Here is a 128,560-nt window from a genome sequence, read left to right as displayed (position 1 = left end):
ATCTTGTTTACGTGTTCATAAAGACAAATATTCGTTACTAGTTTTTGCTGGCAACGTACCCATAGATGAATCCTTCTGCTTTCGGTTGAACTCGGCTATTTTCGGGAATCACGCAAGCTCGGAAAGCACAGCTTTTTGTAGAAGCTTTGTGGACGGGTTCCACCAGAATTTCACGCTTCGCCATGTGACTCCTTCGGAGGCCTTATTTTCCCGCAGAACGGCTGCAAGAATTGAGGCTGGTGCTTGCTACAGAGCTGCTGGGGGAGTTTGCGGCCGCATTTTTTCGCGAAATCGAGTGCGATGGAAACTAAATACGGTTAGAACATTAAGTACATTAAATGATATTTGAATTATGCAAGCAGTGCTTGCATTGCTTGTACTATATCTTCGCCTCTGGAAGGGAACATTATCTTCTCCTGTACCCCACAAAAATCTATGAATATAGACTCGCAAAATCCACGGCTATTATTCGGGAATCTAAATGCAAAATTAACTCATTACCTTAATGGCATCTAGACAGTCTTTAAAAATCCATGTATTTTCTCTTATGTTAGATTTGAGACACCAAGAACAATGTCATTAGTTCTTACTCCTTAGATTTGTAAATTTGCTCGAAGAAAATTGAGAAGTAGAGGAAAGCCTCTTTCGTGGGTTTAGATATAAATGAGTGTTGGAATCAGGTAAATATCATAATGGTGCAAAAATGAAATATTTGTGTAATGAGTTCAAGCTAGGCATCTCCCGACACCCTTTAGTGCAAGGCGACCGCGTTACTCACTATTCTATGGGACCATTGGCGTTTCCAGAAATTACTGTTGGGAGGGGCAAATTTCAGTCGGGTACCTCACCGAACCTACAAGTGCAGTTTTATATGAACAATAGGTATATGATTTTTTTGGCAGGAGACAACTATGCTCTACGGATTAGCTTCAGGCATACGTGAGCAAAGGTATTATGAAATTTAAATACCGTATTTCTTCGAATTCCAGGTGAACCTTTTTCTCGGGTCTTTGATCTTGAAAATTTAGGTGAACCTTGGATTCTATGGAGTATTGATCAGAGTATGTATGCATAAACAGGGGTAGAACAATACAGGATGCCTGAAAATTAAGACTTGCTGCCTCAATTTCCAAATTCAATACTAAAAAATGTTTTCTTTTTAAATATTTCTAGTTCGCCTATGGAAATTTCCATTACCTTTTCTTTTTAAAAAATAATGAGAACAGTATGTGTTTTTAAATTTTTGTGTGTTTTCAGTATCACGTGGAACATTACATCATCATAATAAATAAATCATTATATTTTTTTCACTATTGCTAACCAAATTTTAAAATCTGTGGCAATATGGTAGAGTCGGCCATATACAGTTTGACCCAAAAAAAAAACGGGCCCCAACTTTCGATAGGCTTCATGTCTTAATTTTTTGTCGGAATTAAATGCAAATTCAGTTATAACTAGTTTATTGTGTTTAGAACATCAAATTAAAACATGAAAGTCTTTGGCCTTTTCTTCTTCATTCTAGATCTAGAGCATGTGTTCGAGATGACCTCCATTTACAACCTTGGTGACAATGAAATTCGACCAGAAAGGAATACGTGATTAAATGCACAGAGGCATAGACGGTGGAATGGGTGACCCACAGAAGTGATGCATGTGTGTAAGAGGAGGCGTGTGAGCAGGCAAGAATCGTGATCCCAGCATGTTGCACCCAAGGTCACGTAAAGAACGAAAATGGGGAACTATACGCGTGACATTGAACTTCGACCAGGCATCAGACCCATAAGGAAAATTCCAGATAGTGGCGCATTCGACGGAAGCATGACGCCACGGACACGATAAGGGAGTCCGCCGTATATAAGTGCGTGTTGTGCACCGAGGAACCACAGTGCATCATCACTTTGGCCAGGGGCAAACCTATTGACAACACCGTGAGGAGAAGAGTGGTGGAGTTGCAACGGGATGGACTCAGTGAACGGGAAATAGGGCGCCAACTGAACTTACCCAAGTCAACCGTCCACTGCATCATCAAACACCACCAAAATACGGGTACTACAGAGCCAGGTAAGGCCCCCGGTCGAAAATGCCTGCTGAGCGTGCGTGACCTACGGATATTTAGGCGCTATATCCAGACCAACAATCATGTTTCTGTGGCCGAATTATGACTGTGGACTCGAGAACGCTTTCACATTGAAGTGTCAACCAGAACCATTCGCCGTTACCTACAGCGATGCGGTTACCGAGTGTACAAGGCGAAACGTAAACCCTTCCTTTCCATGTTGAACAAAGGCAATCGACTACGGTGGGCACGAATGTACCGGGGATGGACATTTCGGCAGTGGAACAGGGTTTTGTGGACGGACGAATCCATTTTCAATGTTGTGTATGGGAAAATACGGAAAACAGTCATTTGTCGGAAGGAGGAACAGAATAAAGCAAAATGTTATGCACGTCGGGTACAGAAACCTGCGTCAGTGATGGTATGGGGATGCATGACGGCATCTGGGATTGGCCCACTACACGTCCGTGAGGGCATTGTGAATGCACACTCCTATACACGCATACTGGAGCGGCATCTTCCCACAGTGCGAAGGCACCTGTTCCACAGGCGGCGTCTCATCTTTCAACACGACAATGCCAGGCCTCATACAGCGCGGCTGACAAGAGAATGGTTGACTCGCCATCACGTGCGAACTCTGCCATGGCCGGCCACCATCGAGTCCTGACCTCTCACCCATTGAGAATGTGTGGCGTGTTCTTAAGCGACGTGTGCAACAGAGGCGACCCACGACATTGGCTGCTCTTATCGCCTGCCTCCAGGAGGAATGGCACCGCATCGATGTGGAATACCTTGAACGACTCGTCCGCAGCATGCCCCGACGCATTGCCACAGTTATTCGCCGACGGGGCGGCATCACACCATGGTAAACAGGATCCACTCTAACAGTGGTCGAACTTCAATGTCACGTGTAGATGGACGAAAATGTTTTATTTTGTGTGGACACCATACATTGCTGCATTGCAGCGGAAATTTATGTTTTCCTTTGTTCCATGTAGCCTGCTGAATAAAATATGTTCAGCATATGCATGTGTTCTCCTTCTTTCACAATGCACTCCTATATTTGTGACTGGTCGAACTTCATTGTCACTAAGGTTGTAGCTCCGTGCATTTCTTGAGGCGCTGCACAAAGTTGTCCAAGAAGTCCTTACAAACAGACCGAGGAATGGCTCTTATCTCCTCCCTGATGGTTTCCTTTAGTTCAGTGATGGTCCTGGGTCTCCTTGTGTACACTCGGTCCTTGAGATAGCTCCAAAGGAAGAAATCTGGGGGCTAAGGACTGGGCTAAGAGGTGCCCACTCAAAAACAGTCTTGAGACTGATCACACAGCCTCCAAAGTTCTCTTTCAGCCAATCTCGGGACAGGTTTGAGGTTTGAGAGCTTGCTTCATCTTGCTGGAACCAAAACTTTCATTTACTAGTAGTCTCACGGTATATACCAAGGGACTGACTTCACTTGCGCACAGAGCATCTTGGACTTTGCTGAACTACTCTCTCACGCTCTCGACCAGCTCGGCTGTACGCTTCCTGGCAGGTCCTGAGTGGCTTGGACGATTGTCACTTGCTGCATTGAGGTTCTCCACAGTCCCATACTCAGTGACGGCCCCAGCCTGAAATAACTGGCGGGGCTACAGATTTCGAAGTTAAATTCTCGAGGGGCTAAGTAATACTTGCTAAAAGGTATTTACTTAATACTTTACTAGGATATAAATTTACTGCTGGCATATTTTACAATCACAACTCAAGATAAATCAATAAGATGTTGCATTTTGTTCCATCATATACAAAAGTACTTTTAGACACGAATCTTTTATTGTTTCTTTTCCTAAGCCATTATTGAGTGGAATAATATCAGAGACATGCTATTCATGTGAAGAGTACAAAATATGCTATAGAAACTTCACTCATTATCAACTCGCTGGAAATAAGTATAAATACTACACGTCATAACACTATTTCTATGTAAACAGTGTGACTAACTTTTTGCTAAAATGAGAAAATGAGCCCCAGCAAGAAACTACGATAAGATAAGTCTGTTTTAAAGAGCAGCAACAAACTTTTTTAAATCCAAAGATTTTGCAAGCTCTTCAAAGGACAGAACAGATAGAGCACTCAACCTCTTGTCACCAATTCGATTTCGAAGGTTTGCCGCAAGCAACCGTTGATGGGGATATGAACATTTCAATAACACAAAGCTTACAAAGTTTGTAAAAGGAAATTCTGAATGTTTCAATCATTGCAAGCAGCTGCTGAAGGTCTTTATTTTGGCTTCCTTTCTGCCTCATAGTGTGCCATGACTCTAAACTGTCCAAACCACAACAGTATACGGAGCGTATAAAGATAGTGCCACTTTTTTGAAGCACGAAAAGCTACAAACTTAATAAAGTAGGCATCAAATAAGCAAAACACCCTTGAATAGAAAGTGTATTAATAATACCATTTTCTCTTCCATGATGAAATATCTTCCTTTTCTTGTTCAACGACTGGAATTCAGAACTTAGGGCTAAAAATGGGGGGAAGTGAGAAATACACGTATCATCCACTTAGGACGTGCCACTCTCAAGGAACAAAAATATTTCACTACAAATCCACCTTCACTATACAAGACAAATATATTGACAAAATCAATGAATGTAGGTATGTAGCTGCAACTCTTGCACTGGGCATTTTGGTTAGAGAAGTGACTGCTGAAGATTATAATTTTATTTCAGAATATATTATGCTCTGAATATTGATCAGAATTGGATCAATAGTTTTAAGAGACGTGTTTCAAAGATTGATTCATCTACATGGAATCAAATTTGTCCACTTTGACGGTGCTGCAGAAATTATTTTCTAACATCACAAATAATAATTAATTAGCATGTAGGCCTAGGCCTGCGAAGAATGAAATTGCCCAAGCATTCTGATTTTTCCAATCGTATGCAAAGATGTTTACTTGATTGGATTTGTATTAAGATCCACTATATGCACAGAAGCTAATTGAGACGAGACCTACAGCTTTGGAATCTGAGCCACTTAATGATACGTGCCTTCATCATGGATCCAACCGGAGACCCCTTAATTTCAAGGCAGCAGTATTGCTGCTAGATAACCAGGGTGGGGAGATCTAATTACAATCCTTCCAATTGTTAACATTTAAGAATTAGTTACTTTGTGTACTCTTTGATTTCATAACGTCGTATTTCTCCCTCTGGAATATTTGAAAGGATACGAACAGATATAATGATGAAAACAATGAGAGAACCTCAATAACACTTGTACAATTGTTGGTACTCGAATGAGGAACTAACAAACAAAAAATAAACTTGACGGCTCTTTAGATGTTGAACATTGTCCTACTTATAAATATTCATTTTTAACATCTGTTAGATCTATTCCGAAATAATAGCAATACGATTTACGGAGGATAATATTATTAGCCTAATAATGTACACGTTTAGCTGCACATGCCAACAATTAAAGAACAATCTTACAGCCACTGAATACGTCGTACACTTACGAGGCAGGAAACAGATTTCGTAGCAAGTTTGACACTCATGATTGGCTCATTACATAGTATCAAATGGTCAGAGGCCAGTAGCTACTGCTATCCAGGCATATCTGCATCTACCCCATCCCCTTGATTTTAGAATACATTGTATTAAAAGTAACTTTGAGATCTAACCAAACTAGAAAATGTACTTGAACATTGTACTTGCCCCAATGGAATTTTTATAATGGAAAATGTAAACTTGAACATCTTACGTTTTCGATCAAAATGCATCTACCATACTACAAAAATCTAAGGGGGCTCCAGCCCCCCCTCCCCCTAGCCCCTCTGCAGCGCCCTTCCTGACCATACTTCTCAAAGTGATCCACCCAGTTCTGTATTCTGCTTTTGGAGAGGGCCTTCTCATGTTCGAACTGATGCATGAAAGTCTCCTGGATTTTCTTGAACGAGCCTGTCTTGTAGTAATGTTTCACCCAGTATATTTTTTGCTTGAGCTTCCATTGAGGTCTAGTTGTGCTCACAGCTGTTGCTTCTGCCATGTCCTCCAAAATAAGGATGATTAGTGAATGGATGTAGGAGATATCACAAAAAGTGTGCCCGGGTCCATTTTTATTGAGTCACCCTGTATTAGAATTCTTGCATACTTTATCATGTTGTTACCAGTTGAGCCTTCTTGAGGAAGGCCACTCTCGCACAAGAATTAATTACTGATGAGCATTGAAAAATAGATGAAGTGAACAAGGGCTTCGTTATTTAAGCATTTCATTTTATTAACCACAAACATCATTTTACACAATCCGTGCGTTCACCATTCATTCACATTACCAGGATATTTCCAAATCAAGGAAACAGAATATATCCTGACAATGTGCAGGTTGTCCTTTTCTTCATCTTAACATTATAATATGCACATATCAATTACCTTTAATCCAATCAAATTAATAAATTAAATAATTTAAGATCATATTTCAAAATGTGCAGCTTTATCTTTGTTGGATTCATGGCTTTCTTAGACCATAATTGCAAAATAAAAATAATAAAAATAAAAGAGCTGGCTCCTGAAATATAACCCTGTAGGTAAATATATCATGGTAATAGTGTACTATACAGTGCTTTTCACGATCGAGTCGTCTGTGGAGCAGCCACTTGTGCGCCGGGAAGTGAGATCGCATCTCCTGGTAAACTGGATGCAACATCCGCGTAACTGGAACTGCTGGCTATGTAATGAAATAAGCTCGTACAATTACATTAACAGTTGCAATTAAAATGAGCACGTACCTTGTTACAAGAGGTGTTGGAAATGTTGTCCTCATCCACACACTTACGGCATCTTTTTAGGAAATTTTCACTAACACATATCAGTTCCTCTTCCGAAATTGCTTTAAATTCTCTCCTGATATTTTCTTACAATGTATGGCTTCAGGTTTAAAAGCTTGGTAGCTCGCCACTCAGACGTCATGAAAATGTCTGTTTCTTGTGCAAGAGGCCGGAGGGTTTTTTGAAGAGTATGTTCCAATCGTGCTCCAACGTCGTCGAGTTTCTCCTCAGTAAGCACACACCGTTTTACCCTTCGCTTCTTATCAAGAACAGACCCTGATTCCCTAAATTTGATCCGAACACTGTCTCTGTATGGAACAGAAATATCTGGGAATTGTGCTGTAAAACGAATTCTAACTTCCCTACAAGAATACGTAATGACGTAAGAGTCATACATAAAAAATAATTGTTGTTTTAAATTGTACGGATAGCATGACATTATTAGACTGCAGGAAAGAACCAGTAATACGTAAACTAAAACAAAATAATCTAAAACACTTCATAAACAGGTGCAAACTGGACACAGCTATCTGGATAATGAAGCACTGACGCATCCAGCGGCAAGGTCAGCATACAGCTGCGGGTCTAAAAGCCAGCAGACGCGCTGTCAGTGGCAGGCACTCTAGCCGCCGCTCCACAGACGATTCGACCGTGAAAAGCACTGTAGAATTAAGTATTTGCAAATTTCAGTAATCAAGTTTTCTTCTCTATGTTTTACCAAAGTACAAGTAGCGGGAAAAAAACAAAAAAACACCCTTAACAAAATTGTATTTCCTTTAAATTTGTTGTGTTAGAACAATGAACATTTCACAACAAAGAGTCAGTCTATTTTTAGTAGTGAGCTTTGTAATTTGTTCTTATGCTGGTGTTCCTGTAAATAGGACATTAAAAATGGAGACAGAAGCATCACCCATATGATGCAGGCCAGTGGCGGTGATTGGGTTCCAAAACTGATGGGGGCAACCTGCGAAAACTGGGGGAAGGGGGCAAGGATAGTTTGTTTCCCTTTCTAGATAAGGTTTAGCATAGTTCAGAGGAATAAGTGGCAAAATGTAGGGAGGTAGTTGCCCCCCTTCGCCTCCCCTAATTGCCGACACTGGATGCAACACTTAAACATAAAGTTACTTTGTATGCTGAGGAATTTGGAAACTGTGAATCCGGTTCTTGGAGACGTCAACGACAGCAATCTGTCGTCATCAGCGTCTCTCTTATTCATGGGAAGAAGTGGTACAGTCTCCTGCCATGGAGGCTGTTAGTCCGGTCTTCCTGCCACTCCTGGATCATCTGGGAATTAATTCTGTAACGGTAGGGGCATATTTGCCAATTACTTTGTAAATTCTCTCTTTTTGCCCATCCTTGAACCAGTATATGGCGGTTCTGTGTTTGATTATTTGGGCTTCATTTGCGATGATGTTATTTTTGTTACATAGGTTGTATATTTTAGGTAGTCTTCTCAAATTGGTCAGTCGAAAGAAACTATCGCGTTGTAGATTATGAATATGTATGGGTTTAAAAGCGACATGGGGAGTCTGAATGCGTTCGAATCTATTGCTACCAGTAACAATTTATATATTACAGGCTTAGCTTTTGAAGTTACGTAATCCATGTCATGGTTGCATTTCTTGTAATTTCACACCTAGATATTTAGCTTCCATTACTATTGTAAGATTTTTCTCTGAGTTTTATCTGTGCGTGTTTATTAGCATTCAGCTTATCCTTTAGGATTATAAAGTGGGTCTTCTGGGTGGCAATCGTCAATTTCGCCGTATCACACAAGTCCTCGAGAGAGATTATTGCAATACTGGTCTATCTTCCCAACTCTGTTCTTGAATTGCCTTCCATAACAATTATTACGTGATCTGCAAAGTCTATTGTGCTTTTGATCTCCAAAATATTTCCTAATTTTTTTAGAGATGGCTCCAAGTTTAGATTCCACAATTCGGGACCTAGAATGGATCCTTCTTTGTTTATTTTGAGTCCGTGAAGTTAGACATCTGATGTGCTTTCCTTCTGATATGGTTCGTGGGCAATCTATGTCTGTGAAGGTCCTGAAAAGATGGGGACAACTAGCGTCGGTGCAGGTAGATGTCGGTTCAAAGCCTCACAATTGCGTCAAAGTCTCTACCATCTGTGAGGGCCTCTTTTTATTCAGTTGGAAGAGAGACGCAAAGCCATTTGTACTTTACAGCCTTGCGCCGGAGAACCAACTGCAATCAACTTGATATATCGCTTGCAAATGCACTAAATATAATTGTCGATTGCATCTGTGTACAGAAGGTTGTTTCACGTTGATGGTAACGATTTCAATCACCATGGAGCAGCAAGTAGGCATAGCACAGAGCAGCCAGAGCTAGTAGGACGAAAGTACTGTGTGTTGACTTGCAAAGACGATGGTTGGTGTGTGAGTGAGTGTTTATGTGGCACCAGAAATTCCAGTCTTTGGGGAGGGGTACATCTGTGCCCTTTCCGACGTTGGTTATAGTTATAGCCAGATAACTAAACAGTGCCACATTAAAGCATTCCATGTGTCAAAGAAGGGCATCAATGCAGTGTTGAATTTCCATAAAACTTGCACTGTACCTGTTGCTGGAACCAGTCAAAGTGGGCCTCGGACATAGCGGAAGCCCAAGCGTTCCTCCGATGTTGTGCGGAAAGTGAGATCCTTGGTGCGATGTGAAAACCCTGCAACGCAAAGAGTGATTGCACAGGCAGTGCAATGTTTCCCTGCAACTGTAAATCGCATCATAGAACAAGATTTACAACTTGTGCGGAAGCACAAGGCTCAAGTTCATAAGTTGCGTGCCTCATGTCCAGGAGAGGAAGACCAACAATCGGAAGCTCTACGAACGCCATCTGGCAGGGGACCGCTGGAATATGTGGTGTCCCTGGATGAAGCATGGGTGTATCTGTCGGGATGTGGTAAAAAAAAGGGCCATCTACTATCGTCCACGTGATGCAAGAGGTCGATCTGAGTGGGTACGTGAATGTGCTGAAAGTTTTCCACGCGGGTTCATGGTAGTTGGTGGTTACTGCCATAACGGCAAACTTCCACTGCACAGAGTGGAAAAAAAGGCTAAAATAAATGTAGTCTATTACCAGACGAATATTTTGGAGCCACTTTACAGACATGATATTCCTTCTCTCTATGGCAGCGACACATCTCGTGTTGTCATCCACTAGGACAAGGCTTCCAGTCATACAGCAAAGTCCACACAGGCATACATGGATCGAATGGAACGTGAAACGGGCATTCATGCAATCCCCTTTACAGACATCCCTGTGAAATCCCCCGATGGCTTTTCCATGAATTCTTGTGGGTTTCCGTTGTTGAAACGAGCCTTGGGAAGCAGACGGCCCCGCACAATTGAGGGTCTTTGGAAAGCTTTTCAGGAGGAATATGATCGTTTGGACCAATGTGTTCTTCAACGCAGTCTCCTCCAATGGAAACTCTGCTGCAGGGCCATTGCTGCAAGACAGGGGTATCACATGGAGCACCACTGCTCGTGGCATCACGGTTTTTCTTAAGGTGAGGTGGGTTCTAACTTTGTTACCATGGACGTGAAACGACCTTCTGTATAACAAGATCTCGCTTTCATGTCCACAGCAATCTCTTGTAATACACCATTTTTCCTTTTGAGTCTGCAAATACAGACATGTTTAAATCTAAGGTAATAAAAATTGCACAAAGCACCTGAAATACCTATCACTCAACTTAACCTACAAACTTAAGGAATTACTTCGCAGACCCAAAAGGAAGAACCGTTAGTGGTCTTACATTTTATACGTACTATCTGCATACCTACGTACACATTGGCTATCAAGGCTTACTTCATTACACACCTACATTTGCCTGAAGTGACATGGGAAAATCTCAGGGATTACTGTTATTACTGTAATTGTACTGTGGCAAGCTGGCCAAGTTCACCCCAGCATAACAACAGTGGATGCCGAGCAAACATAGGACCTTCCAAACCCAGCAATATTCCAGAGCAGACTAACTCATACTAGCTCGGAAAACCTCATGTACTATCACACCATAGTATAAGGTCACCAACGCAGAGGCAGGCCTCATTGTCCTAGGTAGAACTTCCACGAGGTCTCCTACCAAATGGTAGGGAAAAACCTTATCGGGAGAGGTCCTACAGTTTTTTTTGCCATCCGAATAACAAGAATCCATGAGATATAGGGTAGAAAGGCAACGTGTAAAGTGCTTTTAATTTTTAAAAAAAACTGCCTTGGTTAATAACTATTGTGTGTTTAATATGGAAACAAGGCATAATCGTGTTACAGCAAGAACCCAAGTTACTTCAGGAAAATCCTGTGCGTTATATTTTGTTAACACATAATACAGCGCACAGAATATAACTAGTAGATAAAATAGCAGATAAAGAGAATAACTAGCATTCATTATGCAATCTAATCTATCAAGCTGTATACAGCAGCTGTGATGGGATTCTATGAGTTCAGTAGATGCCATTTAACTGAAATTTGTTTGGCAGGCATTGGCACTCTAAGACCTGTTGGTCACAGGGTTTATCTATTTTGCAGACACCTTTGAACAACCAGACATTCATCCAGCCTGTATTGATTTTTGGGAGCTTTTTTTATCCTACTTTCGTGTTCAAATTACAAGCTAGAAAAGCAGTTTGCGTACATAAGAGAAAGTAACGAAAGTGATCCTGAAGTCACATCATTCGGGCCGTGATAGATATTCTTATTGCCTTGGATTGTTTATAATCTCCCGTCCGCATCTAGAACGTCAATTTGATTTATTTTTTGTTAGCTTCGCTTTTCTTCCACTTTTTAGTTAATCACGACGAAGAAGATAAATGATGATATGGGAAAATTTTCCTGATTTTTTCACGCCATTCCTTTTAAAATTGGAGACTGCGTTGCATTAATAATTAAAGTGCGAAGCTTTCCTGTAACCGTTTCTTTCACTCGGCAAATCAGAAAATTCCCTGCATCCCGTGAAAAACTTTCGTGATAAGCAACACTGCAGAGTGCTGTTTTCCCGAACCTTTACTTCGGCTGTACTGCCACATTCGATCGGCTCTGAAGCTGATCTTTAACTCAAACGAGTGTGCCAGATTCTGTGAACAGAACTGTATCAGAAGGTATACTCTAGTGAGCAAGGGTAACCACAGGGTATAGGGCATAATTTAATTTAGTTTATCTGGATTTTTCATTCATTGATACAGGTAGATGTTGGTGGAAAGCCTCACAATGCCTCTCTACCATCTGTGAGAACCTCTTTTCTTCAGTTGGAAGAGGGATGCAAGGCTATTGTACCTTACAGCCTTGTGCTGGAAAACCAACTGCAACAGACTCACGTGATTTCATATGTGTATTACAAAATCCACGCTTTCATGTGCACAACGACAAAACATATAACACAACATGAATTAATTCTACATTGTAAGTTTGCAGAGATGCTCATTATGGTCAAATGATTCTGGCTTCACGTGATTGGGAACATAATGCTGACCAGTTTAAATCTTAGAAATATGTGAAAAACAATTGGCGATAATTCAAAGGTATGTGCAAAATGTTATATTGACAAGTATGGTGATGAGACTTTCATTATTTATGTAATTTGGCCATTAATCCAGTGATGTATAAAATTAATCACTTTGTAGTGTTTTTGAGTAAACAGGTAGGAGTGTGGCCCTTTCTCAAGATGTCAAAATGTTAACCTCAGTGCATTTTGTAGTCTAAGGAGGCTCTGGCATCTGGACTCATGACCAGTATAATCCCCCGCGGGGATCAAGTTGTGTGCTGTCCTTGTGTGATTGTGATTGCCCTTTCATCTATTTCATCCTCATCTTCACAATTAGCCAAAAGTGGCAGAAACCTGAACTGAAATAAATCAAAGCAAAGCAAAGAGTAGGCAGGTAGAAACAGCTACAGAAGACGACTTTATATTGCACAATGCAAGTTATGCGGTCATAAAAGTAGTTTCTTTCTAAGTGATTCATTCTTAATGTTCTTAGCAGTATTATTAAAATACTACTGTATCTTTTACATTTAAATGCAATACTTAAAATATAATTTTCATATTTTTTCTTTTAAAAATACCTTGTCTCTTCTATGCTATGCTGCCAGACCACGCTTGCATAAATCAGCATTGTTCTGATTAGCACATTGAAAAGTGTTGTTCTGTTTCTAGTTGTTAATGTGGCATTTTTAAACAATGAGTACAGCTGTCCAAGACGCATGTTTCCCTTTTGATGTGTTTCTTGAAAGTAGGGCCTTCATCTAGCATTAATCCTAAATAGGTTGTTTTTGTTTTCTGCGCGATATAATGTCCTAGCCTTAAATTTAAAAACATATCTTTTCCTTCTCTTTGTGAAAAGCACGGATGCACTTTTGTCTGAATTCCCTCTTATTCTCCATTTCTCTGTCCAGCTTCTGTACTCTTGTAAGTACCTCTGCATTTTGAAGCATGCCATATTTAAGTTTGTATTGTTCGTAAATATGGTTGTTTTTATCTGCCTAAATTTTAAGTTCCAAAGAACTGGAGTGAAACACAAGACTTTGTTGCAGAAAATGTCTCTAAAGTCCACATTCTTGTTCCAACATTGTATTCTAATTGTTGGCTAACAAATAAAGATTCTGGTTTGTACTATTTTCCTGTATTCTCTCGTCAGTCAGCTTAGGATGTTGCCGATCCAACTTTTTCATTAGTTCCTGTAAAGTTCTTTGTCTTCGTGTGATTTTTTATGTTGTTCCGATTAATCTGAAATTTCCTCTTTGAATGTTGCAGCATGCACCGGTTTCATGCACAGTATTTATTAATTTCGAGGATAAAAAAGCATAAAGTTTTACTCTGAGTTTATTTTGGCTTCTGAGGTTCCAGTGGTGGTCTGTGATATGTATAGGCCTACATTGCAGAATTGCTCGAATTTGACTTCTAACTGTAGGCCCAGTCCCGATTAGTTTTCCCGGGCATAAAGTGAACTTAAAAAACTTGCACAAATTACACAGGCTAGTCTGTAAATTCCCATAATGTATATGAAAAATAATTCCCATGCAAACCAAAGATTAGTACACATGACATGCTGAAATCCTATCATTGACTTGCAAGGAGGTGGGAAGAGGAAGAATGGAGAATCAAAATTTGGCATTGACTAGTCTGAAGGAAATGAGAGAAAAATTTATACAGCATGTTTTACTACACAAATTCATAGTTGACTTACTTGTTAGAAAAATTTCATAGATATCTAATGAAATATTATTCTTGTCCCGTTGGCAAAAGTTAACTGTTGATGTAAAAAATGAATTATGTATGTATAATTTGCTGCACCACAGTCAAATTCCGCCTCTTGTCTGTGAGGATCATCTTACATGCTGAAAATGATCTTTCAGCAGAAACATAGTCAGTGGTGCAAATTTTAATGCTAAGAGGTTACTTCGCAAGCTGTGAATGCCACAAAGCATGCAACTGATGCAAAAGTGAGCAAGATCACATGGATCAGAAGATTGCACTTTGGACTGTGCAGGTAACAGTGGCACCGAACATTCTGCTCTGTTTAAAGCATTGAGAAAATTTCATGGACTTTATAGGAGGGAAATGGACAAAGAGTATGTTTCATAGTCATTGAATTTTTTGATCACTAAACATAGCAAATACCTGTGTGTGCTATAAAAATCTTGAAAAATATAAAAAAGACCTAAAAAAAGGTTTAATTTAGGTGCATAAACCTACAATAGGTTCTAAAAAGCAAAATATGTTATTTTAAGCACTATAAAACTTCATCAGTTTTTTAATGAAATGCTGACTTAACTTGTTACTTCTTATTTACCTGGAAAGGAAAAATATATGCTAAAAACCTCAAATCCGAGGTCTATTTATAATCAAATGAAACTTATTTTTCTTAGTTTTACAGTATAACTGGTGTTTTATTTATCTTTACATATAGAACACTGACACAGCTCTTTCACAATAACTTGAGAAGGACAGCATTCCACAAGTTGCTTGCATTGACAAATTTGACATGAAAAGATTATTGTTTTATATACATGCACAAACATGACAATCATGTACTAAAGTAAAAGAAAACATAAACTGTTCTCTTTCCAAAATAAAATATATGTGCACAGTCATTAATTAACCCCTTCCCTGTGTTCAGCGTAATATTACGCCCTTGGTCACTATAGCTTATTCTGTGTTGGGCGTAATATTACGCCCACAAACATCTCTAACTGAAGTAATCTGTGTTGAACGGAATAATACGTTTTTTGTTGGTGAAAAATATGTTTTGCTATTGAAGAAACAACGGCCTTTTATTTAGTCACGATTTTTAGTGCCAACAAAGAAGAAGAAAAAGAAGAAGATGTAGTTCAGAGGAAAGTAAAATGTTTTTGTGTTATGCTGACAAGGTGCAAACGTCAGTTCATTTGTGTGCCGCGTTTAGTCAGTTGCTTTATATATATACTTTTTTTGGTGTTGCGTTATTTGAACTGTTGGCGATTTATTTTTGGTTTTTGAGTTTATAATTGTATCTAATAGTATTGTCAAACAGGATTGCGAAATATTTTTTCCCTCATACCTATTGAAGATATTGCAATGAAACTTGGTGGACACATTACGTATAGACCATAGTACAGAGCATTCCCTGACATTCGCTACGAGACTCGGTGGCAAGCGGCCCAGCATCAGCGATTGTCTTTCCCAGTGAATGGGGTCCACGACAGTCGCACGCTACAGTCTGTTTTTTTCGCTCTCCCTGCCTTCACTCTCTTTCCCTTTCTGTTGACGTTGCACACTGACGCCAGTATAATCCTCCCTCGGAAGTTGTGTTGTGTCGTGTCCGTGTGTTGAAGATTGTGGCTTAATATGGCACCAGAAAAGTTTCCATTACAACAAAGGATTTAACTTGTTGAGTGTTACTTTGGAGTGTTACTCTTAGCGACTGTTGCAGACCCCGTTCACCGGGAAAGACAAGCTCTGACGCCGGGCTGCTTGCCGCCGAGTCTCGTAGCTAATGCCAGGGAATGCTCTGTATAATTGGTACCTATATCCAGGGCCGGTCCAGAGGGCCCCAAAGTTACCAAAAGGGATTTTTCGGAGGGAAATTTTCCAAATTATCCCCGATTAGTATCTAATAGTATTGTGAAACAGGATTGCAAAATATTTTTTCCCTCATACCTATTGAAGATATTGCAATAAAACTTGGTGGACACATTACATATAGACCATAGTATTTTTCAAGGTAGATATAATAGGGTACCTATATCTAGGGCCGGTCCAGAGGGCCCAAAAGTTACCAAAAGGGAATTTTCGGAGGGAAATTTCCCGAATTATCCCCGATTTCCCTTTCCTCATACTTGATGTACACATGTGAGTGGTACCATTTGAAAGCCTGTTCTATTCTGAAGAGAAAAACGTATGAACCATGAAACTCGGATGAATTGTGCTGAAGCAGTAGCTTCTTAAAAATATTACTACGCAAACTCAGAAGAAAAAAATACACAGAACAGGAAGCCATTTTGTCAGAAAATTTTACAGGGAAGGAGTTAACTACATTACCTTTTATGATACATATATTTAAACTGCATCATTGTAAGTACAAGTTAAATGCTAAATTAGTTACACACAACAAAGTTGTCATAAACTGGCTTAATAACACAACTCACTTATTAAACCAATCAACATCATTTCATTTTCTGTGTCTTACTTAAATAGAATACTGTTGCAATAAAAGAGAACTGTTGCATTAGAATTATACAGGGTTTCCCACATTAAACCGGTAGGCATCATATGTATCGTTCATTACAGGTATACTGGTTTTATGTGGGACACCCCATATGATGATACTTATTATTATTATTCTATTCTGAAATAAACTGATAAATGAATTATACAAGGATTCATCTACCCAAACATTTAAACTATTGTAATTTACAAGTTTAATGTATGCCGACATTACACCTGGAAAATATAGTCAAATATTAACTACATTTCACAGTCAATTTAGATAATCATATATTCTGCAAATAAATCAAGTATGTGGGTTTTAGAATTGAGTTCTACAATTTGATTCAAAATACTAATGTACTATTTGATAGAAATAATATTACAGAGACAAACCACAGCTTTTCGGGGGGAGGGGCGACACTACACAAATGAGCATGCGACAATGGATACAATACTACAACAGTGCCTATACCTGTTGTGGTGCACTTATCTTATTCCCATTCTGAACTGAAGCACTGTGTCAATGGAATGCTAGGATTTCAAAGATTACTGTCTTCAACATGGAAGTATGACAACAATTACAAGTTAAATATAAATGATATTGCTATTTTTCTATATTACAAACATTTAAGAATGGCACAGGTACAAATTTTCACTTTCTCTCATGTCAAATAACAAAACTGACTTACTAAGTTATTATTTATGTTAAATACACAATCAATTTTGTACAGTTACTTGTTCCAAAGGTACTGCAAAATGTAACAAACAAGTATTACACAGGTAAATGACAAACGCACAACAAATTTGGAATCAATCTGAATTCAAGCAGATCACGCAAAACATATATTTAACTGTAAAGTGTTCACAAGACTAAATGATAACCTAATGTGAAAGCTTCACAACTAAAGCTGAATTTTTGTAATTAAAAGTAATTTTTAAATGATTCACTTGTAGACTGAACTGTACTGAAATATAGAGGGTGATTCAAAAAAGAGGCAATGAATATATGTGTGTGTGGATTGTATGTACTGATAGAGCAACTCTGAAAGTTTCTTTCCCTGTCTATTCAGCTATCCCAAAGTAAAAAAGGGTTCCATCCCAGAATTTGCAAGAACAGTTTGCAACAATAGTGCATTGCAACTTTTAAGACAAATTTCACACCCTAACACTGATTAAGTAAAAATTTCAGGAGGAATGGATTTGTTTGTAAAAGTAAGAGCAGTGAAAGGTCATCAGCATCCGCAGAATGTGTGGAACAGATTTGGGAAGTATTACAACGGAGTCCCAGAACACAAGAGGCTGGTTTGGCATTCCATTACCGACAGTGCAGAAGGTACTGAGGAAATATCTTCAAGTTGAGCCATACATGTTGCAGTTCGTGCAAGCCATGGATAATTACAAGAATTTGCACAGACATTCTTCACCTGTCACAATGTGTGGATCTGGGAAACTTAAAATTGAAATCCTCACCAGGTTTGTTTGATCACATTACCAATTCACCAAGGTGAATGTGTTCTGTGTCGTGCCGAAGGAAAAGTTTTATAGACCCTCCTTTTTCTTTTTTGCAGAATCAAGAATCACTGCACCAGATTTGGCTCATGCCTCAAATGCAAGTACACACTGATAATTTCATTTATCAAGAACATGGTGGGTGCACCACCATATTCTCATCATGATGATTGTGATTATGTACACATGGATGAATGAGATGTGCAGCAGCTACAAACTTTGAGTTGCTGTGATGGTTCCTACAATCACCAGACTTAACCCTCTGTGATTTTTTTCTGTGGAGGGTTGGTAAAGGATACAGTGTATCAACCTCCACAGTCCAGGGACACAGCAGAGCTGAAAGGCCAAACCTGGACAGCTAGAGTGGGTGAGGGATGAATTTGAGTATAGGTTTGATATCTGCTGTGTGACAAAGGTATACAGAGGAAATGTTAAAAAATATCCCACAGTTGTCCTGCCATTATATGAGTCACATGTATTCGGTTCAACACAACTGAAAATATGATATTTCAAAATGTCATCTTCTTTTTTAATCACCCTGTGCAATATTAACAAGCACATGCAAATGTTGCATTTTGACATGAAAATCATTATAGCCTTAAACAAGAATGTACAAACATTGAGGACTTGTATTAAGGCTTCTTGTTAAGGATTCTATATTAAATTTCAAAGTATATTTTACTACAATACTTATATGTAAAGCACAACCACCGAATACATTACATAAAGAAAGGAAAAGGAATTAAAGTTTCTATTTCTTTCTGGTTAAAGAAATTTCCACTAACACTAATAGTAAATTCTTATATAATGCATACTATTTGCTAACTTTTCTATTAAAAAAACATGCTATCTAACATAACAACATTCTATAAACATTAAAACACAAAACTAGGGCAATATAATTTATATCAGAACAGAAAATAGCAAATAAAGATAAAATGTAAGGACATAAAAGAAGATAACATTTTTCTAACACCAACACAGAATTTGTAATTACAAATGATAAATATGAACATATATAGAGACACACATCTTTTGCTACCAAAATTCTTACATTTTGAGATGATGAACCATACAACGAACTAAAAAACATGAGGTAATTGCAGTCTTCAAATTGTCAAAGCAAAAAGCTTTCCAAAAATTACATGTACGTAGCACCAATATCAGTCTATGCAGGAACATGTTTCTGACATTAATGCATTTGTGTCAACAATGAGTTCTGTGTAAAACAGAAGAGAAATTATGGATACTATTAGGATTCCACATGTCAACCAAGCTGAATTTATAATTACTTAGTTAACATGGAATGTTCTAAAAATTTTTACATGTACTTAGTCTCCTGAATAACATTTGCTAAAACAGCTACAGATACAATAATACTGTCATTACAATTCCTCAGATATATTCATGAAAAAAAACTTCTAAATTTCAGACCTGGCTTCACTGTATATCAATCAATATGTTGATAATTAAGTGATTTAACCTGTTCTGTTTGCTTTATATTCATGAGGTCGATTTCAGTATAGTGGGTCCTAATGCACTTTGATTCCTTTTATCTACAGGAAACGGTTACAATAAACGGTTTGCTAAAGGTCCAGTAAAAAACCTGAAGAATTTAATAATAATTTAAATATCCTTAGACTTCACAGCACTTATTATATATAAGTTTTGATAAAGTAACCATGAATATAACAAAAAATAGTAGAGCAACTAACGTTCATACAGTATAGGAATACAGGGTGACTGGAAAGTAACTCCCTATTGAAATATACTTGTAACTTTTGAAAAACTTTTGAAAACTTTTTGTATTGTGATTCCTGAAGTGATAGAATTTAATTCCTAATTTGTGCTTTCTCGTCACGGTGACGGGAGCAGCCCATAATGACTTGTCTGGCACTGCGTGAGCATGTCCAGCTGACATCCTATTACAAAGTGTGGCAGTCCGTGGTACTGGTGCAGAGATGGTGCTCGGGTGTTCATGGATCTCGTGATTCAGTGGATGCCAAGACCATCAGAAAGTTCAATTCAATGACTATGGGATCTGTGGTAGATACTCGCAGTTGCAGAAGCGCCTCAACATACAGATTGAAGGAAAGTTTGCAGGTGGTGCAGAATATGTTTGTTCGAAGACCCGTAGTCACCAGCTTGGAAAAGCAGTTCCTGATGGTCTTGGCATCCACCAAATCACAAAGATCCGTTAACACCCTGCCACCACCTCTGCACCTGTACCAGCCACACTTTGTAAAGGGATACCAGCTGGGTAAGCTCACACAGTGTCAGAAAGGTCATTATGGGATGCTCTTGTCACAGTGAGGAGAAAGCACAAATTAGCCATTAAATTCTACCACTTCAGGGAACCACAACACATTTTGTTTCATGCAAATGCAACCATACTTACAAAAATTATAAGTATTTTTCAATATGAAGTTACTTTCAAACCACCCCGTAATTAATACCTTCTAACCTTATCTCTGATGATTGTCCAAAAGCATGAAGTGAAGTATTTATACACAAAGCAGCTTTCAGACTTTTAATCCTCTATTTTGAGCATCATCTGAAATAGATAATCTACAAAACAGTGAATCCATTCACAGCATAATGTCTTGATCCACACATATATCCTATCCTACAATAAGGAATACTCTTACTTAAGTGCTGACCTTTTCTTTTCAAATATTTTTCATATAATTAACATTTTAGAAAAAAATCATAATACTTAGGGAGTAGTCTTTCTTTGTATAATACTTGAGTATTTTTTATACTTTAACATGACAGGAATGTCTAATTGTGTACTTTGAAGTCAAGAACTGACATTTTCAGATTACATTCAAGTGCACAGAAATTACAAGTACATTCCATGCACATAAACTACAGTAAAACTTGAACAGGTGACCATATATTCCCTATAAAAATGACATTTGCATACAAATATCTAGCTCCTACAAGCTATAGAAAAACTTTCATGAAAATATATATGTATATTACATAAAATTTTACTTGCCTTCAACTTCAGATACATACACATTAAGGAATACCAACAGAATATCAAATTGCACTTCCAACAATGAAGCAGTCTTCTCTACAGTGACATCTTTCAGCTGCTTTCTAATCAACCCTGGAAGAAAGATCAATTATATTCAAAATGGTGGAAGTGGGATGTTATTTGGATAGCAACAAATAATGTTGTTGAAAATAAATTAATGCAAATAAAATATGAGAACGTTTTTATTCAAAACGTTTCTAATCAAGAAGTTACTTGGAGGAAAAAAAGTGAAATGTGTTTTCAGATATCTTATCCTGACAAGTCAAGAAACTTACAATTTCCCTGATTTTTCCAGATTATTCAGGTGAGTGGGAATCCTGCTTGAAAAATTACTGATAAATAAATTTCATTATTTCTGTCATGTCTTTTTCCTGCCTATTAGACTTTTTCTATTACTTTGAGACATATTTTGATTTCTAAGGATTTGATTGGATTGGATTGATTTGGTGTTTTAAGTCCACTTTATGCACAGTAAGGCTAATCTGGACTGGACCTACAGTTTAAAGTGGGATCCGAACTACTATGTGCCTCCACCGGCAATCGAACCTGACCAAAGGATTTGATTCAGCACCAGTTCCATTAAGGGAATAATAGGAATATACCATCATTTATCTGGTAAAAAGAAATAAAAAAAATGATATGCATTTTTACAGACAACTTCATATCTTCTTGTACTTTACTATGATTTTTTTCTATTTAAGGATTTCATTTCTTAATTTGCTGGCCAGAAGAGCAGCCAGTGCATGTACACATATGCACAAATTCAAGCAACACACAGTAAAGCACAAAATATTAATGCAACAGACATGTATCTCTCCTGCATAGATAAATAGCACAATCGTACAATACTTCGGTCAAATGAGACAAGAGGCTCATACAATGCCAGTCTAAAGGGAAGATTGCATTCATGCCTCTTTACACTGATGAAATGACAACACCCTGAGCAGCTATTGTAGCTTTGACAGTACGTTTTGTAAATGTTCAATGTGTATGTCACACTATATAGGCAGTCATGGCACAGGGAAGATGACTCAAGACAGACTAGTCACAAGCAGAGGTGCCTTTTAACTACCTTCTGAATCCTTCTGTTGTTGAATTAGGTTATTTTACGTTGCACTTCTGTCACTTTAGCTAATCATGAAATTCCTTGTTGTGTAATGATTATGGCAGTAGTTTGTAGTGACTGGAAATGTATCCCGAAGAGATGGCCAAGAAGACTTAAGAGTGCCATCACTTGGAGAGGATTGGTATTTGGTCCTCGGAGTAAAGCAATATTGTGATAGGCCAGCACAGCAGTTGGCATTGGACCTTGCAGGAAAGTTGGTATCCAGAACGACAGTGTACTGGATGCTCAGGCAAAGAGATCTGTACTGTTTGACCAGCGATTGGAGAGCTCCAGTTGGTAGAGTGCCAAGAAAAAGGGGAAGGTCTTGAGGGGAAGGCAGGTGGGAGAACACCGTTCGCGGTTGCACGTTGAACAGTGTTACCAATCTGCAAGGATGTTTATCCATCAGAACGTAACTAACGAAAACTGAGGGACATGCACAGAAGTAAAGGATTGTGACAAGAACTCCGCACAAACAATCAAAAAAAACAAAAAAAAACACACACACACAGAGAGACAAATTTCACGTCTTTCCACGTTTTGTTGCAAACACGCCGCTCCACGGCCAGAGCACTTCCAATATCTTATGTGTCAATATTCTCCGGTTGGCAACACTCGTGCATCAGAGAAGTGGCTCCGCGAACTCCCCCAATTTATGAATGCACTCTGCTACTTCGATCATGCGCAGCAAACTCGAGAGCTCTCTGATCGCTGGTCAAACAGTATGCCAGGAGACTTGAAGTATGTGTCCAAGAAAGTGATCACTGTGGAGGAGACGGTATAATTTTTTGAGGAAGAATAATGTAATTGAGAAAACACACCTCCATGAAATAGTTCGGGACAACTGACATCAGGCGCAGAGATGAGATCTTGGTATCCTATATTCATTTTGTTTCAAGGTGCAGTGGGTCCATATTTCCTCCTTGTGTATGACGTCATTCATGTACAGGGTGTCCACATGAAACCTCACTGATTTCAAATTACAATTGTGAGGAAACTATTCGACACAGAGCCTTGCAATTTGCACCATCATGTAGAGCAACTCCAAAAGTTTTTTTATTAATTTTTTAAGGTACTGAGTAATTACAGGGTGTCTACTAAATGTCTGTTTTTATATTCCAGGTTTTTTCCAAGTTTGTCCAGGTCTATTTATGCTATTTTCCAGGTCTATATATTTTTAAACAAAGAAAAGTTGTTATTGTTAATAACCTCTACCAGTAGGCCAGTTGAGAAAAATTTGCAGTAACTAACAAAAGCAAGCTGAGTTCTCACCTTTATCTGCCGTTTAATTCATATCCCTTGGTAGTAGTACACTGCTCCACAAAACTTAAGCAACTCAAACGAAGTAGGACTAAATGAATAGAAAATGTCAATTCACCAAGTTTAATGAACATAAGGAAGGTACAGATGCACAATCCAACACAAATGAACACCAACAATGCAGATATGGTGTACAGGGTGGCCAGAAAGTTCAACACCACTATAACCCTACATGAAAAGCTTGCATCTGAGAGGGCACAGGCTGTCAATACGGTGTGTAACCACCTCGAACAGACACACAGGCATGACATCTGGCCTCCATTCTGTGGATCAGAGTGGTTATCAAGTCTTGAGGAAGACGGGACCATTCCTCTAAGCGGGCTGTCTGCAGTTCAGGAATTGTTCTGGTGGTGGATTGCACTGCACTATTCTTCGCCTAAGAGCATCCCAAACATACTCGATTGGATTAAGGTCCAGCAAGTATGCAGGACATTCAATATGGGCAATGTCTTCTGTCTCCAGATAATCGGACACAATATATGCATGGTGTGGGCATGCATTGTCATCCATAAAAAGTAAGTTAGGACCAAATGCTCCATGGATGTTGCGAACACGTGAATGGAGAATTACATCCCGATAACATTGTGCCATCCAAGTTCCATGTTCCACAATATGGAGGTCAGTTTTCCTATCAAGCATGATACCACCCCACACCATGATGGAACCACCTCCAATGGACGGCCTTTCAACAATGAACTTAGGGTGATATCGTGTTCCTGGCTCTCTCCACACGAATATCGGACCAGAATCAGACGATAGGCTGTATCGAGACTCATCAGAGAACATTAGTCGTGCAAACACCACTTCACTGCTTGAGGACTGGGACAATACTAGGCTGTGGTTTGCGCTGGCAGGCACAAGCTGTTATTCCTGACACCATGTGTATTGCACACGTCTGTGCTCCCGTTTCAATGGCACACACAGCACAGGACTCCTGGCATACAGCCCTGCTTTATTCAGCCGCCTACAAACAGTTTGACGACTAACATGTCGTCCCGTAGCTTGAAACAAATCATTTGCCACTTGAGAGCAGGACTCTTGGAGGTTACGTCTAGCAGTGATTGTGAGAAATTGGTCATCAGCTGCTGATGTCGTCCTCGGATGGCCTCCTTCATGACGTCTACTGAGAGTAGGACCATTTTGGAAGCAAAGCCACAACCTGACACGACACTTTTATTCACGTTGAATTCACGTGCCACTTCAACTTGGGACCGACCCCATTTCCAGTCATCCAATTATTCGACCTCGATCAACGTCACTCAAATGATGTCTACGATTCATTTCAAGGTGTCTACACTTGATATCCCACTCACGAACCACCACTTCACTGCTTGAGGACTGGGACAATACTAGGCTGTGGTTTGCGCTGGCAGGCACAAGCTGTTAATCTTGGTTTATAAGGTGCTGCTCACGCATTATAGAGGGCACTTACACTGCCTGTGCTTCCTTATGTTTGTACGTGTCTCATACAAGTGTTGAATGGGCACCATTCTGGTTAAATTCCAGGCTTTTTCCAGGTTATCCAGGTAGAAAAGTAGATTCCAGACTAATTCCAGGTTTCCCAGGTCAGTAGACACCCTGAATTAGCAATGATGATGACAGCACAAAGGAGAGCACAATGCATGGTGTGATATTTCAGTCCAAAGACATTCAGACGTGCATTTGAATGAGAGCCACCAGATGTAAAGACAATTAATGCTTGGCATGACAAGTTCCTAGCCAATGGGAGCATTAACCGGCAGTCAGGGTGACAGTGGGTTCAGATCGAATATAGACTAGACATTCTGAGGGTTACAAAAGAAGCCCACGTAGAAGTGCACTAAAATAAAAAATAAAAACATTTTTTAGTTGCTTTACACGATGCCGCACACTGCAAGGCTCTATGTCGAATTGTTTCCTCACAACTGTAATTTGAAATGAGGGAGGTTTCATGTGGACACCCTGCACAATGTTTTGATCTCATAGAGAACAGCAGGCTGATTGTTTTCTGGCCGGTGTGGGTATTGCACACATAAACTGGCTTCAGCGCTGCCCAGATTTAAATCCAATCGAGTAGTCCAGGATGCTTGGAAGACATGTCGCCAACCATTCCCCAGGAACTATGCACTGCACCCCAAGAGGGATGGGAAGAACCTCCACCAGCATTGTGTGGGATCCTTGTTTCGCAGTATGTCCCAGCTGCAAATACAGACCCTATGGAGGACAAGATGGGGTGTTGAGGGGCGTATGACTAAGACTATGGCTTTAGGTTCTGTTCCTGTCAGTGATATGTATTTAGTTTGTGTCCTGTTTTGTTGCTTTGCATAGGTAAGACAAGGTAAAGGTACCCAAGAGCATGTGCACACATGCCATGAAGGTAAATGGGTGATGAGGAGGTAGAGCTCCACATATTCTTGATCTCAGCCATAGTTGGGATGATGATCAGCATCATGCCCGGATGCCTTAATCCCCACAGGTAACCATAGATACGAGGCTGGATGGGCCTCAGAGCTGCGTCAAAACAGGGAAATGACTGGATCACCTGCTCTGGAATACGAACCTGGGTTTTGCACGTGGTAGCCAGATGGTCTAAGCTACCGTGGCTCCATTTGTTGCATTGCATACAGAGAATAATATAATGTCAGCTGAGATATTGTCCTTGTATGTTGCACTTTACTAAGTGTTGTATAATTCTGTGCATCAGTGTACACTCCTGTTCAGATAAAGTGTCACATATTTCAACTGTCCAACCTTATAAAATGTGTCACTTTTCAACAAATAGCTATTGCTGGCAATTGCTTTTGAGCTCATACTAATACTTTGCTACAATGCATTTTTCAGTTCAAATCAGTACATGTGGGTGTGTGTGTGAAGCAACCAATTGTATGTAAAGGAAGGTTACAAGTTGGTCAAAATAATGAGCATGTGAAAAATATAATAAATATCCAAAGCTGTTTTTCTTAAGTATATTTGGATAACTCCAGTGAGCAGTTTGGCAATTGCAATGCCATCTGGTTTCGACCTTCCTTCATTTGTATGAATAATATTTAACTGGAACTTGCACAGGAAACGTTATTGGAAATAGACTGTGATACACAGTAAATTGACTGGAAAACTTGGTGGAACACATGAGACTTCAATCAGCACAAGCCAAGCTCTAGTTTGAATGAACATAAGCCCAGTTGAGGCAACTGCTGAGTCCAGGTTATACTACACAGAGAAGAAGCCAGAAGTTGATTTGGTGGAATGCTGACCTGAAATATGAACAACTTTCACGGAAATATATTCCTTGCTTTTCAGTAATAAAATACTATCCACCTCTGACTGATCATCTTCTCTTATATACTATTCTACATAAAAAAAAAATCTCTCTTTAAGTCTAACTGTACTGTATAGAATTCATGCTCACCTTTGCTTCTACACTGATTCAAGAATTATTTGTGGGTAGACAGATGCAAACATAAACAAAGTACAGTGGAACCCCAATTTTACATTCCTCGATTTTACATTTTCCCACATTTTAAGTTTTTTTCGGCTTGGTCCTCTAAAAAATAAGAAATCGAGGTTTCACTGTATCTTGTATTCCAGGTTGTCTACCAATGTAAGTATAAACCACAGAACTTGATAATTTGCCCAACAACAACAAATGTGCACAGCGTATTAAAGAAAATGAAGCATTAGCCTCAATTCTGAGAAGAGCCCAGTATATTATTACCTTCATTTACACAGCATCCATTATGGGATGATCCACGATCACAAGCTGATTGAGTCTCTTCTTTAAATCAATTGTTCTCAAGTTTCCATCTGGCCAAGTAATTTCCACACTGTAAAAATAAGATTATATATTTTTGAGGCCCATGCTCAAATTTTTAGTAAAGTAAATGGAGGGGGCGGGGATCCTGATTTATTTTTAAGTTTTTCTACCTCTGTATAAGAAAAGTCATAATAGATTTCCAGAAAATTAATTTTTAAAAATCATATAATTTTCAAGAAATTTTGAAAATTGAAAACCAGCCATCTGCTAAAGGTTAAAAATATGATATAGCTGTGTTACTTTTATGAATACTTCAAACATACATTAAATGATTCAAGAGTTCCTAGAAATCTAGTCAGTACATCTTCATATTTCTATACATTATTACATATGAACAGAAAAAGTAGAATACGAAAACAGTATTTTCAACATTACAGGATGAAATGAAAGAGAGGATTAACATAATACAAACCTTGTAGGTATATCTCTCCCAAGCCCAAAATGTGCTACAGGCTCTGTTTGACACAGGTAGCCAGATCCTCCATCAATAATTCTTATATAACTTTGATTATTGCTTGTATTAACTTTGATCTGTTTGAAAGGAAAGGAAACAAAATTATTAATACTAATAGGGTGATTCAGAAGTATTGGTAAACTATAAGAGATAAGTACACACTAGAAGAAGCAAAATATGGTGAAGTCAACATGGGTCTGCAAATGAACCATTTCAAAGATCGAATACCAGGTGTGCCAGTTAATAATTCTTAATTTCGTCGCTGGATGGCACTGGAAGCAAGGATTGGTGCACAGTCTCAACTGTTACGTCAGTGTGTTGCCAGGACAGTACCTGTCAAAACGCCTTGGATGTGCAACCGAGTGCGAGTGATCGTGATATTGGGTTTGTGTGGGAAACATGTTGACTTTCAAACCGTGCGGCACGTCCTGCTTTTCTTGTTCAATCAAAAGAAAAATGCGAGTGAAAGCCATCGTATCCTTGTGGAAACGTATGGTGACAATGTCCTAACGCAAGACGCGTGTCTGCGTTGGTTTCGACGATTCAAAAGTGGTGATTTCGACTTGAAAGACAAAGATCACCCGGGTCAGCTGAAAAAATTCCAAGATGCCAAATTGCAAGCACTGTTGGACGAAGACGATACGCAAATGCAACAACAACTGGCAGAGAAGTTAAATGTTGGTCGCCAAACCATATCTGATCGTCTTCATGCCATGGGAAAGATCCAGAAGGCAGGAAAATTGATCCCACATCATCTGAAAGACAGACAAATGGAAAAGCGAAAAACAGTGTGTGAAGTATTGCTTTCTCGGTAAGAAAGAAAGTCTTTCTTGCATCGGACAGTGACTGGGGACGAAAAATGGATCTACTTCGAGAACCCAAAATGCAAAAAGTCATGGGTTGACCCAGGACAACCTTCAACATCGACCGCAAAACCGAATCGCTTCGGAAGGAAGACAATGCTGTGCATTTGGTGGGATCAGAAGGGTGTGGTGTACCATGAGCTTCTGGAACCAGGTGAAACAGTGAATGTCGTTCGCTACCGTCAACAACTCATCAATTTGAACCATGCTTTGATCGAAAAGCACCCAAGACAATTTGAACAAGACATGGAAAAGTGATTTTGCAGCACGACAACGCCTCATCACACACAGCGAAAGGTGTCAGACACCATTTCTGCACTTGGCTGGGAATTCTTGCCCCACCCACCATACTCGCCAGACTTAGCCCCTTCGGACTACCACTTGTTTTCATCGATGTCTCACTCACTTTCCCAGCAACACTTCAACAATTACGAAGATGTCAAACAATGGCTTGCTGACAGGATCACCTCAAAATGTGAACGATTTTCCTGGAAGGGCATCCACAATTTGACGGACAGATGGGCACAATGTATAGCTAGCGATGACGGATACTTTGAATAAAGCATTTGTTACCTTTCTCCCCAGATACACTTGTTTTCTTTCGGATCAATTAAGAATTATTAACTGGCACACCTGGTATGTGTGAATGTATTGTTATGATCCGCCGCTGATTTGTTTGTTTATACCCATGCAGTGTGCACCGTTTTCCTTGCATGTGGTATTAACAATTCTCTGCTCTAATTAGTGTTCTTACTATACAAAGCATTGTAAATAACAATAGCGACAAATGTGCACTTTTGCCAAAGGAGAATTTTCTCTCAGTGAGCCTTGTCATAGTTAAAAGAGGAGGCTGCACACTTCAAAACTTTAGCATCATTCAAGCTATGGGTGCTGTACAGGGTTAATTCTGTGCAAATTTCAAAATTGATAATAAACGTACTTGGAGTGTAGTACAAGGACAGTCACATAAAAAGATGCAGCTAACACTCCAAGACAACTAATAGCTCTCTGCAGGTCGAGTATTAGTTCAGAAGATTACAGATCTATATTCAATACCTTGTAACTTTTCAGTACATTACTGACCATTAATCTTAACAAGAAAGTTCAGATACTGTATTGTTGAAAGCTCTATATTGAGAGAGTATCACATTACAATGAAACATTTAATACACATCCTACATATCTCAATACTGAACTGCTGGAAGTATGAAAGGTAACAACCTACAAAACATATTAAACTACGTAATACTTCAGCAAGAGATTACAACATGTCTGCCACACCCAAGGCAATCACTTTTCCATTTTAACACACACAAATAAGGACCTTCTACAAGAGATAAATTAAAAATTGAAATTAAAATACTCAATTTTTCATTGTACAAGGATTGGTACAGCATGTTCCAAAGCTATGTATCTTGAATTAGAATTATTCTCTAAGCATGGAAATACATCCTTAAGTTATAATAGTGATTTACTTCCTACTTAAATAATAATACTAATAATAAATCACAGTGATGAGTTGTTTGATTGTTGAATTGAAAACAAAAGTTGTAATTACTTACGTGAAATTTAAAAGATTTCGTAATTCCGCGTTGCACAATTTAATGGTTCAATCCTATTAATTTCGAAGATCCACTGTCTTCATTCACAAAAGGGTACGGCGTTTGAAGCGGAGATGGTACCGTGTCAGTACATTGTTTGTTCCCGGGCGGCGGTGGTTGCGATTTTTCCCATTTGGCAGCACTGGTGCGCGCATCTTGGTTTGCATCGTCTGCTTCCTGTTGTCCGGTGGCGTTGTCAGTTGGGGGTTGGGGGGCTGGGCCGTGTTGCTCGGTAATGTGCCGTTCCTGTTCCCCGCGTGGCTGGAGGGGGGTCGAGTATGTGCATAGCATCTTTTCTTTTTCAGGTCGGGGATCTTTCTGAGGACAGGGTGCCAAGTTGGGTGTGCTTGTCCATTGTCCAGGTTTAGTGCTGGTTTCTGCTGGATGATAGCATGGGTTTCTTTGATGGTGTTTTCTATGACAGAGCCGGTTGGGTGAAGTATGGATATGGAGGAGATGGTGTGGTTAGTGGAGTGGAGGTGTTGGGAGAGGCCTGATTTAGGTGTGTCGTTTTTGGAATCTTTTACATGTTCGTTAATCCATTCTTGGACGGTGCGGATGGTTCTGCCAATGTAGGTGTTGTGGCATTGGCATGTGGTCTTGTAGACACCGGGGGATGCAAGTTTGGGTAGGTAGTATCTCTTGAAGTTGGGTAGTGCTCTTCCGATTTGGGATATGGGTTTGTGTGCTACTCGAATGTTGAAGGCTTTGAGGGCCTTGGCAAATTTTCCAGATGTGGTGGGGTGGTATGGAAAGGCGATCCATTTGGGTTTAGGATTTTGGTTCGGGTTATCTCTGTTTCTTGGATGTCTGAACTGGGTTTCTGTTTTTGCGCACCTCATGGATAGTTGGCGCTCGGTGTAACCGTTGTTTAGGCCTATTTCCGTTACGCACGCTATTTCATCTTGCAGGTCATCTTCTGTGCAGCTGTGTGTGAAGGCTCTTCTGTAAAAGTTCATCCATACTCCAGCTTTCTGTTTTGGAGGGTGGTTGGATTTTGCATGGATATACTGGGTGCCCGAACCTGGTTTCCTGTATACGGATGTGACGAACTTGTCTTGGAGTCGTCGGATGCTGAGGTCGAGAAAGTTGAGGCGGCCATTTTGTTCCCTTTCAACGGTGAAGTTTATGTTGGGATGTATGTTATTGAGGGCAGTTAGGAGAAGGGTTAGGTCCTCTTCCTGTTTGTAAATGACTATGGTGTCATCGGCATATCTTTTGTATCTTATATGAGCAAACTCTGGTTGGGTGAGAATTGACTTCTCGGCCACATGCAGCACTATGTTGGATAGGGGTGCAGAAAGGGGGTTGCCCATCGCTAGGCCCCCTGTCTGGTGGAAGAAACTGTCCTCGAACTGGAAAAGAAAAGATGCTATGCACATACTCGACCCCCCTCCAGCCACGCAGGGAACAGGAATGGCACATTACCGAGCAACACGGCCCAGCCCCCCAACCCCCAACTGACAACGCCACCGGACAACAGGAAGCAGACGACGCAAACCAAGATGCGCGCGCCAGTGCTGCCGAACGGGAAAAATCGCAACCACCGCCGCCCGGGAACAAACAATGTACTGACGCGATACCATCTCCGCTTCAAACGCCGTACCCTTTTGTGAATGAAGACAGTGGATCTTCGAAATTAATAGGATTGAACCATTAAATTGTGCAACGCGGAATTACGAAATCTTTTAAATTTCACGTAAGTAATTTTAAACCGCGGTTACCGCAACCACCATGAAAAGTTGTAAAATGTAAATTTGTTACAATCACTGGTCAACAATGATTTTGTTAAATGAATAATTTTCACTGATTCTTAAGTTACTTGTTATACTGATTCTAAATTTGAAGGCCGAATTTCTCTAGCCACCTCCATATTTTTCTAACATGTTTACATTTTTCTTCTCCCTGTAGCCAATTTTCATCATTAAGCTCTATAATAGTGGCAAAAGTATAAGCATTCTGAGTTTCAATACATGAATAGGTGGCCAGGATAAATCTCGACCCCTCAAATCTGCTGTGCTTCATGAGTGACACTGTTATGTGTGTGTGTGTGAAAGGCTTTCGTGACATGCCATTCGGAGTGGCCATTGTTTGAAGAGAGCTGTCGAACCACTCAACAGACTGCTACTTTTGTAATACAAAAAAATCTCTGGAATAACTTCAAAGACTAGGAACACCATTAAATATTAGATATTTCTTTAGCTAGAAGGCCTGTGCCTCACAGTTAAGTGTTTCCTCTATTTGAATAAAGCTGAGGTGGCAGCATGGGGTTAATTCAAAACAATTGTAAAGAATTTCCTGGGAAATCACAAGGGGATAAGTACAAAGGACTCGCTAGTGAACTTCTTACTAACTACAGAAATTGGAATGTAATATCTTCCTAAAAATTCATTTCCTAGTCTCACATTTGGACTTTTCCTCGTCTAAGAATGGCAGTGTCAGTGACAAACATGGAGAACACTTCCATCAGAAAATATTAGGGCTGAGCCGATACCGATGCATACAATACACACATTATTCCCACACTGAAAATTTCTAACAAGAAATGTACTATTTATTACATAAGAGAACTAGCTATGGCATTTGCATGTCTACTGAATGCTTACTGACAAAATAGACCAATCACACATGCACATTATATATCAGTCAAGTAGTAAAAACATTTATACATGTATAATATATTATTCTACAACATAAAATATTATAGAATTTTTCTCCAGCTTACTTTTAACTGGAATACATTGCATTACCAAATGCTAGATTTGCTTGCTTTCATTAATGTAAGATTTGTTTCATGTCTAAGTATTAAAAAGATTTGGAATCGTACCCTTGCTCCCCTGGCAGGGGCACCATATTGAGTACGAGGAAATATTCGGAGGAAGTTATAGCCTTGGCCCCTGGTTATATGGAATACTGAGAGAGGCTGTGGAGCAGATTCACCATGAGATAAAACCATTTCTAGTCGACCATCTCCGTCCAAGTCCATTGCTATGCCACCTGGAAGACAATTGGTAAGCAGCAATGGTGATAATGCATGTAGATAATAACAGCCAAAAACCATTAACAATGCATAGTACTTACTGTCTCATCTGATTCACTTAAATACAAAATTAAAAATTGCAAAATTCATTATTTGAAATTATGAAGGTGATTGGAGAGCAATACACATGAACTTAAATATTGCTATTGTTAAGTAATCTAGTCAAATTCAACTAGCATTCCAAATTTTACTATAACTACAGTGCCTAGAATAATGTAGTGTGGAAAACGGCATGCTTCTGCGCTCTCAGGCTGGTTCCACTCGAAAATGATCCGCTAGAGGCGCTGGTGTTGACCCTGGTGCTTGGTGTTCGACTGCTTATAATGGAAGTAAATGGAGTTTTCGCTGCAACGTCTGATTCTTTTACATGAAGCATTTCTATGAATGTGATAATTGCTATGATATTTGGTACAGTGGTCGCGAAGATATTAACGAACATTCTAGACAGTCGACCACGTCCTGTTATCGTCATACTTTCGTTAATAATACGGGAGAAAAAATACGCGTGGAATGTTCTTGGCAACTAAATTTTTGTGTATGAATTAGGTTCATTATTATTATCATCATCATCATTTCTTTTAAAGATATACACACTGAAGCATTTGTATTTTTTATATTTACTGTCTCTTTTCTTCCGCTTTAAACTAATCGCGGCGATGATGATAATGATGATTGCATGAAACGACAAAGGGAACCCCACAAAACTTTCTTAGTGCCATCGACATGAGTGTAAGGAAACTTTCAAACCAATGGGACAAGCGACACGGGATGTTCACACTGTCACACTAGTGACACACACTTCCAGACTGTAAAATAGCATTCATTGCACATGAGTGTCCAAACAGCAAATGACACGTTCATATGGCGTATTCGCGTGCTACATGTTACTTCGGTCGGAAAGCTCCTTAAAGGAAGGGTGCTCAGACCGAAGCGACGCGCTACAGGGGGAGTTCCCAACTAAGTGACAAGCGACATGATGCTTTCAATCTATTAGCAAGCGTTGCTTGCGAACAACAGATAGGCGACACGATAAACCGCACATTACAACAACAGATCTAGGCGACACGATAAGCCACATGTGTCGCTTTGTCGCTTCTGCGTCGCTCAAACTGGGCCATTTCCTCAATAGTTTGCAACATGTTGCCGTGGTTTGTTGTTCGCCCATACGTGATGCAATGAGTGTCTTGCTTTAGTGAGATTGCGCACCAAAGCGACAAGCGGCACGCGACACTTATAGCTTCAGGATTTCACCAACCGAACGCTAGCCTGTGCTTCCCGTCATGCCGCTACGATGTGAAATGTTGCTCTTGATTGGCTCCTTTCCAAGCAACATGTGTCACTTCGGTATGAAAGTTGCCTTGGACCGAATGACCCGTGTCGCTTTGGTGTGAAATCCTCGTATCGTTTGTCGCGTGTCGCTTTGGTGTAAAATCTCCTTGAGGAAACGGTGCAGTGAGAGCTTTTGTCCCTACGGTTCGAAAGGCTGCATTGATTTCCGACTGCTCGCTTTCAAGCGACATTTGTGGTTTGTCGCCTCAGTATGAAATATTTCTCAGGATACTATTTATATTCTAATAACATAGAAAAATAAACTCTAATACACAGTCCAATACCTGACGTCCGGAATCACATTGCGATGTTTCTTCTGTGTTACGCATGCTATTTATTTATTAATTTTATTTTACTTTTCTTTCCAAATTAATGTCATTTCGTGACTGCAAATCACTCCACAAATATAACTGTTTCCATCAATTCACATACCGCCTTTCAAGACAAACAAATCTACACAATATATTCCAAAAACTAACTAAGCCGCATTACTTTCATAACAAAATTAGCACCTGGGTCGATCGCACTGCCATCTATTTGTCATCGTCTTGGGGAACCAGTTTCTTAAGTCATTTTCCACACTACGTTATTCAAGGCGCTGTACTATAACTAAACTGAAGCATAAATTCTTGAAATCATAAATATGATAGAACTAGATGAAGCAAGTTTGTTTTTGAAGCTAGAATTCAGTTGTAGTAATTTCAGTTCGTTATCAGTTAGTCACTAAGAGTGGCAAATTTCCCCTGATTGTACACTGACCTCACTTAGTAGTGTCACAATTTTCTTCTTTTCTTGCAGCACTACTGATGCAAATGTTCAGTCAAGTTTAGTGGTACTGTGTAATTTAGTAGTGTCACAATTTTCTTCTTTTCTTGCAGCACTACTGATGCAAATGTTCAGTCAAGTTTAGTGGTACTGTGTAATTTATAGTTTACATCTTTATACAGCATTTTTGTCCAAGGTGCAGTTGACGAACAATGACAAAAATATTGTTTAAAGAAGCAAATTGGAGCACTACAAGTGACTGAAAATATATCACATAATTAAATGTTTATTAAATGTTGATTATCAAATGTTTCATGTTTAAATTCTACAATTTTCATGAAAATAATAACTTTACCTGTTCCTTTTCCTTGAGGTTCAAGAGCCTTTCCAGTTGGCAGCTCTACAATAGCAGGATCTTGATTTGGATCACCTCTGACGATCCTGAAGAAACGATTTGGAGCAGGTCCCTGGAATGCCATATTGTTGAAAAACAACTCAATATTCCCATCATTGTCAAAATCACCAGCCACCAGAGACCTTAAAGGGGAAGGTTCTTCGTACTCTGTCCCTACTGCTATATTCTGCAATTATAAGAAGAATATTTGTAATTGTGGGATAACAGCAGTGTTCAAACCACCCCCTTTTGTGAAAGTTTCCTTTGTTAAACATAAAGACATGGAAAACAAAACAATTACCCATGCATGTATAAAATTAAATGTGTCTCTTGCGAAAATAGTTACATAGGAAAAACTGGGAGACGTTTCACAAGAGTGAGTATGAAAAATACATCAACAAGGGGAACCACAGAACCAGCCTGAGTGAATATATGATATTTACAAATAATTCAATTGGATAATATAATATGATATCTGCACAAGAAAAACAGTTAGAAAGAAAAGTGCTGAAAACAAAAAGAATTTGTGAGAACAGAGCACAAAGACTGAATAGATATGATGGTGATATAAAGTGCAGTTTTTATATCAAATTTAAGATTATATTCACTATTTTAAAACCAAAATGTCATTTTATATGCCGCTTTTTCACCACTATAACAGTGAAATTTGATTTATTTACTGCTTTCAAACCCGAAATTGACTCTGTTTTTGTACAGAAATGTTGCTTTTTTTATTGACCAAAAATATGTGCCTCTGACGATTAGTGCACATCAGGTGCAGATGCTGTAAGTGTCAGAATATTTAATGTTATAATTAAAGTAAAATTCGATCACTTCCAACACAATACGATGATACGAACCCAATGATACGAACCCTGAAGTGGGATTTGCCATTCACAACAGCATGCATACATAGGCGATGTGGACCATTCCAATTTCCATATGCTATATCTATACTTCCATTCCCACTAAAGTCTGCTAGTACTAAACCACGGCCATGTTCATATGGATCAGATACACCTGGAAGGCACGAAATAGTGTTAGAACAAAAATAACAAAAAGTTTTAATGGAATGTATACAACAGATGCTTATAAACAAAAATAATCATGCCAACAGAATTTTGATCTTTAATCTACATCTGAAGATGGACCAGCAGCCGAGATGAATTTAAACATTTCTAGTGTACGCTTAATGTTGCCAATTTTCTTCTCATTATATATACATATATGCAGTGGAACCCCTATTTTACGTTCACAAATTTTACATTTTCCTGCATTATACACTCAATCTTGATACACTCAATCTTTTTGCTCCCAACATAGGAAAATGTTATAAAATTTCAATCAATTTTACATATACCACACTCTAGTTATTATAACTTGGTCCCCTGTAAAACATAAAATCGAGGTTCCACTGTACATACTGTATTTACTCATGCAAAATGCGAACTTTTTTCCAAAATTTTTGGCCCCAAAAACTGTGCTGTGCATTATGCATGTAATAATTCAGAGAGCCAACATTAATACCACACATGCTTTCACTATGCCACTATGTATATAAAAAAGGTGCACATACAAATTACCAGTTTGGATTTCTTTAGTAACAATATTTTTTTTTAAAAAAAAAAAAAACACTATAAAGCATTGTTCCTCAACCTATGGGGCACGATCCACTGCTGGGTCTTGAGAAGGCATTTTGTGGATTGCAACGTCAGGCTCAAAAATTAAATTTAAATTACAAAGATATATTGTTTTAACAATTTAAATTCAACCCCTGTTGTACGTAGTTTAAACTACATTTCTGTTATTTGCACGCTACCATTCTTTGTACCGGCATCTCTCTGATGTTTAACTCAAGGAAATCGGGTATCTGTTGTTTTTGTTTCAGTCGCAGCAATTTCTTAATTATCTGTGAGTCACATGCATGTCGACTTAAGGTGTCACTTAATATTTCCGACCGACCACCTGTGTGTGTGTATGCAGTTGCTAGAATAAAGTATCTGTAATTTGTTTAAGCAAGCTTAAAAGAGGGCTTCTTAAAGTACTCAATGCTAGTAAAAATATGTCATTCTGCCAGCGCCCATGCTGGGTAATATCCTTCAAAGTGGGTCCCGGACTGAAAAAGGTTGAGAACTACTGCTATAAAGTGACGGAACGTTCTGTGACACCGAGAAAAGCTGCGCTGTGCCATTCTGGCAGAATTCGAGCATGTGCCTCCCATCACACAGGATGTGTATCAGCGGTATTTGTCGGGTAAGAAATAATGGAAAATAACTTCCTGAGTACTGCAAATTCATAACATAATATGGGTAAGAAATAATGGAAAATAACTTCCTGAGTACTGCAAATTCATAACATAATATGGGTAAGAAATAATGGAAAATAACTTCCCGAGTACTGCAAATTCATAACATAATTTTGATCTCGCTTTCTTGAACTTTTCTAATGATAGAAGCGTCCCCAGCGCCCACTCAGCGTCGAATAACATGGGTACCTGGGGGAAACCCTGGGGAAGGGGGGTAAAGGCAGTCAGGGGCTTGATGCTGATCACATCACCCCCACTCACGACCGGATCAAGAAAGTGTGGGGCATTACCCCCACACCCCCTATATGCCTTCATGGCCTTGTGCTAAGCACAGGGGAACACTTTACCTTTTACCTTCTTGTACTACAGAATACACAAGGTGGTTACAGAAGTGAAAGCTTTAAGATGCTAAACACATTGGAGGGAAAGTGAGGAGGTGGCATGGGTTGGTGAGTCATTCATTCTATATGGAAGACTCTTGGTCCACATAGCAACAGGCGACTCATTGACTAGGTATGATGTCGTTCCCTCTTAATCGGCATAGCTAGAGCTTTACAACCTACAACTAAGAAAGCCATTTCTTGAACCTAAAATGTACTGTGCATTATATACGAGATATAATTGTTTGTCCCTTTTACCCATCAAAAACCAGGGTGCACATTATACATGCATAAATACAGTAATAAATTGTATCAAATGTGAACTATATGCAATAACCAAATTAATGATAGAAATAACTCATCTTTGTTCAACATTAGAATTTTTTTATGTTTCCTGTGAATTAACATTTAAATTGTTAACAATAATATAGCCCGTTATGACCGCCTACCTATTCTCGTAGCACTTCTGGCAACTGGAGAATCGCAGGGGACCAACTTCCTTACTTGGATTTTTACCTTTCAGGCTTAAACCACATACGCTAACTCATGAAAAATGTCAAAAACAAGTCTGGTGTTAGTAAATTCAGATTTTTATTAATTTTTACATGCAAACATGCTTGAAATTTGTTAGAAAACAATCCGATTAACATGCATCGCATAAACTTACAACCCCGGCTTCCATTCAACCAAGCCACAGAATATATCCACCCTCCTATTCCTCTATTTTATACAATGCGATTGCCAATATGACTTTTCTTTGCAGCGCTGTCAAAGTTATAATTTGTACAGCGTGATTGCCATTGTAGTTTTTTACACATTGCTGGCAAAGTTGTAATTTGTACAGCGTGATTATTTTTATATACATTTTCAACTAGAGAACTTATGATCTGTCATAAATTCCCCGGGGTTGGGAAATTTGACTTTCTTACTGAGAATCAAGAAGAAATGTCAAATACTTCATGCATTACTAAAATTATGACATTGTTTACATGTAAGAAGTTAGTTACAAAACAAACACCACATAAACAAAGATATAACATGTAAGATTATGACAAAATATCAGATTCATATATTAAATAACTTAACATGCATAAACACAAAACAGAATACACATATGTAGAGTGTGTATGCATAATCGCAGAACCAAATTTGTACAATTTTCATGCATAAACACAAAACAACACACGTGCAGTTTACATGCATCAGTAAAAAAAAAAAGAAAACACATCATGTACAATTTGCATGCAGAGATAAAATCATAACATATGCATCTCGCATACATAAATTAGCATGCATACATTCATAACATGCAATAGACAACATGTATGCACAAACTCCACATATCACAAATATGGTACCACTATAATTTACAATTTGTTATCATGCTCTTAATAAATATCGTTAGACAGCATCATGCAACTGCTCCAAACCTAACTCATGAAGTTGCAAATCGTTACGCATGCTTAAAAGTTTGTTTATCCAAAGTTTTTGTTTGTCCAATGAACAATGCCAAGCTAAGATATTTTTTACGGAAATATTTGCAATGTCTTTTCCAGTATTGCAGCATATGGCTTTCACTGTGTTATCATCATGAATTTGCATACAAACAAAAGGACCTTGGTATAAATTACAATATTTTTTTATAATGCAAGTGATAGTGTCACTTTGAGGATGCAGTTTTATGAAGATCAGATCACCTTGCTTTACTGGATTTTTTGTTGCTTGTTTTTCATGCTGTTTTATAATATGTTTTTGTCTCTTATTGAAACTACATGTTTCTGCCATAAGCAGCTTATTTTTCCACATCTCTACATCAGGAATGCGATCCGTTAGTACTTTTTTACAGATATTTTGAGGTTCAATATTTAGCCTGAGTTCTATAGGAGCATAACCTGTACTGGAACAAATTGAATTATTTAACAGATGTAAAATGGCAGCAACATGGCTAGACCATTGCTTATGTTTACCATTGCAAAATATACGCATCAATCTATTTATTTCCTGGTGATATCTCTCCACTAAGTTGGCACTTGGATGATAACTGGGAATGTAAAAAATTTTTACATTGAGAGCATGCATACCTTTTGTAAAATGTTCTGCACGAAATTGTGGACCATTGTCACATATAATGATTGTTGGTATTCCCAAATGGATGAAGTAAGAATGTGTTAGTTTTCTAGTTACGATGGAAGCTGTACTATTGCCAATAGAATATGCCACAAGATAACGGCTAGCAGAATCTAATACTGTTAGTAAATATTTTTCACCTTTGGAGGAACGTATGAATGGACCTTGTAAATCAATAAATAATATTTCACCTGGTTTTGAGGGTTTGTGCATGATTTCCAGATACTTAGGAGGATGTTTATCTGGTTTATTTTTCATGCAAATTTCACAATCAGTGATGTAAGATTTTGTGTCTCTTTTCATATGAGGCCAGTAAAATATTTGGTAAATTTTACCGAGTGTCTTGTCTGTACCAAAATGACCACCTTCATCATGATACTTGTGCAGTACAAGATTTACTAATGATTGAGGCACGCATATTCTTATCCGGTTTGGATTGTGAAAATCTTTGATGGTGAGTAGATCATTGTGAATAAGGTATATATTCTTCCAGTTTCGATGTTTGCTCTGTTGTGAACTTTCACAACCAGCGAGAACAGATTTAACACCACTGCAATACGGATCACTATTTTGTTCATTAACAAAATTGTTTTTATCACATATTAATGACTCATCAAGATACTCAAAGTTATTCATGAATATGAGTTCATTATCATGGTCATTAAAAGATCGGCTCAACAGGTCTGCCAAGAGGTTTTCTTTACCTCTACAATACTCGACATGGAATGAGTACTGTTGTATTTGAATAAACCATCTAGTCAGCCTATTGTTCCAAGTGTGTGCAGATTCTAACCACGTGAGGGATTTATGATCTGTGATAACAGTAAATTTTCTACCTAACAACAGTGATTTAAATTTGTCCAGTGTAAAGAGTATTGCTAACACTTCTACTTCAGTGGACGTATATGATTTCTCAAAAGGTTTCAAAATCCTTGACACGAATCCAATCGGACGCATGTTGTTGTCTACCAGTTGAAAACAATATCCTGCAATGCCTATATTTGATCCATCAGTTTGAACAAAGAATGGTTTGTTCAAATCTGGATGGTAAAGCATTGTTTCTGCAATAATGGACTGTTTCAACAACTCAAAGGAGCATTGTGCACTTTCATCCCATTCCCACTTTTTGCCTTTTTTCAATAACTGGTACAAGGGATGTGCCATGATGGCATAATCTTTAACATATTTTGATAGCCAATTGAAACTTCCCAAGACTTTCTGCAGTTGCTTGATATTGCAAGGGACAGGTAAGTCTTTTATGGCTTGAACATACTTGGGAGATTTCTCATAACCCTGTGCACTGATAGAATGCCCTAAAAATTCCACCTTGACTTGACAAAACCTACATTTGTCCAGTCTCAGTGTCATGTTGGCATCTTGTAACTTGTCAAAAATAAGTCTTAAGTGAAAAAGATGTTGTTCGAAAGACGTGCTTTTGACAATTACGTCGTCTACATAACATACTGTAAAAGATTCCATACCTTCCAAGGTTCGTGTCAGAGCATTAATGAAAGCAGACGTTCCATTGATTGATCCGAACACTACCCTTGTGAACTGGTAAAGTTTTCCCTGAAAACTGAAAGCAGTATACTTTCTTGCTTTGGGGTGTAAGGGGACCTGCCAGAAAGCATTAACCAAATCTAGGGAGGACAAACATTGACATCCATGGAAACTCATTAAGAGTTCATTTATGTTCATAGGATGTAATTGCTCAAGCTTGACATGTTTGTTGATATTTCTTTGATCTAAGCAGAGACGAATGCCTCCTCCGGGCTTGACTACAACTAGGAGAGGACATAGGTACTCTGATTCAGAATATTCAATAATGCCTAAGTTGAACATTTGTTCTATTTGCCTGCCAACTTCATCCCTATATGCTAATGGTATTGGATAGTTTTTGTTAACTATTGGTGTGGAAGTATCCAGTTCTATTGTGTGTGTATACTTGTTACAGAGACCTGGTAATTCAGAAAACAATGTTTTATATTGTTTTAACAACTGAAATAAAGCTATCCTTTGTGACTCATTTAAATGTTCACACTCTTTAACCCTTCTCCACAAGTCTTCATCAGAAGGATGAGAGGATGACCGTGGGGATATGTTAGATACAGAAGGTCTGAAATCTAACTCTTCTTCCGGACAACTTTCATTTGAAACAGCGATAAATTTGGAGAATTTGCTTCCTTCGCTCGATTCCAAGAGTAAGCCTCGCTGGACAAAGTCTAAAGTACTATCAATATTGTATAGGACATCTAAACCGAGAATAATGTCTACTTTTAAATGTCTGACTACCAGGAATTTAATGTAAAAGGAAAGTCCACAAATTTCAACGTTCAAATGAGTGGAACCTATTAGTTTGTCTTTCCTTTTCCCTGTATAATCAACTAATTTAATTCCCGTAACTGGCAATAGCCGTGGTTTAGAAGCCTGAGTACAAATAGACTTCCACAGGGTTTCCGAGAGAACACTGACCTCAGCGCCACTATCGAGTAAAGAAGTATATTCCTTATTGTTTATTCTTACTTTTATGTGAGCAGAAGGTTTACGCTTGCTATTAGTATTTATGGGTTGCTTACAATTTTTGATTTCTGCACTGCAATCTATTTCATCACATTCACTTAAGTTTATAAAATGAATAGCAGGATTTATCGCATCACTCACATCACCTGCTTTTTGACATGAGCTCGTAACTAGTTTAACGAGTTAAACTGGTGTATGTCTGCCTGGACTGTGATTTCATTTTGATTGACATCATTGAACAGACCTTTTTGTTTCAAGAAATCAAAAACTACATTCATCCCAGACTTTGACCAATGAATTAAATCAATTCGGCCATTCCTTGGATTTCCCAAGTGTTTTTCAAATAGATCCAATTTTATACTGGAATCTGCATTCAAAAACAGATGACTAATATTCACTACAATGAGATTCTCATCATTCCCCAACTCCATTAGAAAATTATTCCACTGACTCCACTTACTCCACAAATCAGGATTGTCAGCAGTTAACAACTTTGGGATTGGTGGTAATGTGAGTAATATTAACTGATTCGTTAAAGGTAATAACTTGTGTATTAAACCTTTGAGGTCACTTTTCATTTTGTGTAGCTCTGTATATCTCAAAAAATCATTGGTGCCAATAAGCAACATCACTTTATTACCAACTTTGGTATCTGGACAGATTTTTTGAGATAGGTTGGAAATAGTTTGGCCGCTAGTACATAACCCTATGTTCCGTTTACCTAGTGAATCATATGAAACAGTGTAGTTTGCCAAGGTTTCTGCTACGCGGATCATCATGGAATCACCTAGCAAATGAACATTATTGTACAAGGGTTCAATGACCTGTGCTTCGGTATTTGTTTTGACTGAATTGTAAAATTTTTTGTGTGTGTGATTAAGATTACTAGAGTTGGGTTGTTGCAAAGGAGGATTAGCAGGTACACTCATGACACCTCCCTCTCGACATGAGCGACTTACTCGTTTCCCGAAAAAGTAGACTTATTAGAATTGGTGATTACATTTCTTTTCGAGTTACGCTGTGTGCTGGAATGATCAGCAACCTCGCACTTGAGTTTGTCACCTCTGTCTTTAGACTGATCGGTACATTTAGTTTGAATAACTGCTACGTTTCTATTATTATCAAAGTTTTTAGTTCTACTGTTAAATACTGCCTGTGGCCTTTCACGTAATGAAGTTTTGCTAAGGGCTTCGGAATTTTCTATTACCGTGATGGCTTCACTCAGCTCGGTAACAGGTTTCATAATGAAAATTTCCTTGATTTTGAAAGGCATCAAAGTAGCAATTTGAGCTAGCCTTTGTGCTTCGTCAGTGTTAGGTTGAACAATCTGCAAAATTTTCCATTGGTCCATGAAAAATGTTAGCAGTGACCCATGAACAGACTTTTGATACTGGGAATTCAAGATTTTGGTGAGCATCGTTGTTTTCCAATTAGAATTTTGATAATGATTCAGAAACTGAATTTTGAAAGATTGGTAATCTGAAAATTTTTGCTTTGAGATCTTGTACCATTGCTTAGCATCTTTTGTTAGCAGCGTTGGTACGTAAGTCATAAAATCTGTTTCTGCTATTTGAAATAACTCGAAATTCTCTTCAACATCATCTAAGAATTCAGATGGGATTAGTTCACTAGAAACTCCAGAGAATTTCGGAAACCTATTTAATTGATCTGACTTTAAGTAATTTCTTTTAGTAACATGTGAGGAAACTTGATTTTCTTTGCACCTAGAAACACTCTTACTTGTTCCATTAGGGAAAAGTGTTGTTACACTATCATTATTATTCACATTGGCTAAGGGAGACCTTTTCCTAGACCTATTCTTTTTTCTACTCTTAAGCCTTGATGAATGACAGCTATTTGTGCTGGGAGAACTATCTGAATCACTTTCCCGAAACCTGTGTAACATGGTAGTAGTTGAATTCTGTAGAACTTTAACTTGTTGAGCTACACCTGACAAAACGGGCAACACTGTATTGTTCACAATACCCACTAAATGTTCTACCTCATGGGAAACATTACCATTTTGTAATTCACTAGTTTCGATGGGAATATTTTCACTTGTGTGGGATTTACCAGCAATAAAATTAAACCATTCTTCAGCTTCTGATGGCTCTTCAGTAGATTCCTGGTGATCTACAGGTGAAAATGCAGGCTTCTTTTTGACAGACTCTGGTACTTGTACTTGACGATGACACCATACAGTCTTGGCTTGATTGTTTTCTATTCTTTCTTCCAGTTCAAAAAGTTTGTTTTTCACAACCACCAGTTCCTGACGCAATTCATCCTTTTCTTCTATCAATTTTCTCACTTCCATGTCAACTTTCTGGGTTTCACTCCTAACCTTCTCATTCCTAGAAATGCATTCTTGCCTGTATAGGGACACATCTTTCTGCATGACATTCAGTCGGATGTTCAGATCAGCTCTTATATTTTTTTCTAGATTCTTTAGATCACTCTTAAATTCTGCTTTCACTTGTCCTAACTCCTGTTTAAGTTCCTCTTGTGACTTCGAGATAGCTCGTAATTCAGCCAATATTTGCTCCATATTTCTTATTTTTCACGTAAAACAACTTAAGTTCACTTTGCACCAAACAAGAACTAGTTGAACACTATCACAATCGTGGAATCACATATTTCGTTTTTGCAAACTAGTTCCGATGATAATGTAAAATATTTCACATTATTATCTTTAGACGAATAATCTTTGAGACAGCGTACTGAGTCTCATAAAATCTTTTATGACCGCCTACCTATTCTCGTAGCACTTCTGGCAACTGGAGAATCGCAGGGGACCAACTTCCTTACTTGGATTTTTACCTTTCAGGCTTAAACCACATACGCTAACTCATGAAAAATGTCAAAAACAAGTCTGGTGTTAGTAAATTCAGATTTTTATTAATTTTTACATGCAAACATGCTTGAAATTTGTTAGAAAACAATCCGATTAACATGCATCGCATAAACTTACAACCCCGGCTTCCATTCAACCAAGCCACAGAATATATCCACCCTCCTATTCCTCTATTTTATACAATGCGATTGCCAATATGACTTTTCTTTGCAGCGCTGTCAAAGTTATAATTTGTACAGCGTGATTGCCATTGTAGTTTTTTACACATTGCTGGCAAAGTTGTAATTTGTACAGCGTGATTATTTTTATATACAACATTTTCAACTAGAGAACTTATGATCTGTCATACCGTGGCAATACATCTACATCTTAATTTTAACACCTGATGATGAAGATGAAGATGAAGATATGAGCCAGGAATACTGTATAAAAAAAACACATAGAAGTGTTTACATAATACATATATTTGCTTTATTACAATCGAAGAGTATTATTTAATTAACTATGGATTACCTGATTCACTTGCCACTTCGGCGAAAGTTCCATCACCATTATTCCTGAATAAGAAGTTTGGTCCATGTTCATTTACACAGAAGATATCAGTCATACTATTACTAAAAATTGGGCCAACAGCAAGTCCCCGACCTCCTGTGAATGAAAAAAAATATAGTTAAGATATTAACCAGAAATTAAAAGAAACTCAAAAAATATTAAATTGAAAATATTGAACGACAATGGCAGCAGGAGCAGTAACGATGACAAAAAAACAAAACACACACCAAAATGCTAATGACAGGGACGATTCCACACAGCTTAAACAGCAGAAGCAATTAAATCCGGTATAACCATGCTTGACTTGAGCTCAATTGCAAGACAATGGCATGGTATGCCAGAGACCTACATCTGAGTCCTGGTTGAGTCAGAATATTTTACTTCATATAAGGTAAATTAGAGAATTTTCAATTTCAGGAATCTTTAAGTCCTGAATCAGGGTTGCTACGATTTTTTGATTATGAAATTCCTTGACATTTCCAGGTTTTCCAGTCCAAAAATGAAATTTTTCCAGACATGTTTATCATCATGATTTTTGCTTTTGAACCTTGTTTTTCAATTAAATATATACATAATCCGTTAATTATTATGAATATTCACTTTCACAACTTTTTTTTTTTTTTTTAGCAAATTTCGTTCTACACACAGAACACGTGAAAATTCGAAAAGTAAAATGTAAAATTACAATTGGTATCAAATCTATTGGGTGCTACAATCACGTGCAGGTAAGAGAGGTACATTATTTCACCATAACATTATTTTTCCACAATATAAAAACAACAGAAAAAGTTCATAAACCATACACAATTTTTTATTTTCTGGCAGATTTATAATGTCGTAGAAAATGCTGCTTTTTTGCTTACATTTATAAGTACACAGCATCAGGACAAATTTTTGTTGCATATAGGAATTCCATAGGAAATGAAAAATAATATAACATAATAGATGACACCCTCGTCTTCACCAACCTTTCCGATAATTATGATCATATTGTCAATGCACTTTAGTTATCAATCAGATATCTGGACTGCAAGTTTTACTTTGATATTCTTTCTAATATCTAGTCTTATAAAAATGAAAATTTATTACAAAAATTCGAAGGAACCATAATTTTTGCACACGACTGAGAATCATAAGAACGAAAGAAACAAGTTTCTAAACTGAATCATTTTTTGGAGTGAAATCACAAGAACCAAATCAAGAAGTGAAAGTGAACTGCTTGTTCATTTTCCAACTTTTTCTCTTGCAGATTCCAAAATGCACGTAAATTCCAGACGATCTGCAAAATTCCATGACATTTCCCTGACAAGCCAAATTCCCTGACATTTCCTTGTTTTCCAGATGCATAGTAACCCTTTAAATACTCCATCATCTCACAACCACCACAATGTTTTCTGCATGGAATGAAAAAAATAATTGACTGATTGATTTGATTTATTGTACTCCCTTATCCCCTACTTTTGGCTAATCCCAAGGATGAAAATGTTTAATGATTACGTGAAACGGATGAAGGAACACATGGACAGGACACAAAGCAAACTTCTCAAAGAATTATACGAGGGTTATCCTGAAAGTAAGTGGGTACTGGTTCTTGTATCCCTTCATCATAGAATGATCCCACCTGCAATGCAAACCACGTGGTAATGGCTTCTTTAACCTGGAACTATCAGCAGGCATGAAATGATTTCAGATGCAGGAACACATGAAAATTACTTGGTGCTAAGTATGGACTGTATGCGGATGATGAAATCTTGCATTGTACAGTAGCGTGTGGGTCAGCATTTCATGAATCATCACAATATCTGACTAAGCATGCCACATTGCCCATTTGGGTTGTGCAATGCATTTTATAAACATACTGGAATAGATGGTTGTGTCTATTGTGGAGCTTCTGGACATTTCTGCACACTTGTTGTGTCACACCCATCTCCAAACCAATGAATAACTCACAGCATGCTCTCTATACACCTCACAAAGTGGATAATAAATTTCCATTGGTTTCATTCAAGAAATCGATTACAGACCAGATTTCATATGCAGTGGCCTTCTTGATTTTTTCAAAACATTACAAACACAATTTATAAACACGATAAATTGTGTTTGAATGTCTGCAAATGGGGTTCAGGACTTCCCTAAGAATCAACAAGGGCCTCCCCGATGGCATAGTGGTAACACAGTCACCTTGTAATCAAGGGGTCCTGGATTTATAATAATAATAATAATATATCTTTATTGAGCGGGCGAGGTTCAGCGTACGCACATGGCACAGTGGTTCGGATTACACTTAAACTGTAGGTCCAGTCCCGATTAGCCTTTCTGTGCATAAAGTGGACTTAAAAACAACAATTCAATCAATTCGAGAATCAACAAACTTATAATGCACACACACCATTGTGACTGCACTGGCCATTACGTGCTGGCAAAGACACATTTAGTTTAAAAGCACATGATATTTCACAGAGATGTTGATGTCAGTGCAATATAATCATAAGGGGTAAAGGTGATCCATAAACTATGAGAAAAAGCATCCACCCTAGCAGTCTGCATTGCAAAATTTTCAAAATCAAAAATAGGGATGAGACAGATTAACCGGTGCTCAATCAGTATTGGTTGTTACATGTGTGTATTGGTACAATTTCCAATAATTGTACTGACCCAATATGTCATAAATAGCCTCTAATTTGGTGTAAAGTTTTGCCATTTTGTTGCTATTTTTATGAATATTAACATGTAATTCATATGCCTTGGTTTGAACGTAGATGTACATTTTGAAAGGCAAAATCTATTTCAGTCAGTTACAGGCATTAATTAAGGAAGTTAATCAACCAATCATATTTTTCAAGACACAGGGCTACCAGATCACTGTAAGCAAAAAGTAGGATACAACTGCTTTTACAGTAAATATAATATATTGCTAGGACATATTAGCAAATAAAGTGAATAAATTTGTTAAAAACTTCTAGCCAATAGCACTGCCATATGTGTTTCAAATAGGATGGAATGTTTTGGCCAGGATTGTATCAGGATGGGAAATTAAAATCTAGGCTTTCAGAATGGGAAACGCTCACCATTTCCAAGTAAGTCGGAAAGTGTTCGTAAAGGAAATGTCCAAGACTTCTAGATGTTACAAGAATCTCAAGTTCTGCATGCTATTTCTCCTAAAGTGGTTGTTTTTGCAATTTCTGGAATGAAACTTATCACTTTCAACAAATTTCCAACACTTCACAATTTAATTAATGCATGAGCATTCCAAATTTCCTGGCAGTTTGATATCTCCAAAATTTGAAAGTCATTTCAGGAAGTTGGGACTGGAAATGAAAATATTTTCAAAGATCCAGATAACAATACCCCCAGTTGCTTCATTGATTGAATTGGTGTTTTAAGTCCACTTTATGCACAGTAAGGCTAATCGGGACTGGACCTACAATTTAAAGTGGGATCCGAACCACTTGGGCCTCCACCAGGTATCCGGGACCCCTTGATTACAAGGCAACAACGCTACCACTGCGCCATCGGGGAGGCCCCCTAGTTGCAAGTATACATCTCCAAGTAGAAATTTTTCTCATATTTCACTCTGTTTCTTCATTAAAAGACATTCAGAAATTCAAGTTATGTGATGGACGTAAGTCAAAATTGTAGGACATGTGTGCAAAAAAAAAGAGGACGTCTGTTAGTCCTAACATGAAACATTTGTAATTGTATATCTGAAGCAGTGGAATATTGGTTACTGGTATTGGTAAATTTTATATCTGTATTTTTATCAGCTTTGGTAAAAATGTCATATCGGCATATGACTAATAAATATATATTGTGCACATTTTATGTGAATAAACAAAACCAACTGTTACAAACAAAAGCATTACCTGCTAGTTTTGCTACTCCTGCTTCTGAGGCAACATTCTTCAAGGCAATGATTCCCTTACTCACATCACTTCGTTTAGGATCCATTTCAATTAGAGCATGAGGCCCAACATCACCCTGAGAGTAGTTTGCAAGATAGATGCTATATCTGTACATAAAATTAAGTGGTTTTCATTAGTAAAATGTAAATTACTGAGATAATTCTACAATAAAAAATAAATTAACCCTTAAAGGATGGGCCGTGACACGGATATCACAAGCAGCATTTTCTCGTAGTATGTTCCTTTTTTAACATACTTAAACTTGGATAATGATCAGAGATACATGTTTTCAGTTCTGCATGAGTCTAGAGGTATGTAATTAACAATTAGTAAAGTGTAATTTCATTGTTACTAATTGTGGGAGGGGGCGATGTAAGAAAAATTGTGATTTTTTTTTGCAATTTATTTTTATTGGTTTCAAAAACATCGCTTCTTTCTCAATTTTGGTGTTTCAAAACACACTTTGGGCAATAGAAGTACGACCTTCTGACATTCCTGGTGCCAAAAGCACAAGTGGAGAAAGCAGGAGGGGGAAGGGGGAGGCAGCAGGCAAAAAAAGTCAAAAGCCTCCAGTCGCTAATACTTTTGTGGAAAAAAGTAGTTACTTTCCCTTTTTTTTTCTTCTTCTAACTGATTACGGAAAATTTATTTTTCCCCATCAGCATTATAGCACAAAGTATACTGAACAAAATGAGGTGTTATTTGTACCTCTAACATTCTTAGTCCCAGAAATATAAATTTCATTTGGAAGCATGCAGAATTTCAAATTTTCCACTGAAAACACACTTGGCATTAGTGCAAATACCTGGAAAATCAGCCTTGGCATCTAAGGGTTAAGTGATCATGTTATAAGTTTATCTTATCAACTATACAAATAACTACAAAGTCTACCAATAAGTAAGGTTCATAAGTCTGTACATAATACACTGATGAAAATTTTGTTTACACCAAAGGAAAGAGGCAATGACAATTTCTGACATAGGATCATTGCTGCCTGTGAAACTGTAACTTTGCAGATGATGCAGAATGGGTGGTGAGATAATGAATAATGCATGGATAAAAGCCACACACATAGGGATTGATTGATTTATTGATAAGCCACAATAACTTGTGGAATTTCTTAGCACTGTACCACAAACAGCACGTTAAAAAAATGTTTTATTGAATTGAATTATTTTACTTCGCATTTCTGCCAGTTTTGGCTAATTGTGAAGATGAAAAGTGATAAGATGAGATGAAGGAGATGAAAGGACAAACGCATATGGACAGCACACAACACAAGTCAACAGAGGACTATACTGGCTATGTGTCCAGATGCCAGAGCCTCATTAGTCTGCAAAATTCAGTCCAGGGTGAACTATGTGGAAGCCTCACTCCTTACACACACAAAAAAATATTTTGTGGAAAGACTCACACCATGCTGAGTCAACAGAGGGCAGAAAACAAAAGCAATGCAGCTCTCTCTAATAGACTTACAGTTCATTTTTCGGTGCAGTTTTTGTTTGCAATCAATTTCACCACGTGTCTGGTGGCTTCGTCAGTTGTGTACTGGCTACTGGCTATTGAAAAATGAATTGTACGTTTATTAGAGTTAACTACATCTTTCCACGTAACCGCCAAACTGCCAAATCTTTACATACATTGGATAAGCAATGCAATCCACTGGTCAGTCAGGTGAATGACATCATTGCCAAATAAGGACTCAGAAATACATCAAGAGTTAAATTGTGTACAATGAACAAGGACAGGCAGAAGTGCATGATAAGTATTTCTTCATGCATCAAATGAAGTTGTTGAAATTCAGGCTAGGTGCAGAAGAAGGGTATTGGGGAAAATCTAGACATTGCCTTATTTATGAAAGTGAAAGAGTGCAGATAATACTCAAGTACTTTTTGTCTTTTGTAAATAGCTGAAGTACTGACCTATTATTTGAACAAGTGTTCTCAGGTTACCAGCCAGGTTAAATTGGAGTTGGCTTCCAATGTTTCGAGGGCATACATTGCTCTCATCTTCAGGGAATGTAGAAATGGAGACCAGTGTAGGTTAATATACATGACTATAATGTGGCAGAGTTTGGATTCTGTCTTCCTATTGGCTCTCTCTGGATCCTGGTGTTCTCATTGGCTGGTGTCTTGTTTTTGCGGAGGAGTAGGTTCCAGGCATGACTGAGCTGGAGTCCCATGTCCCTGTTGAGATTGGTGCTTTCCCGTGATATGGCTATGGCTTCCTTTACCCATCGGTCCAGTAACCGACACATTTGGCTATTATTTTGGTGTCGGCAAATACAATCCTGAGTCCCTCGGTGATGCTGTGTTCAGCAAGTCCTGACTTTTCCGGTTGGAATAATCTGATATTACGTTGATGTTCATTCCGCCGCTGCTCAATGGTGCACCCTGCCCCGTTTGACCTATGTATGGTGTCCCACACTCACAGAGTATTCGGTATACTCCTGGAATATGGAGTTCCAGATCACCTTTGACTGAATGGAATAGGGCCTTAGTTTTCAGTGGCAGTCTGTGAATTGTCTTCACCCCGTGCCTGGCTAGAATTCTGCTTAACTTCCCAGAGGTGTGTCCTACGAATGGCAAAACTGTTACAGTAGGGTGTTCTTGTCCTGTGTTGCTGCTGGTGCTGTTGGTCCTTGTAAGGGCCTCGTCCTCATGTTCGGCTTCTCTTGGCTGTGAAGAACCGACCCTTCCAAGGGGCATGATGTTATCAATGCTTGGTCTCTGCTGAAATGAAACTGCCTTGTTGATGGCCCTGTGAGTGTGGGACACCATACATAGGTCAAACGGGATGCATCATTGAGCAGCAGCGGAATAGAACATCAACGTAATATCAGATTATTCCAACCGGAAAAGTCAGGACTTGCTGAACACAGCATCACCGAGGGACTCAGGATTGTATTTGCCGACAGCAAAATAATAGGCAAATGTGCCTGGTTACTGGGACCGACGGGTAAAGGAAGCCATAGCCATATCACGGGAAAGCACCAATCTCAACAGGAACATGGGACTCCAGCTCAGTCACACCTGGAACCTACTCCTCCGTAAAAACAAGACACCAGCCAATGAGAACACCAGAATCCAGAGCGAACCAATAGGAAGACAGTGTCCAAACTCCGTCACATTATAGTCATGTATATTAACCTACACTGGTCCCCATTTCTGCATTCCCTGAAGATGAGAGCAATGTATGCCCTCGAAACATTGGAAGATAACTCAAATTTAACCTGGCTGGTAACCCAAGAACACTCGTTCGAATCACTTCGCCAGGAAAGCTACAATTCCTACTGACCTATTATTGCCAACTCATGAAATCATCAATCTATGTATGACTTTTCTTTTGTAACGTAAAACAAACATTTAAGTAAATGTGGTAGCTTCATCTGAAATGTCTACAAGAAAAGAGAGACTATTTTTTTTTATTTATTTATTTAATTAAAGTTTCAGATACAGTACTGAAAGACCATTTTATACTGAAACTGTAGCAACAAGAAGAAAATAAAAACAATAATAAAAATAAAAATAACAACAACAAAACAAGACAATACAAGATGGCGGATGAAAAAAAAGAAATTGTTACACGTACATTCTTAGCGATTGTCGGAAACTGTGTTCTGACAAGAAAATATCAACATTTACAGGCAGGTTATTATATAAGTGGGGGGACCTATAGTAAAGAGACCGCTGTAGGAGAAAGAGCCTTGTAGCCGGAATGTGAAAGAGCTTTACGTTGCAGGTTGGCCGTGTGGGTACTCGTAGATGAAATTGGTTGACAAGGAATTCGGTTTTAATTTTGCCATTACTGATTTTATGCAAAAATTTCATGTCTGCTAGTTCGTGATGAGTGTGTGGTGACTGGATCTTCAAAATAGACATGATATCTGTTTTATGGAGGTGTCTGAGAGAAGGTATTCTATGGCGAGCAATTGCGAGGAAAAGGCTGAGGACAGAATCAATCCTGGAAAGATTAGTTTTAGAAGCCATAGTCCAAATGGGGGAGCAGTATTCAAGAATGGGAGAGATAAAGGATTTGAAAAATATGCTAATGGCTGATTGGTTTTGGATTTCAGGGAACCTGTACAGAATACCAAGGAGACGCACGGCTCGTTTAGTATTATATGTAATGTGATCATTGAAGTTTAGCTTTTCATCGATGGTAACACCAAAATCTTTTTGGAGGAAACATTTTTGATGGGACAGTTTACGAGAGTATAAAGAGAGATCAGTTTGTTCCTTTTTAAGGAAATGGTGAGGCAGGAGAATTTTTGAGGATTTAATTCAAAGTTTCCACTGGTGACACCACACAAGTAGTTCTGTAAGAGCTTTTTGTAGAATTAGAGAATCGCGTTCCGATGAAATTTCTTTGAAGAGTTTACAGTCAACAGCAAAGAGAAGTACATTTATGGGAAACTCTATTTTGTTGGCTACTCATAAATAGGGCTTGGATTTTCATGTAAGCACATAACTTTTGCTTTGCATGTAGTCAAGTAAAAATTACAAATGTTGGCAAATTACATTTTTGGAGATGATACACATTAATATTGTGTTACATATTTTAAGATATATTACATATTTTCTGGTTAGAGTTATGCATTTTTATTTTATGTTATTCTTAGGTCACTTGTGGTTAATTCTGATGATGAGGATGAGTTGTTGTCTGTCAGTTGTTATATTTCTCCCAAGAGACTTGAACCAGCACTTAGCCCGAGCCCAAAGTCTGATGGCTTAGACTGCATGGCTAGTGTGGCACAATTTAGCAGAAATTCCACACAAAGTTAAAGTGAAAGTTAATGTACATTCAAAATATTTTTACCTCCCAGTTCCTGCTCTGTCGAGACATGCTACGCTTCTTCCTGCATAATAATTGGCAATACTGGAATTGATTGGGTCTGACAAAATATCTTCATAGCGCCCTGTAAAAGTCATTTACAAATAAAATATAAAACAAAGCCAAATAATTTAACTTTATAATGCACATGAATAGTGTTATGAAGAAAATATTTACTTTCTATTCACTTCTATTCAACTAAAATAGTGTGATTCAAAACTGATAAATTGCACACATAAAAATATATGTAGTAAGAAGAAATGTAAAATATAAAAAAAGCTCTTGAACAGCATTTGTTACAAGGAATATAATTTGTTCAAACTGGTATGACAGACACCAGAGCAAAGCACGTTGTTTCTTCCGTTGAATAGGCCAGTCGAAACATGGTGCAGCAACTGGAACATTGCACAAAAGTGGAGGTGCATAGTGTCATGCCACTGTGTTTTTGGGATCGTCTCGGTGTTATTCATGTGGAGTTCCTGCCCAGGGTACAGCAATTACAGCCAAGAGATACTGCCAAACTATGGACAGCCTTAAAACTGCCATACGCCGAAAACACAGAGGAGCTCTACGACCGGATGTGGTGTTCTTGCACGACAATGCGAGACTACATACAGCCGAATGCACCTGTGCACACATCGGTAGTTTGAAGTGGGAGGTTCTCGAACACCCTCTGCACAGTCCCGATCTCGGCCCCTCGGACTACCATCTGTTTGGACCCCTGAAGAAACACCTCTGTGGAAAATGTTTTTTGACACAATTGAAGCAGTGCAAGAGGCTACTGTTACCTGGCTCAACAGTTTGGAGCAAGAATTTTTTGCGACGATTTGGTCTCCTTCTGGAAAAAATGTTTGGACTGCAGGGGCGACTATGTGGAATTGTACAATGTGCATAACATACTGCAGTTTCATATTTGTATTCATTCACGTTTCAGAATAAATTCAACATTCACCTTACTTTTTCTATTCTTATTTGTATAATACTTTCATGTGTGAAAAATTACATCAGTTACCTATCAGTTTCGCTCACAGAACGGTGTTGATTGACATTCACTAAATTTTATAACAATTGAATTATAACAAAGTAAATTATAATTTTTGCCCATAGTTGCAGTTTTCGATTTCACGCTGGTTTACTAGAGGTAACATTATTAATGCATTTTTTGGCATAAAGTATTACTTTTATGATAAAAAATGCAATTTTCAAAAATTGAGCATTTTAAATGGGGGAATTGGAGAACTTTACTTCTACACTATTTTGCCCCTGGGAATAATAATGATTATATGACACACCTTTTTCTAGTTGGTAGTGCATCTGACTGTCATACGGGAGACCCAGGTTCAATTCCCAGAGTGGGTGATCTAAGGTCGGAACTTATCCAGCTCTGTCCCTGCAAAAAGTGGCTCTGTGGCTCACCCAACCTCAATCAATGGGTTGGGAGCAACTCTAGTAGGGAGGGGGGTTGCCTTCATGGCACGATGCTATATGCACGGGGAACTTTACCTTTTACTTTTGACATACCTTTCCTAAATTTGAAGAGCTTGTCGCTATACGTTGCTACCCCTGAGAACGCCTGGTTAGTATTGAGAAAATATATTTCTTCTCTACCATCACCATCAATATCACAGGCCACGACACTTATTGCATTACCCTGTGGATCACGTAATGCATAGAAAGGGGAGGAAGGATCATCCACAGCAATGTTTTCCAACTGCTGAATTTCTGCATTCCATTTCAGCACAAGATTTGGACCATTAAAACTAGAAGATAGAATAATTCATTGACTTAATCCAACCATTTAACTTCTAAAACAGGATACAGAGAGTTATTTCTCTTGCAGTTTATGGTTCTTAAAAGGACATGCTCACTACATCAGACATTTATAAACGTCTGATGAATGAAGTGGGTGTTCTCAACAAAAGTTACATCAAAAGTGTGTTTATATGCATCAAAGAATGGTCAACTACAAGAGTTTGTGGTTCTTTTCATCTATCTTTCATGTGCGTACGTGTAATACTTTTGAAAATATAGCCTTTTCAAAACGAATGAATCATTTATGCTAGCCCTGTATTAGAACAGTTTGATTAAAGCAATTAAAAAATTATATGTAAATATACATTTTTCTGTTTCTGATACTGTACCTACTATGGAAATGTTTGTTAAATGTGTTAATGAAACTATAATAATTTTCAGTAACTTATTCTTCCTGTGATAATAAACATTCTGGATCTGCTCTATAAGTGCAACTTAAAATATTAACTTAAATATTTTAATAGTCTTTGTAGATGAATTTTGGAGAATTTTTTAATGGTAGTTTCAAAAATATCAGCTGGCATGTTTATTCACAGTTTAATGATAATGACACTATGGTTTAACATGATTAGTATCTTGTATCCTTTTCTACACGAAATGTTTGCTACTTTTACCTATAAAAATTATTGGATTTTAAATCAAGAGGAATGTGTGTTTACATTTCTCTTAGTATGAGCTTCACAGCATCAGTACATGCATTTTATTTCCTTTATTTGAGCCTAATAAACACCATTAAATGATTACGAGACTAATGCACTTTCACCAAAAGTAATTATGATATCTACAGAATACTTATGCACATTACTCTATAAATAATTTATTTAAATCAATCCACGTTGCTCTTCCTGCAGCACTCCAGCGGCAACCATGAATATTGAGCTGTAGGATAGTATTGTACACACACAGCAAAGAGAATGCTGCTTTCTGAAGGTTCACAGAAGCATAACTAAAGTGAAAACAGCAACTCCTGTACAATAAATGCTGAAAATGCAACAAGGAACACCACTTACTTTAGGATTCATGTTTCCCAGACTAGCTTATTGTGGTGTTAGAACCAGGTGAAAAGAATTGAAATGTCACGATAAGGTCAACAAAGCAGGCACTTTATTTTGAATGTATCTCATTACACCATGGCCACTGTATCTTAGTATTTTTATTCTCTCTACCTGGTTCTAACAAAATCCAGAGGGTGATCAAGGAAATTCAACTTTAAACAATGGGGGCAATTAAAGATAATCTGCATTCATCAGTAATTACAAATTTTTCATTATGTTCCATGCACAACGATTACAGGAGAACATCGACAATCATGAAAAGATTCTCTCGGGCTATTGAGCAGGTGAGTTGTGGAAAAGTGACACTTGTACCCTGAGGATGAGAGTGACGTTAGCTCTCGAAAGGTTGGCATGTTTTCCACAACTCACCTGGTCGATAGCCCGAGAGAATCCTTTCATCATTCGTCACCAGAAAAGCTTCAACCCTTACTTCATTGACAATCATGTTAAGTATTCATTTATAAATGATTTATTACCTCTCACCAACCAAATAATTTGACAACATAACAACAGCATAAGTTACAGAGATGTACTGAGGCCAGGGTAAGGAGTAATAAACATCTGCTCTAAAACATATAATGGAAATATTTTAACTTTCTTCAGAACAATAGGAATGACTGTTTTTGAACTGCATGGTAATAAGTTACCAAACCATATGAACAATACACACCCAAAAAAGTACCAAATATAAAATAAGACCAAGTTTACCCTGCAACAATTATTTCGAAGTGGCCATCGTTATCCACATCTGCTACAGCAATGCCATAATTTAACTGGGCAGGATTGGAGTCCGGACTCAACCTGCAATTAATAGACAGACATATTTCACTTTCTACACTAGGGCTGAACCAATACTGATGTATCCGTATTGGTAAAAATTTACAACCGATACCATTGTTTACAGAGGCCAGCATATTCTGCATTTTACCTACCCACTGCCCGCTTGCCGCGAGGACAGGTATACCTGCTCGCCTGCCCACGGCAACGAGTCGACTTGCGTCTTTACCCGGGTTCTTCGTCTTCCAGGCGCTCTGCGCTTACAAGGTAACTGGGCATTCAACAAGACCCGGGCACCTGCAAAACCTGCTGGAAGGAAACAGCCCTCCGGCAGCGTGTCGCTCCAGGTGTTTCATCACCACGTGGACAGCTTCAGCCAGTGTTGCCTAATTACGTAGCTCGTAAATCCTACGAGGTCCTAGGAGGAGCTCTCTCCTCCAAGGAGAATTTATATACTTAGCGATTTCAGTTCAGCGTAAGCAGTTTTTATCTTATTGCCAGGAAATGCACGCAGTATTACAGCTTCATTTATTTAAATGAATGATCGAGCAAACAAAAATCTCCTCACTGAAAACTAATTGCTTTTCATTGCATGGTGCCTTAACCAGGCACGCAGTGGCGCAACCAGAGGGGGTAGGGTGCATTGCTCACAACCTTGGACGGAAATTAAGTCTAGCGGAAGGGTCAGGGTGGGGGTCAAACATTAAAGTACAAGAAAAAACAGACTAGCAGAATTTAAGAGTAGCAGGGCTAAAGGGTACTCAAGATGGAATTAATTTTCATATTTTTCTTGCATTTTCCTTCCAGACGGCCAAGGGCACCTGCAGAGGGGGAATGGAGGGGTAATTGCAACCCCTTGATTTCAAATTTTATGAAAGTAGAAATATATTATAAAATATTATCCAGTCTCATCAAGTTCAATGCCGTAGCAAAGGGGTAGCGGGAGTCGGCCCTGAGCGCCGAACGATCTAAGTGAGAAAAGTTTTAAAACAGAGAATGCTATGGCGGCCCGTGATATTATTTGCTATTAATGTTGGTTTGTTACGAGTTGGATGAATTGATTATGTAATACGTCGCTCCATGTGAAAAGAAAATATTGTAGATGGAAATTTTACATGCCATATGTCTGTACATTCGGAATGCATTTATCATGCACTTTCTTTCTTTCAAAAACAGTTTGTGTGCTTGTTTTCCATTATTAGCTAACGTGAAATTGACGTGTTGAAAAAAAATATTTCTAATCCTCTGTTTCAACACAAATGCGCGTGAGAACCGACTTCTACCCCCTTTTTGCGTGATTTATGAGGATTATAATGCCTTTCATGCTACTTTATTACTATTATTGTGATTGTTCTTGTTGGCACGTTTATCCAAGTACTTGGCCCTACCCCCCAAACGAGGGTAACGGCAATGGCCCTGGCTGGCTACGGCCCTGGTGTTCGCAGTAGAACAGTGTGTTGTTCGACTCGCGACCTCAGCGTCGAACGTGACATGTTTCAGTCTTGTCCTATATCACTATATATACGTATATTGGTTGTTTACGACATATACTTATGGATCCTGTGCCACGGCAAACCTATTTCAATGTGTGTGGGGGGGGGGGGGGTAGCAACATTCGTAAATCTCATTTCATTGGTGATGTGGCTTACGAAGCTTCGAGTTCCCTTTTTTAAGTAGTGAAAATCTATTGCAGTTGGCAACACTGCAGAACGGTGTGGGCCAGGTGCAGTTTCTACTCGAAGCAACTACGTCATGCAGAGGGAGGGGTCTGCAGTTGATGGAAAGAACGAACTGAGACCTACTAGGTATCGTAAGACTGCGGGTACCCGGCGGGTCTACAATGCCTGCCAGGAACGATCTGTGCAGGTGGGCATACAAGCTGCTCAAGCGAGGGTGTTGCGCAGGTTGCATGGCATTTCAGGAGCGATGTCTCGCGAACGGGTCTGCTCCAGGTCTTGTGCAGGCCTTTAATTGTTTACGAGACCCTTTTCAGACGTTCGTTCATCCTTCCTAGTGACGGGTTGAAAGACCAGCACAAGAAGTTCTGCATGTAGATTTTCCGAGAAGCGCTGACCAAACCCAAACCCTCCTGGGAAGCAAATGATTGAGAAGAGAAACAGGGCAAAGAGGAAACTGCTCCCAAAGTAATCAAAGGCATGTAACTACCTGGTAAAGGCTGTGTGGAAATTAAAAAAAAATAATTCATGTGGTCACAAAGTCGTGTGGTAAGAAAGGGTGAACATTTCTAAAATTAGCATTGCTATCATGCTGGGCTGTTTCGGGGCAAGATGATTGAGGAGTTCTTGGGAAAGACAGATTAAGGGTGCTGCGGAATTTGTTTTATGTACTTTCAAGTGGGGAGGAAGGGGTGTGGTTTCAACAATTTCTTCTTGTGTTCTTACCTTCTGTGTAGGGAGTCTTTTATATGATGGTATCGGTTGATACTGCAGTGGCTTGTTTTTATTGCAAATGACAAAGAATAAGGGAGAGCAGGTCATAAAGAGAACTGGTGAGATGAGCATTACTTTGATAACTGTTGCTTTTCTCCATTCCCTATCAATTGATTGAGTTGGTGTTTAAGTCCACTTTATGCACAGTAAGGGTAATTGTTACTCGGCCTACAGTTTAAAGTGGGATCCAAACCACTACGTGCCTCCACTGGGTATCGAACTCCATTCCCTATCAACCCAAATGACAAGAACGAATAGTGTTTACATTAAATTGAAGAAGAGACACAGTCAACCGATTTTTTGGTGCAACCGTAACACTTAAAAAAGTCTTGCAACATTTCAAAAATGTCTCTCCTTGCATCCTTACTCTCCAGAGAGAAATTCACTTAAAAAAAACACTAAGAAAATGTCGCAAAACATTTTAAAGTTATGTAATGCTACATGAGAATAATTTTGGAGTTAGTTAATATCATTAAAGGAATGTGATGTGATGAGTTAGTATGACTTGGTAACCAGCCTTTGTTAATTTAAAGTGGAATAATGCAAATAGCGGTATCGGTATCAGTTCAAAGTGGTATCAGCCCTACTCTATACAATTCTACATTACTCACTTAATGCTACCAGGGTGTACTGGTCAATTCTTCTATATGTAATGGTGCAAAAATCGACTTTCTATGATTTTAACTTCCCTTTGTTATTTTAAGGTCCAAAGTGAAAATGGCAGCACCTCCAGAAAAGTTGGGGAAAGCTCTCCAAAGGCATCATCCTGTTGCATGACAATGCCTCACCACACACTGTAGGTGAAACAATGGCAACACTGACCTCCTTAGGCTTTCAAATGTTGCCCCATCAACCCTATTCTCGTGACCTGGCTCCATCTGTTCCTCCATCTGGAAAAACACCTAAAGAGACAACGATTTTGAGTGTTTAGGAGGCAACTTATGCTGCAAATGAGTGGTTACTTTTGGACCTGAAAAACAAAGGGGAGTTAAAATCATAGGAAGTCGATTCTTGCACTATTACATATAGAAGAATTGACCAGTTCGCCCTATTCAGCCTCCTAGCTCATTTTTTTCTGAATAAGGCTCAATACTAATCAGCCTCCCCTCATATTAGCATTTCATTAGCTATTCTCGTACCCCTTTGAATAAGTCAAAGTTTAGTAGGCTTCAAAACTTATGACAAAGATCCTTTAATGAATTCCGGCATCTACAGTATTAAATACGAATGCAACAGGAAGCCAATGCAAAAAACTTATCAAAGACATAATCGCAGAACACATAGGATACATAATGCAGGAAAGAAAGTTCTTGTGGGTTGGCCAAACATGTCACAGACACCAACCATCAATTACCACAGGATTACATTTCCTTAGTGGCACATGCAAAGCCCGTACGTAGCTGGTACTATTGGCCGAAAAATAAATATTCTTGCATGGTAATGGCCAGGCGCATATATTCTAGGCTACCTAGGCTATCGCCGAAGCCCAGATTAAATACAGAAAATAATCGACTATCAAATGTGACTGATGCTTCACTCTCAAACAACAACCGCGGGAAAAAATTATAGTATAAAACCCGCGACTCCTGTGCACTGTACTCCCGCGAGGAGAGGAGGGGGAGAGTGGTCCATGCTTCCTTATGGCCCGAGCTGAACAGAAGACAAGGCTGCGTGGGGATTTTTCGTCCAAGGTTTGTTTTCCTTGTGATCGCTCTATACATGGGGATGGACTCCTTTCCTTTAAAACTACCACCAGACTTCAGCGGTTAAATTATTCCCCGACCAGCACCTGGAGGTGGTGGGTGATGTATTTGTAGTGGCTTCTTAGACAGGGAACTCTTCGTTTTACAACGGCGGTAAAACCTTACAGCGATGCCAATGCGCTAACCAGCATGGGATTTTCCCAAGTAAGGGAAATTTTGAAACTAAACTACTATTACAGGAATGGGAAAAGAGTGGCTGGCATGTAATAGGGAATTTGTCCTCTAGGCCAAAACAACACTGTCCCATCGAACACATGCAGAACTCACAGGCCGATGACCTTCAACCAACCACGCTTTACGATGTTTTCAACCCCTCTGCTGCTTTGTTTATGACTGGCTGGGGTAGACTGACTGCCCGGAGATGACAAGGGCATTTTGTGAGTGGAAATCGCGTTGAAGAAAGTTTAAGAAAATTAGGTCTCTTACTGTGTGGATTTTCTTAAGTATATTGATTGAGTGAATTACGTATATATGTTTTGAATGATCTGTGCTGCGTCGTGTAGTGAACAAAAATGAATGACATAATTAACGAATTATTGCCGAAACAATTTAATCTGCTTTTGCATGAGGACAAACTTCAAATCGTGAAGATATGCAGGCCTCTGGCATCGGAAAGAAGACAAGAATGGAATTGATTTATTTTGCGTTGCTCTTCTGCCACTTTAGTTAATCGCGACGATGAGAATGAGTAACGATACGATGAAATTCATGAAGCGTCATTCACAAAGAATACCCATGTCCATGCCTGGATTTGAGCCCGGAACCCCTGGCATCATAGTGCACTGTGCTAATAACCATTTTACCACAGAGGTTGCCAAAAAAAGAATGGAGTTCCTGTTCAAATTAAATATTCAAGGTAAGAAGTTTATTATATATATGCGTATATTTTATTCTCGCATGTAGGCCTACATAAATATTTCACAATATGGGCCTCTATATTTTATAAATAACCACGAAATATTTTAAATGTTTTCCTTATTTTATATTAATGAAACAGTGATATTTTTATAATTATTAGTAAATTGTAATGTATGTATTTTAATCACAACGTCACATCACCTTAAAATCCAAGAAATTGAACGAAACATTTGAACATTATGATAAAAGCAGATAGCCCAGGTTTTAAACCCAGCATACGCCACTGGTAATGGCCAAGAAAATGTACGAATGCCTCTGGTTGGGAAGGACTGAAGTCTATGTGTTGCTGTGATGCCATTTGAGCAAAGCACGCTCGTTACGCCATCTGTTGCTGAAAATACGTAACCACGCTATTGAGGAGACCTGTTGACTAAGACTTTCATGAGTAAAATATTAATGAATCAATGTAGTGCTGCATTACTTCGGCAGGACAGACCATGATTCCTTGCGAGTAATCATGATCCTTTGCGATGCATTTTGCGGATGCACAGTAGTGTAAACAAAGATGGTGGCAAGTAGTGTATCTGTTGCTGTGGAACAGCGGTGTATAATGAAATTTCTCATAAAGGAGAAAATGAAACCTGCTGAAATTTGGCATAGACTGCAATCACAGTATGGTGAACAAACACTGTCACGGGCAAGAGTGTACAAATGGTATCAACAGTTCATTGAAGGGTAGGAGTTGGTAGCAACTGAACCGCATGGATTTTTGAACCGGTAAGATTTTGGGAAATGTCTTCTAGGACATGAAAGGTTTTATCCATGTGGATATTTTTGGAGAAGGGTGCTACTATTAATGCCCAATATTACTCAACACTGCTTCATGGTGCTGTACATGGGGCCTTTCGGAAGAAAAGACCTGGAATGTTGTTGAAACATGTCATTCTTCTCCATGGCAATGCAAGGCCACACACGGCCCATTTGCCTCAAACAACACTGGCCAACTTGCACTGGGAGGTTTTACCACACAGTCCTTACAGCCCAGATCTAGCCCACAGTGATTTCCACTTGTTTTGGGCTCTTAAAGAGCATTTGGGTGGGATGCACTTCCAGACAGATGAGGAACTCAAGAATGCTGTCCTCCAGTGGTTTACGACACCAACCTACTTCTTTCTACGCCAAAGGCATCAAGGAACTTCCACAACGATGGCAACAGTGTCTGGAACGTTCAGGGGTAATACTTTGAAAAACTGACATAGTTTGGTGCTTCTACGTATGTATATTTCCTGTCTAGAAATAAAAGTCTTGGTCAACCTTGAACGACCCTTGTAAAACAATCCAAATCTATCACTACACTTTCCAGAAAGTAAATGCCATCATCTGTTGTTCAAAAAAATTATTACCCTGCCACGTTCCCTGTGCAGAAACATGCCTGCTGAAACCCAGTTATCCAGGCTGGGACAAACAAAAGTCTAAAATTGGAAAGGAAAAGGAGGATTAGCCCAGGTATTTGTTTCACTTTAAGTGTGAGTTTGATCTGTGTATGGATCTTTGTGTCACGTACTTACTGTTCATTTAACAAATACACAACTTTCTTTTTTTCCAAAACCAAAGGTAAGTTGGAAAAGGTGAACAAACCTTTAAAAGGAATAAATTTTGGTTTTGGCCAAGCTTCTAGAGACTCAAAAACAATGGTATCAGCTAGTATCAATGCAAAAATATCAACCGATACTTATCAGCTCAGCCCTAATATTTAGGTTAATGACAATGGTGATGAAAGATGAATTGGTGAAATAAGTGAAGGAACTTACTCAGGATTCGAACCTAGGAATTCTGCCTACATAACACACACATTTCTAACCTTTTCCCCCCACAAGAGATATTTTCTATCCCATTGTATTGTCCAAATTTCTGTTCCAAGAAGAACTGCTACAATTTAATATGGCAATTGTGTATTTCATATTTGATTCTCTGATATTGTAACATGAAATAACATTATCTGTGAGCATTATACTAACTTCTGAATCTTTACAAAATATACAAATTGATCTAAATTTGAAGTTATTTGCATCTTTTGTGTATATATATAACTTACGTTTTGTGAGTATCGAGGTAACTCCTCGATGTTGTAACCAATAACTCTTGCGGGGGAAAAGGAACAGCAGGAGTTACCCTGATACTCGCAAAATGTAAGTTAATATTATATATATATTAAACTTGTGAGTAATTCGCACAACCTTCATCATGTATTTTGGGTATATATATGAACATAAATAATTTATAAACAAGTTGTTCAGATATTGAAGCTAGAATTACCAACCTTACCTGAATATCTTTTCAGTGATATCTTCGAACATTCTGAACAACTGCAAACAGCAAAGTTCTGCAAGGAAATTTACAAAGAGGTTTTACAATTCAACAAGAGAAGATTTATTACATTAGAAATACAATGAAAATAAAAATTATTAAGGTGTAAATCAAAAACCCTGAGACCTTCTGTAAACAAAGGGTCTCACCGATTCGACGTATCACTCCGCGTCAGCTGATTCATGACCGCAATCATCTGCTGTTACACTCATAGTTCGCCGCACCTATTCATTTTATATAAGAGCCTCTGAATGTGAGAACCCATTCTCAAAACATCAGACGAATATGCAGCCGCATACATTGTTACTCTCCCGGTCATTCTCTCTTTCCTAACCCTTAAAACTGCACACGCTGACACACCACTGCACTGGGATACCAACTTAACCACTTCATTTACTGGTTTCTCAGGATACCACTGACAGAACGTTACATAAATATTGAGTAGAATCTGTTTCTCACCCCTTTTCAAAGGCTGTCCTTGCTGGTGTTTTGAAAACAAGCTCGGAGTAAACGGAGACTTTCCCTCACGCATAGAACTCTCAATGTTATTTTTCTAAGGATAAGTCAGGCAATATTACTAAGTTGCACTACTTCCTTGCTGTTCACATGATTATTTTTAGAAAATAACCAATGTTATAAAATATCATTATGTACACAAATCTCTAAGCTCATTGAAAGTTACAATGCATATTACTACAAAATGTTCACACTTATCTTTCCTTGCCATGTCACCAAGTTATTTTACGAAGTGCACTATATTTGGCGGAACAAAAATCGTTATTAGGATGCTTGTCAAAGTTTCCAACCGCAATAAATTTACGAAATTTCTTTGTCTTGTGTTGATCATCATCATCAATATATTTATTGGACTTACAGCATTGCATGTGGCTGTTTATGCCCATTATATATTTTATTTACATAAGATACAATTTACATAAAATCTACAAACAAATTTCAAATACACTCCTATCTTTATCAAACCTTAGAAATATACATTACCATGTTATATCATTTTGTCTAAAAAAAATGCAAGTAAAATATATTCAATTCACATGCAAGAAAGAAGCCAAAAAAAAAAGAAAGAGCATTGGGTTTAAAGTGAGACGTCATTTGCGGCAGCGTATCCCATACTACAAATTGGCCGTTGTTTTACCTTACGTAATGAATCCTGTAACAACGCTGGATTTTCGTGTGGATTATTTTACTTCTATGAGTTTGCAATGCTTTCTGCATGCAGGTGGTTTTGTTTACAGAAGGTCTCAGGGTTTGTGATTTGACATATAGTATGTGTTAAATGCAAGTTAGATCTAGATTTGTCAAGTTGGTGGCACATCCATGCAAGAGATAGATTGCACTGATTCCTAAGATTGGTGATCACAAATAGGTATAAGCAGTTTTGGGGCTCACCTGGCCCCTCATGTATTTACGTACTATCTGTTGAGAATTCAAATGCACAGTAATGCTAGGGAATGTAGCATTCTAAAAGTTCGTGGAGGTATTTTCTTCCATCATGGAATCTATTCGACTGGGAATTCATGTATTTTTGAAGAAAAATATCTCTCCGACGCACAATGACCGTTGCTCGTATTTGTCAACCAGATGTTCCAAACGTTTAATGACATAACCCCCTGTCAGTGTTTCCAACCACGCCGTTGTTTTGCAAGAAGTGAATGTGATTTTATTTTTAAAGCTGTATCGCATTGTTTCACGAACAAAATTTCAACTATGCTTGCCTAACCTTGTTAGGTTCCGATCCGTCGTGATCAACACATATCAACAGGTGAATGACTATGAAGAGCGACGCATAGCGTTACGCAATAATTAGGAAGGAAAGCATAACAACTGATGAGGGAAAATGCTCAAAATCAAAATAAAACAAATTTCCATCCTTTTAAAATCATCATTGCTTAGCTGCATGGCTGGGGAGAGACCTGCGCTCGATCGCCAATTCTAAACTTCGAAGGAGACGAAGAAGGTGAGCGGAAACATCCATCGCGACACTTTAGGCTGCTCTCATACTGAACTAGGCTTCGTGGCGGTTCCTCTCTCGAACCTTTAGGCCACCCTCTGTCGTCAGAGTCCTCGAGCATAAATCGCCTTCGAAAAACTACACAATCGCAGCTATTACATTAAAAAAAAAAATCACGAAGACAAAGCGTCCATCCTCATCTTTACCTTCCTATTTCTTCAATCACCTTTCAATATCCTATGTCATCTGTTTCTTCACCTCGGCTAAAACTCAGTGGGCTAATGGGATACTCTGACCCCTCTCAGGTACGGGTATAGTAGTAGAAATACGTGGGATATGAAGCTTCGACTGTTATGTACTAAATCATTTGACAGGCTATGGAAAAGGGAGATTTTATAAATGAATAACATCTGTTTCCGAAGAAAGGTCTGCGTCTTCAGTAGGCTTCTTTATGGGCAATTATTTTCCTGAAGATGGTTTATTTTCAAGATACTTTTATAAATTTACATCTTAGTTACAGATCTCCATAAATAAAGGACAGAACAGATTTCCTTCTTATAATTAAATCTACGCGACTTTTGCAGTTTATTTACATAATATGGATCAAGCTGTCATATCAGTTATATAAAGACGACCAGGCGCTTGCTTGGAACTTTATGAACACTCCTTGACATAATGAAGCATAACTTTGACGTGACTGGCGAAGGTTTTAAGTATTGACTCCGATCTTAATATAAATTGGACATTATGGTCTGGCTTCAAGATATATGCAGAAATACAAACGGCTATAATTCGTAAAATATTAGAGACATCGACTTGATATCAGGTATGGCAACATGTTAGCATGTTCACAGGGCGAAACCCAACCATGCCAGATATCAATAATAACCTGATCAATAAATAATAATCATGGAGACGAAATAATCTGAACTTATTCTTCCGTATGATGGCATGTTAGCATGCCCACAGGGCGAACCTACTCATACGGCAGAATAACATTAAGTCCTGTTGCTTTATGCAAAAATTGAAAATATATTACGTACATGTTTCGAAGAAATCAAACTGAATTATCACAAAGTTGAAAGAAATCGTAAATTAACTTATTCTCACACATGGTGACATGTTAGCATGTCCACAGGGCGAACCTACCCATGCGTCAGAATAACAGTAAGTTCTGAGTCGAAATTTAACAATATTTTGTGAAGATTTTATTTAAAATTTCAGAAAACTTCAAAATAAAGTTGAAATGAACTTATTCTTTCGTATGGTGACATGTTAGCATGGGCGAACCTACCCATACGACAGAATAACTATGTCTCTAAGCTAATTTGGGAACGAAGACTGAGTTCTTGAACCCTCCCATTAAGGGAGCTGAGTATTTAAGATGTTAATCCATCGGAGTCGGTGATGAAAATGCCCCGGAATTAGGTTCCGAAGCTGTATTTATATCCTCGCATGTCAAGCAGAGCGCCTCCCGTGACACAAAAGATAAACATAGCTACAGCTGTGATATGCAGAACTAATTTGTGTATAATGGCAATATTCTAAAGATTAAACAGTATGTTCGATAAGGTTCATTTTTCTATGTCTAAAACAACAGTTATGATCCTTAAAGTTTCTATAATATTCTCTACTATAAAGTTGTCACATTCTTAAAAACTTCTTCCCAATGTCCATAAGGCTTATATTACTAATAACTCCAACTGAAATTTAGCTCTTATGGATTTCATAATAGTTTGATTCTAAAACTGAGAACACATATTTTTGACTAATTGTCAACAATGAAAGATTTTGCTTTCAAGAAGCTTGCAAATAACAAATTCTAAACTACTCAAATGACAGAATTAGGTCATTAGTTCAACTATTAAATATCTCATCTTTCATAACGTTTTCATAGTGAATATAAAAAGTAAAATAATTAAGAATAATATTAAATATGACCGAATCTTTGATATGGTTCGGGAGGATCATATCAGACCGTTGCTCGTATTTGTCAACCAGATGTTCCAAACGTTTCATGACATAACCCCCTGTCAGTGTTTCCAACCACGCCGTTGTTTTGCAAGAAGTGAATGTGATTTTATTTTTAAAGCTGTATCGCATTGTTTCACGAACAAAATTTTAACTATGCTTGCCTAACCTAACTGAACCTAACTTTGCCGGAAATGGTCCGAGGGGCTATCCGTCAATGGTTTGTGAGGCTATTCAGGTATTTTTCAGTTACGAAGGTTGGAAACACTGCATACCGACATGATCCACGACGCGACACAAGCTGTGCCTGCTATATTGTGTGTATGGAAGCCAAAAAAGGAAGAACAATAAATACTGTTCATGTGAAAAATTGAAATTATTTTCGTGAAAAAAGCCAAATGCCACCTTAAAGAATCTTTCGTAATGCAGAATAGGTAACTACGAATGTTAAAAACGACAAAATAAACGAGTGAGAGATGTTCGGTGGAGATTGAACTGGTACCCAATAATTTGCAATATTATCTGAAAAAAAAAATGCACACTTTATAACTGGGATGGGTTCACCCTGGCCGAAACTGATTTTGAGACTGGAGAAAGTCACTAAAACGGAAAGAAATTCAAGGCGTGAATAGTGAGGAAAACCACATATATCAACAAGTGAATATTAAAGAAACAATGTCAGTCCCTTTTTTATTTTTCATTCAATTGGAAAATGTTCTTTGTTATTCTGCAGTACAAGTATGGTTACCAGATGACAAACTTTAAAAAAGAGGACATTTTTAGATGCAGCACTTCAAACACAATAGTGTTTTGATGAGCTTGTAGATCACACACTTCTGTAAAATAATTTTACACAGTTTCAGTATAACCAATAATGGGCCTCATTACAGGCAAATGTCTGAATATTCTAACATTTATTTACTATGCTGGTAGTATTATATGGTTGTGAAACTTGGTCTCTATCTTTAAAAGAAGAGTTTTTTAAAATAAAACACTTAGGAGAATATTGGGACCTAAAAGAGATGAAGAAACACGGGAATGGAGAATATTATATAATCATTAACTGCATAAACTATATTTATTCTTTGTTTGCGCTTGCAACCGAGTGTGTTGTATTTTCTGTTTGAGATTGAACACGGAAACAATATTAACAATTATTTAGAAATAAGTATAAAATTTTCTTACGGATCTTGAAGTTGCAGCAGTTGTCTATTCCCCCAAAAGAGGACATTTTCTCATTTTCCTAAAAAAACGCCCGGACCAATTTTAGGACCTAAGAAGAGGACATGTTTGGGTAAAAGAGGACGTGATGGTAACCATAAGTACAAGGAAGTACTTACACTACGTAACTTGTAATTAGTTGATTTTCAAAATTACACAAAAAACCTGTAAACTCAGTACTACGAAGGCGATGTTTCAAAACATTTCCCAAGTTTTGAATTTCTCACCCAACGAAACGTCAAAACTTGACACGCCCACATCCAAAGAATATTCACTAACAAGTAGTCGTTACGCACACAAGTTTTTACTCTTTCTAATCACAAGAATATAATAGTAAACGTGGCGGTTTCCTTCATAATCTTTCTGCAACATCATGCATGTACAATTACGCCAAAAAAACTTTTATTACCTCATACACATTTACTCCCCACGCCTTTTCGTGCGATTGTTTACAATTTGCGTGTTGCAAAACCAGAGTCATTTGTTTTCCTGACTTCTCGCAATCTAAACAGATGTCACTACAATCGCTGTGCAACCTCACCCCAGAACCGGAATGACGTCAGATCAGGAATTGTCCGAAAGGTACACCTTCTTGAAACGAACATCCTCCGAGAATGGTCTCGCAGTCCGGTTTTGAGTCGTGGGCTGCAAGAAAGTCTTTCGAATTGCACTTGGACTGCAGCGCCAAATACGATCAGTAGATAAAACTGAGAACACGTTGTTTTTCCTGCGTTTTAAACACTTGTTTTTCATCATAGAAATCACATAGCATTTACATTTCCACCTAAAGAACTTCAACCAACCGATAACTTGCTTGCTGACTTTCTACTTCTGGGTACGTTCCGAAAGTCTTAACGAAACGAACGCATTCAACGAAAATAACTGGGCTCGTGAATCTGGTGAAACCAGTTATTTTACAGACTTATGGGACACTGTAGGAGAAAAGCGCAGGCGCAGCGTTTCGTTTAGAGAAAATTTCCACATGGCGTCCAGCGGAAGGAATGTCCTTGTGGCAAAAATAAACTCTGCTGGGGACACTGTTACTCATTTTAATCACATTGTAAGAACCGTAAAGGCATACTCATCTTGTGCATGTTGCTTCATATCGCTCTCTGTTAAAATTATAATACATCTTCCGAACTAGAGCAGTTTGAATCCATCAAGCACGCGCGTTGTCTCAAACTAGCAGACGATTCTCACCGAACAAACCAGCCTTCTGGCCCGTGCGTTTGGTTAATCTCGTTCTTGCACGAAACGCACGGAATGCGACTTTTGGGACAACATAATGAACCTCACGAAACGCACGGAAGCACTTATGGGACGGCCAGTTACCATAACTCGTTCAACGCGTTAATCTCGTGCGACTTTCGGAACGGGCCCTCTGTGATTTCAAATAGATGAACAACGATTGAATGAGTCACGTGCTCAAGCCTGCAACAACCCGTGATCCACGGCCAGCTCTATTAAAGATGGCCGTGTGTGATCTCGATTGCTCGTGTGCTTGGCGCTTTCGAACTGCACTGTGGCGGCGATTAGGGGGTGCGTGGGGAGCAGTTGCCCCACTTTTTGCCATTCTTGCTCCGCCACTATGCTAAACCTTATGTATCAAGTGAAACTAAATTGAACCCAATCGCCGCCACTGGTCAAGATTCTACTTCAAGGCCGCGTCCGAATCGGCAACAGATGTCACCTAGAGCGCCGTTCCATCCGGGGACTCAGCCAACCTCCGTTGTCCGAATGGGAATGAGCGGCTAGGGACAGCATTAACACCTTGGGAAATACATGCTAACAGCACCAAACCTGACTTGCCTAACCTATCCACGTATGCATATAATAGCTTAGATAAACAAAATATAACTTGCCAAACCTATTTACATGTTTATTTATGATATTATATGCCTATGTGGATAAGGCAGACCAGGTTTGGTGCTGTTATTATAGCATGTATTTCCCAAGGTGGTAATGCTGTCCCCAGCCGCTCGTCGAATGGGGCTGTTCATTGCCAAACTTTTCCGGTGGCGGCGCCACCACCGTTGCGTCCCTAAATAATTTCGTTCGTCATTTGGTTGCCCTAAGCTTTACATTGGAGCTCGATGGGATGGCTATTCGCGATTAAAATTACCACCTGAGCGCTAGTGTCGCTTCCAATATGTCCGCTCTAAGTAGGATAAATCTTTGTTTACATTCAGCAGTAGTACAAAAGAGCAGCGTGTTGTCACTGGTATGGTAGAAAACGTTTAAATTACGCATTATTTTTAAATATTGCGAATGCGATGTGAATTCCAGGTACTCTAACAAACGTGAAGCTGTACTGAGAACGAAGCATTTAATTATGATAGGCAAAAATAACACGGAAAATGCAGACGAAACTATGTATACGCACTGGTTGTCCAAAGCAGTGCTGTATCATCTGCACGTCATGTAACTGGGGTTCTCGGAAATTATTTGAAAAGAAGAATTGAAATTGACCTGTACTTGAAAAGCTGGGACAGGAGAAAATTGCGAACATATCGTTGCAGTTCTTTCTCGAAAGAGAAAGGCTGGTTTAATAATAATATTCACGATTTCATGAGCAGGCTATACTCACTGAAAAAGGACATCGTACTGAATGAAACAGTAACATTAGCATATCCACTTTTTTTCTGGTTACATTTGACATTAATTCATTCTCAAACTATTTTCATCTTCCCTCTTAATCGACTTGCACCTGTTCCAAATTTCACACATACGTAACACCGGTAATACATGGACGCATTGGTTAAGACGCTTCATGATTTTTCGAAAAAAAAAAGCTTTATTTATAAAGTACAATTTAAAACTTTACTTTCATGGAAATATATATTTATCTCTCGATAAATAAAGTAAGCAGACTCGTGCAGTCTTCATAATTTCCTTGCCGAATTACAGTGTTATATCCCCCATACCAATCTTCTGTCAATTACGTTTTCCCTGATTTATTAACAAATTTCATTTTGTTGATTCCACGGGGTGGAAACACATGGAAACTTTTAATTTGTTCTGACCCATAAAACTATTTAGAGGAAAAAAAAAAACAAAAAAAAACTGAACAGTAGACCTTACTTTCTCGCATATTCACCATGCTTTAAACGACTTCAACACAACGTATCCTACTTAGAGTACTTCCTGAAAATCCCGGCAGATGGCATATCGGTTAATTTTAATCGCGAATTCAAACGATATTTTCAACGAAGGTAAGAATTTCTCGTGTAAATCTATAATAAAAATGGGTTTAGCAAAGCTTTAAGATAAAGTAGCCAGTCATAAGTTTCCGAAAATTACATTGCGAAAACGAGCTAAACATAGTACGTTCATGCACAAAGAACACTAAACCTGATGTCATTTGGGTCGTCTCTAGCTGCCATGGGTCGATAATACAAAAATTTAGATTTTTACACTATGCCTTGCTTTTTTCTGGTTGCGAGCATGTGTAATTCAACGGCGGGTAATTATGCCCTATCCGATAATTTAATATTAACGTATGTTTTCATTGTATTAAGCAGATATTCTCCTCTCGTATTTTCGTCCTTCTTTTTCTTGGCAGAGGTTTCCCTAGAGGTTGAGACATGAAACAAGAAAAAATATTTTATGTAATAACAATTCTTGACGATAAATGTGTGTATTTAACTTTTTTTAATATAGCCATTTTGACACCGTTGCTCTTTACCTGTATCAGTTCATTTTGAATTTCAGATTGTGCATAACTATTGTGAATCTTATTTTATTGTGTACGTCTGAAATGTTCTTGTTGTAATTCGAACAGAAATTGCACCAAATTCCGGAAGGTTTCTTAATTCTCTGTTGTTTCAGCTGTGTATAATGTTCTCGAACCGCTACATTTTAAGAAGTCAAAAATTGTGTTTACGCTTATCAACCTTCGTAAGAGAAGGTTTCATTGTTGTTGTTTGGCTTCCTGAATATTCTAAAATCAGACTGCTACCATCCGTTTTTTTAAAAAATTCTAAATAAGTAGTTGACGTATTTATTCAAATTGTAATGTTTCACTAGAATTTATAACCGGTTAAAAACATAATGTTGTAGTTTTATCGCCCACAATAATTAGCCCTTTCCATATATATTTTTCTCACCTCTATTTATTACATTTAAAAAAAAAATTATAACCCAATGGGACGGGAGGCCCCTTCGCCAACCCTTTGCTACGCCTCTGTTTTTATCATAATTTCTACCATTGTCACGGTAAACTGAAGGTCAGATATGAGGAATAAAAATAATAAACAGAGAAATAAAAACGCATTCTCTGCGGTGGTCTCAGGTCCGATTCCCTTTTAAGGCACCTTGTAGACTCGTTCTGGTCCAAACTTAAACTGTAGGTCCAGTTCCGATTAGCCTATCATGAGCATACAGCGGAGTTCTCGAGCCTGTTAAACGTGGTGATAAAAATACAGATTGAATGAGTCTTGAATATTACTAGGTATAATGATATATCCAAAAACATGGCAGTTGGGAGGGGCGATCGTTTCTTTCGCCCTCCCCTTGGATCCGCACCTGCCTCTAGGTAGGATTGTGGGAGGGAGATAGGCCAAGGCCCTTTCATGCTGGTATTTTCTCATCTGTCTTACCTTTGTTGGACATTGGGAATCTTCCGCCACATAAGTCGATATCAGTAGCGAAGCGTGTTCTTACGAAGGAGGGAAGCGATGTTTCAGTGCAACAAAACATTACAATGGCATGCAGGGGGCGATTCCTCCATGTAGATAGTGAGGAACTTCGTACAGTTCATTTTTATTTATTTCCAGTTCTCTGCTTTTTAGGAGTTTAATGCGTGTTATAAAATTATGAGCGAAATGTACGTACGATTGCCTACAGGTTAGCTATTGTCAAGAGTTGACTGCTCTCGGTCGCTCCAGCAGCAGTCCAAAGATGATCGACACGGGCTTTTCTGCCGCTCGCAGAGAAACATCGGCAGTCATCCTACAGACAGATGGGTGGGGCTGGAAGGGGCAGTACAAGGGAGTGGGGAAAGGTTAATAAGATCGGCGAGGATCGAGGAACCAGCAAGACTTTCCTCAATCAGCCATGCCAACCCCAACAAAATGTTACTAAACCAAGCACAATTTGATCTTTGTTGGAACTTAGCACCGTTTCAAGCATAATCTGCAAACGCCAACCCCTGGGAGAGGGAAATCGAATTTAAAGGAATATGTTTTCAGGAAATATAAATAATATTCTGTCCAAATCTTATTTCTACTTCACCAGCGGACATGTTTTAAACGAAAGGGAGTATGCCGATCCAGCGGTAAGCTTTTTGACAACCATGCCACGATCCATCCTCTGTCTCTTCTTCATCCTGCCCGATTTAGTTCGTCAGGAGATTTGGGAAATAGGTAGAAAGTTGAGGGTAAACAATAATCTCAAACCTTTTTTAAGTTCGATGTGGAACCCATCTCGTTTGTTGCGCCATTTTAAACAATTTTGGTTTGGGGGAAATTTACACTATTACATAACTGTTAAAAATGAGTAACTCAAGTTCAAAACTCTAGAAAAGCAGATGCAGAATTACAATTACCCGAAAAAATAAATAATTAATAATAAATCCTACCACAATTTAGTAGCATTTAGAATAATTTCTAAGTTTAAGCAACACTTTTCATTATCGTCAATCCACACGACAGAGAGGGGGAAGAAAATATAAATTCTTGCAAAATCTGAAATATCGTCAATGTTGTTTCCGTCGATTTTTATAGGTTCACATTTAAATATTTCGTAGTTCAAAGTGAGGAGAAAGGGCCCCTTGCCACACCTTGAGCATGGGCCTGCAGCTAACATTCTAAATGCCATGGGTAGTACAAGCAAGACGTGTGAATGTAATTGAACGCATTTTTCAAACCTTCCTCGGTTTACCATAACTTCTTCCTACACTCCGAAAAAGCTACGAGTCGCCAATGATGGCATGCCGAAGGAGGGGGGGAGGAGGAGGGAAATAATCAAGGTTTATAGCCTCATTGTCCCGGTCGCTGGATTTGTCAAAACATCATAATGAAGTGGCGGTACTAAAAATAAATCATATGATCCGCAAAGGTAACATTGACTTTCAAAATTCCAGGTAACGTTATTCATGTGGTAGTAAACGTCTTACATATGCGAACTTTCCGCATACGATTAAAGGTGTACGGAATTTCTTATTTATTTATTAGTACCTTTATTTGTTCATTATTTTTTAATGTGGGCAAACGGTCACCAAACGATGCCTCACTTTCATTGTGTCCTCGGAATGCTAACTCTTGAGTACCAAGAAAGGTTGCTACACTTACAAGACGCTTCAAATTATAGCGATTTTGACGAACAACTTTGTTAGCAAAATCCACACGAGATTGTCCGAATTCTTAGAGAGTTAAAAATGCTCTTATGTAAGATTCTGCCTTTTTATGTCTCTGTAATTCATTGTGCACGTTATTCAGATGACAATATCCTGTACTTGACCACACGGACTTCGTCTTGTCCTCGGCGAACAATATGAATGGCCAGCAATACAACCTTTTGCGTTCTTCACAAACTGCTAGCCAAACTATTTTCTTAATTTTATCCCTCACGAAGGAAAGATATATCAGTTTGGTAATAGAAATTACACGGTTGAATCAGAATCATTACAGCAGAAAGAGTATAATAATAACATTTAAGAAAAAAGTGTCATATAGTGGGGAGCCCAGGGAGAAGGGGGTTTGTGGGAGACACAAACCCCCTTCGCCCCAGTATTCCTAAGAAAAGGAACGTCAAAGGTAGTAAAATATGACAAAATAAGGACTGACTACTAAAAAAAATACCGATGGCGCAGTGGTAACGTCATCGCCTTGTAATCAAGGGGTCCCGGGTTCAATACCCGGTGGAGGCACATAGTGGTTCGGATCCCACTTTAAATTGTAGGTTCAGTCCCGATTAGTCTTATTGTGCATAAAGTGGATTTAAAACATGAACTCAATAACACTTAAAACATGTTCTTGTGTCCATAATGTGCATAATCTATACGATTTACTTCTGTGCTGTGTACAATATTTTCACCCCAAGTTTTATTCAAAAGCCGTCAATTTATTCAACGTGGTTGTAAAATTTGTGAAACAGCTCACTTGAATTACTGTGTAAATAATATGGTAAAAAATGGTAAAGTGCTCCCCTGTGCTTAGCACCACGCCATGAAGGCGTATAGGGGGTTTGGGGGTAACGCCCCACACTTTCTTGATCCGGTCATGAGTGGGAGTGATGTGATCAGCATCACGCCCCTGACCACCTTTACCCCCCAGGGTTTCACCCAGGTACCCATGTCATTCGATGCTGGGTGGGCACCGGGGCCGCTTCCACCGTTAGAAAAGTTCCCGGATTTGAACCGGCCGGGGATCGAACCCGGGACCTTGGCAGTTGCAAACACTGCTAGCGGTCAACTTTTCTGACGTAATTTGAGCTGGACCGACTAGGCAGGGTGCAGATCACAGCCTGCTAGATCTGTGGTGTAGACCAAAATCCGTCGAATCTTCCCTCCCTCCCTCCCTGGGGAAACTCTTCACGGGGGTGTAGACATTCCACTTCCTGGAAAAACAAACTGTCGCCCTTTGCCCCAATGTCAATTGTTTTACGCGTTTTACAATTCGCGGAATCTAAAATAATTTGTAATATAAAATGATACTATGTAAGGAATTTAGAACAGTGATAATAACTTATTTTTGTTATTTTATTACTAAGAATTATTATTATATTCGCGATCTTGTTTACGTGTTCATGAAGACAAATATTCGTTACTAGTTTTTGCTGGCAATGTATCATTCTGCTTCGGTTGAGCTCGGCTATTTTCGAGAATCAAGAAAGCTCAGAAAGCAGAGCTTTTTCTTGAAGCGTTGCGGACGGTTTCCACCCGAAATTTATGCTTCGCCATGCGACTCCTTCAGGTGCGTTATTTTCTCGCAGAGCGGCCGCAAGCATTGAGGCTGGTGCTTGCTACAGAGCTGCTGAGGGAGTTTGCGGCCGTAATTTTTCGCGAAATCGAGTTCGATGCAAACTAAATAAGGCTAAAACATTAAATGATATTCGAATAATGCAAGCATTGCTTGTACTATGTCTTCGCCTCTGGTCGATATAAATGGACATTTTTTAAAAAAATTTATCCAGTTTTTTTATTTCAATCACATTTTCTCTTTCTTCGTATAATGTACAATATATACAGTTATTCGCCAAATTTTCGCAGTAACTTATTTCTTCTTACGAAGTTCTTCTCTTTATTTATTATTTTGCAATTTTTTCTCTCCCTATTTTTTACTTATATTACCTCACTGTCTGTCTGTCTGTTGATATCTTTGTTTCACTTCTATTATTTCTTTTCTCTTTTCTATGTATCTTTCTTATGTATAGTTTATTTTCTTTCTTTGAATCTTGGCAAGACGCAGCCCGGTTATGGCACAGAGACTGAAGGCACATCCATGTCAAAGTCCAAAAGAGGTGTGTTTACTATCCCTTAAACCAGCGGCTCTCAACCTGTGCTTCGTGGATCACTAAGGGCTCTGTGTGCACTTCCCAAGGGCTCCTCGGCCGCTTCAGGAAAATACATAAAAATTGAATGAAATTAAAGATTAAGAAACAAAAAGTAGAATCAAAATAAGGAAACTAGAAATTACATTCTGAACGGAAATTTGCCAAGTTGAATTTTGCACCTCCTCTTGCAGACGACGCCTCGATAGAAATGCTTTCTGAGCTTATGATAGTGTTGAATGATGCCATAAAAATAATAAATTATATAAAATCACGACCTCTTAAAAGCAGGCTCTTCAAACTAATGTGTGAAGTCCCTCCTGCTGCACACTGAAGTAAAGTGGTTGTCTCGGGGAAAAGAGTTGACACGTTTGATGGAACTGCATGCAGAGGTAGCAGTACAGAAGCTGCTCAAAAGCTAAAAATTTTCAAAATATAATTTCATTGCATGGACATTGCACAATTGATTAGATATCTCTTTACTTTACATTTCCTTACTATCTACCCCCTCTTCCCCCACTCTGTAACATTACTCCTAAACACCATTAACTTGTAAGACATAGGGTACGATAGGTCTAAGGGGCTCCGTCAGAAATTGATTCTAAAAAGGGCTCTGCAAGTCAAAAAGGTTGAGAACCACTGCTTTAAACAATTCCCCCAAAACAGTATTTTTTGAATATTTGAGTATTATATGTAACTTCATTTAAAAAAAGTGTTTCTAGTAAAAAATAAAAAATAAAAAGGATCACGATTCATGAACAAAATATTTGGCAGCGTGATGCCTCCCCTCCCCCTCCAAAAAAGATTCCTGGCTGTGCCGCTTCATTGAAGTAAGAGAAAATATTTCCTGCTTCTTCTTCCAGTTATTTATCAGAGATTCAGACCATCCTGATTTAGTTTCAAGAAGGTACTACAATGGTATTTAGGTCAATAACAAAATATGGGAAAGCATACTATTTGGGGCAAATGTTAATTTCTTGTACAATGGGGGGGTTGGGGTAAGGGAACTAATATTGTACGTCCATTCCACTCTGGCATCATATTTTTTTTTTTGTCACTAAGGGGGCCCCACAATATTTACTTGCAAAGGGGGGGGGGGCACTGCTTTGGATTAAAGACAGCTGGTGCTTATCACATCACATGACGAAGATCGAGAAGGTACGGGGCATTACTTTCACACTTATTATGTGCCTCCATGGAGCAGTGCAAGACATAGCTTTACCTTTAGCCTTCAAACAGGAACATATGTGTTTTCAGATGATTTTTTTTTTGCATGAAATGGAGTATTATATTATAGAACATATGTTAACATATCCATGTTATCAGTAATAATAACATCTGGATAGAACATAGAGAATGCTGGATAATGTTTAATTCAGTCTTCTCGAGACCTTGCTGTTTGACACACACAGGAGATGTACTACATAGAAATTTCAGCAAAAAGTGCAGATTCAACCAGAACTCGCTCGAACCTAGGTTTCTTGCACACCATGCTATTGCTCTACCAACTGAGCTACTAAGTCAGCCCTGATCCTTGAGGCAGTCTTATTCAGAAGTATGGCAATACTCACTGAATAGTCAGAAATGGAAATGAACAAGAGACATGAATATGTGAAACTGAAGGAAAGGAGAAGTTTAAAAAATAAAACAAGTTTCTGCAGAGAAAAGTAATTTCATGATTTTATTTTGTACATCTTATAATCACAGTTTTCTTTGATAATATTACAAAGTACGTTCTAGTCCACTGTTATGTGCATGTAATGAATGTGGAGATCAGATCAGAGATCACAAATTTATATGCATTATATTCGTGTGTGCAGAACTCTCTCAAGAAACAGTAGCTCTACAAAATATTATGAATGACTTCTTACTTGACTAGAAGGTTAAGTTACATTTGACTTGTCCAAGAATCAATGAACAAACTGGCTATTTACTGACATTGTGTGGATTTCAATAAATATTAAGTTCACACTTTCACATACAGTATTATTGCATTTATGGTACTTTATCATAAGTAAAGGTTCAAATTTATCCTTATTTTAGTCTGTGAAGGTGATGTATCATTTCGATTACCTGCAAATTTCTCAGCCTGAAAATATACAGTTGGTGACATTTACAAGTCTGTATCGAGATAAATGCATTGTGTGCTGATTGAGCAATATCTGAAACTCAAAGGAAAAGAAACATTTATTATGTATACATATATTAATTTTTTCGACATAGTATCCTTTAGCTCGATACACTTTGACCAGTACATTTTAAATTTTAAGACAAATTTTTCTACCTCTCTTCAAAATAGTCATATTTGGTATCAATGACTTCACTTTGCTGCCTATTTTGTTTTATGTTTGGAAACAAATGTAATCCAGGATCATATCTGGTGAATAAGGTGTACGAGGCAACATTTTGAATTGGTAAGTTTTGGTCATTGTGACACTTTCAATTGTGAATTGGTTCTGTCTTCAATGGAAACTTTTTCCTCTTGCAAAAGTTTTACTGTGATTTGATCACCTAAATTCACTAATGAATACACATGATATTTTTCTGTTATGTCTTTTCATTTTTGAAGGTGGTTGATAAATTTATTCATGTACATACCAAAACAGTGGGGAATTATTATGTTTCTAACTACTTTGACTGCTCCTTGGTTGATTGCAGGTGATTTCAACATCCCTGAAATTAAAAATTCCAACACTGAGTTGCTCACGTTAGGCGCACAATGTCGGGAACTGAAATATTTCCTCGATTTCAACGACCTCAGAAGCAAAAATTTCATCCAGAACGCCAATAGTAGAACTCTCGACCTAGTCTTAACAAATATTGAAAATACTAAAATATTTCGCCAAGAGCCTCTGGTAAGCGAAGATAAACACCATCCGGCTCTAGGCATAAGTTTAACACAAACCATGCCTAAACAAAGAGCTTTAAATCCAAACATCCAACGATATAATTTCAAGAAAGCAGACTTCATTAATTTGTATCGGAAACTCGAATTAGCTGACTGGGACCAAATAAAAGAATGCGAAGACGTAGATATTGCCGTTGATAAATTTTATGAAATAATCGAAAGCATTTTTAATGAATGTGTTCCACGCTCTCGCTCCTCTGTAAAAAAATGTTACCCATGTTGGTTCACGCGGGAAATTATTAAAAATCTGAAAGCAAAATCACGTCACCACAAAAAATGGAAACAAAGAATGGGAAATGTAACGCATCCCGAAATTAAGTATAAAACCTTAAGAACGAAATTAAAATGGGAGATCAGTAAAGCTTACCAAAACTATATTGAAACTTCCGAAATCAATCTTGCTCATGATACTAACCAGTTTTGGTCCTTCATTAAAAATCAAAGAAAAAATCCACCCGTGCAGCCAACTAAGTATAATGATAAAACCATTGACGATAATGAAAGTATCCAAGATCTCTTTGCAAAGTATTTTGAATCCGTATATTCCAAAGAACCATCTATCTACAAAGATCCGCATCCTAATGTAAACATGAACTCACTTCCTAGTATCTTAAATATCTCTGAAATATCACTAAATGAAATTGAGGAAGCCATTAAAAAACTGAAACCTAAAAAATCCGCCGGCCCTGATTCAATCCCCCCTTATGTAATTAAAGGATGTTCGGAAATTCTTAAGTACCCTCTTCACACCCTTTTCAACTTGGCTGTCAGAACTTCGAGATTTCCAGCAATATGGAAAACAACAGAAATCTGTCCGATTCCCAAAGCCGCTGATAAGGCTGACATATGTAACTACAGGCCTATTGCAAAATTGTCAGTACCAGCAAAACTCTTCGAGCAGATAATATACAAACATATATATTTTCATATTAAACCCATTATTTCCCCCAAACAGCACGGATTTGTCCAAAAACGCTCAACCGTAACCAATCTTGTCGAACTGACAAGCTACATTGCACCCAGTATAGCTAATAAAGGGCAAGTTGACGTTTTATATACAGACTTTTCAAAGGCATTTGATACAGTTCACCACGATATATTAATACAGAAATTTGCCAACAATAGCCTTTATCCTCCACTTATTACCCTTCTTTCTTCCTATCTGCAGAACCGCCGACAATATGTCGTGTATCAAGGCTGCAGATCAACCGAATTCGTGGCCAGTTCGGGAGTTCCACAGGGGTCGAACCTTGGTCCCTTGCTATATTTAATTTTTATAAACGATTTGCCAGAACTACTCACAAAATGTGAGACATTAATCTTTGCTGATGATGTTAAAATATACAAAAATATCGAAAACGCTGATGACTGTACAATATTACATGAAGAGCTGAATAACTTGCTTCAGTGGTGTGAAATTAATAAAGTCAGCCTGAACCTAAAGAAATGTAAACTTGTATCATTCACCCACAACAGACACCCTATTCAACATTCATACACTATTTCTAATGTGTTAGTACAAAGTGAGAATATAGTTACCGACCTAGGGGTCACTTTTGACCAAAAGTTAACATTCCAATCACATATTGCCCGCATTTTAAGCGAAGCTCACAGAAATTTGGAATTTATAATGAGAATGGGTCATCAATTTAGAAAAAAGGAAACATTTCTCTTGCTATATTATACGCTCGTCAGATCTAAACTCGAAAATGCTTCTCTTGTTTGGAACCCGCAATTCAAGAAAGACATCGAAAAATTAGAAAAGCTTCAAAATAAATTTCTCAGATATCTACTATTTAAACTTGATGGTATATCCAAAACTCACTCCTAGCAACATATTACGCGAAATCTTTAATATTCCGTCACTCGACGAAAGGAGGCAAACAAGTCAAATAACTTTTCCCTCCAAGCTTATCAATGGTAAAATAGATTCTTTTAATCTGTTGTGGAATTTAAATTTTTATGTGCCAAACTGTATGTTAAGGCCCAGAACTGATCTCTTTCAAATCCCCCTTGGAAGAACCAAAATGACCGAAGCTGAACCCATGAGGAGAATGTGCAAGTTATTTAATTCAGTTTCTAAGAATAATCCAAGCGTAGACCTATTTAAATGTAATTGTAACATAAGATCTAATCGCTGAATTTCTGTATGTTTTGTTTTGTTTTGTTCATTGAATTTTGGTTTTCATTCAGCTTGTAAGGTTATATCCAACAGTTTAGCTTCATTTATTGTTGTATTGTCTCTGTGTTCCCTTTGCTTCTATAATCTAATAATTAATTTCTTCTCACAATTGTTTTTAAATGTAAAATGTATATTGCGTCATTCATATTTCTTGTTAATTTTCTTAGTTATGTTCTTGTTTATGTAATGGTGTCATCCCATATTGAAAACTGTAATTGGGCATGCGCCTGTTGTGTTTCAATTAAATAAATAAATAAATAAATGTGTGTGATGGTGAATCCAAGATTCTTCAACTGTTATGAATTGTTGCAAAAAGTATTTTGAATTGCACTTGGAACTCTTGAAATATCCACTGAGCATTTTTGGATCCAATGCATGGCCTTAGGCAGAAATTTTTTCGGGGGTGGGGGTTCACTCATAATTGTTGCCATGAGTTTCACAAGAAATTTGATAATAGAAATAATATCAATAATGATTATTAATTAATAATAATAATTAAAATTTCATAATAAATAACTAATTGATTCCAAACATATTATTATTATTATTGCTGTCCTTATATCCTTGAGGAGACTTTTCTACTCTATCCATCAGAAGTTTGAATATGCAGCACAACTGCTTTCTACATTTCATGCAGTGTGTACTGAAATTCACAGCTATTACAATTTGTTATTAAATTTTAGATACCTCAAGAAAAAGCTTTAAAAGTAAAAGGGAAAAATTTTAATCATAAAGTTTATGTTGCTTGACCATTCACATAAAACTTAATGTTTGGGATTTTGAAAACTGTGGAAACCAGTTATTCTTTGGGTTAAATGGTAAAAATAACCTGGTGCCTGTATTGTAACCTCAATTTTTCGATCTAACGCTGTTTTTCTTTGGTAAACCTGTTCGAATACTAACTCACTGGACTTTATTTCCATTATTAACAATAAAACTAACAACGTTCTGCTATTTTGTAAATTGCAATAAACGATGTCAATGGGGGGAAGGGTTCTATAGACCAGTTCGATACCACTTTCTGACGCTCATATTGTTCCTATACTTACAAAACAGCATTATACACAGCCACTATGCACTATACAAGTATGTGCTTTATAGAACCGCATATAGGTTAAATGTATGTGCTATATTGACTGCTGGGTGAAGGGTAGTGAATGAAATGTGCTACAAAGCTGGATATCAGGTTTGAACTCTTATAAAGGGGAATTTAAATCCTTATCAAACAGGGAATTTAAAAGTCAGAATGATAATTTTGCGACAATCACAAGGGAATTTTCAGTCTGATCCAGGAACAGCACCGGAAAGAGAACAGCAGAAGTGAAAATGAAGGTGTCGTGGTTGGGCTGTGATTCTGAGAATTAAACCAGTTTCGCTCAAATTTCAGAATTCGAAATTTTTGAAAATTCTAGCTCGATAATTTCAGAATTATCTCTCTTGTATTTTTGTGAAACTGAATAATTCTTTGAAAATGAGTTAGAAATTTTAGTTTCTGAACTCCCATTAATCCAACATACCAGAAGTTTTGGGGAAGGGGGGTTTGAACCCTAAAAGCCCCCCCTCTAAATATGGCCATGATCCAATGTGAGCATTGTGTGCACAGCTTCACAGAGCAATAGAGTGAATTGAGGAAAGAGGGAAACAAGCAAAAAAAAGAAGAAGAAAAATGTCATAGTGCTGATGGAATACTGGTGCCCTACCTATTAAATCTATATTTGTAGTTTGTTAAGAAAAAGGTCTAAAAATTTTCTTGTTTGCTTCTCTCACAATGCAAATGTTTGTCTCTAAGATACAACAAATTTATACTTACTGCTTAAGAACCTTTATTGTACAGGATATGTTAATGACCATGTAACATACGAAGTCCTGGAAAATGACTAATATAAGAGTAATTTTTTTTAATAATAGTGTGTAGGTTATAAATTAACCTTTGAACAGGAAAATAAATAATGCTAAATACACATTTTGAACTTTTTGTCACAGGCCATTTTTGTCTTAGTCAGTGAACCTTGATAGGAAATTTATATAATTTTGCTTCTGGATTCCTTGTGGGATCCCTCTGTTCTGTTCTGTATTAAAATATTATTACAAATAATATTTATCCAAAGCAATGGTAATTGATGTTCAGTGCAGGGCATTTTAAATTCTTTCTTGTCCCAGCTCGGAAATCTCTAGTTATGGGTGTGATTATTTGTAACCACATTTGCAGAAATGATAACCACCTCTCTGCTATCTTACTCAATTTCAACCATAAGTAATTCAGGATGACATGAATCTCTTAGTACTTTTAGAACTGTTAGTTATCTTTACGATCTAATGGAAAACATGGAGTTCATTTTATTAATAATAGAAGGTACACATGAAATTGTGTAGTTGTATGTAGATTAATAGTTTCACATTTGATGTGCCACGGATTCTTTACCTATGAGCAGACGGAAGGTGTATTTTTATGTACTAAAGCTCTATTGAATGATTCTAATTTTAATTATTTATTTATTTTGAGATATACCATGGCATCAGAAAAGAACAACTCATGCTGTGGTAAAGGTAAGAGAATTTTGATAGGCTTGTAAGTATTGCAATGGATTTTTCAAATTAGTATTATAATCCTGGAATGCTGTTAAATTTTCAGTTTTTAGTAAACAACATGAAAAAACGCTAAAGGCAGCATGATAAAAATTACTAATTAAAGTTTCCTTCACATACATTATAAAGCACTTACATGATGATCTCAAGTCTGTAGTGTAATCATATTCTTTATAAACTGAATGTTCAATAATGAACAAGGTAACTTAGGTGTACTTTCAGTTTTGTAATGTGTTTATCATTGTAATAAATTATTACTTGAATTCATCAGTCATCATTTGTGTATTTAAAGTGTGAATTGTATAATCTTGTAATAAATATTTTACTTCAATGTTTTATTATCAGAAATGCTATTTTATGTCACATCTGTTTCAGACTGTAAAGATAATCTTAGGAAAGAAATATGCTATCACGCACTGAAGTGCATTACAATACGTTTTAGCTACTTCTTTGAAATTTCTTTCCACTAACATACATATCTACAGGCTGATCCAGTTGTTGATTTCATACTTCAACAAAAAATTTAAGAAGGTAGTTACAAAAAGTCAATAAACAGCCATTGTTTTCAGTTTGACTCTTGCATGCATCAATATTGTAACATATAAGAGATCTTTGGCCGGAGTTTACATCAGTCAAATGAATAATTTCTTAATTGATATTTTTTCAGCACCATGAGAAGTATGTCATCACTTGCTTAAATATTTCTGATATATCAAAAAGTTTTGTTGAATTTTTGGTTTCTCTCCTATTGTAACGCAAGATTACTATTTATTGTTGGAAAAATATTCTCATACCAATACTGTAGCAAATGAGATTGAAGGAACACTGTAATCTTAAGTAACTATGAGATAGCAGAAACATTTAGTGCAATCATTCAAGGTCTTGTTACAAAGTTCATACTATTGACTGATCCTCCGTTGTTCCATTAGGCAGTTGCATTATTGGGCAATTGATACTAGTAGTGTCTTGTGAATCATAGCAAGTAACTCGAAATTCCGGCAGCTCACTTGGAGTTGTTCTCTGCAAGAATAAGATATATATGTGTTAGCAAAAGAAAAAGAATCCATGTACATTCAATATCCCCCTCCAATTATTATGTAGGTATGAAATAAGAAAGTACCAAATAATTACTATACTCAATTTAATTACTCGCTTATCAATCTGGCATTAACCCTAGAACACTAGTGTATGTAAAATTTTCGTATGGTGGCCCTTAATTCCCTTCCCTACCTCCCACCTCCCACCTACTCACCTCTGCACCTAGTAGTGCCTCAAGTAGTCTGTCAGACGCAAGGCAGCACTGTGGTAAGTAAGGTGCAAGCGTTTGATGTGGTTTATTATGTTGTGCACTGTACGTCAATTTTACGTAGCTCTAGTAAAACAAGTAAAATATTTCACGTAATTTTGACATTCGTAAATTCGATTTGGATGGTTAGAATTTGAAAAAAATAGTCTAGAAGCATGCACTATTTTTTTTTGTAATATATTTAAATTACATTTGTTCCTTATCAACAGTGTTATTAATATTATTATTGTTTGTTTTTCATTGTTTGAATTTCTCGCCTTCATTCTTAATGTACGTACAGGCTTGTCAATGGAAACATTCGTTTAAAATATTCTGTTTAATAAAACCATGTATATACATTTTAAAATGAAGAATAACACACCAATACAAGGAAAATAAACAAAATAATGTTAAAAGAGAATCATCAATTTGTTTTCATGATGTAGAAGTTTTGTTGAAAATCGATTTCTTCATGTACGTAAAATTTATGTAGCGCTAGTTACAATTTAATATGGGAACATGCTAGTGTTCTAGGCCCTCAGATGAGTACTTCATTTCAGTATATTAATTTGCTACCATGCCTTTTTTTTCCTGAAGTATGTATGGAATTACATTGAAGATGAATACAATGAAGAAAGTTTACTAATGCTTTTCTGTCCTCTGGTTGAAGCAATTGTGGTGATATGTAGTAACGAATCAGTGAAAAGCGACAGAAAAATCGTAAGTTCACAAAAGTTTAAACTTTGTAACTAGTCAATTGAGGTGCCAGGTAAAAGTGGTGGGCAGAGTGGCAGAAATCTCAGAAGTTCAACAGTTAATACAGAATATTACACGTACAGTTATAATTATGTAATTATATACTGATAGTCAAAATATATATTTTCTAAAAACTTTACAGGAATTTTTGTTGATGTCAATAACAATAAACATTCAAATACATTTGACATATTTTAAATATAAACTAATGTTAAAATGTACCTTACTTCCACTGAAGAGCAAAGGAAAACTTTGTGGTGCTTCTAATTTAGGAGATTCTTTGGGATGTGGAGTGCTGACTCTGGTATTTGGCTCTGATGACCCAATCAGCCAATAAGTGGTGACTCTTCCTTTACCTTTCAGTTCAACTTCACCTCGTAGTTCTAATTGAAAGGTTCCAAACTTTTCTAGAATTGCCTTGGCAGTTTCACTCACATGGATTTTCAGAGCTGCAAGGAAATAGTACAGTATAAACTTTTAATTAATCTCCTTGTTAATTTATACTAATGTTTCTGATAGTGAAGTTGTGCGTAAATCAGTGTTTCTAGTCTTTCTGTAACTGTTTCCACATTTCATCTTGTTCAACTAGTGAAAGAAGGATATTACATATAACTTTCAGCCATAGGAATGCGCATGGGGGGGGGGGGGGATTGCCCTCCTAATCATGGACGTCTGCAGATTTTTTTCACGGAGGGACAAGCAGGGTATTTTTCCATGCGGGATATTACCCCGATAATGGTGTTGCCCCTTTAAAAATCACCAATTCAATTTGAAATTATCGCATTAATATAAATCAAATTATATGTGTGAAATATATACTTTTATGTTGACATTCGATTTCTAAGGAAAGGTGTGGCCATTTTTCACCCTCCTTCCCTTCCAGACGTCCATGTCCCTCCTACATTATTGAACTTTCCACCTAGAAATTTAGTGGAGAGGAATCTTATTGCCATTATTAAACGATTAACTATTTCCAAGCTGATTAAAGATCAAAACAACTTCGGGGGAAGGGGTACAGTGGTACAACCACAGGGGGCAATTGCCCCTCCCCAACCTTGGATGAAAATCAATTCTAGAAGGAAAAGGGGGGCAAACAGTGTGGTAAAAGAAAGCTAGACTAGTCGAATTTAAGAGAGCAGGACAAAAGGATGCTCAAGGTGGAATTAGTTATCATGTCTTTCTTGCATTATTTCTTCCCGACGGCGAAGAGCACCTGCAGGGGAACACACAGGGGCAATTTCTCCCCTCAATATCAAATTTTATACAAATAAAAATACATTTCGTAAAATTTTCTTGCTCGCAATGTCTCCTTTTCTTAAAATCTTGTCAAGTTCAGAGCCGTAGCTAGGGGATGGCAGGAGTTGGCCCTGAGCACCGAATGATCTAAATGAAAAAAAAAAAAAATGTAGAAGAGAATGCCATGGTGCACCATGACATTTTTTGTGCAATGTGAAATCAATATTGTTTTCAGTTTGCAAAATTTTGGATCTAAAATATTTCCTTTGTCGCTTCTCTCATATTTTTTTTTGTTTTATGTAATGCATTATCAATTACCAGAGAGAGAAAAGTTATGAGCACCCTGGGTAACACGGCAGATGTCAAAACTATAATCCATTTCTTGCCAGACGCGTTTCAACATATCCTTGGTTATCATCTCCAGTGCACGAGAGATGCACTGCTTTCAATTATCCAGGACCTGTGGTAATGGAGGAACATACACAGTGTCTTTCACATGAAAGTGTCTCTGAACTGTAACAACTGCCCCTGTTCGTGCACATTCCATTACACAATATGCTTGCTCTACCTTCGTTATTGCCATTTTAGCTATCAACAACAAGTAGCGCCTCTAGCAGATTTTATGTCAATTACAACCACAGGCTATAAATTTACAACCTTCCTTTCTTCTTTTCCACCAGAATTGCTTTTGTATCTCTTTTTCACTTAAAAATAAATTAACGTTACTTTTGTACCATTCTTTTTTTAATAATGCTGTACATATGTATGTATGTATACCAAACAAATCAATGCAATGAAACTAAAACAGTGAGAAAACATTAAATGAGGTTTCTCTTTCACGACTGAAATTTTATCCTGGCTTTTGCCCCCTCTAATAAGAGAGCCTGTGCAAACCTATGCTTGCAGCAGTTTCCTAAGACAATAATTTGAATAACTTTATTAAACTTTAGGGGTTGTAGAATAAACTTTTCAGTAACTTCATTTATATTTTTGTAAATGTATCATAATTTCTCCTTGTAAGGCTTGTCTATATATGCAGTTACACATTTATGCATTGTACATGTGAATGTTTAAAATAGATTCAACTTGTTAACAATTAAAATTTATAATTTGGTACAGAGTTTTACCCAAATTGGTTAATGGGGCTCCAAGTTATTTGAATTTTATGTATTTAATATTTCTAACAATTAAAATACTCTTCAACTAAGGATCTGACAGTTAAAGGTTCTAACAATAAATATTGCTTTTAGGTCATTAATAATGACAAAGAGAACTTAACAATGAGTCCATATGCCAATGGATGTTGAGAATAATAGAGAAAAATTAATTGCTAGGTTACGACAACATACTGCATTGAAGCTGGAAATACCTGGTGTCCACAAAATTCTTTTACAACTTCAAAAATTCACTACAAATGCAAACGATGAGATATTTAAGTGAATTTTTGTTATTGTACTCGCTTACTATTAAATTTTGTACTAATATTTAATTTGTGTATTTCCGGTAACATTGTGAAGAAAGAGAGGTCCTTGAAAGAAAAATGGCTACTCCGCAAGAAAAGGCACAATGTGTGGCGTGGTTCATTGAAACAAAATCTGACACTCAGACTCAGCAAAACTTCAGGACTAGGTATGGGAAACAACCACCAGCACGTCCATCAATTCGTGAATGGCACAGGAAATTCATGGAGACCGGTACAATTTTGGATAAAGCAAGAAGTAGAAGAAAACGAGTATCAGAGGAAATTATCGAACGTGTAAGACAAGTCTTTGTTAATTATCCAAAGAAATCCATTTGCACTACTGCCAGACAGTTACAGCTAGCACGATCAACAGTGCACAAGATCCTACACCACAACCTGCGATTGATTGTGTATAAAGTGAAACTGTTGCATGCCATCAAGCCCAATGATAAACCGAAACGCAAAACATTTGCAGTGGACATCCTTCATCGAATATCGGAGGATGCAATGTTCCTCAACCAAGTGTGTTTTACTGGTGAGGCAAAATTTCATGTTTCCGGTAAACTGAACAAGTACAATGCGAGAATCTGGGACTCAGATAACCTCCATGCGACAATGGACCCCAAATGAGACAGTCCAAAGGTGAATGTGTGTTGTGGACTGGTGTTCATTCGAATCATTGGTCCATTTTTCTTTGTGGAGCAAAGAATTACTGCAAATGTTTACCTTGACTTTTTGACTGAATATGTGACACCACAACTGGCTGACCTTCAACCAACCGTCCTTTACCAACAGGATGGTTCACCACCACATTGGGGATTAAATGTTCGTGACTTCCTGGACCAAACATTTCCCGGTACGTGGATTGGGGGATAGCCCTATTCCCTGGCCACCTCGTTCACCAGACATAATGCCCCTAGATTACTTTCTATGGGGCTACGTTAAAGACACTGTGTATCGAACAAATGTATGGAACATTTCTGACCTCAAACAAAGGATCATTGACGCCATTGCCACCATTGATGAGGCCATGTTAGAGCGGACATGGCGCGAAATCGATTTTCGCCTTGACATCCTTCATGCAACCAATGGTGCCCATATTGAAGTTTATTAATTTATCAAAAAAAAAATCAATATATACTGCTACTATGTGACAAATTCCATTTAATTATCTCTTCATGTGTGTTTGGAATAAAAGCTTGAAGTTATAAAGAGACTTTACGGACACCCTGTAGATCTATTTCTTACATCTGCTGGAAGATACTGGTAGGGCCTAACTAGGAAATGTTTTAGTAACAGATACAGAGATCTGGATATTTTATTTTAAGGAAAATAATTTTACCTGCTATAATGAAGGGGGTTGTATGAATGAAGGGAACCAAGTACATTTTATATCTGTTTGGTCAGTTTCTGCAAATATATGCTTACATATTAATGTTAGTGACTTAATGAGTAGTACAATGCTCCCACATGTAAAATGGACTGCTTGAGACATTTTTACATCTAATATGAATGTTGACTTATCAAATATTAAAGCATTTGTGAGTAAATAAGCTATCTATGTTGATCAAGAGAGGTACACAGATTTTTCGTGAAACAAATGTTGTGACAATATTTTATCACAAATATGTATCATTTGCGTTGATGGCTGGATGTCATATATATGACGTTGAACTTAACAAATAAAAATGCGATAGTTTCATTATTCATTATAACAAAAAATGATCCAAGACAAATTTACATGGTTTTATGAACTTTGATTCGTCGGTTTTTAAATATTAATAGATGCATTATGTTATCTTCTGATGATAATCTGTAATCTGTGAGACACATAATTTCTTTTGTCTTCTATTATTAGTACATTTCTAGTGCAATTCTAATTTTGACTCCCAGAATCACAATTTTCAATTGATATTTTTTATCTTTCAAGATAGTTGTTTCCAGAGATCCCACTGACTAATTTCAAACTACATTTGAATATTGTTTTGAAAAACTATGAAAAAGTTATGATAAACTGGAGTGACTTTGGGACACTTTTCATGACTTTTTATACACCACAAGAGAGTATAAAATTGCAGTGTCTCAGTAAAGTACTACTATAGAAATTGAAAGCCTGAACTTTTGAATGCTGCTAAGTATTCTGCAAAGCATTTAAGGAGAATTGAAATAATGAAACAAATAGTTGTCAGATTGGCATCCCATGGATTAGGGTGACTTTGTGTCAGTGCAGTTCAATGCATAAATTAGAGTGAAAGTACAAAAAGCCACATATAGAATATTTTAACCTGGTAAACTTCTCATGATAAACTGTTGTAGTTCACAAACAGAAACATATTGGAATATTTTGATAAGGAAAAGAAAACAACACACACTGGTCTGCTGTAAATGCAACAAGTAATTTGCTGGTTTTTGCACATCAGAATGAGAGTCCAATGTTAATGTTATGCTCATACAACCCAAATAACCATAACTGGTTGGTCAAACGCTGCGCCAACTGTACTGAAAATGGTTAGCCAAACGTAAGAATATATCATTAGCTGTGGTTTCAATGTTGGCCCAATCCGTGTTTTTTACATTGGGCTAACATATGGTTTCTCTGTTGGATGAACATGTAGTATTTACGTTGGGCCAATGTACTGAAAAGTGAAGTATAGATAGGTTAAAAAAAAAAAAAGTAAAAGGTTCTCCTGTGCTTAGCACCATGCCATGAAGGCATATAGGGGGTTTGGGGGTAACACCCCACACTTTCTTGATCCCATCATGAGTGGGGGTGATGTGATCAGCATCACACCCCTGACCGCCTTTACCCCACAAGGTTTCCCCCAGGTACCCATGTCATTCAATGCTGGGTGGGTGCCGTAGCCACTTCCAACGTTAGGAAAGTTCCCGGATTTGAACCGGCCGGGGATCGAACCCAGGACCTTTAGCATGGTAGTCAGATGCATTTCTGACTGAGCCATGGCCTATGGTTTGATAGGTTTGTGTTCTGATATATATTATATATAATTTATTGTGAGGTCAAATGTAAACTATAGTACAAATTGATTGTGTAAAATAAAACAAAATACACACCACTTTCTCATTCATAGGGTATCATTATTTTTAAGGTACCTTCAAGTGGTACCACAAAAAAATTCTAGACTTTACTTAGTTTTCCAACTTTCATGGAATTTAGTCTGCACATAACATTGTTTAACCATTTTCTCAAGAATGCCTGTTATAATGTTGGCTTCAACCATTGGCCCAACGTAAGACCAAATTGAATTTTCCAACCAATGTAAACCCAACCTTTCCCACGTAAAAGCTGCAGTTGGCCCAACGGTTGTGGTTACTTGGGAACCTTTTTAATAAATCCTACAATAACTTTGATGTCAGAAGCCGTAAAAATATTTCGATGTCTAATTTCCTTCGGCTAATCTGTTTTACATAATATATAATAATCCCTTAAGAATATAAGTTTGTCAGCTTTCTGTGGCCACTTCCAATGTTTACCAGTTCCGTCGATTGCATTACAATGAAGCCATTTTCTTGCACTTCCTTGACACACCACGGTAAAGTTTTCCCTCGAAATACTTCTCCTCTACAGGGCAAAGAATTATTCATTTAGATCTCAGTTCAGTTAGGGCAGCATTTAACGTTCCTTTACTGTGATTTTTGTACATACAATTTTTTGTATGTGTGTGGCATTCTTCAGCATCTGCAAGAACAGAAACTGAAGTAGATTCATTGGAGCGTCTTTTGTGTTGGACAGAATGTGTCACTAAGTTACCCAATAAGGTAGCAAAATTTATTAACATGACCTGGACTATCTACACACCACGTACCACAGACTTCACATCAACAGCATACACATCACTACTGTCCCTGTACCTTCAGAACTTATCCTAGATTCCCACTTCTTGCTTCAGAGTGCATACAAGCACGAAAGTTTACAGGTAAGTTTCACGCACAGTCACAATGCAGGAAACGAAAAACAGCTCATGTACCAAATAGTACGTACATGAGCTTTACCAACCATAGTGTTGTATACTTATTTCAAGGTAGGTGAAATTCCCCCTTCAGCATGAGAAACCATGAGCAATGAAGTATTTGTTTCTTAAAGAAATCTAATGAGAGTAAATTGTGCAATAATCACAATCAGATAAATAATGTAGATTTATATTATCTTACGTTGACCAGTGGACTCCATCCTGGAAGCAGTGTTTACTGTGTCACCAAATAAGCAGTAGTGAGGCATTTTCTGTCCAACCACTCCTGCACATACTGGACCTACAATTGAAATAGAAAATGAACATAATGTATTACAGCATTAATATTACATTTTAATATTACATAAAGGTCAAATTTTTATAGTACTAGGAAAGAATATTTCTTTCATTGTATTTGTTTAAATTCTTAAAGTGCTTAAAGCTTTTTACTAAGTCTGGGTTTTTACGTTATTTTTTAGTACTTATATTATAAAAAGTAACTTCTGCAGATTTATTTTTTTTATTACTTAACAGTTTGAGCAAATATGATAGTAGAATTTACACAAAACATTACATTTTAAATTTGTTTCACATTTTACAAGGAACTCCTGCTGAAGGTGGACATTACATTCCATGAAACTGTCGAGATATAATAGATTAAAAAAATCTGATTAAGTTACTTTTATTGTGTTAGTAATAAATTTTTGAAAGATGTAACTGCAGTACATAAATAGAGAAATGTGAAATGAGTTCCAATGTTGATACAGGGCACACATGGAATAATAGACAATCCACTATTTCTTCAGTTGCTATACAATATATTCTAATAAACTTTCTTTTTATTGAAGTTGAATTATCTTTATGACTTTGAAGAAAAATGTTAAAAATATAACAGTGACAAAGTAAATGAACAGAATGACATGCTTTTCTTATTTGCTTGTATTATTTCTTACAAAATTACTGAGCATGATACTGCCATGCCATTACTTAGGAACCATATTGGTTAAGCGAGTACAGTGTCTGACTGCAACATAGAAGAAACATTTCAATTCTTGAGGTGAGTGATCTTATGCAGGAATATTTCTATCAGTGTGTCTGCACAAGCAGTCCACTGGGGGCTCACTCTGTGTCTCAACAATCTGGTTCAATAATCATGGGCTAATAAGCACCACTGTGGCCAAGATCATAAGTAATTTTCTCCTTGCAACATTACTCTCACAATGAATCTCATACTTTAAAACTAGTGATAAACAATATACAGGACAAACAGTCAAATTGCAAGATACACTCATTTTCAACCTTTTTCACCTAATCAAAATATTTCAAAACATTACCTACCAGAATGAACTCCTATCCTCGTTTGAAGTTGGGCATCTGGCCGATGCCTAATGGTAAATGACCTCACTGCATCTAAAACTGCAAGGGACATAAGCGCAATTTCCTTTGCATGGGCATCTGCATTTCGAGTTGGCAAGCCAGAAACAACCATATAAGCATCCCCTATTGTTTCAACCTATTAATAACAAAAACAAATATTTAATTAAGTATTATATTAAAGTACACATTATGAATTTATGCAGTTAACAATACAGAATTCTTTAAGTCTTATCTAGTTTTCAGTAATAATAACCCACAGAGGGACAGCCCATGATGGTCAGGGCCTACCTACTGGCTGCCGACCTCACTCCCACCTTTCGAGGTGGGCGATCATCCAACCAGTTATGGGGTGACATGTGGTCAGCACAAACAACCCCCAGTTGTTGTAGGTTTTCATGACCAGGTTACGTTACTCATTCATAACTCCCCAATTTCCTGACGAGGATAGGTGGCCACTGGTCCCATACACAGGCTAGGAGAAAAGTTGTTATGTTTTCCGCAGGAGACTCGAATCTGAGTGCATCCTGTAGATGGAGCCCAAAGCATGACACCTTAGACTGCACAGCCATGGTGCAGGGCCTAGCTATTAGTAGGGGGTAATACATTTGAGACCATGATACCAATTCATCAATCACATATTTTGATGTTATTTAATCCTACAGTCAGAGTTGTTCTTTGGATGCTTTATTTCTTGTTTTTTATTTTTTCACAATGTATCTGCTTTTGTTGTGGAATTAATGTTGTTATATGAAATTTGTTTTTTAATTTCATGGTTTAAAATTTCCTTCAAAAATGATTATCATCTCTTCATTTGGTGCAGTTGAAACCTTTGGGTGCTATCACAGTCATGCAAAATCAAGGATCCCAGTGATAAAACACATATACTATACCATATGATATAGTATACAGTATCATTTTATTTTATTTTATTTGGGGAGAAGCTTTGGAGCAATTAGTATACAAAACAAAACTACCACTAGCTACCTATTAATGCTTTACCTAAAATATACAGGTCATAAAATAAATGTTCAGTTTAGTATTAGTTCTTCATTAGAACAATAAACAATTATAACCTAGTAGTTATTAAAAATATTCTTAAATTAGAAAAAAACTAAAATTTACTTACCTTATAAACATCATAAAAGCCAATGATTCTATCAAAAGTACTGTACAAATCGTTCAGGAAATCAACAACCTAGAAATAATGAAACAAAATAGATATGAACAATTTGCATCCAATATATATTTGAACCAGTTTACTCTGCAAACAATAGAAGTTATAAAATGACATTCTCTTGCAGCTTCTAAAAGTATGCACCTAGATCTTACCCAATGAATCCATTTATAAATCTGGGTTCGAAACCAACATAACTTTCCACATGCAGTTAAATAACAGTGCTGTCACTGCCATATGGTGTAGGTATTCTAGTAATGGACACCAAAGAGAAAATTATAACTTCAATTATTTATTTTTAAAAATTATGTTTACTATTTCACTTATCATGCATATATTTTCTATGAATATTTGTTGGAGAATTATCTCTAGAAACTAAACACGATATATCTTTTTATATATTCTTGTATTCGCAAATAACAGAACTTTTCTCTTGCTCATTTTGCTAATGCATTTGTTTTTATATAACCAATTGCTCATTTTGTGTATATCCAGTGCTTTAAGAAACCTGCACTCCCATTGGCCAGTTCATATCGGGTGCGGTGCCTAGTTGCCGTCATCTTTGCGCGGCAGCTTAATTCCGCCAGTGTTCGTGCAGAAGTCACTCCGGCAACAGCCGAGTCACCGCGTTGCGGATATTCATCAAATACGTAAGCCTAACGTGGCTACGTTTCATTCAGCATATCAGTGAAGTGCAGTGATACGTAGTTCAGTTTCACAGGAACATTATAGTGCTGATATCATTCAGTGAAGAACTAGTGATGTGTTATTGTAAAACCGGCTTCCAATTTCATATAAACAGTTTACTGAGGCAGGAGTGCAGGACAGTGTAATTACGTGTCATGTGTACATATTTATCATTAATATATCGTTATAGTTTTAGTAAGTGCCTTCATTTTCTTTACACCTTAAGAAGATCGCGGTGAACTCAGCTCTATGGTGATACCATCCATTCCAGAGAGACAATCAGGGTCCTACCGGGCAGCAAACGCAAACAATATTCTTACCACAATGGGAATTCTAATTGAATATTTTACAGTGTTATATTTTACATGCAACATGAAGCACTTAGAACAAAATATGAACTACATTGGTTGTAGTTACAGTTACTTTAATGAGGAATTATCCAGGTTGAAAGACAGAAGGATGTATCTCAAGTACAGTTGAGACTGTTTTATATGTAACTCAGTTCTGTGTAATTCTGTTTCGTATGTAAATTTCTATAGGTCCTGGCAAAATATAATTTAAAAACGTGTTAATTGAACCTTATTTGTATGTAATGCATTTATACGTAATTCAGTGTTATACGTACAAATTTTCACAAAATACGGTTGATGTGACAGAAGTATACATTTCTTGTCATTGCAAAAAACATAAGTTTCAAAACAGGATAGGCGGGCATGGCAGCGGTCAGTCTCAAGTTGTGAGTGTGGAGGAGAGGATGGGGTGTCACAGAGAAGGCAAGGAGAGGCAGCATGAAATCGGAGGAGAAAGATTTGCTGCAGTTTTTCAGAACAAGATGCATGTAATCACAATATGAAAGTACACATGTATAAAAGATGCTGGCAGTTGATGTTTGCAGTGTTCCATAATAAAAACAGAACAGCAGTTCCATCAGTGAACGTTTTCAGTTCCTATTCCATTGTCGGCCAAAAAGTACAGCAAGAGGAAAAGTTACATGCTTGACCATAAAGTAAAATTTATGTGGAAAGTGGACGCTAATCCACAAAAAAACTAATGCCTCCACTGGACATTAGACCCAGGGCCCCTAGATAGGCCCAATGTAGCCACTGGGATGAAATTAAGAACATAAAAAAGGTAAAAAAGGTAAAGTGTTCCCCTGTGCATAGCATCATGCCATGAATGCGTAGAGGTGGTGTGGGGGTAACGCCCCACACTTTCTTGATCCGGTCGTGAGTGGGGGTGATGTGATCAGCATCATGCCCCTGACCACCTTTACCCCCCAGGTACCCATGTTATTCGACGTTGGGTGGGCGCCGAACATAGAACATAGTTTGTAGTTTAGAAAACCATACTAAAAGATAAGCCTGATAAGCCTAACAGTTTTAATAAATATCTTCGATCATCTAAACCAAATAACATCCACAAGGGCATCAGAGGGAGGACAAGCGGGAACATTTATCCCCACCTCCCCCATTCAGCTGGAAATGGCTATTGGTGAATATTTACAGCTAGAGGAATGGTTTGTTGTTGGGTTTGGGGATATGTGGGGATGCTTGTATGGTTCAACATGGAGGCAATGAAGTAGGTGAGGGATGTCTATGCAATTTTTTCTAGTTGGGTGATGCTTGAAGACATTTTTTTTTTTTTTACTTTGGGCATGGGTAAGCATCTCCCTGTATCATCCCACTCTGAGCAGTGCTGGGTTTGAACCACTACACTGTGAATCCATGATGAAATGTTCAAAGAGATTAAATTGGGAAGCATTTGTAGGATTTGATTGCACTGCAATATCATCATAGAAGCCAAGGAAATCTAAGTCTACTGTGACTGAATGTTATAAACTATTAATAAATATTTGGAACCACCTGCAGTTGTCACAGTTTAACTGACATTGCTGTGTGCAGTGTTCCCATGTTCCACGCACATATTTACTCCGTTGAATAAAAATCTGTATAAAATCTGTATTGCAATGTGAATTGACAATGATAATGGGTTTTGAAAACAGATGCAAAGAGCTTCAAAACACTGATATTGTATTTGTAGGACTACCTAATACTGAGAAAAAGTTGTTTTGCAAAATTGATACGGTTTTTTGACAAATTTTAAATATCTGAAAATTAAGAATTGTGTTCAAAAACCTTTCTGCCTGCACTGTAGTAAAATTTTATAACAATAGGTTCTTTATTTACATAATTTCAAAGAGAGCAATCGTTTGCAAAACACCAAAGAAAACAGCACTTTTTTGTTCTCACGATTATAAAAGAATAGAAGGTATACTTGAAAGAAATTTGCTTGGCATAGATTAATGCAAAATTGACTAAGCTAAATTTTGATGTAACTTGTTTTTATGTAGGTCTACTAGTTAATTTTTAAATAGAGTCCAAACTTTAGTATCTATAATTTTTAATTCGACAGTAAATCTGAATACTAAATCTACTAATCGATAATTGAATATTTGACAAATTTAATCAGACATATTTATATAGTTCCGTAATTCCTTAGTAATAGGTGATTGTACTTACTTCCATTGGAGTACTTTGTGCACACAATGCTGTAAAACCAACAATGTCACTGAAGTAGACAGTCACAGACTCAAACTGTTCAGGTTGTACCATCTTGCCTGACATAAGTTGCTCAGCAACTTGCCTGCAACAATAGACAATGATATTGTTTTAGTAAAGATCAAACCTCAACTTTGATATGGAAGTTGCAACATTTTAATATGAAGATTCTATGGTAACATGAGAATACAACATTTGTACATGTGTACAATTTTCACTCACTGCATATAATGTGACATACCTTCTGGTAGAAGATATTGCAAATTTGTACAAAGTTGACAGGAGTTTTGTGAGTATTTATGCATACTGTGATATTAAATTTCAAAATTTATTTTCCAATGATCCTGTATTCAAAATTAAACCAAGAAAATTAAGTTGAATTATCTATTTCCAATGTCAGAAAGAAACTTATTTCTCTGTATTTTGTGGACGCTGTTGTGTACAAGCAGACAAAAAATGCCTTTCTCTTTACCTACCAATCTCTTTACCTGGGTAATACCTGGTACAGCAATTCTTCAGAACGTCGTTTCTCCTGGCTTAATTGGTCAGTCTTTTCTTCAACCAAGGCTTCCAAATTTGTGGCATATTGTTCCATTCGATGCAACAAGTCATCCATAAGATTTTCACAGTATCCCCTGAAGAAAATAAACATGTTTTCATTATATACATTAGAGACAGTAAAGATAAAGATTAACTATATCTGAACATGTGCGCATCAGTGATGGTTTTCTAAATAATAATAATAATAATAATATATCTTTATTGAGCGGGCGAGGTTCGGCATATGCTGTTCTCCTACCTAACCCTTGTCAGAATACAGTCTACAGTTACAAACAGTATATATATCCAATGAGAAAAAAAGAAAACAAAACAAAAAATAATAATAGTTAATAAGTAGGAAAGATGAAAGAAAAATGTATGGACAATTTGAAATTAAATAAGATGTCATTGAAATAATACGTACAACTTATATGTTGTGTCATACATAAAGAAGGAAAAAAATCTTGAAAGTGAATACTTATTTTTGCTTCTATAGTATTTCTTCATACATATAATTCAACAAAAAAAGTTTACAAGCTTGAGTTTTCATTTTGATTATTTTATGGTACTTTTCTCCCACATAGCACAAGAGCTTGTTGTAATCTTGAATTAGCTTGCTTATAGCTTCTCAAAGCCAGTTTGATATGGGAAACTTGATACAGACAACCCCTAAATCAAACAAAATCAATTTCCTGGATAACTAAAGGGATAAAAAAGTCCTGTGAAACAAAAAGAAAATTATATAAAGAAATCCAGAAAAACAAGAATCCCATACTTAAAGACCACTACAAAAAATATGTAATTATTCTCAGGAAGGTAATAAACAATGCTAAGAAATTGGCCATTGCAGATAAAATACGCAAATCTGCTAATAAATCAAAGAAACTATGGGAAATTGTTAATGATGAAACTGGTAAGAAAACAAAGAACGTGAATGAAAAGATAGAAATTATGGCTGATGGAGAGAAAATAAGCAATCCCCTTGATGTAGCACAAATTTTTAATACATACTTTGTGAACATTCTCAATACCGTAAATAAAAATGCAGTAATCTTTACACCTAGATTAAGAACATATTTCAACAGTCCCAGAAACACAAACACTATGTTTCTCACACCAGTAACCGAGGGAGAAGTCGAGAAGGTAATTATAAATTTAAAAAATAAGTATTCATCAGGGCCAGATGAATTTCCAAGTTCTCTACTAAAAAAATGTGCGAATAGTATTTTACAACCACTGGTAAGTATTTGCAACACATCTTTAGAAACAGGTATTTTTCCTAGTGAGTACAAAATAGCAAAAGTGAGATCATTATTCAAGAAAGGCAACAAAGAAGAATGCTCAAACTATAGGCCAATTTCTCTTTTATCGGTCTTCTCTAAAGTAATAGAGAAAATTATGCTAAATAGATTAGTAACTTTCCTAGAAAAATACGACATCTTATCCAAACATCAATTTGGATACCAAAAAAGTAAGTCAATATCAGAAGCTATTTTTGAATTTACAAATAACATACTAAAATCGAGAGACAAAAAAATGCATGTGCACGGATTATTTTTAGATTTCATCAAAGCATTTGATTTGGTTCAGCATGACATTTTACTAGATAAAATGGACCATTATGGTATCAGAGTTTTAGCAAAAAAATGGTTCACCTCTTATTTAAAAGACAGATGTCAGTATGTAGATATTAACAAAATCAAATCAGACCAACTGTTCCTCAATACAGGTGTACCGCAAGGCTCAATTCTAGGACCAGTTTTATTTTTACTCTACATAAATGATCTTCCAGAAACCTTATCAGAGTCTCAAACAATACTTTTTGCGGATGATACAAATATCATAGTAAAAAGCCTGGAATATGAGCAACTTCACAAGAATTCCATTTCAACAACACAACTAAACACCTGGCTAAACAACAACAAACTTTCCCTGAATGTTAATAAAACATTTCTAATAAATTTTAATCCAGCAAAACAAATAAAAAACTTAAATGTGATTTGAAGTTGTCAAAGAATGCAATGCAATAAAATTCTTAGGAGTATGGATAGACACAAACCTGTCTTGGGACATGCATATTACTAATTTAACTCAAAAGTTAAGCAGGCTCTGCTACATGATGAGAATTTTGAGAAATGTTTTAACTTTGAATGATTTAAGGACAGTATATTTTGGACAGATTCAACCTGTACTCACATATGGTATCTCTTTCTGGGGCAGTTCACCCAAAATGCAGAAAATTTTTATTTGGCAAAAACGCATATTAAAAATTATGAAGAATGTATCCCTCTCAAACCCAACAAAACAAATTTTCAATGAATTTCAAATATTACCTCTTCCATGTTTGTACATATTAGAAACGTTGTACTTTATTCATACAAATTCTAAAATCGTCTAAAAAAATCTGGACATACACAAGTACAGCACTCGTATGCATAACTCCCTCCACCTTTCTACTGTCCGCACATCCAAAACACATAGTGGTCTAGGATTTCAAGGTGTAAAACTCTATAACAAGCTGCCAGAGGAATTCAAGAATCATAATCCAACCAAATTTAAAATAACAGTAAAAAGCTTGCTTATGAAGTATTTGTTTTATAGCACAGAGGAGTACTTAGATCATATTTTTCATTAATAGACATAACCTTTGATTTTTCTTGTATTTTTATGTTCACTAATAGTCACAACCTTTGATTTTTCTTCTATTTTCTATGTTATTCTATACTCTCTTATACTTTTTAATATGCATAAGTATGTGTTAATTCCTTTGTACTCAAAATCATACATGTAATTTCATTTTATACTCTTTATACTTTTTAATATGCTTAAGTATGTGTTAATTCCTTTGTACTCAAAATTATACATGTAATTGACCTATCTCATATCATAGTGCTATTTGTACTCATATGATCAAGTGGATGGAAATAAATCTTATCTTATCTTATCTTATCTTATAAGCATGATGCAAGCTTGTTTCAAACATGTATCTTTCTTTGACAAGCTTGGTGCAATTTTGGCTCATCTTAAGCTTGCCATTATATGCTTGTAGCAAGCTTGTTTCCTTTACATGAAAAACTTGTTTCAAGCTATCTGGGTCTACCTATGTAGGGTAATTGCAATGATTGAGTATGGAAGATGAATTGATGAAATAAACGAAGGAACAAACAAATGTCCATGCCTTACCAGAATTAGTACCTAGGAACCTTAGAACCTAGTTTCTTATCATACCACATTAACCATTTCACCTCAAAACACTGGGAGAAACTTATTGCGGGGAAGCAGTTGAGAATGTTATACTTTGTTATTATCAAATATAGTACAACTTAATTTATCTAGTGTGGATAAAAATATCCTGCTTTACAAATACGTGATCATCTTAGTGGGTTTTTTTTTCGAGTCACAAATTTTATGATCAGTTTAAAGTTTGTGTTTAATTGTGAAGAATTGGCATACATTTCCTTCACTAAACCAGTCTTCAGAGAACCGATTGATTGATTGATTTGGTGTATTTACTTCTCTTTTCTTCCACTTTTTGCTAATCACGAACATGACATGATGAAATTGATGAAGGGACACTCATGCTTAGGGTTACCAGCTGTCCGGTTTTTTCTGGACATATCCTACATTTTAGCCTTATGTCCGGCGTCCGGGAGGAATTTGAAAAATATCATAAAATGTCCTACATTTTGAGCATCACATAATATTAATTAGGAAAGAATGTGTTTCAGTTGGACAAAGAGAAATCATGCAAGTTACAAGTCTTGGACTGTACTCCCAAACTCAATAGTGAAATTTATTTTTATTCAGTTATTGACCAAAAGCAAGAAAAAAAGTTTCTGCTAGAACAACAGAAGCAATTAATGAACAACATTTTGGGGCCACATTCTGATGATGTCACTGTTCTGTTCCTGAGTGGAATTTATTATTGTCTTGGGATTTATACTGATGGAACAAAATGTTTCCCATTCTTATTCAATATTTTGATTGTAAAGCTGGGATTATAGAGTACAAAGTTATTGAACTAAAAAATACCCAAGATAAAACTTTTGGAACCATTTCAAATTACGATAATTGCTTGCCATTACAGGTCATAATGTAAATGTTGAGAGAGTGCTTTCATTACCATCAGCATAATGGACTCGTGAGATGCATATTTTTTTCATAAATTCTGTAAAACGTTTGGTACTGGGCCCTATAATTTCAAAGAATTTAATTGTCCAGTCTCTCATAAATATATTTTAACTAAACACGAAATTTTGAGAAAAAATTACTCCTCTGAGAAGTACCAGTTAAAACATGTAGTAAGAGGTGCATTTTTAGTATGATTACAAGTTTGGATTTTTTTTTTTTTACTGATAGGTGTCAATTTTAAATTACTTTCTAACATATTTTGCAAATGTGTATTATTTATAGAGAATGTTTTGTGTACTACATTTTGACTTGAAGTCCTACATTTTTGGACATTATGTCCTACTTTTCCTTATAGCGATCTGGTAACCCTACTCATGCCCATGCTGGGATTCCAGGACCCATGGCATCATAGCATGCTGTGCTAACCACTCTGTCTTGGAGGTTGGTTACTGCACTGAGTTTGTGATTTAGCTTGTTGTATATTCATAATTAAAAAACAAACTATTTTGTCTTCTGATCAGTGATAGAAGTAAAAATTCCTCAGTGAGGAAAATTTGCCCCAGTCTTGTGAATACATGAAGAAGTGCTTGTATGGTTGTTCATTGTGACAGTGAAACATGTATATTTTAGGCATATTATTCTAACTGGAAAGATGACATGCCCTTGCATACATCCCACTTTCAGCATTGGTTCGGACCAATTGATACATATGAAATAAAGTTGAATTACTTTTATTATAATTAGGTAGTAATTGTGAAATTTAATGTACAAGATTGTTTCTCCTACTTGACAGCTATATATTTTCTCCCTCCTTTTCATTACTGTTTTTTCTGTAATGATTTTTTATATAAAATCTAAACCAACTGACTTGTAGCCACCTGCAAATTCATCATTTAAATGTATATTATACAGTGTGGCACAAAATATGCTGATTTTTTAATTCTAGCTTTCTTGTGACTAAATATTTTAAATTTCTGTTTGTCTTTTATAAAAGGTAAGATTTGGGAAATTGAATTGTGGACGATTGCTCAGTGAACCAAAATTGTAACAAGTGTTCTTACAAAATAATCGATTTGTGTTTTATACAGATTTTAAAATGTTTGTAAGGCACCGACTAGGGACACAAGTAACAGATCAGGCCTGTAGCCACAATTTTATTTCGGGGGAGGGGCTCATCCTTTATAAGCAGCTGCCATCTAAAGGTGAAAAATTGGGGGGGGGGTATAAGCCCTGAAGATGAATCCCTCGGTATACTGCAACTTATTATATAAGACTTTAATCATGCTTTGGAAGCAAAATTAATTACCAAACAAAACATTTGTAGGATATTCAGCCCCCTGAGCCCCTTCCTGGCTATGTACCTGGTCTAGTTAAAAAGTTTCGAAGACATGAGAACTGTAGAAGGTTATAGATATACTGGAAGACCTCATAGTGATTGATCAGTTCAAAACATTGAAACTTGTATGGCAGAGTGTTGAAAATCAACCCCAAACATCAACCAGAAGACACTCGCCGAAATTGAAGATTTCTCCTCACACTTTGAAATTAATATTTGAATGAAGACTTGCATCTCTATCCATATAAAATTCAATTCAAACACTTAATCATGCAGACAAGGAATTGGATTAGCAATATCCCCGAGCCTTCCTCAATCACATTGAAAATGAATCAGGCTTTCTTTCAAATTTGTTAATGTGCGACAAATCACACTTTCAATTAAGTGGTTTCATAAACAAATTAAACAACCTGCAAACCATGGAGGAACTGAAAGCTAACATCAGGAAAAAGCTTTTTCTTAAAACTCTGAGGGAGGTCATGGAAAATACTGTGAGAAGGGCATGTATTGCAAACAAGAAAGAATGGTAATTTGACCGATATGGTTTTCCATTCTTAATGTCAAAAATTTCCAAGAATAGAGCTTTCATTTGCAGTTTAAATGGTTAATTTATTTTATTTATTTTAACAATACATAGAAAATAAATCCATCAGCTTATTTTGTACCACCCTGTACATAAAATGATTTTGATGGAACACAAACTGTAATTTCTAAGTACTAATAATTCATACTTCATGAGCTTCTTGACACAATTCTTGATGCCCTCAAATGTGGGTCTGTCATCAGGATACTCAGCCCAACACCTCTCCATAAGCTCCAGAAGATCCTCATGACAGTCTCGACATGTGACTGCAGGTCGAAATGGCGGCTCTTCCCTAGCAGCCACTCGCGACACAATCTCTGGAATACAACACATTGGAATGAGGAAGATTTGCAAATACAGTGAATAATGATATTCTTATAAAATGAATAGAGAGTCATTTTGTAGTTGCTTCCTTTATCTCCCATAATTTTTGGAATTGGAAGAATAAAGATTTGTACTATAGATTACATAGTTTTTTTGAATCAGTTCCAAGGTGGTTAATTGTTTGCTGTTCACAAAATGTGCTTATGTCATATATATATATATATATATATATATATATATATATATATATATATATATATATATATATATATATATATATATATATATTATAAAATATTTATTGGTTGTGGACAAAATCCATGAACCAGTTAACAATTCATATTATAATTATTTATTACTGGATGTTTCTGTTTTGATTGTTTGTTTTCTTGCTTGTTGGTATCCAGGTGAAATAATAGTTTCCACGTTCATTTTCATTTAATTTTTGTTTTTATAATTGCAATGGTTACTTTAACTTCTTCCTAATTTATTATTAGCACTTGCAATCAATTTCACTTTTACAGGTGGGAATGTTGAGTATATTTCACATCTTCTAAAACCTGAACATTTCTCTCATTAATACACCTAAAATGTACCAAAATTCTTTCTTTTACAGGACATTTAGTTTGTTTCACATATTTACATTTGAAGATTCATTCCAAACTACAGATTTCTCAATTTAACATTTTAACATAAAAACCTGAATATATTCGGGTTTTTAATTTTAACAAAAAAATAAGATCCCGAGTATACTCGGGGTTATTGCATGTTTAGTAGTATGCATTTTAAATTCCCGAGTATACTCGTTTCTTCTTGTTTCTTGTGATTCTCACTAGATATTGCCATAATCACTTTCATTTTTTATTTTATGGTTATTCACGCTAGATATTGCTGTTATTGCTTTCATTTTGCATTTGCATTCTTACTGTTGCCAGTAGCATCTCTAAGTCAGACTAGCTACCACATTTCTTATGAGTGTTTCATGAAAATGGAGGGTAGGATTTTGATAGTAAATTTAGTAAGTCTGAAAGTGCTTAAGAGGGTGTTGAGAACAGTTCAGAAGAAGAAAGTTACTCCTCAGATTCATCTAATGGTGATATTGCAAGTGCCAGACTGGTTTGAAATTGATACATCTGGACAACTTCCACCTGTAGTTTTTTTTTCACAAATAATCCTGCAATTCATTTTGAGCAATGTACTGAGGATGTCATGTACTATCTAAATCAGTTTATTGATAATGATTTTGTTGAGATATAAGTAGCGTGAAGAGAATCAAGATATATGGGCGAGGAGTGTGATGTAGCTTTGTGCATTGATCCATGTTTCAAGGCTTATCACACGGCCACTAACACATAAACAGGGGTCTTCATGTACAGTATTTGTGGTAATGTGCCTTTTAGTTAAATGTTGAGTGATAATATGCCTTTTCCTTTGTGAAATTGATACTTCTGGACAACTCCCACCCATACCTTCACATGATAGATCAGAAAAATGCTGCTTATTTTCATCACATATATACAGGGATTTTAAAATCAGTACCATGATGAGGTCAATGTTTCATTGTCGAGTTCTTAAAAATTAATCTAATAGGTACCATAATTATCGTACCTAAGTGTTTATTACATTTCAGCAATGAAAAAATTACATGAAAATTTAAACGTATTTTTTGGAATAATCTGTTAAGAGGTTAATAGCAAGGTTTTCTTCTTTCAGCTCCATGTGAAGGTGGAGGAATGTAGTGTTCAAGCACATGGGCCGAGGGTTTGAAGATGATGGTAACTTCATATTATGAATATTGGGGTATGAGTTTAAGAGCTAACATCTTAATGCAAATACTTTGTAATATTAGTGTGAGGACATCATGTTGTACTAACGTAAGAGTAACCTAGGAATCCTACAGTGTAAAGCCTGGTTTACATTGGTCGAGTCGACGGGAGAATAGCTGGAGCAAGTAGAGCAAAGCGATCTACTCTCATCATGTAAACAACTGGGGAGAGTACTGGAGCCAGTACTCACTCTGGTAGTCAGGACAGTCGAGTGGCTGTCCATGGAGGACAGCGACTTGACCGAGCTGCTTCCTCTCCCATTGATTTTTCACTTGCGCGTAAACTCGACAAACCACTCGATCAATGTAAATGCTATCTGAGGAGAGTATGGAGTCTGTGCAGTAGTAGTGTGTTGTGATTTTGCATAAGTGTGATTGTAGTTTTTTTTAATCAACGATGAATAGGAGGTGATCTAAGTCCGACAACATAAAGTTTGTAGAGGCGTAGGAGAAGTAAAATTGAAAATAAAGAATTTACGTTCTACGTACAACCAAGAACAATAGGAAATAGAAAAATCAAGGAAGTTAATTTTCTTTCAAGACTTGTTCTCGTGCATTATTGTATTCATTTCTTGTAAAAAAAAAATGTCTTAACTGTTTTAGAGCTTTTTTCTAAATCGCCAACGATGTCGACGTGTTCATATTGTCAAACTAGCACCAAACAGCTGCAGCCACTATCCCACTTTACTAGAAAGTGTGTAAACAGCTACATGCCACATAATGGTGGAGTCAAGCAGACAAGCCAATAACTTGTCCCAGTAACTCTCCCGCTTACTCAACCAATGTAAACCAGTCTCAAGGGTAATGACAACTACACCATCTTAGTGTAAGCCTACTTGTGCTATAAGTGCACCTCATGATATTGGGTGTCACAACAGCCTTGTCATCTGATGACATGAGGTTGATGCCAAACTTTGTAATGTGAAGGTGAGAGTGACTATGTACCTTGCAGAGTCAGTGTAAGGGCAGCTTTTCAATTTGAATCAGAGTTCAATTTCACTATGTGATGTGAATTGGCCATTGTGGTTCAAAGGGATTCCTACATTGCAAACAAAAACTTACCTCTTGGAGAGAGAAACTGACTAGCTGCTTCGAATGGTCCACCTCGTAGGACGACCTCCTCCAGAATGAGCCCAAAGCTATACACATCACCTTTCTGTGTTGCAGGACTCCCTGGTGCAGTGGTACAAGGGAGTAATTCTGGTGCCACCCAAAGTAATTCTGAAAGATACAGTGAGAGACTCAAGCATATTGTGTAAAATATGTGAATCACAATTTTTTAAGGATATATGTCATCACAATGTAATGCCATGTTCCTAATGTAATGAAAATTAAATATGGTTAAATATGAACATACTTTGGTATAACATCAATTTATGTGTGTGGGGGAACATGCTCTAATCCTAGCACTCCTATGCTATATTTCTATTTTATTTTTAAATTCTAACTTGAGTTAACTGAGAAGAGACTGATTATTATCTGCAATGTAGTTTTCCAAGGAGGGAGAGGAGGGGGACGACCTTCAGTCAACTCATACATTTTTCCGTTTATAGTATTCTGAACCCTAGAAAGCTAACATGTATGAAAAGTTTTGTTAAGGGTAACGTATCGTAAAATTTACGAGGGGGTTAAAAAACTATGACAACCAATAAGTTTTAAAAAAATTGAATTTTAATGAATATGACGTGTTAGACTACACCTTGACAAACATTTTGGTTTTAAAGTTCATCAGTGCAGTGCACACAGCATTTTCCCCGATGCTCTCCACAGATAGAATTTCTGGGTCCGAAATATCTTCACACTCGTTCAAATATTGTACAATAAGTTCATCACTACATATTTTCCCTGAATTCATTTTTCGTGCTTATAAATAATTTGAACTTTAATTCAATCAAAGCATACACAACAATTAAAAAAATTAAAAGTACGCAAAAAGTTTTGCAGCAGAAATCCAGGCAGAGAAGCTAATGTGTCGTAAAACGTATGAGCGCGTTCTAAATACAACTATATGGGCAGCCGGTTGACAACTGAGTCTAGCTTAAACCGACACAAAAGGCAACGTGGTGAGCGGAACTGAGCGGACGAGTTCATTGCCTACAGACTAAGGGGTGTTCGGTGAAATATGGTCATCTTGGATCATAGGTTTTATGATGCGTTAGCTTTCTAGGGTTAAATACTCTATTACAAATCCTTTACAAAGACGTATTGTAATACTGCATCAGAAATATTTTGTTTTAACGTTATATGATTTAAGGATATATGTTACAAAGTGAAAATTATTCCTTCACATTCAAAGATGACCTTAGATTATGAACATAGGCATTGAAAGTAGTGCAGAAGTGATAACACATTTTAGAATGTTAATGGTCTCCATCGCAATGGTCCATTAAAACATTGTTGTGTTACAACCAACTTCATACAGAGGAATAGGCTCCCAGCCTACAAAAGAAACCCAATTTGTTTCTTATTTTTTTTTTACATTGTATGTAATTTTTTCTTGAAAATATGGAGCACACCATTCGGAAGGATTACAAAATTTACCATCAAGTGCCTACATATAGTCACTTTTCTAGGATGAAATAACATTCGTGAGTTTGAAGAGCCACTCTAACGATAAATTATGCAATCTGTTAGTGAAAAGGATATTATAGATAAAACTTTAAATACAACTTGACAATACAACTTGTACATTAATTTATACATTTTGCAGCTTGTTTTAAATGATTTTAAGAAAATTTCACTCAGCTTCAAATTTATGTACTTGAATGTTTGATCCTAGGAAATATTATCTTGATATTTTTCCTGAGGCAAATTTTACTTACATGTAGCTGGATTCAGCATTTGACTTTTAAATTTGAGAGAGAATAAGAAATTATATACTATACAGATACAGAATTATTAGAATGTTAACAACTAACTTACTTGTGTAATAGGCATGGTCCTTGACGATTTCAGATGGCGTTGTAAGCGTTTGCAATCCAAAATCTGATATCTTGAGTACAAACCGACTGTCGATCAGGCAATTAGATGAACGGAACTTTCCGTGGACACCAACCTCACTCCCGTGAATATATGACATCCCCTGCAAAGAGAAATGTTGAGAGTGGTTTCAATTCCACCAGCCATGCAACTTCGTAATGTTACATCTCAAAATATGTATAATGGTATTATTTTATAAAGGTGACCCCTTTAGGATGTTAATTTATGATGATTTTATGAAAATATTTATTAGCAAACTGTGTAATTTGCAACTTTTGATCCATGTCATTTTGGTACAGGAAAAGTTATTCTCAAAGGTTGAATTTTATTCTGGGATGTGACGAAATACCCACATACCAGAGGACTGTAACGTGTGAATGGCCCCAAACCTCTACATAATAATACAAATCTGATTATGACTCTACTAGGAGAGAGAGTCTCTACTTAACCAGGGTATTACACCTGTTAAATACGATAGATGTAACAAAAATTATTTACGGAAAGACGAGCAAAAAAAATGCATTGTGTAATGAGACCTTGGCACAAAAAATGAGTACCCTAAATTAATTTTTCACCAGATACTATTTCACTGGAAATTAAACTTTTAAAAAATTAAGAAAGTCAATATTTTAATTTTTTTCTTACTTCAATCGTGAAGAAAATTGGTGTTGTTGGATATCTTCACATCTATTTTACTGAACAATCTAGAAAAAAATGTGAGGATATCAAAATTTCTTCATTAGCCATGATGGGTGAATCCACGTTTTGTGGTGAAAATTCCACCTATGATAATCAGAAATGTAGTATCAAGTGTCCTTGGAGTACGTTAGTAATTAAACATCTGTTCATGTGTAGTTGGTAAGAAGATATTTAAATCCCACTACACATGCATGATATCTTCAATCAGAGCAGATGGTGCTATTTTGGGTGGAGGAAGTGTGATGGAGGTTACAGCCTTCTGTCAGCACAATTTTCCTTCAAAGAATATTGGATACAAAAAAAAAAGTGACAAGTCTTTGTAAAGAAAAACAAGGAAAAGACTTGCATCCTTTCTCTAAATGTCAAATCTCCTCTTTACAAAGAACTGTGGATACATAATTGAAATGTGTAAATATTTTAGAGATGTTTGCTAATGGTTGTGTGAGAAATTAATAGAGCAATTTCTGCCCTTCATTTAATTGAATTACTTCACGGGGAGAATTTAGCACACTACGTGTCTTTCAATTTTATATTCCAATTGGATAACAATTAAACATGTGGAGAAGCAATCCTATAGTGATATCTGAGAAAGACTCTGCAGAGTTTATACTAATATGTAAGAAGAGCCGAACTAATATTAATAGATTGACAAGAGAATGGCGAGAATTGAGTGAAACTACCGAGACTACAAATATTTATGGAAAAATTCGCATACTGGAAGATTGACCAAAAGCAATTCTGACCATCTCGAGCCCTTCTGCATACGTTTCATGCAAAACAATGAAGTGAAACAAAGAATATCACAGTGCATGAGGAGCCCTGCAGGCTCGAACTATACTGTTGAAGGAGGCGCAACGATAACAGCATGAAAATTGGTGATCGAAAAAGCTTCGATTCGACAATGGTGATTCACAGCAGGTGCCTGAGAGAAGTGAAGATACCTGAAAATACCAATTTGACCCAGAAACAATGATGATGTTTCATTCAGACGATATTATTCCGTTCAAAGAGAAGTGAAACAAAGTGTGAGGGGAAAATGGTGCAGCTTTCTTCCCTAAAAGTGATCATATGGCAACAATCGCAACGTCTAAAATTTAAATTACCTGCATTTTTGTCACATCATAACAATGGGCTTCTCTTCTACAAATAATAACTTGTGACTTATTTTTTAGGGCAATTCTGTCAACATTCTCAGAGACTCACCCTACGGTAGAGCTCTGAAGAGAATTCAACATATTAGACCAGGCATGTGTGAAGCTGGTCACTGGTTCCTTTAGCACGACAATGCCTCCATCCCACAACACTGCAATCGCCAAGGCGTTTCTGGTCACACAATGCATGACTGTGCTTCACCATTACTTCGAACACTGATTGTGATAGAAAATCGTAGCAAAATGATAACATTTTTGTCAATACAAAACTATCCTGCGACACAAGTTTGAAATGTGTATGGTTAAATGTTTAATTCTGTAAGCTACAATTTTAAATTATTACAGCGTACAGAAAAACATTAATACAATATTTTAATAGAACAACATTGTAATTATGATGCTACAATGAAGTACGAGTATTTTATAATTGATATTCTTAATTACTCCTAATCTAAACAGCAGACAGGTAATCGATTTTGACCATTTGCGATTTTCAAAACGTCTCTGTACATATTATTTATTTACTTGTCACATACAATGTAGCCTACCCAATAAAGGTGATTTTATTATTATTATTATTGAGAAAGAAGCCAGGAAGAAAATTCATACTAACTATTTCATTCCAATGAGACAAAATATTAATTTAACAAGGGGCCAATAATTTTAGAATAGGTATAATGTAGTAGAAGAGCAATATCAATAGTACACTTATTATTTCTTCATCAAACAGGGTCCAATAATCCACTCACTAATAATAGAACTATAGATAAAATTCCATTTCACCCAAACTTTTCTATTAAAGACATATTAGGATTTATTATTACAATTTTAATATTAACACAACTATCATTAATATTTCCTACAACTCTAGTAGACCCAGAAAATTATACCCTTGTAAACCCAGTACATATTCAACACCCAGGTAGCAAGTGCCTCCAGGGGGCTTGCTACCCCGTTGTGCTCCAACGTTGAGCATTCCTGGATGCGCCCATTGATACATTCTATTCGCATATGCAATTCTACGATCAATTCCAAACAAACTAGGATGGGACAACTTTTGAACACACTGTGCTTTGTGCTAATGCTAAATCAAACTGAAAACCTAAAAATATGGGAGAACTACTACTACAAGAATGCTATCAATAAAATTTTCTTACAACGTTTGTAAACAACATATGGTACTCACCAAATTTAAAGCTTTCACAAAGGATGGAAAGTGCACGTTGCCAAGGAACAACTCTGACAAAGGGTAACAATGCGGCGAAAATATTTTGAAAACTACACGATAGGAACACAAATTGTTCAATGAACAGTGCTGCAGTGCCGTAAAAAGCACCGGTGGAAGCAGTACGTCGCACAGATCTTTTCACGATCTTACTCTATTAATTGGGACAAAGGTGCGCAGGTTCCCGCCCCTGGAAAATGAATATCATATAAATGTGTTCAAGTACTGTCATATAACGTGAATGCAGCATTTGCTTCAAACATAATTGCAATTTTTTTCAATTATTTCAATTACTCTCCTTACTTTGTGCATTGCGAGTTTGAATTAACTATAGTTATCTTTGTATTTTCTCTTCTGCTTTCGAAATATTAAAAGAAATACATAATACAATACAAGGGATTTTATATTACTGCTACAACTATTACTATCTTCCATTGCTGATAAATTGTTTTTTTTCCCAATAAGACCGACCATACAAGTAAAATCTATGATAAACAATTACGTTGCTCCACATCTACTTAGATTTTTAAATCAAATCTGCTAACCAACGTGACGTCATATCCCATCAAGGAGTACCCTAATCGACCAACCTATATGTATCTACCTTGATTTCGCGGAAATTTGGCAACAAGGCCCTCGTTTGCCATGGCAAACGGTGCTATCATCTGTTATCGAAAAATTACCACAAAATTGCCTTTAGTACGGCCTTAAATTATATATTACACACATATAATTTCATTGCAGTCAGTAATTTATGTTTGGAAGAGTTTGCAGGAACATGACATCAAAATGAAAGAGTGTTTCTGGAGATGCAACATTATCATGGGGGAAAATACGTCTCGTTTATGTACCCCCCTTAAAAAATATACTGCTTGCGTGGAAAACATCCTGCTGATTTCCATGAGCATATAATTGGAATTCGAAATCAAACGTGAGGAGTCTCACTTATTGTTCCGCTTATGTAGAAATGATGAATTTGTTTTCGATTGTGCAAGGATACGAAGTGGAAATTTTTAATGTCTCGTGTGGAACATACGAGATTAAAAAAAAACCTGTAGCATCCTGCAGGGAATTGAATAATATCGGTGGATTACCTTCACCATGTCGTGGATGAGAGACATCCTGAAGTTCCAGTCCAGGTGGATGGCCTCGTTGCCCAGAACGTCCCGGAGGCTTCCCTTGGGGCAGTACTCCGTGAGAATGAGCACCGTGGGGCAGTCGATGCAAGCGCCTATGAACCGCACCGTGTTCTCGTGAGAGACATCTCGCACCTGAAAAGAGAAGGAAAAGTATCTTCAATCTCATGTCTTTTATGTTATCTGAAAATTCTATGGGGAAGCTGATTATCTGGAATTTCTACGGCAAACTTGGTAGAAAAATAGAAATACCAGGGTTGTTCAAAAGATACGATTCGTATATCCATAATCTATGTCGATCATCGGATTGAAAGAAAAAATATCGAAATGACACCTTTATGTTTACACACACACACTGCACGTCCTTTCTGTTATTATACAAATCATCTTCTCATTTTAATTTCCTTCCTCTTCTCTCTATCTCCCCCCCTCTCTGTAGACAAAGGTAGAGAAAGATTAATAAAGAAGTGAGGAAGAAAGTTGGAAGAGACAAGGAAAAAATAAGAGAGAGAGAAAATAAATAGAAATAAATGTGATAGAGAGAGAGGGAGAATGGCAATAGAGAAGAAAATGAGACAGAAATCGATATATATATATATATATATATATATATATATATATATATATATATATATATATATATATATATATATATAGAGAGAGAGAGAGAGAGAGAGAGAGAGAGGGAGGATGGGAAAAGAGAGAGAGAATGAGAGACAGACTTTCCCTCTTTCTCCTTTTTCTATATCTCTATTTGTCCTCACCCTTTCCCATTTTCGCTCTCTTTATTTTCCATTCTCTTTCTCTTCTTCATTTCTATCTGTATCAAAATCCTCCAAGTAAATTGTTTTGGAATTTCAAGAACGAAAATGGCGCGAATTTCCGAAACTTCGATAATTAAGCAATTTCAAAATACGAATATTCGAAATTTCCATACTGTTTGCTATGATAAAAATTTAGGATAGGATTTCTTTTCTATCCAGGTATCGATTCTGGAATCTGCATATCCATAATGACTTGCGAAAAGCTTGCAATATATGATTACATTTTCTAGGCAAATCATGTTCTAAGAACTGCTGGACTTTTCATGATATATATTCTTGTAACTTGTGTAGGTTTAAAGTTTACAACATAGTGCATGTTTACATTATAATTTTACTCCACCTGTAAGCAAAAGCCTTACGTTAACATTTAAGTATTACGATAGGAAAGAAATGAAGAGTGAAAGCTACTGTTTATGTATCATACTTAAATATATTTATATTTAAATAATTACAGTTATTTAAATTTATAAATACATTATATATATGAATACAGTAAAACCTATTTAATCCGGACTAATGGGGGGGATAAGTTGACCGGTTTAACGAAAGTCCGGATTAACTGAAATAACCTAAAAGAACAGTAGAAAGTGCATTAAAACTCCGTTTATAGCAACAAAACATGTTTATTATGATGTATTTAAATACACTATACAGTACAGTACAAAGTCTGCGGGAAACAGAATTTCATCAGTGGTTGACTGCATTTTCTTTGGGAAGTTCTCTTGTTGACTTGTAGCCACATTTAAAAACCTTGCATTCTGCTTCCCCCCCCCACCTTTTGCCTTTCTGGCTTATCGGGGTCCGGATTAACGAGGTTTTACTGTACTTAAATACATTTCGGAGGGTGCCTCGGCAAGTCCTTCATTACAGCAAGGTTCTTTCCTTGCTAACCGAGAAATGATGGTCTGCGAATTTGACCTGGTGTGGACTGCACCAAGTAAATGAGTTAAAAGCCGCAACGCTTTAATTAAACACTCCCGCCAACTACAAATGACATGGCGAAGGGTAATTAACTTCATTCCCTTTTCCACGGAGTGACGCATTTGGCTTCTGTGCGTTTTCTTTTAATCCACACTGAAAGGACGAGGATGTGAAACAGATAATAAAAAGTATTATTTTATGCTACGTTTTTGTTTGCGACGGATTACTATGCATTAAAAAGAGCAAAATATGCACATAAAATGTTAAAATATTCTCTTGAAAGGAGGAGCACAAATAAATGAATGAATGTACATGCATTAATGTGAACAGTGGAGGCAACGGCGTACCCAATGAAGTGACTAATGGGATTTTAGCCCCACTCTCCAAATCCAGGAACAAAAAATTCAGAAAAATGATGGAAACTTTGCAAATAATTTATCAAAGAACTTACCTTGAAAAGCAAAAATAAAATTCTACATACAAGATAGGCTATTGAGCTCTGAGTAAATAATGTTCTCCAAATGCTATAAAATACTACTTTACCGATCTTTCTTTCACTAATTTCTCGTGCATTCTTTTAGGTATACCTAATCACAATTTGTATAGACAAGATGTAATCAAAGGATAACAAAATATGTCGCTTATTATGAACAATGTGTGTCAGTATGCAGAGCCGCAACCACGAATTTTTGTCTGGGGGCAAGTACCATGATAAACGTACCAATAATAATAATAGTAGTAGTAGTATTAGTAGGCTAGTAGCACTAGTAGTAGTATCAAATACGTTATTATCGTAAATTACGCAAAAAAGGGGTAGATGTCGGTGCTGAAGCATTCGTGTTGGAACAAACGATTTGAATTTTTTTTCAAAGCGTTCAATTTCACATTAATAATGGAAAACAAGCACACAAAACTGTATTTTTAAAAGACAGGAAATGCATGATATATAATTATTTTTATAAGTAACATATATAACTTTCCTGTAAACCATATGTTTTACACATATGCAACATGGAGCGACGTAAAATAAGAAAATACATATGCAACTTTATAACACTAAATTGTGTTCATATTCAAAGTTTCTTTAACACTATGTATACAACATATTATTTAAATGCATTACATAATCGATTCATCCACCTCATAATAAACTATTAGCAAAAATTACATAAATTGTCTCTCAAATGTCAATGTGCACACCCCATTTCCTCCAAACAATTGTTCATGCATTTAAAACAAAATCAATGAAGGGAAGTGTTTCTTCTCTCTCTGGTAATCTAAAATGCAGAATACGACGACACATATTGCGAGCGAAGCGAGCAATAAAAATCTTACATCCATTTTTTTCAAAATGAAAACAATATTGATTTAATAGGGTGCAAACAATTTCACGGGGCACCATGCCATTGTCTCTTTCACAATCTTTTTCATTTAGATCATCGTTTCTCAACCTATAAGGTGTTTGCTGGAATGCGAAGTGGGCTCGAAAATGTATTTACTGTGTCTTAAAAATCTATTGTCGGGCGTAGGCGCCGAATGATTTAAAATTTACATCGTTCAGCGCCCATGCCCGACCCCCTCCGCCCACTAGCTATCTGAACTTGATAACACTGAGAAAAGGAGGCATTGCGAGCGAAGCGAGCAAGAACATTTTACGAAATGTATTTCTATTTGCATAAAAAATATATAATCAAGGGGGCAATTGCCCCTCTGTGTCCCCTACAGGTGTCCTTGGCCGTCAATATTTGCCCCTCCCCCCCTGAATCGATTTCCGTCCAAGGTTGCCCTGTGGTTGCGGCAGTCAGCATGTAGTGGGGTGACGTCACAAAGAACAGCCTGGGATGGGATCCCATTACATCCTTCCTCCTCAGCGGCGGCGCCAGGATTAATCATCTAGGAGTGTTGAGGGGGTGCGGAATGAAATTTAGTGGGTGCAGTGTTGAAAACAAAAACAAAATAAAACATGCATGCATAAATTAACCGTTAGATCAAATATCAATTAACTTTCAGTAAGCTTCTATGCCAATGAAACTAAACACTACTAGTTACACTTCATTTTTGCTTGCTTTAAGCACAACCACCACATGCCTTGTAATTTGAAACGAAGAAACCTTGTTTAAGTTTTGTTTTAGTCCACTTTAAGGCACAGATAGACGAATTGAGATTCGATCTACAGCAGTGGCGGCGATTTGGTTCCAAAAATTGGGGAGCAAGGTGCCAAACCTGAAGGGGAGGGTCAAGGACCAGTGGCGTATGCTGGGTTTAAAACCTGGGCTATCTCTTTTTATCATAATGTTCAAATGGGAGACTCTCTCTTTCGTTCAATTTCTTGGCTTTTAAGGTGATGTGACAGTGCGATTAAAATACATACATTACAATTTACTAATAATTATAAAAGTAACACTGTTTCATTAATATAAAAACAATAAGGAAAACATTTCAAATATGTCATGGTTATTTATAAAATATAGAGTCCCATATTGTGAAATATTTATGTAGGCCTACGTGCGAGAATAAAATATACGCGTATAATAAACTTCTTACCTTGAATATTTAATTTGGACAGGAACTCCATTCTTCTCTTGGCAACCTCTGTGGTAAAATGGTTATTAGCACAGCGCACTACGACGCCAGGGGACCCGGGTTCAAATCCAGACATGAACATGGGTATTCTTTGTGAATGACCCTTCATGAATTTCATCGTATCGTCACTCATTCTCAGCGTCGCGATTAACTAAAGTGGCAGAAGAGCAACGCAAAATAACAAATCAAATCCATTCTTCTCTTCCTTGCGATGCCAGAGGTCTGCATATCCTCACGATTTGAAGTTTATCCTCATGCAAAAGCAGAGTAAATTGTTTCGGCAATAGTTCGTTAATTATGTCATTCACTACACGACGCAGCACAGATCATTCATTCCATGCCCTTTTAAACAAGGGTCAACGGAAGAAAAATAAAATTCAAAATTCAAATTCAAATTCAAAACATATATACGTAATTCACTCACTCAATACACTTAAGAAAATCCACACAGTAAGAAACCTAATTTTCTTAAACTTCCTTCAACGCGATTTCCACTCGCAAAATGCCCTTTGTCATCTCCGGCCAGTCAGTCTACCCCAGCCAGTCATAAACAAAGCTGCAGAGGGGTTGAAAACATCGTAAAGCGTGGTTTGTTGGTTGAAGGTCAGCGGCCTGTGAGTTCTGCATGGGTTCGATGGGACAGTGTTGTTTTGGCCTAGAGGACAAATTCCGTATCACATGCCAGCCACTCTTTTTCCCGTTCCTGTAATAGTAGTTTAGTTTCAAAATTTCCCTTACCTGGGAAAATCCCATGCTGGTTAGCGCATTGGCATCGCTGTAAGGTTTTACCGCCGTTGTAAAACGAAGAGTTCCCTGTCTAAGAAGCTACTACAAAAACGTCACTGACCGCCTCCAGGCGCTGGTCGGGGAAGAATTTAACCGCTGAAGTCTGGTGGTAGTTTTAAAGGAAAGGAGTCCATCCCCATGTATAGAGCGATCACAAGGAAAACAAACCTTGGACGAAAAATCCTCTCCTCGCGGGAGTACGGTACACAGGAGTCGCGGGTTTTATACTATAATTTTTTCCCGCGGTCGTTGTTTGAGAGTGAAGCATCAGTCACATTTGATAGTCGATTATTTTCTGTATTTAATCTGGGCTTCGGCGATAGCCTAGAATATACGCGCCTGTCAAGGACAGTTTATTTCCCTTGGTACATTAGGTTTAGCATAGTGCAGAGGCAAAAAGGCAAGAAGGGCAACTGTCCCCTAATCGCCGCCACTGACCTACAGATTCAAGTGGAATCCGAACCACTATATGCCTCCACCGGGATTAAAACCCGGGATCCATTGATTATAAGTTGGCGACCCCTATACCATTGGAAAGACACGCAGGAAAACGACATAAATTGTGCCTCTCAAAAGAATAAACAATTCTTAACAACAATGATGACGAAAGAAAGACAACAGTCGCTGATCATTGTAGAGACTGTCCCCCAGTGCATGGAAATAAATGTGGCTTCTCTTTCAGTTATGGATAAAAGGCTTGCCTATTATATACAATAACAGGGGTCTCCAATTCAATATAAAACATTCTACGCTCATTTTGACGGGATGGTTTTAATAAGTGATAAAATAATATGACAATGATTTCGGTTAATAATAGGTTTTGAAATGGGGTGCTGAAAGGTGTGCAGAAGAAAATTAAGGGGTGGGCAATCACTCCTTCGCAACCCCCTGCGCTGCCCCATGCTCCTGCTAAACAGCCAAGAAACGAACACCTACCCACATGGAAATTTTAAAAACTTTCCAGGTTCAGCTCCACCCAAAATAAAATCATGGGCAAGCTGCTGAATGGAAGATTAGCAACCTTTGGGATATGGACGAGCTTGTTATTATTTTTCTGCTGTCAATTGCTTTCCGCTGTGCTCAATGAAGATATATATTATTAGTTTAAGCATCCCTTGGGACATGGGTCGTTTAATTTTTTTACCTTGACGATTTTTTTTTAGTTTCAAGTGTCTTAGGGAGTGTCATAGTCAATAAAATGCAAAGGAAACTTTAAAAAAATACTCTTAACGACATCCTGCGCATTGTATTGGCCAGGGGTAGAAAAAACTTAAAATAATTCAGGCACGAGCCCCTTTTTCTTAGAAGCCAGATCTCTTTGGGGGGGGGCAGGCACGTAGCCAGGGGGAGGGCTAAGGTGGCTGAAACCCCACGAAATTCTACAAATATGTAATTTAAATAGTGTATAGTGGTAATTAATTTTACTTCCTTAAAAGGATTGAACATTAGATCACAAAAAAAGTTTAGTGTATAATAGAGGGACCAAGTTATAGTTTTATATTCTACACTTGTGTTGGATATTCACTCATACGGTGGATCGAGTAGCAAAGTCTTTCCATTTATACAATAATAAAAATAATAACAACAACAATAAATTTGGATTAAAATTGGTTTATTTCTAATAACTTATAATAATTATTATTGTAAAATGACAATTATAATCGTGGTAATAATTATTGTGTCATTATTATTTCTACTAATCAAGTTTTATCACTGGCCTGAACCCCTCTACAAATATTTATGGCGACGCCTGTGCTGATAAATAATAAATAATAAGCTTCCAGTATTGAATTTATTAACTAATACAAGATTGACTTAAAAGTATTTAATCCTTACTATGTTAAGCCTTATTTCCATGCTTTATAACACTAAAAATGCTGAATCAGAGTTTGTTTTGAGTCTGAAGGAAACCTTGCTTGAAGGTTGAAACGTTACGTGTATAGCGTATTTTTTAAAATAAATTTCTGCCTTGGTCAGCATTTTTAGTGTGTTATTAATAGGGACGTGAAGTTTTCGTTTTAACGATAAGACCGAAAAGTTGAGGAAAGCAAAATAAAGTGTTTAAAATATATTTGGGTAGGTTAAGGAGGCACGTTTTCGGTGTTTCGAAATCGCGAAATAACGAGAATTATTCCATTTTCCAGAATAACACAGAATTTTGCACTTTAACGCGAAAGACGCTGCGAAATATGTAATATAAACTGGGAATAACATTTCTTCTGTTCAAGAAGAACTACCTGAAGCGCTATTCGATCTATAATTTGTAGTGTAGCTGGTGATAGTTCGATTCAAAAGAGATTGTCACGCTTCGTTTATTGGGGTTTGGCGCAGGCATGACTGACCGTGTTTCAAGCTCGTCCTGAAATAGAATTCGCTCGGGTGATCTTCCTAGAGGGGAAATTTTGTGGGAACGGAAACCTTTTCAGGGATAAGCACCTGTTGTGTTTCGGGGGTGGGTGGCGTGTATGTCTGTGTACACAAAACGGTATTTTGAGGTCGCAGTGGGATTTTCTTTGGCATTGTTAGGGAAATGTGATGTGTATGATTATGTTCAAAGATTTGGGTGTTATCATTCAATAAACATTTCATACTTAGTGGCTGATGAGATGAAATAGTTTTCCAAATGGAAGAAATTTGGTCCATTCTCACAAAGGTAAGCCATATTTATTTCGTCATTAAAATTAAAATTTGTCTCAATGTGAAAATCTTAAACATTAGACGGAACAGTAAAAATGAATGTAAAAATAACATATATTAAATTAATAACACCGAATTTTGCCCTAACCGCGAAAAATAACACCGAATTGCAGTAAAAAAGTAACGTCGAATTTTAGGGAGAAATCCTTAAGCTGAATTTATCTTCCATAGCATATCACCTCAGATTTTGAAATTCAACTAGTAACATTACAGATATGTATAATATGATGTATATTATTCTAATTTAATGATACATGTGATACAGAAAACACAAAGACATCAGGGGTCCCGGGTTCGAATCCTGGCCTGGGCATGGATGTTTGTGAGTGGCCATTCATCAATTTCATCATATCATCACTCATCCCCATATTCGCAAATTAGGCAAAAGTGGCACAAAAGGTGAAATAAAATAAAGCAAATCAACCAATCAATCAAAAAAACAAAGACATTAAGAAGTACATACCGTACTCGTTATTTAAGAAAATATAATGGAAATTTCCATAAGCGAACTCGAAATATTTTTTTAAAAAATGTAACAATTTAGAACTGAATTTGAAAATTCAGCCGCGAGGGGAAAATTTTCAATCTCCCTGTATTTTTCAATTGGCTACACGGCCAGTTGCACCCTCTTCAAAACAGCCAAAATATCGAAGAAAGAAAACATCTTCCGCCATTTTAATGCGAAGCAAACAGCTCCAAGAAAAAGACTCAATAGGAACCCAAACGAATTCCCCGAAGTTCACAAACGCCCTTTGAATAGTCCTCAATTACACCAAACAAGAAGATGAGAAGGAAGTCCGCATTATCCATAAACCCTTAATTTGGGAAGCCAATTTCCGTTCGTCGAACAACAGGATACTCTCTCCTCCTCTCCTGGCGTCCTCTTCCGGGAGATCAATCCGAAGAGAGAAAATAACATTTATTGTTGCTGACATCTTGAAAGCAGTTCAAAGGACCAATTTTTCAACAAGGGCCTTCTACGCAGAAAGGCAGCTTCATAACAAACGCTAAGATCTTCTTCATTTGGAAACGGGAAGAAGCTACGCCATACTTCATTACAAGTGGCGGGATGTTTATCAAATTTCCGGACTCCATTTCATAGTTGATGTTTTTTTTTTCAATTGAACCTCAGTATATAACGTTAGATGATAAAATAGCCGATTTGTCTCCCGAATAGCGTATTGCTAATGTCGTTGTCATGTTATCAAGAGGTCACGGACAGGATATCCTTCACCTTCACAGTGAAAAAATAGTACAAATTTTCACCACCAGTTCGAAATGTGGCGCTGAAATCTGGTGCACAGACCCTAGTGCATAGTGAACAATATCCTGGGAAACGCTTCGTCCAACCATTGCTCGTGCCTTTGGCTTCCAAAGAGTCATTCACGTTGGCAGGGAGCATATTGAACACTACTGTTCCGACAAACTCAAGTTACTGGTTGTTGTTACTACAGCGCCAAATTTAAACCTTGTGATGAAAATTTGAACTACTTTCATTATCATCAGCCATTCGTTTCCCCAAGATCTCCGACTCCATAGCCTTTATACCAAGTTTCACCGCAACCCGTTGCTTCGACAGCTATAGAGGGATCTGAATAGGGGAAATTTATATCTCTCCGCGACACAATTACACCTGGTGGTGAAAATTTGAATTAAATTTTTCGTCAGCAATCGCTTCTCCATGGGCTCAGTAGTCTCTACACAAACTTTCAGCGTAATCTGTTGCTTCGAACGGGCTCCAGGAGGCTCTGAGTTGGGCAACTTTAGTTGTGGATGCCCCGACCAAGTATTCATTGATTGTACACGATCAAATGAATCACGAACAAGTCCTTGAATTGAACGCTTAAAAGGAAATGACGTCAGAGACAACGTCGTTTTTCTCTTTGGATCCAAGGTTCGGTCAAATAATTTAAATTTAGGAATGGTTCTACGACCAATCAGAGTACATGCTATTGAAATCGATAATCGGAAAGCGACCTCAAGGTCATGAATTTAGATGTGATGGCGGTCGGGTGAGATGTAAACAATGTATCACTTCACATTTTTAAAAACTATCCAACCGAGAGGATCAACGTTTCGTATTAAATGGTCTTATTCTTTTGTGTTGTATGTATGTGCAGGGTGTACACGATACACCTCTGGGGTTTTGAAGTGATGGGAAATTAAAACGAACACACCTGCACATTTTTTGGTAATTTTATTGCAAAGAAATTACCACACTTGTATGTGAGCACCTTTAGTGACACGAAGACTGTTCAGTCGGTATTCCACTTCGCGCCAAGTCGTCAGGGATGGTATCAATGGCAGCAACAATTCGATCACGCAAAGCATTCACGTTTTGGCACCTTCGTTGAGTAAACTGCACCCTTAACATACCCCCAGAGGAAGAAGTCCAGAGGAGTGATATTTGGGCTACGTGGTGGCCAGGGGATAGCCACGAACTTGCTCTACTGTCTCGTCGGAGACGCGTGGCGTTACATTAATTTTTCTAAGCAATAGATGAAGAGAAAAATACAAAGTCCATGTACTAAATTTGTCTCCTGTCGGTGGGCGATACAGAAATTTAGAAAAAATAATATATTTAAGTGATATTTGTTTAAGATGATAATGAGAACGTCATTTTCTAAATGACAGAAGCAACAGATCAAGTTTAGTAA

At 37.2% G+C, this 128,560-nt stretch overlaps 2 protein-coding genes across 5 annotated transcripts in view; both read right to left on the bottom strand.

The window, feature by feature from the left end:
• Window positions 1-14,748: 14,748 nt before the first annotated feature.
• On the bottom strand, window positions 14,749-71,981 carry LOC145994894 (cartilage acidic protein 1-like). 4 transcript variants are annotated; one of them, XM_083131365.1, is made up of 13 exons: window positions 71,904-71,981; window positions 66,292-66,349; window positions 58,827-58,919; window positions 56,773-57,011; window positions 55,237-55,336; window positions 50,380-50,525; window positions 46,478-46,612; window positions 36,656-36,801; window positions 35,743-35,968; window positions 33,081-33,250; window positions 27,748-27,866; window positions 27,237-27,345; window positions 14,749-21,189 (listed from the first exon to the last, which is right to left on the bottom strand). In XM_083131365.1, the coding sequence occupies exons 2-12, from the start codon at window positions 66,321-66,323 to the stop codon at window positions 27,243-27,245; spliced, it is 1,509 nt and encodes a 502-aa protein (XP_082987491.1). In that variant the 5' UTR covers window positions 66,324-66,349; window positions 71,904-71,981; the 3' UTR covers window positions 14,749-21,189; window positions 27,237-27,242. The 4 variants fall into 4 exon arrangements, with proteins under 4 accessions (XP_082987491.1, XP_082987484.1, XP_082987508.1 ...); XM_083131358.1 differs by lacking the exon at window positions 71,904-71,981 and adding an exon at window positions 71,459-71,523; XM_083131382.1 differs by lacking the exon at window positions 58,827-58,919.
• Window positions 71,982-88,101: 16,120 nt separating this feature from the next.
• Window positions 88,102-128,560, bottom strand: part of LOC145991744 (atrial natriuretic peptide receptor 1) — a 390,591-nt gene continuing 350,132 nt past the window's right edge. The window contains exons 13-23 of the mRNA XM_083127821.1: window positions 118,051-118,227; window positions 113,825-113,984; window positions 111,965-112,123; window positions 108,902-109,070; window positions 102,652-102,798; window positions 102,125-102,248; window positions 98,871-98,939; window positions 97,706-97,880; window positions 96,570-96,668; window positions 89,924-90,150; window positions 88,102-88,680 (exon numbers count right to left, since the gene is read on the bottom strand). Of these exons, the coding sequence (XP_082983947.1) occupies window positions 88,555-88,680; window positions 89,924-90,150; window positions 96,570-96,668; window positions 97,706-97,880; window positions 98,871-98,939; window positions 102,125-102,248; window positions 102,652-102,798; window positions 108,902-109,070; window positions 111,965-112,123; window positions 113,825-113,984; window positions 118,051-118,227 (1,632 nt within the window). The 3' untranslated portion in view covers window positions 88,102-88,554. The remainder of the gene's footprint in view (window positions 88,681-89,923; window positions 90,151-96,569; window positions 96,669-97,705; window positions 97,881-98,870; window positions 98,940-102,124; window positions 102,249-102,651; window positions 102,799-108,901; window positions 109,071-111,964; window positions 112,124-113,824; window positions 113,985-118,050; window positions 118,228-128,560) is intronic.

The sequence above is a fragment of the Lepisma saccharinum genome, chromosome 1 (genome assembly GCF_977018435.1).
Source record: "Lepisma saccharinum chromosome 1, izLepSacc3.1, whole genome shotgun sequence".
Taxonomy (NCBI): domain Eukaryota; kingdom Metazoa; phylum Arthropoda; class Insecta; order Zygentoma; family Lepismatidae; genus Lepisma; species Lepisma saccharinum.
The sequence above is the reverse complement of the archived record's forward strand: the minus strand, read 5'-3'. Positions and strand labels throughout refer to the sequence as shown.

Excerpts from the sequence above, each read along its gene's own strand:
- LOC145994894 (XM_083131358.1), bottom strand. The coding sequence starts at position 71,504 with ATGTCCTCTTTTGGGGGAATAGACAACTGCTGCAACTTCAAGATCC. Across the intron at positions 55,337-56,772 it reads GCTCTTCAAATTTAGGAAAG|GGCGCTATGAAGATATTTTG; the intron begins GTATGTCAAAAG and ends TGACTTTTACAG. Across the intron at positions 33,251-35,742 it reads ACCTCAAGGAAAAGGAACAG|GTGGCATAGCAATGGACTTG; the intron begins GTAAAGTTATTA and ends ATTGTCTTCCAG.